Genomic DNA, 144,179 nt, shown 5'->3' on the forward strand with positions numbered 1-144,179 from the left:
CACTCTGAACCGACGACATATGGTGGAACGTGACACGCCTGAAGTCCTGCGTTCACTTCTATCGAACGAAGCAGTCTAGTTTAAGCTCACCTGTTTTTTTTTTGTCGTTCTCTTCGTTCTATCTCTCTCTTTTCATTCCTCAAACCCCTTCTCCTGGTGTACGATAGCAAATGAAATGCTCGCCTGGTAGACCTTCCTGCCTTACTTTCCTCTACCTCGATCTCCTCCTTTCTTAACTTTTTTATATATCACTCTATGCACCTACTACGTCACGCGAGCTTCCGGTAAAATCCACCAATTTCGGCGGAGCAATTATTCTTACTCCACGAAGAAATCTGTAATCTGCAGTTGCTCTCAATCTCCAACCGGAACTCACAATTCATGCTCTCAATCTGCCATTGGAATATTATTCGTTTTTTGGAGTTTTTTTGGAGTCTTCGGCGTCATCTATGTGCCATAATTTTGAGGACCTCAAAGGACCAGGAACTAAGAAACATGATTTTGAAGCTCCCAAATAAATATTTCCCATTTTAATGAAATCTACTGTCAAATCTCTCCACCCTCAGGAGCTCAATAACGCATGTAAAATATTCTAAATTGATTTTGAAGATTTTGTTATCGAGCATATGCAAGACAATTCCAAGCTATGAACATTATGATAGCGAGTTAACAGAGCTCGCAATGTTGGCAAACTCTGGATCTTGTACTCCACCGTGTCCCCAGTAATTGTTGTGGGAGCCCTTGAGTAATGTTTTTCTCACCATGGTTGTCGTTCACCGTATGAGATTAACATCAAAGGAAGGGCACACTGTAGTACGTCGCGTCTTTACGTCTCCTCGAGACGTCAGATGTGGTGTACACAGCCCTGCGAAGCGCGCCCTTAATATTGAAAGAGAAGCAACTTTTTTTAGGTACTAATGTTAAAAATATACTCGATGCATTAACAGACACCACGATTCAATTAAAGGTGTTCAACACTGGTGTTTATACCCACGACAACACTCCTAAAATACTTGAGGTACTCCTTTTGTTCATTCAAACTGAATTAAAATAGAAACTTCTAAATATGGTTCCTGTATTCATAAAGCTAGACGATTTTGTAATTATAATAGCTATAAAATGCAACGCATGGAAAGCTTTTTAACAACAAATTTTAATATGTATGTCTTACTCATTGCATTTAGTGAAACACCGGGTGTTTTGCTAAGAAATAACTTTTGTTCTTTTGTTTCCTTTCTTTACAGGTATGTACCAGTCCACCTAGAAACCTCTCGTCAAAAAGCACTTGAATCATGCTGGTCTCTCGTATTCTGCTCAGAAGTTAACGGTGAGTTAGCGATTGACAGATCACTGTCACAGTGTGATGGACGGAAAGGTCTTGAACTACATGCACATCGTCCTTAGTAATAACATAAGAGTGCGTTAGTTTGGCGTTTTTACATTACGCTCAGCAGCTAAGCGGAGGCGGAACATGTGTGCGCATGCGTCCTGCGCTACGGCCATAAGCGGGTTAGCAAAGCGAGGCCGACGTTCCGCTTACGGGTTGGCTAAGCGGAGTGTCCCTGCCGTTTTCGTAAACGGAAAGGAGACGCAGAGTGTGTCCTCTCTCGTGCGCGCAGTGACATGGCTCCACATTTAGATGGCTGTCTTTATTGAATTGAATTGAATTGACTTAATTTCTTCTGTTTATAACAGAAAGAGAGCAGAAGCTAAAGGCCGCGTGGCCTGACAAAGGCATTCTGCTCTTACGACAGTTCGGCACGCGGGCCATACACAGCGCAAGTCAATACAAAGTATACTGTACAGACAAATTGCTCAACGAGCTTTCCACCTCCATGGTGGCTTCAAGTTAGTCAACGCAGCGCAAGCCGTGAAAACGTTGTCACATAAATAGACATTTGTGCTTACATGAAAACGCTCGAATGAAAAAAATTGACACGAAGTAAAGAACACAGCACAGCTGAAGGAAACATAGCTAATACGTTGGCGTCCAAACAGATAAAAGTAGCCCTGAATGCAACCTTACTGACAATCGCGTGGCTATCACCAAGCCGACACTTTATTTTCCTTTCCTTATATGAAATGGACTGGTAACACATTGTAAGACGAAGTATGGATACTTTGTGAGCGATTGGGTTATGTATACTTGTTTTACTTTGTAAAACTTGTCTGTATTTTATTTAGTGAGACTGAAATTGGTCAGAGGGCACTGAAGCTGGGAAAGTTGCGCTCCGAAACGTAAAATGCATAACTTAATGTCAAAATCACCCGCTGCTCCCCCGTGGATTAGCGGGCCAACTCGGAGTGGAGCGGCCCGCAGAAGCGTCTTACTTAGTCTCTATTATCAGCACATTCGAGTACCAGCTATTTTTACGTTTGTTTTGTTCACAACAAAATATATACACATGTACGACAATATTCAATATCTGGTAGGAAATATTATGGTATGTGTAGTTAAAAGGATGTTTGAGGTCACAGAAGAAGTATACAAATTCTGAGACAATCCAGCGTGCAGTGATACCTTACGGAGTGAAAAACACGACAGTATATATCGACAGACCGTGTATAACACTACAGAAGCAACTGTAAAATAGAGTGTAAGCAGACTAAATACCACAGATATGACAAAGAGATAATGAGTTTGGTGCGTACATGTAGGGGCCGCAACAATAAATAAGATGGAACTAAGGAAACATACCTTCAACGTGAAAATACTTTTTCAATTCTATAATACTGAGAACTAAGAGACAATAACGCCGTAAAAGTATAGTAGATGTTATTAGTAGTGTAAGTAATGTAAATATTGTTGCGAATGTATTTACTACTTTAGAGTAGAAAAGTACTCCAGCAGTCAAGATGGCAGCCGTTGTGTATTTTCGAACAGCCCACCAACGTCGTCGTCTTCTTCTTCGCACCGCCCGCATAGCTGCATAGCCGCGAACCCGCAACATCGACCTCCGGCGGCGAAAAGCGCCGACCCGGCGCTTGTTAGCAGGTGTTGGACGAGATGTACGGCTTGAGGCGAGCGACGTGGACGATGTCGGAAGATGTGGAAGGTATCGAAGGGTTTAGAGGTGCTATTTCATAGGTAACATCAGTTACCTGCCGTAGCACACGATAAGGTCCGGAATACTTGGATAGAAGCTTTTCAGCCAGACCAACATGCCGCGACGGAGTCCACAGAAGAACGAGGTCACCTGGACTAAAGTGGACGTCCCGATGGTGGCTGTCATAGCTACGTTTCTGACGGAGCTGCGAGTCCGAAAGGCGCTGATGGGCAATCTGACGGGCTTTCTCTGCGGTGCTAATAGCGCGGCGAGCATATGCTGTGGACAGGTTGGCAGGGTTGGGTACAAGCGTGTCGAACGGCAATGTCGGGTCTCTTCCATACAAAAGGTAAAAGGGAGAATATCCAGCAGTGTCGTGGCGTGAGCTATTGTAAGCGAAAGTGACAAAGGGTAGCGCAATGTCCCAGTCACGATGATCCGTCGACACGTACATGGCGAGCATGTCAGTGAGCGTGCGATTCAGACGTTCTGTGAGGCCGTTCGTTTGAGGATGGTAGGCCGTCGTAAGCTTGTGCTTGGTTGCACAAGAACGAAGTAGATCGTCGATTACCTTAGATAAAAAGTAGCGACCGCGATCGGTGACCAGTTGACGAGGAGCGCCATGATGTAAGATGACGTCTTGAATCAAAAAGTCGGCGACATCTGTAGCGCAGCTGCTTGGAAGAGGTCTCGTAATTGCGAAACGGGTCGAGTAATCTATGGCGACGGCGACCCACCTGTTACCGTCGGTAGAAAGAGGGAAAGGGCCCAGCAGGTCGAGGCCGACACGATAGAAAGGCTCGGCAGGTACGTCGATCGGTTGAAGGAGCCCGGCGGGGTGTACCGCTGGCCTTTTGCGGCGTTGGCACGACTCACAAGACCTAACATAACGTTGTACAGAACGGTAGAGGCCGGGCCAGAAAAAGCGTCGGCGGACACGGTCGTACGTTCTGGCAACACCAAGGTGGCCAGCCGTTGGTACATCATGTAGTTGCTGAAGTACGGTCGAGTGCAAATGAGTGGGTATTACGAGTAGTAGTTCGTTTCCCACATGGTGCATGTTGCGGCGGTATAAAATGCCGTCTATGACAACGAACATGCGAAGCGAACTGTCTGTACAGCCTGTGTTCAGGCGGTCGATTAGCTCTCGTAGGGACGCGTCACGCCGTTGCTCACATCCCATGTTGCCGAAAGCAGAGAGCGAGGAAATACAGATGGACGCGTCGTCGGTTACTAGATCTGGAGCGTCAACGGGGTACCGAGAGAGGCAGTCGGCGTCTTGGTGTAAACGGCCAGACTTGTAAACCACTGTGTATGTGAATTCCTGGAGGCGCAGAGCCCAACGAGCAAGGCGCCCCGTTGGGTCTTTGAGGGCTGAAAGCCAGCATAGAGCGTGATGGTCAGTGGTAACTGTGAAAGGCCGGCCATATAAATAGGGGCGGAATTTACCAACTGCCCATACAAGGGCCAGGCACTCGCGTTCCGTAATAGAGTAATTGCGTTCGGCAGGAGAAAGGAGCCGGCTGGCATACGCAAGAACTCGATCGTGACCGGATTGACGCTGGGCTAAAACCGCGCCAATACCGTAGCCACTAGCATCAGTGCGGACCTCGGTTGGAGCAGACGGGTCGAAGTGGGCGAGAATCGGTGGCGTGGTCAGAAGTGTTATGAGCTGGGAAAAGGCCGTGCCTTGATCAGGACCCCACTCAAATGGTACATCTTTCTTCAAAAGATCAGTGAGGGGGCGTGCGACCTCTGCGAAGTTTCTGACAAATCGTCGGAAATATGAGCATAGGCCCACAAAACTTCGAACGTCCTTGACACAAGTCGGTACAGGAAAATCCAGGACAGCTCGGACTTTGTCGGGATCGGGGCGGATGCCGGAGGAGTCAACGAGATGCCCTAGAATAGTAACTTGGCGATGCCCAAAATGGCATTTCGAAGAATTAAGTTGGAGCCCAGCCTCTCGAAATACTGAAAGAATTGAGGAAAGGCGCTCGAGGTGAGACTTAAAGGTTGGGGCAAAGACAATCACGTCGTCCAGATAACACAGGCAGATAGACCATTTAAAGCTGCGCAAAAGCGTGTCCATCATCCGCTCGAACGTCGCCGGCGCATTGCACAAGCCAAACGGCATTACCTTGAATTGGTAGAGACCGTCAGGCGTTACAAAGGCGGTCTTCTCCCGGTCGAGGTCGTCCACGGCGATCTGCCAGTAACCGGAGCGTAAGTCTATCGAAGAAAAATAGGTTGCGCCATGAAGGCAGTCCAGGGCATCATCAATACGAGGAAGCGGGTAGACATCCCTTTTGGTGACCTTGTTTAAATGCCGATAGTCCACGCAGAAACGCCAGGTATTGTCCTTCTTTTTAACTAAGACTACAGGGGACGCCCACGGACTCGATGAGGGCTCTATGATGCCTTTTGTGAGCATCTTATTCACCTCCTGTTGGATAACTTGGCGCTCTGATGGTGACACTCGATAGGGACGCCTGTGAATTGGAGCTGCATCACCGGTATCAATGCGATGTTTGACTTGCGATGTTTGACCTATGGGCCTACCGTCAAAGTCAAATATGTCCGAATAGCTCGTGAGAAGATCAGTGAGGTCTTTGACCTGAGACGGCAACAGGTCTGAGGCAATCATCTTAGTTACATTGTTGAGCCGTGTAGATTTGGCTGCATCGGTGCTATGCGGGTTCGGGGAGGCGACTGTGGCCAGTTCACGTGACACTGATGAGATCTGGCACTCGTGTGACGGCGAAAGAGTGGCGAGAACAATGCCTTGTGGTAGGATTTGAGGGCTGAGTCCGAAGTTCAGAAGAGGAAGGCACGTCTTGTTCGCTGTGACAGTTAATATGGTGTACGGGGAGGAAACGTTGCGGGCCAGTAAAACACCGGGAGAGGGAAAGACCACGTAATCCCCATCCGGAACACTGGGATATGGTTCAACTGTGACACAAGTTAGGGCTTGGGGTGGGAGGCGAACAAACTCAGCGCACGAAAGCTTGTTCTGTACCATCTTCGACTCTTCGGTGGCCGCAGGCAAGTCAAGTTGCACGACGCCGGCTGAGCAGTCAATTACAGCGGAGTGGTCGGACAAAAAATCGAGTCCAAGGATGACGTCATGTGGACAGTGAGCGAGAACATGGAATAGAACGGACGTCTGGCGGTCGGCGAATCTCACACGCGCGGTGCACATTCCGAGCACAGCCGGGGTCGCTCCACTAGCGACACGTACAAATAGGGACTCTGGCGGCGTAAGGACCTTGTTTAATCGTGCACGGAGGTCAGAGCTCAGAATTGAAATATGTGCGCCGGTGTCAATAAGGGCAGTAACAGGAAGGCCATCCACTTCTACATCAAGCAGGTTCTTGTCCGTAGTCAAGGTCAGCAGAGGGTTTTCAGGTCGGGAGTCCAATGCAGCGTCACCTCCGGGAGCTGCATTGCTCAGTTTTCCGAAGAAGGGCGTCCACTAGGGTGGGGCGACGAATAGCGGCGGTGCTGAGGTGACCTGGAGCGACGGTCATGCGGGGACGGCGAACGGCTGGACCGGCGGACTGGTGTCGCAGGAGTGCCATTGTACGGTCCATCGTCACGAGCGCCATACTGCAGGGGCCGGTGGTTGTCGTCACGTCGATAGCCAGGAAACGACCGAGGTGGATACGTGCGGAAACGACAGTAGCGGGAGATGTGTCCTACACCATGACAATGAAAACATATAGGCTTGTCGTCCTGTGTCCTCCACTGAGCAGGATCACGATAGCGGCGGAATCTTTCTGGTGCAGGAGAAGGCGCTATGGTACTGACCCGAGGTTCCGTCAACGAACATACAGGCTGCAGCCCAACGTTTGCCAGCTCCTCTCTCACGACCTGTTGGATCAACGAGATCGTTGGTCGATCATCAGATGGGCGGGTCAGAAAAGACGGAGACGCGGCCTCGATTTCTCCACGAACGATGCGAACTACACTCTCGTTGTTATGTGGTTGACTGCATGGCGGCTGAAGGTCCTCGCAAGATGACGTAGCGGCCGTGTTCGGAAGTCGCAAGAAATTCTTGGCGACCCGGCGACTCTTCAGCTCTTCGAATCGGCGGCACTCTTTGATGATGTCATCAATGGTGGAACAGTCTTTGGAAACCAGTATGTTGAAAGCATCATCTGCAATGCCTTTAAGTAAATGGCTTACTTTGTCTTCCTCGGACATGTTGGGGTCGGCACGATGGCAAAGGGCGAGAACGTCAAGGATGTAGGTGACATATGATTCGGTCGTAGTTTGTGCCCGACCAGAGAGTTCTTTAGAAGCGGCCCGCTGGCGTCCGACGGCCTTACCAAACAGGTCACGAAGCTTCTGTTTGCAAGTATCCCAGCTGGTTATGTCCGCTTCATGAGCCTCGAACCACGCGCCAGCTGTTCCGCAGAGATAGAAGCCAACGTTGGCGAGCATCATCGTAGGGTCCCACCGGTACACTGCTGCAAACCGCTCGAACTTCGGAATCCAGTCGTCCACGTCAACATGGTCGGTGCCGCAGAAGTTGCCAGGGTCGCGCGGTTGCGTCAATACGACCGGCTGTACAGGCTGCGCCGGAGTCGCGGCTGAAACAGGAGCGGCAGAATTGGTTTCTGTTGCCATGGTCGGGCAGTCGAGAACACGTCCGCTTCGAAGTTCCGTCTTGCGTCGTACCCAGCACCACCACCAAAAATGTTGCGAATGTATTTACTACTTTAGAGTAGAAAAGTACTCCAGCAGTCAAGATGGCAGCCGTTGTGTATTTTCGAACAGCCCACCAACGTCGTCGTCTTCTTCTTCGCACCGCCCGCATAGCTGCATAGCCGCGAACCCGCAACAATATAAAAAAGAAACAGTGGTCTAAAAAATAAATTGCTGTGGGCAAACACCGAACCTGCTACATTCGAATAACGCTTCCGATGCTTTACCAACTGAGCTACCACGGCGTTCATCTCACCGCCTACTCTACGAGGAATGTTTGTGCATTTAAACATGGGAGTGTCGGTCAACGCTGCCAGTAGCTATTGCAGCAAGTATAGTAGCACATCAACTATCGAAAACTCAGGGTATCTTTTTTTGCATGTAACTTTTTCATTGCTTGTTTAAGACCGATCCGCCAAGATTACCTCACTAAGCCCGATATTCTGCTCACTGATCGAGCAGTTGGAGCATTGGAAGCAACAAATGAATATGAAAGAGACGGGCGGAAAAGGAAGGGAAAGTGAAAACGCCAAAGAAAAAAATATCGGGGGCAAGAAGGCATATCATCGTACCATGTGCACTAACGCCTACATATAGGCACGACTCCATCGCTTTCTCGATGTCCCCGAGATCCGGATGGAAATTCGCAGCAGAGGGCACATTGAAGGTGACACTGCGTCGTTGAAGCGTGGCACACGAGCAGAATTTCTACGTGCGCAACGCATAGCACTCGTATATCTAGACGGGTTGGCTGAAAGCATTTTTGGTTGCTTTTCATCTTTTGTTTTTACTTATTTCTTTTCTCACTCATTTTATTTATGGTTTCCTGTGCTGTAGGAAAGACTTGTAGGTGATGCCATGGCTATATAGGAAATACGGAAAAAATGATAGAAACACAGAGATGTGTGAACTTTACATTTCACGGAGAGTTGCTGTTTCATTTTGCAGGTCTTTTGTTTTTTTCAAGAGTGAAGCACTTTTCAAGCCTGGGTCAAGATATGTTGTCCTCGCATGCTGTACAAGCTAGGTGCAACGAAAGCAAAATAACGAAGAGTGTAGCCATCTCTAGCATGTTGACTGTGCGCTCCCGCCAAGATGGATTCTTGTTCCCCTTGTTCTTAAAGCGCCCTCATAATTATATTAAGTTCGCAACACACCAGGGGCATACGCTCTCGTACGCTGTCGTACGTGGTAGTCATCTGGTGTAACGCAGACAGAACCACGAAATAAATTAGAAGAAAAGATGCAAACGTCAGACTGAAAGAAAATATAGAGAAGAAATAGAAAAGAAAGAGCGAGAAACAACAGGAATGAATCAAAGAAGGAAAAACGATCAATAGAAATAAATACAAAAAATGGGCAGAAAGGCAGAAAAACATACAAATAAAAAGCGAGGAAAGAAAGAGAAAACCGAAGAGGAACAACGTAAGCTGTTCTGCTCTCCGCTTCCTTGAGGCTTGGCACTCCTAGTGCAAAGTGCTTAAAATTTATATCAGCGTTGATAGCGGTTACTTTTATATCGGAGTTACCAAGGGTACTAAAATATCAATCCTGCCATTCATTTCTTTCTGGAAGACCGTTCATATTGTTACGGAGAAGAAGAGAAGGGAAGAGAATATTTCTACATGCAAGATGCATGTAGCAATATTCTAGCGCACGTTTCAAGAGTAAAGGTATGTTTAGACAGCGCTCGTAACGGGCGCAGGGCGCGCAGCTGTCGTAATGCCCGTAGGGCGCGTTGCGAGTGTTACGATCATAAACCGAACTAATAGTTCAAACCACCCATTGAGCACGTTGCACTTGTCGACAGAAGTCAACCAAAACGCGCCTTCATACGAGTGCTGTCGCAGCTCGAACACAGCGTGGACACACCACTTCTGAGTGCAGTCTGCCAAACGAAAATGAACGCACAATAACGCCGTCGCACAAGTAATTTAGTGTAGCCGCACTTTCTACACAACCAAACACCACCATGCATGGAGTCCACTGCGGCAGGCATTGCTTCTCTCCGGGGAGGTTCGAGCTTGCATCACCGGAAAGGCTAACCGAAAGCATGCCACTGATTGTCCTCGTCGTAACTAACTTAACCATACAAGACGCAAAAGTAGCGGGCCTTCCAACAAATACGCTCCCGTACGTGAGGACTCTTGCACTCCCAAAGGAGCCCTGAAACACTTTTTGAAGTAACAATGAAACGAATTCACTGAAAGAGCTAATTGCCTCACTAATTCAACGCCGCAAAAATTTTAGGAATCCGTCCAGTGTGAACGGAGTTACAAAGGTTTGTCGCATGTTGCAATTGCGTTCTCTCTTCTCTCGTCCCGATGAAAGCGCTGGCAGCTAAACACGGAGGGATGGCAGGGCGACAGAGAAACGTCACGCACACTTCGTGACCTTGAGCACTCTTTTCATTTTATTTTCTTGGAATGCGTGGGTTTTTCAGTGTGATCGCACGCGCACACGAGGACAAGTAGCGGCCTCCCACGGGGATCTATGTAACGAGAGAGCGCGCCATGTTCAAATCAGCCAATGGCTGATAGATGGGTAATTGACGTGTGGTTTTTGGGGCGTATAACTTGATTTGATGGGAGAAGAGAAAGCAATTTTTAGCTGACTTTGATCATTTATTGTGAATTTCAGGCAGTGTGCTACGCTATAATATTTCGATCGCGCGTTGACGGCAGCTTCTACTACCAATCGGCAGCGTTTTATGACCATGCTGAAAACGTGTAGCAGGTCCCCTTTGACGACTGGTACGACTTCAGTCTGAACGTTGTTGTGGACTTTCTTGCGCCTACGCTTGCGCTTCTTGCGGAGGATCAGCACGTTATGCGCGTAGCCTGAACATGCCTTAGGATGACAGCACTTCTATTGAATGTAAGCAGTGACGACGAAGCTTCACTTCGTTTCTTCAGTGGAACGAGAAACCAAACGTGAGCACCGCAATATAAATAATGCTGTCGCTTCTGAGATTCAGATGTGGCAGTTCCGTTAGTATCCCAGAAATTGAAAAGCCTTGAAAAGCATGCGGCACAATAATCTTCAACAAAAGAATGCCTCTAAATCTTTTGGCGATCACTGGTGGAAAATAATGTCACTTTCCGGTGACACTTCACTTTAAAGCCTTATTTCACTGCATTAACAATGTCGGCGAATTGGTTTTTAAGAACCTTAAAGGTTTCATACTCGGATAGAAGTTTTTTTTGTGGCTTCCGAGCTTAATTTTTCACGCACGGCCAGTTTGCTGCCACCGCCAAAAGCGCTTCCTTCATATAAATACATTCTGAACAAATGCTCTTTGGCTGCGATTTAAACATTTTTGCGTTGTTTTCTGAGCGGAATTCGAAAACAACGCTGCGCTTATGCGGAGCTTATTTGGCGTTATTCGTTTGAATAGAGATGAAACGCTCTCTCTTCAAACAAAAAAACAATAAGCAACCTTTAAAGAAAAATAATTGTGACTAATTATCCTCTCCATCATCCACCGCCATCTGAAGGCGAGAAGCCGCCATAAGCTAAAACATGCCTGTCGGTATTCACAAATATCAGGATTCGATGAAGATTAATGGAGATGTAAAAATGCGCGTACCCTTCATTTCTATTTTTTTACAGTATAATAAGGTATATTTGTGTAGAGTAGGAAAAAGGGAACCGGAAAATAGCAACAAATTTTTGACAACTTAAGTTAAAGCACCTTTTTCCATTAAATTCATCGTTTAACTCTTCATATTCACCTAGTGTGCGGTAAGGCTGTACCACCTATAGGCTGATGTATGTATTGAGGCCGTTTGATAATCTTGCTGAATAACCTCTCCGGAGTTTCAATGTTGTATTTTATTGTCGTCAATATTCGAACATCAAAGAAAACATTTGTTAGCTATAATTGTTTATCCCCTTCTGTTTTGTTTTTTTGTTCAAGATGACCATGTAGAATGTGCAGGTTGTGCTTATGCAGTATTTCTAACGACGAGGCTGAGCTAGCTCCTCTCGTTTCAACTGTTACCTTGGTCTGGGTGCCAAGATTTATTATGCACAGGGAAACCACAGCTAAAGGATTTTCTTGCGCTTTAGTTATTTTTCAACTAAACTTACTCAGACTTTTCTAGTCGCCCTTTTATTTATGTACAGATAGAATTATTTTACATGTAGTTGGTTGCAGAACAGTCTGAGCAAAACCAGCTCGTGGTCTAACTGCGCGTCTCTTTTCACTCTCATGATTGGAGTGCATCATTAGGACTAAAGTGATTTACTATGCCTTGAACATGTGGCTCTTCTATCTTCAAATGAAGTTACTCTATTTTGCGCAGTTTGGGTTGAACGCACTTCTGTGTTAGACGCAAGTAATAATTAAAAAGGAATAGGATAATTGCGTTCTGCTTTCATGAAAAAAATTTGATGCCGTATCAAATATCTCACGCTGAGACAAGTACCCTTCCGGTGTTTATTTATATTTGCCTATGAAAATAATGGTTGCTAGAGGCGATGTCATTCAGCCATTTCCAGGTTTTATGATAAGTATACTTAAAGCAAGGCTTCTTTGTTTCCTTGTGACGTTTAACGTCCCAAGGAAAATAAAGTCACTGTATACTGAAGAACCCTGTGTAGCTTCCAACGTGACAGATTGTTTAGCGTCCAGTAACATCACATTACACGTGGGTCTCTAACATTTCGCCTATGTTTAAATGCGAATACCATGGCTTGATTCGATCCTGCGCGTTTAGGGTCAGCACCTTGGCATTGGAACTATTGAGCTACCAGAGCGTTTCATTTTGTGAGGAGTTTTCTCACCTTTCTTGGCTCACAGATGCTGGATGTTCCTGTTGTGTTCCTAACTTGTCTATCGGCATATACCACAAGGAAGCTGGAAAAAATACTACAACATAAGAAAGCATTACACTACATGCATCTTTAGTAGAGAAACTGTGACTGTGAGGGCATGACGATAATAACACGACGAAGTCACTAGTGTGTTGTGTGACGTAGGTCATTTACGACTATACAGAAGCGAGGAACAAGATGCAATCACAAAGATGAATAAATCCTAACAATTACCCGTGATACGCAATGACAAACAAGACAAAGGAGCATGGTGAGAATAATAATATGACAATAGCATATACTAATTACGATAATAAACGAGCCTTCTTGTCGTCACTAGTCTTCAAGTGGCGATGATTGATTCTCGGGTTTCACAAAACAAAACCACGATATGATTACGAGACGCACCTTGTTAAAATTGGTCTGGCTTAATTGAGACTATACTGTATTCCTTAACGTGCCAGAAAGTGATCTCATGCCCCAAAGAAGAAACGACGCTCGCAAATCAAGTGCTAGGCCTTATTAGGGCACTCATATAGACATTGCGGTTTCTCCTTTCTCCTTTTCACGGACAACTGTGCAATAAGGGACAAAAAACTAGAAAGAAGCAAAGACGAGCACTGAACATTCACGAAATAAATTTAAGAGACTCGTGATGGTTAAAGTTGTCTTTCTCTTTGTATTTTCTCGATCAATTCTTTCTCTCTTCTCTCACGACATTTCCGTGCTAGCTTTTGAGCTGCTGAACTTAGGCGCTCCAACACGTATGTCATTAGAAGCAGTTCCGACTTTTTTGTAAAGCGTGCTTTGCCGCTGTAAGGTCTTTATTGTGGCAAAGCGCACTTGTCACAAACGTTTTGCGGAAGAGACATTATTGTGTCGACTACCTTGATCTTATTAATGATGTCCTACGAGCTCGAACTCAGTCTTGACAGTGTGTCAGCCACATATGCTTGATTGATGGACACTTTGCAGTTGCACACTTCTGTTTGCCACATTGCTCTTCTTCAGCCACATGTAATAAAAGTTCATTTTGCGATTCGATATTTCTGCTTTGTTCATTTATTATTACTTAATTATCCTCATCTTTGTTTTTTCAGTATGAGACAGGATCACAAAAATGACATCTCTGATTTTATAGAAAAACAGTTCTACAAAAATCAAACTTGCTTTAAATACAGCAGCACCACTCCCCGTCCACGAAACTGAGATGGCGTGGTTCCAACGTGGAGACATGCTAATGTTGCAACAATAACAGATATTTTATTTACAGGGTTCTGACCAGATGTATTCACGATGACTGCAATACTGTTGAGAATTTTTTACCCCTTTGTTGCACTGGTCTTCATAAAACCATCAGAGTGAATTACTCTGCATCTTGACAACACTTTCGCCAAGGTTAAGTGAACCGACATGGTCGTTTTCAAGAAAACAGCGGCAAAAGTCAGAGGCGCCTTCAATTTTATAATTTCCACAAAAATAAAACGTGTCCTATAAATTACGTACTGCCGAGGCTTTCGAATACAGCACATACACTACGATCATTTTCAAGAGGTAATCCCAGATATCATATTCAATTAAAAACAAACGCCAATCTAATGTGACAAATAAAAATTAGTCACTCCGCCGCGTTATCCGTTCGATGGCTATACTAGAGATAGGAAGGCTCTCAACAAAGCGAAAGGAAACAAAGCAACAAACCGCCTGTTGTGCTTTCTGTTATCACTCACGTAGTTCACCACCCCGGTGAAAGTACGGTCTGAAACAACACACACGCAGACACTACCGTAAATATAAACTTTAATAACAGACGCCTACGAGACGAAATAAACTAAGCACGTAGAAACGCTCAGCAGCAGACGAAACGCCGTCAGCTGTTTGTTCAGCTACCTGGGTGCGACTGTTGCCAGACTTGAAGGGGAGATATCGCTAACTCTACCGGCTCAAAGCTTACGGAAACCATGCTACCAATCTGGATGCATGTATTTTTCTGTTAGGTCGATTTATAAAAAAGAATCATACATTGTACAGAGACGAACATATCTTAACCACATTTACAAATACACTCGTTATCAGGCTCTTTTTTTAAGCCCACGCAGTCCATTCAAGTGAAGGGAGCATTTTCAAGGGCTCCCTTGTCAAACGAAGTGTGGAGGAGGGTACTTGCAAAGCAGTGGCTCCTTGAGTGGAGCAGCAAGCTCCGCCTTGACTTCATCAAGTCGATGGAAGCCCTTGAGTGAAGGAGCGTTTGTGAATACAGCGGTGAGACTGAAAAAAAAAAGCTGGGGCGTAGATTGACACTCGCTGATCGCTTCGCATAAATTTGAGTCTTACATTGCCTGGGATCTAGCGAAATTTTATTGCAGGAGTCATTTTGAAATACAGAGCTCTGATCACTAGTACCTAAGTAGCAGCGTTTCACCCTCCAATTAAAGATCCGAAGGCTTACCGTCTCTTCTTGAAACAACCCCGTGCCAGGGGATGGTCTTTATGCTCTCCCATTGTAGAGTACCTAGTGCTCTAAATCGTTACCCACTTTTTTAAGCATGAAGCCGAGCAGGGCGTAATTTTTGACGACGCGCTACCTTCAAGTGCAAGGCCCACGGGGCGGTTTTATGCTCTCCTATAGTATAGTACCTTATTCTCTAATTTGTTAACCACTTTTTCAAAGCACGTGTGTGCTGAAAACACTATATATTTTCCAAAATTTTGCCATTATCTCTGGTGCAAGGTTAAAATTTACTAACAGCCACTATTTTTTTTGCTGGCAACCCCAATGGTTGTATCAGAATCCCGTCGCCCTTACAGTGGTCTCCTAACTTTACAATACTGGGCGTCACTTTCACTGCAGTTGATGTACATGACAGCATCTGATCATCCGTGGTACATACTGTTCAAAGGTGATGTATAAGCTGCCCGACACGTGCACTTCCCCCTCTTGGAGCGCCGATACTTACCGCAATTAGTTCACCTCAGAAAACTTTGGCACATATCTAAGTGGGTGAAACGCAATCTTTACTCGGCCAAGAACGCTGCTTCTACAAAGTCAGCAGGGTAACGTACATGAACACGTCTGTTGCCCGGGCAAAGTGCAAGGAACGACCCACTCTGTAGATGTCGACAGCAGTGGTGTTACGGTACGTGATCTTCAGCGTTATCGTGTAAACAATATTAGGCAGCACAAATACCGAGCAGGTGTGCAACCCAATTTAGGAAAAGGGTCGTTGGTTTTACGTACAGTTTCCAATCACACTTTTTCTTCCGAACTGCTGGTGTAGCTAAAGAGTGGCAAGTTGCCGGTGTCACTTTCGATGCAGTTATATCGGTTAGAGTCCCACTTTCGCTGATTATATGACTGGCACAAAAGTTGTCAGTGATTGCATGTGTGGGAAACAAAATATTTCACGAAGCACCGTGGTCTGCATTTCTCTCTGCTCGATAAATAGAGATCACCCTAATGAACTCACAATCTTCGATGTGAACTTGCTACAACCGAGTGACGCCATCATTATTTACAGGGGCAGGGAAAAGGTAAAATGGGCAAGAAAACCAGAAAGCTAGAAACAGCAAAAAAAATTCATACACTGGTTCTGATTCCTAGTAAGAATTCGTACAATCTTGAACATAATATATACATCTTTTCTTTTTATATTTCTTATAGTAGTTCATGAGTAGTGCTTCGCATTTAAAATGATGAATAGTGGCTATTTCTTGGGTGCTGATGATGTGTATGTTTCGCAGAACTGTCTTTGCCGTTTTGCTATTGTCCGTATGATTTTTCATGAGCGTAGGTAGAGCTAAGGCAATTTCTTTTGCACTATTCATCTTTCCAGAATAAGCATCTATTTTTTGGTGGTCGTTCAATACGACAGCTCTATTTTCCTAAGTTAAAATCATCTTCTGCGTGACTTTTCTTTTCCATAAAAAAGTACGAGAAAAGAACGCCCGCTTAGAGCATTAGTCGTTTGCTACTGCTGTAAAAACTGCATTATGGGTATGCACTATGGATATTTCTTTAGTTCTATACGAGTTCTATACGAGTTCTATACAAGAGTGATACAATGGTTACAATGCAGCGAATCTAAAAACAAAACCATTAATTTAGACCGGCAGCAAACTCCTTCAGGATCCCGTCTGGCATTATATAATCGTACAAAGAGGAGGCGCCACGCAATGCCGCGGCCGCTCCAGCAACCGAAGTGACTTTTATAGTGGCTGTAACTTCAACGCTCAGCACGTCCAATGTGAAGAGCTGTCTGCTGATGTGTGTCTAGACAGCGCCTCTACCACGCTCACTTGATCAAACTTCGCGATATCTGCTCGAGCCCCGCCATGAAACCAGCACCTCCTTGATGAATGCGTCATAGCATTTCACTTTAAGGGTCATATAAATTTAAATAAACAGGCAGGGTGTACAATGCTCAATAAAACAAACAAATAGAAGCGTAATAATAATATCTGAGGTTTTATATCCGAAAGTGCCGATATTATTACGAGGAAAGCCGTTATGGAGGAGTCGGGAAACTTACGCCAATCGGTGTGTTTAGCATGCACTGTTATCGCATAATGCACAGGAGCTTGTAGCACTTTTACCTCCGTTGAAATCCAACAGCCATGGCTGGAATCTAACCACCGACCATTGCTCATCAGCTGAGTGCCGTAACCGCTACACCACCACGGCGGAAAGACTAGCGTTGTGAAGTGGAAAAATCCTGAAGCAAAGGTAGGGATTGCACTAGATGGTACGCTCCTTGTTCCGAGCACGTGCTTGTTTTCCTATTCGTCTGTTGTTCGCACTACGCTGTTTCTTGAAGAGGGATTACCAACTAGCCGAAACACAAATCTTGGTTGATACAGACCCGACCAACCCCTTGAGCTTTGATCTCCCAAAACGTATTTGTTAGTTCTGGTTGTCTTGACAGTAAGAGTAATAAACTGGTAAATGGGTGTTTGCGTATTTAAAAAGAAAGGAAGTATGGGAATAAAGAGCCTTCTTCTCCAGGGGCCATGCTTGGTTCAAAAGGCTACTAAAACACGAGCAAGGCTGGACCTCACTTACGACTAGGCCTTCTTCGGTCGCCGCCACTGTGTTCGCGCTGCCTCTTCCAAGCCAAGAATTTCCGATAACGATCGGCTTCCATTCTGATGGGGACCCTTTCTTTGTTCAACGGCCTTCTAGTGGACAACCCTGCATTGATCGGAGGAACAAGATTTCTCTTTTTTTTGTGTCTTCCCTCTTTTCGCAATAAGAATAGACGAGCTTGTAGTGACCATGGCTGATAACCAAAAAAAAGTATACGAGCATTGCCCATTATGTTTCGTGGAGTATCGGGAAATCTTTCAGTTGTCGTGAAAGACATGGAAGCTTTTCCCTAGACTGGGATGCATTGCTTGTTTTTCTTGCCGTTTCCGGCACTAGCGAAGGACAAAGCTGAATGCTGCTGACAGCTCTAGCGTAGAGTGGGTGAGCATTGATTTTAAAATAGTGTCGTCAAAAGATGACGAGTAGAGCCGCTTTTAACCAATAGGAAATAAATATTCAGGTGCGCAAACACCGGGAGACTGTCTTGGTTTTCACCCTACCACTTTCAGTTCCACACTTCCGCTTTTTCTAATGCTCAGACAGTGAGTTTTCAAGACCAAAACTGGTGCAAAAAAACGATTTCATTTCAAATATAAGAGCGCGTCCCATCGCAATGAACACACATCGAATCACTTCATAAGTGTACACAGGATAACGGCCAATGATTGATTGATATGTGAGTTTTAATGCCCGAAATCCACCATGTGGTTATGAGAGAGGCCATTGTGGAGGGCTCCAGAAATATTGACCACCTTGGGTTTTTTAACGTCCAGAATAACGGCAAAGAACCATTTGGGTAATAAGTGAAATTTAATACATTGGAAGCACAGATGCTTAACTTGTGAGCTGCCGCGATAGTTTTGACACCTGGCGGAGAACATCTAATTCATGCCCTTTTTTTCTACGAGGTCTATAAGATACACTTCGGCAGCGTTAAACGCCCAGTTAAACCTACGAATAAAGCAGAACACAAACGCCAGCGGGCAAGTACCACTGCCGGACATCTGAGTCAATTACTAACGTCGTTTTCATATTTATTTACAGAAGCCGATACCTACACTGAAGAGCTGTGACCGTTTTGAACTTCCCGCAACTTTGAGGAGACGATAGTTATAGCGCGAGAACAAAATGACGACACAGAGGAGACGCTTCGAAAGGCGCAAAAAATCTTGAAGGATAGCCGTTGCTTCTGAGTTGAGTTGAGTTGAACAAACTTTATTTGCCCAACGGTTGTTGCTATGCCCGGGGCTAAGCTGCCAGGGACACATCATTCGAGAAATATTTTTTGAGGTCGTTGGCGGCGGCTCTGGCCCGCTGGACGGCCCAAACCTGGTCTTCGAGGGCTTCGCTGAGAAGGGCGGCTTGCCATCGCTCAGCAAGGCGCCCCATTTCAAAATTTAGAAAAAGGTCTACTGGCAGAAGGCATATCGCAGTGCATGCGCCTGCGTATTCTTAGTGCCTGCGTCCGCGTTCTTGCTCTGGTGTCAATTATACACCCAACAAATTGGTGTGTTATAAAGACCTGAAAATCACCCCGCCGCCGTGGTCTAATGGCTAAGGTACTTGGCTGCTAACCCACAAGTCGTGGAACCGAATCCCGGCTGCGGCGGCCGCATTTTTGATGGAGGTGAGAATGCTGACGGCCCATGTCCTCAAATTTAGGTACATGGGTAAAGAACCTCAGGTGGTCGAAATTTCCGGAGTCTTTCATTACGGCATCTCATATTCATATGGGTCGTTACACCTCACATACCAAGACCTGAAAATCTTCATGCTTCATGCTGATAATGCTGGCGTCGGAGTCGGCATCGGTATCGATGTCATGCACTGTATATGTATACCTATCTATATATATGAAATCGCAAGAAACACAAAATTCCCAAACAAGGCACCAGTGCATGCAATCGATCGTGGGACCTCACGTCGTGAATGCGAGGTGATAACAACTGAGCCATCGAGGGGTACTATCTTCAACGTTCAAACGGCAAGCTATTTATGTCTACTACTCACCACTGTTGGTGGGCATCTCGGGGAAGAACTATTGTGTTTTCAGCATTTTCATCAAGATGACGCAATGAGCGCGCGGTGGCTCTCATCTTTCACGCGTAATTTTGGCCCGCTGAGAGGAGGGGAGTGAACAATCTCTCGCACGCCCTTATTTCCCGGTTGGGAGGATCATACGTCTTTGCTGGCATGAGGCTGGCACGGGGCGCGCAAAGGTCACTGCAATTGTTGCACAGCCTCCGTTTGCGAAAAGAGCGTGCTTTTCAGACACAACGAAATAACAACTGAGACGCTTATTCGCGTTAATCTGTACCTGGGAGTACGTTTCGTGCCTCATTTGTGCGTGAGAAATGCGGGGCACATTTTGATCTGCATGCCATTCTGGGAGTAACCTTCCAACTTGTCGCTATCGCGTTCATTGCTTCGTCTTTGCGGCAAAGCTGTGACTTTTATTTAGGGGAGAAGCTCCTTAAAGCGGCCCCTGTTAGTCCCTCGTCGTAGTGCGTAACCAGTCTTACGTTTTCACCTGCAACGTGGTGCCGGTGGGAGATTTCTCCTGTGCGTTGTTGAACAATAAAAATTTGCAGCGTGCGCGTTAACTAAAAACCGAATTCTCCTGTCTCTTATTCCAAGTTATCAGCCATTGGCATGTACAATGAGCACTATCTGACAAGAAAGGGTTGCTAGGTTATACTCCCTGGGCGTAACCTCCTTGGTTTTAGAAAGGTTTAGCGAGCGTTGGGCCGCAGTGCTATCAATACAGTGATTTAGTATATACCATGAACTCGAGGTGGTTAAAGGTGGGAAGTACACAAGAAGCGCAAGCCTTAAGAAACTGTGCGTCCACCACCTCTCGTTCGGTTCTCGTGATGTCCGCTGGATCGCGGTGCTTCTATATGCGGAATATATGACGAAAAGATGCGAGATGGTGGTACTTGGAGTAATGAATAGATGGACGAACGGACACACAGACGGACACACTGCGTCCGTTCATGCGGCATGGATGGCCGCATGAACGGACGCAGGGGCGGATGCATGGACGGACGCAGGTGCCGTTGCGTGGATGAACGCAGGGACGGACGCACGGATGGTCATGCAGACGCACGAACAGACGCACGCACGGACGGGAGGATGAACGCGTGGACGGTCACACAGACGGACGCATGGACGGACGGAAGCAAGAACGAATGGACCGACGCATGCTTCGCACCACTCTCCATGATTCACCCCGCGGATATGCTGCAATTTTTTTTTGTAGAACTAGCCAAAAGACCAGTTTAAATCACAGTACTTCTGAACTAAGTAGTCGACTCACTACGGGGTCATATGCCGGTTAGCCCCAACTCACTGTGACAATTCCTAATGGGCCTGTTCTAATACTGGTATAATGGCATTTCACAGAAGTCGAAACTTGTTTCAAGAGAAGCCCCGTCGAGAAGTGGCCGACAGCGTAATCTTTCTTAGACCTTTGCTGATCTGTTAAAAGTTTCTTTTCTGTTATGAATAACTGCACTGTTTGGGCTAATGCAGAAGTCATGCAACTTTAGAACAGCAGAGCACACCTATACTGTTGTGTGTGTTTTTCATTTTTTTATGTCCTTCGTACTTACTGCCACAAGCATATCGTTACACTTTGAAAATATTTTTCTGTAGCATGCATTTGACTAATGCATGACTTTAAATAGCAATGCTTCAAGCATAGCGTTTTACAAGGGATTCACAATAACATCATGATCACAGTTACTTTCGATTGAAAAAAAAAAAGCTCCTTTCTTTTCTTTTGTCAACCTCGTAAATAATTCTTCCACACATAAGCGTAGGAGTGCCTTTGGCCGCTATTCATAGGGGGCGTGTTGCAGGCTTCTTTTTGCCGAGCTGTGATGGATCAGGCGCGCAAGTTTACAAAATAGTCATCAGGAAAACACTTCCTCTTCTCGCACCGTCATCATCTCGTTGTTCTGCATGCAATAATTTCGATGCAACACACAAAACGTATTCGAAAGGAAACAAAGACCAAAACAGCAAATCAAAAGAGTGCGCAGTTCGCTTTCCCCAAACCACGAAACAGGCATCAATCAGTGTGAACCCTAAACAGAAGAAAGGTTTTTATGAAAAAAAGGCGATGACAGCCTTTTCACCAGACAGTCTCAGAAACAAGACAAAGAAAACACAAAATTTGGTGCTGTCTCCTGACACTCCAACAATGGGGACACAATACACCGCGGCCTTTCAAGAGTGCTTTCTTTATGTTGTTTGCTGTCGTCAACGTATATAGCTAGTCTGTCATGGTGCGTCTCCTCCTGGATGTCGTGCTCAACCACGACCTATGTTTGAAGATAATGAGGCTGTGTGCGAGATGTTAGTTGAAAGATATAAGCGTGCATGGAGCTGATGGTTACTGTGGCGCATGATTCAGTCAATGTTCACGCCTTCCTTCTTGACTTACGCAGTGGCAAAAGGTGACGTCACATGGCGAAGCAGGGTATGAGTCACCAAAGAGCTTCTGTGACTTAGTCCATATCCATGTCGTTCCTAATATTCAAGAAGGCAGCGATTCAAATTCGTGGTGGACATATGCCAACAGTTGGTGACTTTAAAGAGGCCACGGCATAGAGGAAAACAATATATCTAAAAGAACCTGAGATTTCAGACAAGGTGAAAACAAGTAGAAAGTAAATGTACCCGATTGGAAATAGAATGTTTGCCATTGGGCGTTTCGGAAGCCGCTAAAAGAACCGAATTAAACTTAGAAGGAACGTATACACTTGAAAACCAGACAACATGGGCAGGACATAGAAAAATGATCACTCTAAAAGGCTGCAATCGTGATTATCGTCTAGCCACTAGTGTTTAGTAACCCGTCAACGGTGTTTGATCTTCTCGATTTTCATAAAGTTACCACCTCCATTTAAATATAGACAAAAAGTAATAGCCTAAAAAAGACTTCTCAATTTAAATTCGCCGGTAGCTTAGTAAGTTTATTCTCAGTTTTAAGGCTCGTGAAAGAAATCTCCGGATATTTCGAACATCTTCGGGAGCTGCAGAATTATGCAAAAGACCAAAAAGTAAGTGAGCACAGAAAAACAATGTTCTTCGAAATTAGCAAATAGGAAACTTGACAAGCTAAAGAGGAAACGATCACCCAATAGAACTAGAGGGGATAGAAAAAAAACAACGTACACGTCTGTGGCGTGCCGAACCAACAAGAACAAAAAAAAATCTCATCGTTGGGATCAAGTGTCACCATCGGTTGATCCGGCGGGAATCTGTCACTTCTCCAAGTGAAAGCCACTTTCCCATGGCTATACTTTTATTGGTTGTTCACCAATGCCACCGGTGAAGCCAGTTGCTCTGATTGCAGAAACACTATGGTAGACGGGCGACGGCAACAGCCGTTTCATCTGGAAGAGCTTGAGAGTGGTGGCTCCGTTTCCCGCTCAATGATCAGAGTGCGGCACTTCCCCTCCCCTTTCTAACTGTGTTGCCTAGCCACAACGTTGAACAATCCACCAGTTGGACAAATGGTCATGGAAGTAGCAGCTATCATCAGGGCTTTCCTAATCGAAACACTTGGTCCCTCCGTTCCTCTTGACACATGATTGCAATAAATTCCATCGCACGCCATTTACCGCTTTGCCCCCGTCTCAGCACTCTTCCTACGTTTCTTCGCGACTCTCACACAACTTCGATATATCTGCCACCTTTTTATTGTGGAGGTAGCAAATACAGAGCGAAGGCGTTGCTTTTATCACCCACGTTATTTATACTCTGCCTTATTACGCGCCTTACGGTCGAGCCATGTGCGCTATCGTCAGGCCATGACGCTGACGCAAATGACGATGACGACGATGAAGAACAAGCGCGTTCCAGACTACACATTCTCTTTCTGCCATCACTGCATAGCACATGCAAGGCAACCATTATACGCCTTGGCGATGACGATGATGCTGATGACCATCAAGAACAAGTGCCTTCCTGACCACACTTTTCTTTCTGCCATGGAGAAAAACAATCGTGAAAGCACTCAGACCTGCGAAAGGCCCTCACTGATTTGACTCTTATGACGACCAAAACATTGTATATACGACCAATGATATTATATATACCCATTGGCATTCTCAAGTAGGTAAAATACGAGAGATTCGCGGTTACCCGAATTATGCCCCGGAGCTTCACCCATTCATCATCATTCCGTTCGTGTATATGCTGGGATATTTTTTTCTATAGTTTCACCTTCTTCTTGGTGACTTATTTTTTCAAGGTGTAGTCATTTCCACACCATGCCTTGTTCTTCTTGGTGACTTATTCTTTCAAGGTGTAGTCATTTCCACGCCATGCCTTGTTCTTTGCCCACTTCTCTCAGGATGTTGATTGTTGTATTAGGAAGCGCTATGGACATCATCAGGGCAACGTGCCTTGAGACATTGCATTCTCAAACTGCAAGCTACAACCGTTGCATCAAGAGCAATTAACGGTACAGTTTACGGACTTCAAGGCTGCTATACTTAAGGGCAAACGTTATCCAGAACTTAAAGTTATATTTAAGACTGAACGGTCCGTTCATGATTATGAAATGAAAGTACAGGAATTACAAATCTTTGAAATCGGCTCGTTGCCACTTCGCACACTGCTCAGAGTTCTTTTTGGGGAAATGTGTTTCATTTTTGTTCTTTCCTTTTTTCGTTCTAACATTTACTGTTTCCCCTTTCCCGAATATGCAGGCATGCGTTGTACCTCTTTAGGTTGCAGTTATCAGTGTGCTGCCTATGTGTGTTTTTATTGTTTGTTCAAACCAAATAGTAACAGCAAACCACGTCCAGCACAACTCTACAACACAATGGCAACCCGGTAACTCAAACCTCACTGTAAGGTCTAGATATCTACCTTGGAGGCGGTTCATACAATCTTTTAGTAACATCAAATACATAACATCAAAAAAGGTCCACTTATCAGGATTTGCAGCAAGAGCTGTTATCAGATTACAACAAGGGTCACGTGCGCTATAGTTGTCCACTGCCACGGCCAGCTCCCGTAATGACTATCGCGCAAAATGAGAAAAAGTTGAGTACATATGAAACACCAAGGACACAATGGGATTCGAACGTGAGTGTCCTTCATAACAACCAAGTATTCCACCACAGAGGTGCGCTGGTGCTTGAAACTCTGTAACAAACTGACCATAGGCAGGCTTCATGTCGGGAAAGGAATCGCGTTATAGTGTGTACTAAAGCGATTCAAATCAGGTAAGGAACAGCCAGCGAAATGCGTAACGACTGGGTCATCAAATGGTACGAGCCTTTACAATAGTGCTAGGCATAGTTCCCTATCGTCATCTCCCACAGCATCAAAATGCTACACAAAAGTCCTTTGTGTGTAGCCTGTACCAAACTTCTCCGAAAGAGTGATGAAGGATGGCATAGTGCAATACTCCACAGTGGGTATGAGCCACAAGAAAATGTGAATAAGAACGCCTCCCTATTATATATAAATGATAATGGTTAATGACATAGGTGGTACCCGACAAGTTTAGTGTGCAGAAGTTACCCAAAGGTGTTTAAAAATGCTCTAGCAGGCCACTTTTCCAACTTTCGCTGGGACTGTGCTGCGCGTTCCACGTAGGTATGATTGTTCTTTTTCTTTGTTTTTTTTATTTGCAGATCTGAATTCCTTCAGTTTAAACCATTTCATAGCGTACAAACTTAATACATAATACTGCCATGCATCAAGACTTTACACATTCTGGCAGCCACTGTTGTGCACTGTCTCACGTCGCTGTTGAGCGAGAATGCAAACTATTGCGCTGTCTGCATGCTCCCCGTAGATGTTGCGCGTCGACTTCAGTGATACATAAGAAGCCGGTTAATAACCGCCGACCCACAAGCATCTAGCCTTCAGAAAGTGGAACACGTGTTATTATTCAGCTGTCTTGCTTTTGCGGTCTTCCTATAGAAACAAAGGAAAAAACCGATATGTTGTGGAGCGATCCAGATTGTGCTTTGTTTGCTAAACCAAGTCGGAAAAGGTAAAAGGTAGTAACAAATAATATGAAACATACCACAGTTCAAAGTTCTCTACGGTGTACCCTATGGGCACATTAAAGCCCACAAAGGGTCCACAGAGAGCGAAACCCAATGCTAAAAGCCACTGTACATTCTTATAATGCCTCGCGGATATGTCATTCTTCACTTGACTTTTCCCGTGTTTCTTGCTACTACTGAGTAGCCTCGGTGGATTAAATGCAGCGTTAGCTCTGCCAGGCACAAGGGGATTGGCCTTAATTGTGCACGTTGTTTCCAAGACGCCTTGACGGTGCCGGCCAGCCACTTATTTTCGCAAGATGTTCAGATTTCGCAGCGATAAAGCTCATAACGCCTGTTACCTTAGGGCAACCCAAAATGGTTCAATATAAGCGAAAGTTTTATTTTTTTGCCTTGTTTTTTATTTTTGGTGGAAAAGACATATCCTTTAGTTAGGCGATGCTTGTTCCCATGTAGACACCACTTGCTTTTGCGACTTGGTCTGACCACTGTCTGAGGAAGGCATTCATACAATCAAGATATTTAATTTTTATAAAATGAACGGAACTTGACTAACCGATATATCAATATGCATTTAATTACACGCTAATTATGATTAATGACCTGCCGCGGTGGTCTACTGGCTAAGGTACTCGGCTGCTGACCAGCAGGTTGTGGGATCGAATCACGGCTGCGGCGGCTGCATTTCCGATGGAGGCGGAAATGTTGTAGGCCCGTGTGCTCAGATCTGGGTGCACGTTAAAGAACCCCAGGCGGTTGAAATTTGCGGATCCCTTCACTACGGCGTCTCTCATATTCATATGGTGGTTTTGGGATGTTAAACCCCATATATCAATAATTATGAATAATTTACTGGAGTTCACGAAAAGACGTATCACCGCTCTAGTTTTCTTGAAATACGATACTGAGTGCATTGTAATGATGTGTAAATGTGACATTTATAGATAATTCGTCATAACGAGCACCTGAAGGAGAAACCTTTTTTGCAATTTTCAAGAAAAAAGCCTTAGATGCCTAAAGCGAAAACTGAGTGTCCAGCTCGAAATCAATGCCTGTGATGGCAACCATCATCGCAACAGTGTAACATCACCGAATAATGTCATGAATAAGCCACGCATCAACCAAAGTGGTGGCGTCATCATGACATGACGATAATTATAGCGCGAGAACAGAATGACGACACAGACAAAAAGGACACGAAGGACACGTTATACCAACTAGCCCAAGCTGCCACACTACTAAGTTATCATGACATCACATGCCATTGCGTCGTATCATGACGTCATCAGATTGACATTGTTGCTTCATCAGAAGTGTGCCAATCACGAAGGCAATGTAAAAGCAGGTGAGGTTAAGAAAGCCTTCGGAAGACGGGAGGTCGCTAGAGAATAGTTTCATCGATTGAAAAGAGAAAATGATAAGTGGGCAAAGCTCTTGGGGTACATCGGTAAATCGTGAATCCCACTCGCAGCCGTTCCGCAGTTTCGAGAAGCCTGTCCTAGTGTACTTCCGTGCTAGAAAGCGTGAGGAACGCATGAGGTTTGTCCAGCTGGCGAAACATGGCATATAGTTCCTGGCAGCGTTCTCGCCAGCATTGCACCAGGTTGGGTAGGCACCGCATAAAAGGTGGGTCTCGGTTGAGCCCTTCGTCCATTAAGTCACACCCGCCGCTCTTGAGAGAAGTGAAATGCGCTTTATTCGGTCCTGGAGAACTGGTCGCTGCCGCGTGAACGAGCTGGTCATGAGAGGAAGTGCCACAGCGCCATCTAGTGAGCACTCCGAGTACTAGGCTTGGCTACGGCGGATACCACAACGGTGGACAAGCCTACGTCTTAAGAAGCTTCGCCCGCAAACGAATATGGCTTTTTGCATTTGAATCAACAGCTGTGAATGCACAGGGAATTCTGAGAATATAAGTTACGATAAGAGCTGTCATCTCTGAGAGTCTTCTTCAGAAACCCTAGATACTCTCGAGGAGCCTCGTTTGTCTTTTATCTCCTCGAAACAGTTAAGCTTCGTCATTTTTCAACGTTTCTTGAGCCTTTCCGTGGCTGTGCATAAAGATACCTATATAATACCTCTGGAAACTTTAAAACATGCCCTGTGCAAAGCGCTCCTGTTTGGCATCTTTTCGCAAAGCAGCCTTGATGAATGAAACAAGAAATTTTAGAACGATTTCACCAGGTAAAAAATAGTAAGAAGTTGGCGTCAGCGTTGGGTAGAGGGATCGTTTTTCTTCGGTTTCACCAGAGTCCTTCAAACCACGAGTTTGATAGCGTCTTCCTTCGCGCCGTAAATCATTCGCCAAACAGTACTCTCTTTCGAACGCAGGAACCTAATGTTACTTTGGTCGCGTGCCTGGGTGCGTGGGCATGATCAGATGAAAGGAAGACAGAGTCAAAGGAAAAGGAGAAAGAACTGGCAGATAAAAGGTAAACACAAACATATAGACTGGAGAAAAGAAAATGGGCAACTAAAAATGACAATACAGACGTAAGCACAATCACACCGTCACACCTGAAAGATGTTTATAAATGCGAGAATGGGCTTGCTGGCCACCAAGCGTTTCTCGTACGGCAATCATATTTTTTTCGAAGTCACTCGTCATTTTGCATTGACACATTTCATTGTTTCATTGCATTGTTTCACGCATTACCGTCTTTGTTCTCTGCAGCAACACGAGTGTTGTGCTGTTATGAACGTGGCTGAAGGGCCGATGCCCAGCGAGGATGACGATAAAAGTGAAAATAGAAGAAAAATATTGCGCTTTTCGATAGAAAAAAAATGGTAGCTTAGGCACGTACAATGTATTTGCTCCTGTCCTCTTTCTCCCAGAAAAGAACAGCCTCCTCATTCTTTTTTCAGAACGGGAAAAATTAAGAAAAAACCCACGTATACGTACTGTCTTTGGACCCTCATTCTACATATTAGAGAGTTATTTACGTGCGAGAAAAGCTGCATCACTGGCAAGACAATCCAGTAGAAATAACTGTCGCAGACATAAATGTACGCCATTAAAAATTTACAGAGCCAATTTTTATATGAGGTCGTGACAGGTATGTGCAATACGAGAGCCTACTGTCGAGAGTAAAATTTATACTTGTGACTCATTGAACTGGCATATACATTTAGAACCACTTTTCTTATGTTTCACTATGCCCATATCATTATAAGGTTTTTCAAAGGCACAATCAGCAAATCTAACATCTGCCCCTGGGAAAGGTATGCGATTTTCCGCACCTACGCTCATTTTGTTCTATACACAGTTTACTATATTTCATAACATTAACTGCTGCAAGTGTTACGGTTGTTTTTATTGTGATCATATTCGTTCCTGCTGAGTGTGTTGCTCCCAGACCCTTCGAGCTGTTTTCGACAGTTTTTTGCCGGGTGGAACGCCCAACGTTCTGCGTTTTACGTTCAATTAGTAAAATTCAAGTTCACTTTTCATTTTTCCAATTTACTCAATCGCATACTGCTCTCATTTATTTTTATAATTATATTATGTTATTATTATGTTTATAATAGGTCACCTTGGAAATAATGTCGTTCTTAATTTAAATATAAAGGCTTATGCAAAAACCAGACTTCAATCTCAGCAGCCCAGCTAAGTTTTTTAGAAAGCACAGCGAAACTTAAAATTGGCGAACCTGCTTTCGAAGCTCACAATATACTCGAATTTCATAAAGCATTCTCTCATTTGCTTTTTAATATTACGCCTTGTATTCCGGGCTTTCAAAAAGCTCGGCATTCCCGTTCTTGTGAAAAAAATCAACTGCATTTCTGCGCATACTCTAACGACTTTTTCATTTATTTACGTTGTTTTGTGGCTCAAGTTCAGGATCTATTTCACAACGTCGGCTTGGACTTTAAAAGGCTGAAACAACAAAATAAGCCTATTGCAACGAAGTAGCTCATTAGTTTTCCGTATATAGCTTTTCAATCTTTAGGGACGAAGCTTCTAAAGGCGTGGGTCTGTCCACCCCTTTTATGTATGTAGTAGTAGGTACCCACCGGTAGCACATATCCGCTCTAGAGCGGGTATGTGCCAGAGGAGATGTGAGATGGGAGATCGCGGCACTTGGAGTGTTCACTAGATAGACGCACGGACTGACGGACAAACAAACTAGCAGACGCATGGACGGATGGATAGAAGTCAGGATGTACAGACGGATGAACACACGAACAGACAGACGGAAATACAGACAGACAGACAGACAGACAGACAGACAGACAGACAGACAGACAGACAGACAGACAGACAGACAGACAGACAGGCAGACGGACGGACGGACGGACGGACGGACGGACAGGCAGACAGACAGACAGACAGACAGACAGACAGACAGACAGACAGACAGACGGACGGACGAACAGACGGACGAACAGACGGACGAACAGGCGAATGGACGGAGAGACAGACAGACAGACAGACAGACAGACAGACAGACAGACAGACAGACAGACAGACAGACAGACAGACAGATTGACACACGCCCAGAAAGATGGACGCATGGAGGGGCGCACGGATGGTCACACGGACGGACGGAAGCAAGAACGGACGGGCTGACGGATGCTTCGCCCCACTCATCATCATTCACTCCATGGATATGGTGTGATTTTTTTATGTTGCAGCGTTTAGGATAAGATGCCAACATCGATTACGTAGGCTTGCCCAACAAACGACGTTATCTAGAAAATCACGCAGCTGGCTGGAATAAAGGTTCTTTTTGCGTTGCTGCCACTGAAACGTCTGTCAGCTGCTCAGAAAAAAAAACAGTGTATAATGCATAAAACAAAAACATGGCCAAAAAAATAAAAATTCTTGTGCTTCAATTGTGTACTCTGCCATTTTGGCACAGTCACATATTCACCACGCAGCACTATTTAAGGATCATGCCTTTACAAACAGCTCACACCTCATTTTTTTTTTAATATGAGCCGCCGCAACATGTAAAGAAAATATGAGCTGATAGCGGCAAATAAGCGCTCTCCACTTTTGACTGACATGCAAATTGCGTCCTGATGCGCCACTCCGAGAAGGGGATTATGGTAATCAGTTGCTTTATTATAATAATTAAAGTTTCAAATTCTCACTTTGTTCGCGTGTTTCTTTCGCACTTGTGAAAAGCAATATATTGCAATAGGTGTGGGTGCAAGGAAAAAATGAAATTGATCAAAAGACGCAAATCCAGAAGTGCGAAGGTGCCGGCTGTCAGCGCGTTTGCGTGCGAAATTTATTTTATTCTCTATGGCTAACAAAATCAAAACTGTCTCATCCGGTAAACAGCGCCTGTTACCTCAATTTGAATACCGCTCTTCAAATGTTTATAAATAGCCCCCCTCAACGTGCATAAGCCTACCTCCCAACTTCCCCACAAAAGTTCTTGACTGAAGATTGCATTCCAGTTCCAAGCTCCGCTTCCATGCATTAGCGATGTCAGCAACTCCGTTCTCGATAAGCACGACTATATGAATACCAGCCATTGGTTCTTATTTATCTACAGGCATCCCTCTCCGATCTTCGCACATGAAGTCAACTTCATGCATCAGGTAAATCGCAGCCTCAATAAATTTTTGCACTTATTTTAAGTTGAGTTCCAGCACGCTTCGCATTCAATTACACAATATTTTTATTCAATCCCGTTGCGCACTCAGTCAAGTCTTTTTCTGCCTCTAGAGTTAATGGAGATGAACCACGTTTTTACCGAATAAAGCGTTACATGAAGAAAAAGTTCTGATGGATTGCCTCCTCCATATACTACGACTGTAATATTTGAACGCAGCCTTTATGAAGGTGAGAAACATTGCCTTTTTATTCTTGAATATCGAATATTAATGAAGATGAATGGACACTGAAAATAGTGTAAACAGCTCGTAGGACAAAAACGTGCCAGAAATTGATTAAAATTATAACATTTATTAAAGCTTTGGATCAATATAGAGAACTAACAAAAAATTACGCACACAGAGAGTTTTTTTCGGCCTACAAAGTGGATTCCTTTATTGATTGGATCCTTTATCTTATCATATTACCTTAGCACACGGTAATGCTGCAGTGGAAGAGCACTGAAATATTTCCGGCACTTCATATTCACGCTGAAAAATCTCTACAGAGGTTTGGTATTACTTTGTGGAGCCTTCATAAATCACGTGTCACAGGGCACAAATATGAGTGGGAATTTGTTACCTGTTTCTCTTTTTTGCGGGGAGAGAAAGAAACAAAATAACGCCGGAAGTACTGCTGACGCGTATACATCTTTTTGAGAAAAGCGCAACTCACGTTCTGAATCTGAACCACTCTGTCTGGCTTAGCTTTCAAGACATACGCGAAAGCGAAATTGAAGACGAAGCTAAATTTTGACAACATTTGTCTAATATGCAGCTGAAATCCGTTTCCTTAACTTTTGTACTTACCTGAAACTTCCGCCTAATAAAGGCGTGTTAAAAAAAACAAGAAGGAAATACAAAAAATGAGTGCAGTTTTTTTTTTCGCTGGTCTGTTGTAAGTATTCCTTCCGGATATTCGTGTTTTTTGTGCACCGGGTTCTCATCAAGAATATATTGCACCAGCCGGCTCACACTTAGCTCCTCCTGTTTAAACTTATGCTTTTTTGTTCTGCCAAAAAACGTTTTAGTTGTTGCCAGACCTCTATGAAGAGAAAACAGTTGTCAAGAGACCACTGACAAAGTTTTTTTAAGGTATCAGTTCATTTTAATGAATACCTATTAGGGTACCTCATTTTTTCTTATTTCCAAGCAGTTCAACCAATTTTTTCCAGTTTTTCACTGCTACTATAGAACAGTAATATTTTGAGCACTCATTGGCTTTCGAAAAAAGAGAGATGATAAGCAAAAAAGCTCATCAGTGACATGATGTTCACTTGCACTCAAAAAATAATATTATCTATGCTACAAAGCATGCTGACGACGCAATCGGTGAAAAGAGGAGTACACAGGACGATTATAATTGACATAATGAAGGCGCGTAAAGGGAACCGTACATCATTATCTCATAACAACAACAACAACAATAATAATAATAATAATAATAATAATAATAATAATAGTTAAGGTTTAACATCCCTAAACCACCATATCATTACGAGATACCTCGTAGGGGAGGGCTCCGGAAATTGCAACCACCTGGGTTTCTCTAACGTACACCTAAACCAAATAAGCAGACGCGCCTCAAGCATTTTCGCCTTTATCGAAAATGCGACCCCCATGGCCAAAATTCAATCGCATTCCCTGCGGGTCAACATCCGAGTGCTTTAGCCACTAGACCACCATGGCGGGTATACATCAACAGCTGTGCGGCAAGTTACATCTGCTGTTTCCTTGTCTGCGATAGTTGCGATCGTTCAAGCAATTCATGCCAACACTTAATTCAGCCCATACGCAGCCTTTCACGTGAAGCGCGTTACACCGCAGAGAAAGAGACAGAGTGAAGAAAGCAAGAAAAGGCCGGGAGGGCATGGACTCACCCCCGGTTTCCTACCCTTCACTGAGGAAAGGCATAAAGGGGCGAGAACAGGCAGAGCGACAAGAGAGTGATGCCGAGAAGGGCAGTCATCTATTGGGAAGCACATCAAGGCTACAGGTGGTCACTAAAATTTTCCCTAATACTTGTATCTCTGCCCCAAAGTTTATGCGCAGTCATGGGTGCCTTCAAAAAGAGAGATGGAATGCGGGATAAGAAAAGGGAGGGCAACTAGACTGTGCTGACTTTGATATCCTACAGAGGAAGGTGAATCAAGGATGAAAAAAAAAAACCCTGAGAGAAATGTATACTCTCTGACGCCTTCGGATCATAGGTGCGGAAGTTCAAGTTCAACCTTGTGATATTTTTAAGCGAATAATTTTTTCTTCCATATCGTTTGCCTCAGTTTGCCCTCTCGTATTACTAACCAAAAGTTCAAAAATAAAATTTCACCAAAGATTTCTCGGTTTCATTTTCTTCTTACCCTGATTTCCAAAAAAATATTTCGCTCTCTGTGTACTCATCAGTAATTTTGCCAGAAATGTTCTCATTTTTTTTCTATATATCTCCCTTGCTCTTCGTTCTCTTGCCAAACAGCTTACTGTGTGCCACACTGAACGAATCCGAGTACGTGATCTGGGAGCAAACGAGAAGATACGGACGACAAAACTTGCTTGTTCATGATAATTATAGCTATTGAAGTGGAATGGAATAGCAAAAATTTTCAAAGCTCCGCTCAAAACGTTTTTAGTCAAGAACACTTCGAATCAGGCACAAAACGCGACAACGTCACAGGCCTCAGAGGGAGTCTTTAGGAACCTTATTTTAGGTTTCAAGCTTGCAACGACGTAAAATTACGCCATCGAAAGTATACTTACGCATAAAAAAAAAGTGGTACGAGAGGCTTGTGGCTCCCGCTATGTTATTAGTCTTCATAGCGCCACAAAGTGGAAGCCGTATTTTTCGGCACACTATTAAGTAAAGTGAGAAAGGAAACAAAAGCCCCCAAAAGAACTTCTAATTCAATTTTTTTACTGAGCCAATTTTCATTTTATAATTTTTAGCATGTTGTTTATGATCTCTAGGTAAGGAACGAGCTAATTCAGTGGCACGCCAATGAAAACTTCAATGAACTCAGTCCATTAAATCTGTAAATAGAGATAGCAACATCTAACGGCAGAAAGAAATAATGAAAGAAAGGTTGACGTGCCCTCAGAGCAATGGACTTCTTTAGAGGCGGTGCTTTTAATTAGCCATAACACAGCCGATAACGCACTTCTTCGAAGCCAATCTTTTCCGTTCAGCCCCTAGTTGACGCTTTTCCTCGGCAGAAAAAAATGGCAGCATATCCACGGAGTGAATAATGAAGAGTGGAGCGAATCATCCGCCCATCCATTCGTTCTTGCTTTTATCCATCCATGCGTGCGTCTGTGTGGCCACCCGTGCGTCCATCCGAGCGTTCGTGCGTGTGTCTGTTCATGCGTCCGCACGTCCATCTGTGCGTCCGTCCCTGCGTTCGTCCATGCATCCGCTCCTGCGTCCATCCATGCATCCATCCGTCCATACAGCCATCCGCGCGTTCGTCCATGCATTTGTCAGTGTGTCCGTTCGTCCACCTATTCAACACTCCAAGTACTACCATCTCACATCTTTTCATCATATATTCCTCATATAGAAGCCCCGCCATCCAGCGGACATTCCAAGGACTGAACGAGAAGAGGCACACGCACACTTTCTTACGGCTTGCGCTTCGTGTCTACTTCCCACCTTTAACCACCTCGAGTTCATGGTATATACTAGTTCATTGTATTCATGGCAGTGCGACCCGACGCTCGGTAAACCTTTCTAAAACCATTGAGGTCACACCCAGCGACTATAACGTAGCAACCCTTTCTTGTCAGATAGTGCTCAATGTACATGCCAAGGGCTGCTAAGGGGTAATGAGAGACAGGAGATTTCGGCTTTTAGTGAACGCGCGCGCTGCGATTTTTTTTTATTGTTCAACAACGCACAGAAGAAATCTCCCACCGGCACCACCTTTGAGGTCAAAATCTAAGACTGGTTACACACTACGACTACTACTACTACTACGAGGGACGAACGGGTGCCGCTTTAAGGAGCTTCGCCCCTAAAATCATGGCGACTTTGTAATTGCTTTTCCCCAAATCGCTCCGGAGACTGTCTTTTAAATGCAGAGCATTTAGTTGCACGATGTCGCGCTTCGCCATCGGTGGTGCCATCCACAACCCTATTGCGCATCATCGCGTCTCGTGCCGGCCCAGGAAGACACACGCAAAACTGTCGCTCCAGGAGCCAATAAAAGATAAGGCACCACTGGGCGTTAAGCAAGCCCAGCGTGCGCACTGGGGGTGTGAAGCTCTTCCCGTCCCGTTCTCCTCTTCCTCGAACACGGCGCGCGTTCGAAATTATGTCAAGTCGGCTTTACTTGGCTTTCGCTTGACTTGACGCTTTGCTTGATTCGAGTAGATGCGATGGAAACAAGAGTACGCTCCACCAGTAGTGGGGCAAAACCCAACATTAGCGTCCCACCACTCGTTGAAGCAACGCTTCTCCTTCACTTATTAAGAATAATAAAGACGAAATAAAAATGAGGCATAACAAAACTATACCCAATTATGCAAAATTCTCGCGATACACCCCCCCTGCCGCACTCTTCAACGCATTTACTCGAGTTCTCCCTGTGTGATGATGATAATGATGATGATGATCCTTGATACTCTGGCGCAGACCCACAAAGGGGGATCGGCCAAGAACCGGGCGGCCTGTGGGAAGATGCGGGTGGCATTTTTCTTCATTCTCCTTTAAAGTCTTCCTCGCTTACACTTTTAGGTTTCATTCCTTCTTCAATTCACCTGCGACAATGCCTTAGTTTTTCTTTTTTCAATTCGTTCTGTTTTTTTCTACATGTCTGGCTCTGAAGTAGCACATCCCAAAAAACTCATTTACCTAATCGCCGTTTCACTGGTATTTGCTTTCTAGGTACCGGGCTGTTGTTGCAACGATAATGTGTCGTAGAATTTTGTGACACCTCTTTCCTTGTTGCTTTGTATTGTAATGCTGTTACTTACCACGCTGTATTTAGTGCCTGACTTTGTCGTGTTTCTTTTTTTTGGCTATTAAGCCAGGCATTGCAAGTGAAGGAGGACACAAATGTTTTTCCTTTCTGTTCATTTTGTCGTGTCTCGTTGTTTTAAATTTTTATTTCTAGCCTTCTTCTCCCGAGAATACTAGTCAATTATCCTGACTCCTTCTTCGCAATAGTCTGCACGATATGAAAAAAATCATAATTACATAACAATAATATTGCTAAACTACAGGAAGTGATCTTTCTTGCGGCTCTATCATCGTACTTGTCTTTGCACAGTCAAAGGGAGAAATAAATTTGTGGTAGTCGGTAGTAATACTTCATAGTTAACTAAAAACTAGACCTTTGTTCAGTTTCTACTTCTGAATGGCCTCCCACAGATGACCGTCATACATAATACATTTAAGACACGACCTTTCGAGAGCATGTGAGCTCTCTTCTAGAACTCTTTAATTTGGAATGTTTTATTCCTGGCAAGCTGGACTGAAAGAAACAACTCCGGGAAGGTAATATAGAAAAAAAAAGAAAAAAGGCATATCAAAATACGAAGTATAGAAGGGTAAGAAATATACATATTGATGAAAAGTTACAAGATATATAAATTAAAAACAAAATATCAACAAACGCGGAAACGAAACAAACATCGCTGTGACGTTTACTTTCATACCTAGAAAGCAAATGAGGCAGCCACCCCACCGCCTTCATCCCCTCCCCCCCTTTTTTTTGCTCTTCTTGATAGAATTCCCGGACAGGGTCGCTGGAATAGTTTACAAGGGTGTTTGCGTCCTACGAAGAAGGATATTACAGGAGGATTCTTTTCTTGCTAGACATTTGTCGAATAGCCGGAAGTTCACAAAGAAGCGGTCAAATAGACTCGCTCCAACAGCCTCAACAACGATATCTTCCCTCGCTTGTATCACAAAAAAATTGAAAAGAATCGCACGAAGAACAAATCAAACAATAACACAGCGCGCTTTCATCGCATCACGAAGGAGGCATCGATGAGCGTGGAGTCAAAGCAGACGAAATGTTCCTAGGTCAGCAGACAATGGGAAGCTTCCAGCCGACGACGCGAGAAAATGCAGAGAAAAATATCGATGGCACTTGCTGGGCTTCCGGCAAGCGTCAGTCGAGGCTGGGATGCTTTCACTATTGTATTCGCAACCGTCAACGTACGCTGCGTGTTTCCGTTCACGTCTTCTCTGAGAAATGACGCGCCTAACCATAACCTACATTTGACGAGAACAATACGAAGCGAGAGATATTGGTTGTGCAAGCATGAGCATGTATTGGGACGGCTGGTACTGCAACAAGACAGGCAGTCATCGCTCACGTCTGGCTTGACTTACTCAATCGCACGTCTGACATCCTCGTGGAGCTGCAGTGTTTGGGTTACAGAGCTGTCCCGGCCATGTGCGCACCAGAGCATTCACGGTTGATCTCCACTGCAATATTTCACCTGCATGATTGATAGATTGCAATATGCAGCATATATTGAAGACATGCTAAACAGACGACAAGAAATGATATCGTTTCCTAGAAAATTTACTAAAAAAAAGGAGGAACACAGATGAAAGTTACACAGACAGCAGTAGCTTTTATGGGACTCTCTAACAAAGAAGAGGGGAATATCGAGAATAACATTGGATAAAACATGATTGGATATGAAGTGCAGTATGTAAAAAGCACAACATAAGCATTAATTTCACAAGTGCTAGGAGTTTGCATCGCCGTATAGGACTGTTTGTTAAAACGCACAAGAAAGTGAATGCGACGCCGACAATTTAGACGACTGTCTGGCCGTTCTTGACTCATGGTTTCCAGATTTGGAAGCGTTCCGTACAGACCAACATCAAGACCGTAGTCTGGCTCTTTTTTTTCTCATCTGCCGTCGATGAGCCGCATCATATCCCATTCGTCATGCAGGATGACAGTCTCTACAATCGAAATTTCTCTGCAAAGGGGGCCCGCCTACTTTTGATTGTCCCGAAATCTTTACGACCCGACGTGCTGCAACCTATGCACGACGATCCAACATGTGGGCATATGGGGTTTGGCAAGACCTATCACCGCACACTGAAACGTTTCTGCTGGCCTCGCATGCGTCAGGCTACAGCTAAATACGTGACCAGCTGTGAGCATTGTCAGCGGTACAAGAGTCCAACAAGTGCGCCGCCGGAATTTCTCCATCCCGTACCGCCTCCATGTTTTCCCTTTGAGGTCATCGGCATTGACTTCATGGGCCCTTTTACACGATCTGTCACTGGTAACCACTGGATTATAGTCTGTGTACACCAACTCTCCCGGTACGCTGAAACCACGGCGATCTCTGCCGCAAAAGCCAATCACGTTTGTGACTTCCTGCAGCGCTACATCATCCTCCGGCATGGGCCCTTTCGTGCCATCATTAGCGACCGCGGCCGGCAGTTTGTAGCCGACGTCGTGGAGTTGATTCGCCGGTCTGCTTCACAGTTTTGTCAAGGCACTTCATATCATCCACAGATCAACGGTTTGGCTGAGCGTGTCAACAGGACGCTCAATAACATGCTCGCTATGTACGTTGATTCCAAGCATAAAAAACTGGGACGAAGTTTTACCGTTTGTGAAATACGCATACAACACTGCTCTACAAGAGACCACCAGCTTTAGCCCGTTTTGCCTACTCTGCATCCGTGAGCAACGCTGTACCCTCGACACAATTCCCCCTTTTTCAGAGCAAGAAGACCCATCTCTTGCAGAGGCACTATATCGTGCACAGGAGGCACGGCGCATCGCGCGTCTCCAGACTTTCAGAGCCCAAGACCGCTCAAAGGTTCGCTACGATAAGCGACATCGACATGTTGTCGTACAGCGAAGGTGATATGATGTGGCTGTGGACTCCATACCCTAAGAGTGGCTTGTATCAAAAGGTTCTGGCGCACTATACAGGTCGCTTCGTCGTTTTTTCGTGCCTTAGCGATGTTACGTACGTGATATCACGCTTCAGATCTTCTGGCAATCGCTCCAGCAAAACTGACGTCGTACATGTCGCCCGGTTTGAGCCATATCACGCGCGACACTAACTCGCCTAGTGGGCATCGTCTTCAACGGGGGAAATGATAAGGAACTTTCGTTGAAGAGGGGTGTATACAGGCTCTCAATTTGTTAATCTCTCGTAGGTGAGCTTCCGGTCAAAGTATGCACTACAATTCGCGTACGTTTGGCAGTTGGTGGCCAAAACAGTGCACCTCTTCCACCAGTTTGATTAAAACAACAAGAGGTGGTACACAGACATTTTTAAGCTCACGTGCCCAAACTTTCACGAAAAGACAAATCACTTCTCCAAAGCTCTAAATGAAATTACATGTTTACACGAAAATTTCCCTCGTTGAACCTAGTGTGAAATCAGCTGAAACAACTGATTTGCGGCTTTTATTGTAATTCGCCTTGTGATTTTCTGTAATTGCCTTGCGGTAACCACTGGGTTCGCAGCCAAAGCAGTTATGCTATCTGTGCGTGCATCTGAAAATCGATTTTGGTGGGACACCTTCCTCGTTTCGTTGCGTGGTTACCGCTTAGTTCGTCACGAAGTTTGACATGCCGACACTTATTTGTCGTCACGCCCAACACAACGAAAGCTACACTGTTAACATGGTCAAAACCTCTTATTTGCTATGCCTACCTTTCTATGTATCTTTCCATGTTCTACTCCTTAAAACTCAGTTCTACTTTACAAACTATTCAACAAAACGTCACGGTCTATCCATGAGGGGAATGATGATGTGTGGGCGAAGCAGTGTGATCCTTCCCTGTTGCTGCAAATCACCCGTGACATTGACGACTCACGCATGTAAATGAGTGTAAAGCGGTTTACAGTTATATACAATGTTCGTTGGTCATAACTTGCACGTCGTGTTGAGTCGTGACTTTCGTTTTGCCTTCATTGTTGCTACTTTGTGGTGCCGTATTTAGCCTTTAGTTGGCAAAAACAAGGTCTGGGACGTTCTCCTGGCGGTTTTTGGTAGTTTCCACTCATACGAAATGCATCTTAGAGTATATTTAGAGGCCATCTACTGCAAAAACCAGCCGTTTTCCGTAAAAATCATGCTCTTCTTCAGCATCATCAGCGTCATCGTCATGAAGTATAGTGGGTACCTTGCATGTGCTCTGTTGTCATGACAGAAAGAAAATCTGTGGTATAGAACGCACTTGTTCTTCATCGTCAGCAACATCACCATCATCGTCAGCTGTGGCTACGGCGCACAATGCCAATGCTAAAGGACAAGCCTCGTTCCTGATTAAGAAGCTTGACAACTTAAAGAACAACGTTATCGGCACTTTTTTTGTACTTGAAGGTGACTTAACTTACTGTGGGAGATCTCGTGACAAATGCACTTTCGGTGTCGCCATTATATCAAGGCCTATTCGTGGCCCCAGGAAATCGCGGTTTCTCCCTCAGCTATTCGATCCAAACGACGCGCACACTTGGGCGTGGCACACCGGATACGCTGTCTTACAGATTGGTGCATGGCCACTGACTTGGTGTGGCCGCACTGTCCTCTTCGCTTCATGAATAATGTGAACCTGTCGACATTGCCGTCGGGGCTTTTCTCACATACACCCAACTCTTCGATAGTACCTTAATTTTCTTTGTTATCTATATTCGTGGCATACATTTGTATACCTCTGGGGCCAGCTTGGCCCTAATAAATTAGCGTCTAGGTGCCTCAGAAACCACGGCGTCGTGCAATCAACGAGCGTCGAAAGCTCTCTACGGATGTCGCTGCATAATATATGCGAAAAAAAAGTCACTGATTAATCCTCTAAATTGGGATATTTGTTTTTGAAGGACGCCCAACTCCGTATTTGTGAACAGCTGTAAGGAAATTTGGTCTTTAATTCACAACGCGTTTTCGCTAGTAAGTCAACTGTGGTTTGGCTCGTTTACCGAACAAAACCGACGTTCAAAATTAGCAATCAATTATGCTATTGATTGATTGATTTATGGGGTTTAACGTCCCAAAACCACCATTTGATTATGAGAGACGCCGTAGTGGAGGGCTCCGGAAATTTTGACCACCTGGGGTTCTTTAACGTGCACCCAAATCTGAGTACACGGGCCTACAACATTTCCGCCTCCATCAGAAATGCAGCCGCCGCAGCCGGGAATCGAACCCGCGACCTGCGGGTCAGCAGCCGAGTACCTTAGCCACTACACCACCGCGGCGGGGCATCAATTATGCTAGCCGAGCTACTAGATTATCCATAAAAAGCTTGGGCTACTGGGTGAATCGATAATTCATATTGAGCGAAGTGCGCTAAAATTTTGAAGCAACAAGAAAAGATGGGGGGGGGGGGGCAGAGGGCAAGACACCTACACACAGTGCACTGTGTCTAGGTGTCTTTTTTTCATTAAATATTTTCGTGGACCTTATTTGAGGAAGATTATCCCGAATTTTATGATCAACAACGATTGTACCATACGGGGTCTTTTTGGAAGAGACACCGGCGTATTATTTTATCTACGCCTTGTTTCGATATCCTCTCAAGCTTGAGAGGGAAGCATTGCACGCTCTTAAAGCTAGAGTGTTCGCGTCAGTTTTTTTATGCACGCACATTTCAAGAACTATATTGGTTTTCAGATCGTCCAGAAGTTCCGACGGTGGGGGTGGCACAAAATTATGGGCGTTTTCACAGGAGTAAGTCAACAGGATATGAAAAAAAAAACTCACAAAGGGCTAGTCAATTTGACATGATAAACGTTCTTTGCACAAAATTTACCAAAAAAGAAGTGAGGACAGCGGCAGAAGACGTACAAAACACACTTGGCGCTGAAATTTTTTCTGCATCCTGCATCACAGACTACAGTTTTCTCTTTCTTTTTTTTTCGTTTCCGCAAGAAACGTTGATGAAGATTAGATGGCAGGAGTCCACTAACAGCAAGAGCAGTACTCAAGTGCAAACACAAAGCTTACTTTCAGAACACCTGCTCGGCATTTATACAGTACCTGCTCTCTGAATTTTCAGCCAGTGAGGTTTCTGCAGAGAAAGAGTGACAAGTACAAATGCAAGCGTTAGGCGGTCATCACCTCCTACTCCCTTCACCCTGTGCAGGGTAGCACGCCGGTTATGCCAAACCGGCTAACATCCCTGCCTTTCCTCTCTTTCGTTTTTCTTTGCTTTGACACAATTTTGTTTCCAAAAAAAAAAAAACTTCGTAACAGCCATCAGGGAAGGCGCATTTTGTTCGCACTGACGATACGGTTGGTCAATTGCGAATTCTGTCCTATCATCGCCATGTAATAGATGCGGGTCTACAATATAAACAAGAACGGTGGTGTATGCAATGGGCATGAATAGCACCGTGGGAATGCTGGTGGGTATCGGCTGAAAGGCACGTCGGGTGCAGCGGAGAAACGAAGGCACACAAGAGCCTAGATTTCATGAGTTCATTGAATTTGGCGCTTTTTTGGGTTCCACTAAGCCCAGCATTCCTCAGACTAGGCCTCTTCGCTTTTGCCAGTGCTCAAGTGCGTACACTGGGCGCACGTAATGATCAGTGTAAAATTTGGAAGGAGCTGTTTCTACAGGTGAAATGCCCGTACAAAACAGCAATAACATGTGTGGGGTGTAATGTTCGAAAACTACTATATGATAATGAGTGAAGCCACTGTATATAACTCTGGAACTTTCGATTCTCTGGTGATCTTTAACGAGCGCCCTAATCCCCATGCACAGGCCTCAAGCACTTTGGCTTCTATTTAAAATGTAGCCGGCGTGGCCAGCATTCAATGCCGCTATCACCGTAATTCGGTGCTCGGATGTTGCATGTCCCTACACCACCGCGGTTTGTCAGTGGCGTAACCCAAAATTCATAAAATAATAGCGTACAGACATAAAAAAATAAAATGAGAAAAAAGCCCCAATTCAAACGCGAATAAAACCTGCACCTTCTGCGTGGTAGTCGACTATTCTACGACACAGGCCTCGCTGCTGGAAACTCCTTTCCAAGACTGCTCCATACAGACGTCATGTCGGTGAAGGAATAGCATTAACTAAAGCATGACGGAAGAGTAGCATAACAGCCATTCATCAAAAAATGACAAATGCTCAACGAAGGTGTAGATTAGTGCTTACCATTCGCTGCAAAATACTGAGCCTAATTCGTTGTCAGCCACATGCAGCAACAACATGGGGCACGTAATAACTTACAGTCTTGTACAAGAAAGGATACTCCACTTATCCGCACAGAAACGCAGAATACTGCTTTCAGTGTAAAGTACGATGTGTGATGAGCGGTGGTCTTAATCGCAATAAAGAATGTTAGAGAAGCTATCACATTTAAGGAAGTGTGAAGATTACATGAGTCCGTGGCATTTGATGTCACTAAAAACGCTTCGCACAAGCTCAGGGTTGTATAGGATAGGAAAACTAAATACGCTTCTCAAGTCCAAAGTGCGCGAACTAAATTCTAGCCGCTGAATCGTTACGCTCCATGCGCTCCCATTGAAGCCAAAAACTCGTAGCGTCCGAAGCACTGCTTGGCTAATCCTCAAAAGGCCCCAAGGCTAGAACGCATTTAGCGGGGCGTGATGGTGCTATTGCGTCACGAAAATCTAGTGCACAAAAAATAGAGCAAACTGTCGTGCCACTTGGTTTTATTGTAAGGCGCGTTCGTGGCCTGGTTTTTGTAATGGTGTGTTCTTGCATCCTTCGTTAGCCGTGGTGAAACAAAAGTGACGACATCCCGAACAAAATTTAACTTGAAGTAAAATGTAAAACAGTCGACCATCGACTGTTCTTTCCTCTTTTTCACTGTGTAGCATATTTCCTTTACGCCCAAAGTGAGCTGCGCTGACGCAATATCAATTTATCTTGCACCGACTCGTCCCGTCTGCAGCACTTGGTTAACTTGATGCAAAGCGGGATTCTGTCTGAGTCTGTTGCCGTTGACACATGTCACTTAGTCAAAGTTTGGAAAGGACTTTGTGGACAATCTGTTACATTTCCATCTTTTTCCGGAGTTGAACAAACATGGAGGTTGTCTAGACTCGATGAATAAATGTTGCCTGCTTCTAGGCGGGCTGAGTGTAGATCTCACGACCAAGTGAATTCCCCTGATGCCACATAGCAAGAAGACTTCCTCTCACAACCAGTAACCTTTTGTGTGTGTGTGTGTGGGGGGGGGTGGATGTGTGGGTGGGTGCGTGGTGTGTAGGTGTGTTCAAAAAGTATTCAAGGCGTATACATATCTGAAGTGAATATGTAGTTGTTATCTTTCAATTATCTAAGTAAGCCACTCTATAATGAAGTATTGGTAAAGTAAATTCAACTGACGTCACACCATAAGAAGACTACTTAAAAGGATGTTCCCATTGAAAAACTTAATGTTTCACTCTGATTCGTAATGACTACGGCTTCGCGTATGAGGCAGTGATTGCAGTATCAAAAGAAAGCTGTGCATCGTATTACGTTATGCTGCATCTTATTTTTTCGGTGCCGAAACTGAAACTGTTTTCAACATGGGAGTGTGACAGCAAGCTCTACATTCTGTACTTTTTTTTAACAGAATTATGAAGAATGCTGTGACACGTAGTCTGCCGCTTCATAAAAATCATTTGAAACATTTTTTATTATATGCTTCACGACATATCACGGCAAAACACATCAATAGTTCAGCAATTTTTCAGCGAATTCTTAAAAACATGTTTGTATAGAGGGAACTGAAAGGTTCATATACTTAAAAAATCATTTTGCAGGATTAATAGGGAGACGGGGTCTATATTTAAACATTATATCAAGTCAGTATACCAAGTTAACTTACTCGTTTGCGTTTTTAAGTGTATACTATATTTAACAATTAAAAGCATGAGTTTTAAGATCTTCGTAACTAGTAATTTACTCATTCTTGTGCAAATTCTAAACTGACGTGTGCCTTATCGAACAAACTGATATAGTCTGTACATTTTGTTTGTGTTTTACGCGTTGTACCTAAAACTTCTGTCAGAATTTTAAAAAATCACCAGTGTGAAAGGTGGTCATTCCTTCTAGTATTTTGAACGGTAAAGTGTCTTTTGGAGCGTTCGTAAAGATTAAAAAAAAAACATATCATATATGCATTGTAAGTACTCCGTTACACCGAAGTTACAGCTATTGGTTTGCATGTCGTTGCGTTCTCTCCGACGTTTGATGCCTCTACCTTACTCCCCTCCAGTGACGATATCGAACTAGAGCGATTTGTCAACGCGCTGTTCGGGCTCTGATTTAATTTCAGAGTGCTTGCGTAGGGCCGCGCAACATAAGCTCAACGTGATTTCGGGCGAGGCGTCACTCGTAATACACCCCGGGCGCTTCAAGCCACCATATGCTCTATTACGCGCCTTGAGGCTACGCTACCGTATAAAACTTACAAAGGAAGGAAGTGATTGCAAGCAGATGCAGGTGGGTGTAGCTTCACTAAAAATGCACTACGATAGCAAGCGAGACGTAAAACCCAGTACAGCAAATTCAACACCAGATTTTCAGTCGAAACTTGATTTACTACTTTCCTAGCTTCGGGTTTCGGGAATCTTGCGGAGGGGCGTCATTAAAGATGAACGTTCGGATGAAAATAACAAGAAAAAGTGACAGTTGAGTCACGGAAGAAAAACAGAATTCTACACAAAGTTGTTTGCCCCACGGCTAGAAATAGCGACAAAACCATGATGGATGTGGAATCTCCACGAAAAGGCCCACACTCTGGCTGATGGTTGCAAGCTGCGTGGTTGATTTTTTGCGACGCAGAACAAATTATATATATATATAGGTAAACGGAACCTTGTTGTATGTATTGCGCTCTGCGTGCTTGCAGAGTCATCATACTTCCATAACTTGTCGATAAAGTGTGCCCACATTGATAAACAAAATTATTTCTATATGAAAAAGAGAAACTCTGGGGACATGCCGACTAGTGTGAGGCTGACGAGAACTGCTGTACTTTAGAAATGCATGCCGCGTGTTATCGTGCTGGTGAAACCACGCAGCAAGAAAAAAAACTAAATGTACAAAAACCGCTATGCCAGGAGGCCTTCGCGTGTGTGCTGTGAAAACGATCTTTATACACTGAAAGAAATCTGAGCCATGATGGTGCATCGCAAGCGAAATTATGCGTGGGTAACTCACCGCCAAATGACAAACCCCAAAGTAAGTAAGCTTCATATTTCTTTGTAACCCTCGGGAAGCGGTGGACATGGATATCGAAAGAAAGTTCATAGAAAAGATGACTAAATAAAAGAATTGACAAATTGTAGGTCCGAGCCTAACTTAGTGCACGAAAAAAGGAACCGACATCGTGAAAAAGTAGCAGGAATAAACGTTTATTGTTGGAAACGGTAGGACGGCGCGAGTTCCACTTCTACCCTAGGTGTGAGGATTAATCATTCTAGGAACTCTCTGGCCTTCGCTGCCTCCTTAGCGCTTGCGACGAGACGTCATATTGTTGGTCCAGGTCTTTCTAGGTGAGCTTGGCCTCCCACGTTTCGAGAAGGAGTTCAATTTGCTGACGAGCGTCAAAGGTATTCGATGGCGGCGATAGGTCTGTATGCATACCGCATGGACACTCGATGGTCATGTGGGCCAACGTGTCAGAAACGCAGCAAAATGGGCAAAGATACTCGTGTTGTATTGGATGCAGCTTGCGCATTATTATAACGTGCGTGTAAGTGTCGCTTCTAAGTCTTCTCAATATGATAATGTACTCTTTGTTGATCTCCGTGTGTAGTGGTGGATACTCTCTACGTGCTCGCCTACGATGTTGAAGTATTGCAGAGTAAGTAATAGGTATAGACTCAGCCACATCGTGAAGAGAAGAAAAATTTGGCATCAACAATTGTGAAAGCACCAGGCCACTACATAACTCATCATGAACATCTCTAGCAAATTTTTTCTTTTATTTGTTATTGCAAACTTTGCTTCAGGTTGAGTGTTTCTCCAGGGTTGATCGCTTTGTCTAAAAGTCAGTATCCGTTCGAATGAATGCGAGAAAGGAGCATGGAGTTATACATGCATACTCACTGGTATGGCGTCAGGAACTTTGTTTTAACTTACACATAAAAACAGGTGCACACAAAGACTAATGCAAAAAAAAAACATCGCTTTTGGGTTGTCTAAATAGCACAGCTTTTTACCACAGTAGCGTGAAAGAGCATATTTTGCAGAAATTTCGGTGTTCGCGTTGTAATCATTGGTTGAAAGCAAAAAAAAAATTCTTGAGTAATGTAAAACCCAAAACAGATGGAAGAAAAACTGAACAAAGAACTTCTGAGCGGCAATCAGGTGTTCCACCAATGAGCCATGCCCATACTTGGAAACGCTTCAGGGAAAAAAAACATATATAAATGTTACTAAGAGCGAGGAGCGTCCACCGAAAACCACCGAAATGGAACCACTGTGGCCGGCATTGAACTCACAACCTTCGTGTCAGCAGCTTAGCACCGTAACCTATATATAGTACACCATGGGGGACAAGAGAACAGATTGAAGAAGAAACAAGACACAGCACTGCGTCTCGCCTCTTCCTCAGTCTGTTTCCATCTGTGTTGGCTGTAACCTTCCTAAGATGCAATAACAACTAGCCCTCCACGCTATTCCCGGAAATCGATTTAGGCGTTCAGTTGTATTGTTAAAGGGAATAGACAGGCCTAGCTCAGGTGACGAAAACAAGTTACCATGCTGACTATTTTAACACAGTTTTTCCACTATGACTTCCGAAATGTATATGCCTAATGCGAAGGAAACCTGAACCGGGGTCGGCAAAAAACTATTGTAGAAAGTGACGGTGAGAGCTCTGAAAAGTCGGTGTTTTTTTTTTTTGTCATACGCTGTAAGGTGTAGCATCTGAATATGTTTGAATATATAAATTCCGAAAAAATGCATCTGTATTGTTAGAGCTGAGCATTTCAATATTTCTTCTCGTGGTAGAGGACACTCTGTAACAGTGATCTGTTAGTCCTGCATGCATTGCGTGTCACGTTTCAAAGAACATTACAGTTTCCTTTGTGTTTTACGTGTGTTCATTCATTTCTCTTTTTCTTCGCAGGTAGGTGACAAGCCGTTTCATTGCCCGTCATCTCAAAGGGCGTCGATAATGCTGACATCCTGCATGTCACGAAAACATCAATGGTGAGTTAAAAAGAGTCGAGTGATTCAAAATAAACCTATCCAACTGCTTCTGCGATGGACATCCCATCATGATCCGAGACTTAGAGGTTATGCTGACTGATTGCACGACGACTTCACTACTGATAGAAATCGGCGAGTACGATCGAGATCGATGCTGAAAATGACCCCCAAGGAATCATCTGCCAGTGTTCACGCGTTTCGTGGACAATATCGAAACAGTGTCGACCAGAAATACAAATATTGCTCAACAAAACTATACTACAAACAAACTAGAAAATGCTAAAAACTTTCATTTCTGTTCTCGTACGTACATTGTGGTTCCATATCGGCATGGAGTTTCATAAATATACACAACAAGGAACTCTGGTGCTAGTGTCTATAAGAGCTGCAACGCATGGCGCTTCCGTGAGCATGGGAATGATGGGTAGTACATGGATTTGTCTAATCTTCGTACTTCTGGCTCCGCGTGTGTTCCATGTGGCTTTGGGCGGTTTTCTCACGACACGAAAATCAACAAATAATCGGCGGTTGCCTTTCACCACCATATTTTTTTATGCTTATCATTTCAAGTCGGGTCAATAAGTACAAAAGGGTTCGTCCTTTCCTTTGAAACAAAACCGGAACACAACCACAAACAAAGCCAGAAGTGTGATTCGCCACCCGCATGTACGAAGACTAGGCAAATCCATGTACTACACATCATTCTCAGGGTGGCTGAACGATCACAGCGCCTAGTCCCCTCTAGTTTATTTTAGAAAACTTTATGTATATTGGTACCAGTCGAGGTGAAGACTAATGTTATTAGTGACAGCAAGTAATGATATTTAAACACTTGCCATATCACAACTGCGATGCCAGCCAGACTCGAGAATAATCTACTGTCTGACTTCTAATGAAAAGAGCTGACTAAAAATAACACACACCCATATATAGTTCTCGCCGCAAAAGACGGCCACATGGGCCGTTTCGGTCAAAACTTGTCCGTGCTAATGTTCTCCCGCTGTGACTGTAGTTTAGCACGAACAGGAATTTCCAGAGGCTCACAGAAAAGTTTATCTCCCTATGGGCACGTACCTAGAGGGGAGGCAGTGGGGTGGCCTCCCCCGAATTATCTAAAAGGGCAGGGGGGGGGGCGCAAATGCAACCATAAGGATGGGTGGATGAAAGAACTTTTTTTAATGTCCAATAGGCCGCGCTATTGTCCTAGCCCGAAGCGCTTCGCTCCTACGTTGGGGCCGAAAGACTTTTCCTTTCAGCCACTTCGCGAGCCCATTGGACTGCCCATAATTGTAACTCTAAAGTAGAATTGCTTAGAACTACGTCCCACCGTTCTTCAGCATTTTCCTTATTCCTGCGTAACGCGGAGCTACGCCAGAGCATATGAACGAGACAGATGATGACATCGAAATTATGGCACGTTACAAGAACAAATTACTCCGAATAAATCTTGATAATTAACAGCGGCTTAGGGGAAGTTCACGTTTGCAGTAGCCTTAGCGTATTGATCTGAGTTCTGTTTAGATTATGGTGTGGAAGGGAGGGGGGGGGGTGTCCCTATGTCCTAGGTAGAAATGTTTGGTTAGATCGTTGTACAAGAGGAGCTGGTCTCTGCACACTCATACTTCACTACCTTCTAGCCCCATACGTTGACATATTAGGGAAGAAGAGCTTGCGATGACCTTTCGCACCCCCTCCCGAAAGGGAATATCTGCACACACCTATGCCTTCCCCTCTTTCAATCTCCCCTCCCCTCATTTTGTTTCCACGCGTAAGGTACCCAACCGGTTATCCAGGACTGGTTATCAGATCTACCTTTTCTTCTCATTTCTTCTCTCTTCTCTGCCACATGCGCGTCGTTATGAGTGAATAGAATAAAAAGGAACGATCCAGTTTAAGATCGTCCTACTAGACAGAACGGAGTTCTATTGAAATAAGCGAAAACGTAACAAAAAAAATCCGGAGTGCTTCTACTAGAAACAAATGTGAACGGAATGGTGGCGCTACCTAGTGTGCGCAGGAAAAAGCTCCCGAACTTCATTTCGTCGTTCAGACGTGGGAAGGCGCGGATCCTCCATTCGAGACTTCTCCTCTTTTGTTCCTTTCGCTTGGCTTTCCAGAGTTCTAGCTGCTGTAATAGCGTAAACTGGATGCGCACCATGTAACTTCTCATTCTCGAGAGTGTAAATACATGCGAGTATTCAATAATTGCGCAGTTTTTAACCGGTTCAGGAATTATTAAATGCGTGTTATAGTCGAGACCTGACATATCGATTGTAGTGGTAGCCTACGCCTGTACCAACCGTTGAAGCAACATATTCAACAAATAAACTGCCTGAACAGCAATCACATGCAAACTGCCATTTTTTTTTCAAGACCTCGTCCTACATTTATTTCGGGGTTTTCTTTGCAGTTCCGCAAAATTGAAATATTTCATAAAAGTAAAAATATTTATCATATACTCCAATTGAATAAGATTTTTTATCCATCCGTTCAATGGACACCTTCCGAGTAACGCAGCGTGTCCAACTCATTGCTACAAATGTGGCCCATGCACTTAGCAAACTAACTACGAAACTGTTTTCATGTAGCCAAGTCTGTGCGTGTGAATGAATCTTTGTGGGGCTTCTGCGAACATTGAAAGAGGCCGCAAGGATATCTAGGCACAACCAACTAAAGCGGATACAAAATTGGGCCAACGAAACCAGAAAGGAGATTATTTGTGAATTTTTGTTGCTTTAGTGTAGTAAATTTATTATGAATGCGAAGAAATTAAAGCGGAAGAAAAGACAACTCGTGGTGAAAGTGATCGAACTTTTCACCAGTGGATAACTCATCCGATGCTCCACAAATTGAACTACGGCGGCTGAAGCACCCCCGAACACTTTTCAAACTACTAAAATTCATTTCGTGAACCAAATGCCGTTGGAGCGTTTCCTTCTATCTATCTATCTATCTATCTATCTATCTATCTATCTATCTATCTATCTATCTATCTATCTGTCTATCCGTCTATCCGTCTATCCGTCTATCCGTCCGTCTGTCTGTCTGTCTGTCTGTCTGTCTGTCTGTCTGTCTGTCTGTCTGTCTGTCTGTCTGTCTGTCTGTCTGTCTGTCTGTCTGTCTGTCTGTCTGTCTGTCTGTCTGTCTGTCTGTCTGTCTGTCTGTCTGTCTGTCTGTCTGTCTGTCTGTCTGTCTGTCTGTCTGTCTGTCTGTCTGTCTGTCTGTCTGTCTGTCTGTCTGTCTGTCTGTCTGTCTGTCTATCGAGTCATCCACGTCTGGGTGCAGTCATGATCACCTCAAGTTGGCCCAGACGAAAGTTTGTATGGGAGGCAAAGAGGGTTAGACAAATGTGGCTGTCCGATCATAAGATAACGACGAAAATGGATATTTTTTTATTCATAAGCAAGAGCGTTAACAAAAATTGGCATCGGCGGAGGGGACCTTAGGAATGCAAAGAATAACAATGAAGATCAGAGTTTGGAATTTATCTCTGGGTCAGTCAGGTATTCTACCTGAGAGGCACTTCGGCTCTTGAAATTGCTTTTGGAGAGGACTCTATGCAGGCGTAATGTCGATGAAATGCCAATTGTATTTATAGAAAAAAAAACGGTTAACAATTTAGAGTACTTGGTATTCTACTCTGGGAGAGCATAAAGCCATCCCTGTGTAATGCTCTTCACGCATTAGAGAGTTGTTGCACTGCTGGTAATTGTGTGTTTAGAAACAGTGTTTAACGATTTAGAGTACATAGAACACTACTATTGGAGAGAATATAACCATCCCAGAAGAGTTTTTACCACCACCTGCTCCGAAAGGACATATGGACATTGTGTTTAGAAAAAGTGTTTAACAATTCAGAGTACTTGGTACTCTACTGAGGGAGAGCATAGAGCCGTCCCAGGACAAGTCTTATCTGCAGCTGCTACGAAAAGGCATGTTGACATAGTTTTAAACAAAGGGCTTAACAATATAGAGTACTTGATACCCCACTATGGAAAAGCATAGAGCCGTCCCAGGTCAGTACTTCCCGGCAGCTGCTGCGAAAAGACATGTGGACATTGCGTTTAGAAAACGTGTTTAACGATTTAGAGTCTACGCCAACGTAGACTCTGAATTGTTGGCGTAGAGTTAGACTACGCCAACAAAATTTTAACTTAATATTTACATCATGACGCCGTAAAGTTCTCTTCATTTTGATAATACTGATGCAATTTCGCTAACGGCAGCGCTGACATTAGGTCAGACCAAATTTTACTCTTTAAAGGCCAGTGTAGTCAAGGTTCGTGGTAAGGCCACGATGTGCACACAGCTATACACAAAAAAACACACACAATAATCCAACACGTAACTCTTGGCTAAAAAAAAGAAGAATGCAGCATAGAAAATTACTTGCCTACTCCTTCGCAAGAAACTGACTCCCGCAACGTGCGGGATCTGCCGATTCATTTTTTTAACCGTTCGAACACTGAAGCATCGCCGTCTTGGGCAAATCTGTACTCAACCATGCCTTATGGACAATGGGTTACTATAAAAGAGGAGGCAAAAGGGTGGCAGGCTACGAATAAACGAGCACAGATGCACAGGTACAGAATTTCACTCACGCGCAACAGCACAAACTCTCGGTTACCTTACAACACCGATGCCATTAAATATTCACACCTCGTGCAGCCAGCCTAGACACACAAAAAGCGAAGTTTTTGAACGTGAGAGAAAAGCCACACGTGATCCCGCCGTTATGGTAGTACAGCCACTCTAGGGACTGCGGGAAACATATGTTCCGCTTAGCCCGGCACAAACCCTCTATCCCTATCTCCCACTTTTCATCCCTCTTATGAAGCCGGGGTCGGGTAGGTGCAAGGGAGTAAGGCGTATCCGAGGGGAAAAGAAGGTGGGAAGTAAAAAGATAATAGTGCGGCGAAGGCTTTTGTCTCGACCCCGTGACAAGAGAGCACCGCGAGACTGCCAAGCACGCCCTGGCGCTGAACGCGAGCGTGCGTGGCGGTGCATTAGCGCGTCTACCTAACGAGGGTGCTATTTTGCTTAGGACCCTTTTCCCCTCCCGTCTCCCTTGAAAAGCTCCCTATGCGTTTGTTCCTTGTTTCTTTCGCCGGTTACCTATACACACTTCCTTCTTACTAATTCCGTGCAAGTTATGTTTCACGGCAGCCAATTTTGGACCGAGGGTCCCGAAAGTAGTTGATGAGTGAGTTAGTGATTGAGTGAGTGTACAAATAACCTCAACGTTAGACGTGCCTAATCAGCGACCAGGAAGGTCGCTGCGAAAGGACGTCTTCTGCCCGCCTTGTGTTAGTTCCTTTGTAATTCATACCCCTGTACAGTGACATTGGTACCACGTTTTGACGATAGCCGCAAAACATGGTGTCTCTGTCGCAGTACCAGCCATCTAGAAGCACCCTGGAATAACATGCAGTTATATTTACCTTCCTTAAAAAGCTGACATGTCGACGATTCACTCGTAGGCTTAACACGCAATATTTCTCTCAAGTCTGAGGATAATAGAGCTACATTTCGAATTTTATTGGTAGTAAGGCTCAAAGCAGGACCATGTGCTAAGCATGCTTCGTTGCTTGTACGTGAAATTCGTACGAAGTAACTGGAGAGGGCGAATACCAACAAAAAAACATAAGAAACCAGAAGAGGCAATAACCGCCAACAAACGTCTTTGAATATGGCTGTTTTTTTTAAGGAGAAGATGTAACCATTCGCATTGTCTTTTTTCGTTTTGCGTCTGTGTTGCCTCTCCGCGCTACTAAGTATTAATGAAGGGACCAGTAGGAGTCAACGGGTGAACCGACCACTTCACTTCTTGGGGCTCGGCGCCTGTTCTGATTACTCACCGGTTTTTGCTTGACCCTTGCATAGCATTTCTTTCGCTGCACGAAACTGAGAAGAAATCACCCTACGAGCCTATCCTCACCTTTCTCTGCCCCTTCCTTTCTTCGGATCGCTACAGCACAAAGAGCCATACTAATATATGCAAATGGAGCCCGAGTGATTAAATATCTCCCTCGACCGCCTCTGTTCCTCCCCCTTTTTTACCTTCCTTCTCACGCCAAACCGACGAGCTTAGCACGGGAGGACAAAAGAGTGGCTTCGAGAAGTTAGGCCGACCAGTTGGCTTGATAATAGCTCTCCGTCGACCCCTTTTCGAAGTTTGCAATATGTTTCTTTCCTTGCGTCGACGACACTGTACGGTATTCCTCTTTTCTTTTTTTTTCCAGTTTACCGATTTTCCGGCCCTTTTGTTTTCACGCCTAGAGGAATCTAACGCCTCGAGCTGAGGATAAATGTTCGCGTAACAAACGCGGCCAGCCGCTTTCTGAGCAGCGGGGTTCCCCGCGGGGCCGTGTTATCATTAGGAGAGGACACGGCCTCCATTGTTCCCGGAGCTTCAACCGAGGCACATAATGTTCTCTAATAATAATGATTACACTGTCTCTTGCGGCACTGCGTCGAGAGGAAAGTAAAATAGGTTTTGCATTAGCGTGCAGACTTAAGAGACCCGCGCCTTTTCCAGGGTGTTGAATAGAGCTGGGACGACCATCTTGGCAGGATAACGTCGAGAGGCTCCATTCCCTAGCAATTCCGGCATCGACGTCGGTGTCGGTGTCATTGGTTGTTAGGGAAGAATCGGTGCTGTTCGTGTACAAATAATCGCGAAAAATGCTAATCAACACGCATCTTTGGGTATCACATGGGTATCGTAGGGGTTTCATATGGGTATTGTATGGGTAACGTATTGGTATCGTATGGGTATCGTATGGCTGAAACTCTGGGTATCGTATAAGTGAGTAACCGTACGTTACCCAAGCATTTCCCCGGATAATGTACACTGAGAGACAAAGTCATATGAAGTGACATACAGAGTCAATGCCAAAGCTAAGCGCAAAGGTCCATATTCTCTATGTGGAAGTCGCAGGCTAGCAGAGAGGGTTCGGCCTTGGAGGTGTTTGATATTGTGCCTTCGCATGTATGATCAATATTAGTATATTGTAAAACCTTTTTCTTTATGTGTCTCATATAGGCTTCGACTGTACCAGGCGTTACCTGAACGTTGTCTCATATAATGCAAATTTGTAGACATAAAGTGAAAAAAACTGATAAAGTGACATACAGAGGCTACGACAAAGTTATAGGTCGCAAGGTCCGTAATGCCTATGAAAAAGTAGCTGATAGTATGATTGAGTTCTTGCTTGTAGGTGCATGTTTTATAAGTTCCGTTACAATTACAATTAGTCTATTGTGAAACCTTTCATTCTGCCCCAAATATGGTTAATCGATACTTTAGGTTACCCAAGCGTTGCACCCAAAAATGTAGCCATTATAACTAAAACTGTGGATGGAGAAGCTTCGCCCTTTCGGTGATTCTCGCCAAAATATGCAGCTTCGTGCAGGTCTTCTGCGTGGCAAGTGTACTACCACAGACCGGCGCCAGTGCCCGAAAGTGCTTTGAATTTTAAAGAAAAAAGAAGTGGTCAGCCTAAAGGCAAGCTCATTACAATGTGCAGATGTAGAATTATACACAGCAAAAAATATCGACAAAATTTGGAAGAGGGGAATAATACATGCCTAAAACACCACAAGAGTAATGAATAAGCACAAGAAAAGAGCGCTATCGTTCTGTCCTTCTTCATTCTTCACGTGGTGTTTTGGAAGTCTTGCATTTTTCCTTATAACGATGTACCAACTAGCCCAGCAACGAGTACTTCTCAGTATTGATAAAGCATGCAAATGACAAAGTCCCCGTAACACCTTGCTGACCCTTAGCTAGTACTTGGCTGATTCGCACAACTGTGAACTATGACATAGTCAGCACTACGCAGCTGTACTCACTGTAGGCAGTCTGTGATAGTCTAAGATGGTCAACAATTCATTTACCCATTGATGTCCAGTGTTACCATGGAGCAACAAGCCCTGAAGTAGTTGTTTTCCGCTAACAAAACCTACTACATGATAGTGATGGTGCTTTCAGGGGAGAGAGACAAAGACTTTCGAGCGTTTTGGTCTTTAAAAAATTATGTAGAGCTGGCAGCAAGCCGTTTCTTTATTATTTTGTTCGAGCGTCTGAATTGCTGTTAAGAAAGTTCCGCGCCAGTGAGTAATTTTATTTTATGACGGAGAATGGGACGCTTCTGCGAAGCCTGTTATACTTGAAACGGTTCAAAAGGGGCTGCAGAACATTTTCGAGCACGATAAGTGACGTGGTGGCGGAGCTAAAATCAGTTAGAGAAAGATATGCCTCTAGTAATTTTCTGCTGAGCAGTATGAAAAACCATGATTGATATGTGACGTTTAACGTTCCTAAACCACCATTTGAATATGAGAGATGCCGTAGTGTAGGGCTCCGGAAATTTCGATCACATCGGCTTCTTTAACGTGCACCCAAATCTGAGCACACGGGCCTACAGCATTTCAGCCTCCATCGGAAATGCAGCCGCTGCCGCCGGAATTCAATCCCGCAACCTGCGGGTCAGCAGCCGAGTACCTTAGCCACTAGACCACCACAGCGGGGCCAGTATGGAAAACCAAAGTAGTACATAAATTTCATTCTACGGGATACGATGTTAGTCATAAAGCCATATTTTCGGTCATTCAAAGATGGCAAAGTCAAAAGAGAAAAAACAAGCACTAGGCCTGAGTGAAACACGAAGCACAGCTGCAGCGACAGCCTGAAAAAAATGCCGTCCTAGATCGCGTTGCAAACTCTCTTCGGGCGACTACTATAAGTAGAGTTTCAAGACCCATCACAAGCCATATACCGTAGTTTTTGCAGTGTAGGGAGTCACCCACTACGCCATTATTTGCCATTTGGCGGAGAAGTGTGGTACCCGCTACACATCTGTAGGCGTTAAGTTTGTTGATGGTGTGCCTCGGGACGATGAAGAGTTGTAGCTGAAACTTTTCTAATGAATTGGAAGTTCTAAACCACCTACTCATTACGTAATAAGCACGATGGGGAACCTTGTTATTTTACTTTTCCACAACACGTTGTTCGTATTTGATAAAATGAATATTGGCCCAGTACAGCGCAATGAAGAAGCGTGCACGTTCTGCAAGTTCAGGTAGATATTTCTGTACTGGGTCAAATTAAACATTTATATACGCATTATTCTTAGCCGAAACTGTTTCAATAGAATCCATGTGAAGTAGTACCACATGTTCCCAAAGTTGCTCAGTAGTAACAACTCATTACTCACTTACAAATGAACATAAGTCTTTCTGACATTGTATACATTTGGCAGGTTTTGACCTTTCTTCATACATGCCAAAGTTTCCTTCATGCTTTGCATTGGAACGAACTTTCGGGCATCAAAGGCTTCAATCGCGACATGATTGATGTACCCACGCTAAAGTGAGCTCTGGCCCGTGAATGAAAAACATTGTAATGGGAGCCCGGTTACGCTATCGACTTCCCTGAAGCTAAAGCATCACCCAAGTATTCGTGGTGGTTTTGTTAGCCTAACGCAGCTAACTCCAGACATGCCACTGAACTCCGTAACGGAAAACTTGTCACTTAACACCATGCGACTTAGCTACGAGGTTCCAAAGATATATATATTCAAGTTCCATGTGAAACAAAAGTTTCAGCGTCCGCTATCGCATACTAGGATGACTGCACGCCCAATGCCATTTCATCTGTGAAAGTGAAAAGCCTACGGAAGTTCTGTAAAGATAATTTTATCCAAACCCAATTTAGGAAGTATAAGCTTTTTTTTACCCAATAGATTGCTTTACGAGCCATATAGTTTTGAGTGTTCTGAAAAGCTCAACACAGCTTTTGCGGTACTGCAGACTGATCGTTTTTCACACAACAAAAAAGTATTTTAGAGGAAGACTTACTGTTTGAGAGAGATAGCAAATTTTTAACCAAATCTAAGATGCCTGAGCACCATGTTTTAGAATACAAGCGCGGAATAACACATACGCAAGTGAGCGCTGGTCTCTCCTATCACCTCTTCGTTTGTGCCCTGCAAGTCAGTCAGATTACCTGTAATATCACCATGCCCCTCGTTTTTTCGATGATGGCGTACATAGTTCATCATGAGAAAATCTGTGCTGTAAGTGCAGTCTACGTCACTTAATGTCTAGGCTCGCTTCAATCTGTTTTCGCCCGCTCACCCAAACCCTCACACATCCGTACCCTGGAAGCGTTATGTGGAGTTACTCTAACCTGAGTTCCCCTGCAATAATTCATACGTTACTCTGCCGCCACTTTGACACCCCAAACGTGACGCCCATATCCAAGTACCACCGAACATCATAATCCTTGCGCAACCCAAGCAACATCACTCCAGCTTTTAGTGGTGTGCGTGATGCCCAAAAGGCAAATCGATAAAAAAGAACACTTATTGATCAACGAAAACAAGCAGGCAACTCGGACGTCTGAGTGAAGTATTCACACACATTTCGGGAATAAACATTCTCAGTACGCGCAATATAAAAAAATACATCTTGATGACTACATGACCTGGAATAGTTTTATTTTGTTTACTTTTTGCCGTGATGCCAGAGCAAATCCTGATTTGTGCCTCTCTAAGCTGCTTACGACTGGCGTGCCTCATGTAGAAGTTTTCCACTCAAATGGCACCGGCGCACTTTTGCGTCCATCTCCCAGCACGCACAGCGTTTCGAGCTGTGGCCAGCTGTCTCCATTACGTACCGCTGGGATGCTCAAATCTCAGTCACGCTTCGAGAGAACATCGGTCTTTTATTTTGTGCGTTTGTTTCCTGTGCGCGTTGCAAGAAAGCTTGGAAAAATAACGGTGCCTAAACTCTGGCAGCAGAACCAATAGCATTCAGCCCACTCGTTGTTTCATATCATAGAGTACGGTATCTCGTTTGCTTCCATCATGTGCAGTCCGGCCCCGCTAATGCAAACTTTAGCCCCCCCCCCCCCCGCCTACCCCACGTAGAGCTTAATGGCCAAAACAAACAAACAAAAAGCAAAGGTGAAGAGCGAGGGCACTCGAGTCAGCCGAATGGGCCACTGCCACGCAGAAAGTAAACTAGGGACTCAAGAGAGTTCCGGTGAGACGATAGTTCTGGTCGGAATTTTAAACCAGTTTAAACAAGCGTTCTCTTTTTTTCTCCGCTTCTCCGCTCTTATTCTATCTTTCTTTACCCGGCACCCTCACTGAGATGTAGCGTAGCAAACTAAGTTTACCGATTCTTGTTTACATTACGCCTTTTCCTCTATTTTATGTCTCTCTCTCTCTCTCTCTCTCTTAGCGGCTACAACATTACACTGTCAAGTATTGAGTTGGTCAAATTAATGGTGGAGTTCAATCGTCTTGGGAAACCACATACTTTGTAGTGCGATACCTGTAGTGCGATTTTACTGAAATGCGCCAGTCTGTCTCTGCTACATATAACCTAGGGTAGTTTTTTGCAACTACCTTTTTTTAAGAGGTATCATTTTTCTTGCCAATATCCCCGCTAGTTATGGCAGGCTGCCGTTCTTGCCTCCGAGAGATGGCGTGACGTCCAGATGTCCCAAATTACTGGGAACGAGTGTGCTCCTTTCCTTGCGCTAAAAACGAGAACTTTTCAATGCGCTAAATAGAGTGGATAATCACTTTTTATTAGAACAAATGTTTCTGGGACACTAGACGAGTCCATTCTCCCGGCGTAAAACTTTAGAAGGTTTCATACCCTTCTTGCACAGAAATGGCCTTGGAGAGAGACCTAAAACAGTGTCCTATTTCCTTTTCCTTTCTTTTTCTGTCCCCTGCTGCGCTTTCATTCTTGTGGTACCTCTTTCCCATCATCTTTCACTTTCCTTACCCCGCTTCCTGCGCACGGCATCCAGCTGCTGTAACAACTGGCTACCCTCGCTATCCTTCTACTTGTTCCTTCCTTCTCCGTCCTGTTTCTTCCTTCCACATACATACATACATACATACATGCATACTTACATACATACATACATACATACATACATACATACATACATACATACATACATACATACATACATACATACATGCACACATACATACATACATACATACATACATACATACATACATACATACATACATACATACATACATACATACATACATACATACATGTTATGATTAGGCTTTAGCGCCTGGTTCTTTTACATGAACCTAAACTTACGTATGCGTCCAAATAATCAAAATGATATTGCCACAGCTAGCAATCTAACCCGCATCCTCTAGTTTCGTAGCCGTACACGTTACCAGTTGGGCTACCATGGTGGGTAAGCTTTCATTGCCCAAAAACAAAGCGGCACAATTGTCGCAGCTTAATCCCACCAAGAAAACGATTCTTCGCAAAAACTCTGCGACAGCTTGATTGGCGCACTGCATCGTGGTAGAAGCATCAAACGCAAGCTGTATTCTTGAGCAAAGAAGACAAGAGGAAAACGGGAGGGCGGAGTTTCTGTCGCTGTCACCAACATCAAGACACACCATATGGTGTGCTTCTGGCAGACGGGCCCACCTTGCGTGCGTCGCCTGAGGTTTGCACAGGGCCTCTTTTGAGCACACACCTCCGGGGTGTAGGGAACATTTTCTGGCGGCATTTTTTTTCCTCCGCCTCCACCAAACACAAACACTGGGTTTCTTGGTGCTCTGTGGATAAAAGTACGTGAGCAGCCTAGAACCGGGGGCGTCTTCAGACATTTCCCAATATTGTCTTTTATTATGCCTTCTCTTTATTTTTGTATGTGTTCGCGCTGTTTTCATTCCCTGGTGTAGATTTAACTGGTCTAGGCTTTTATGCTTCTTGTTCGCCTGGTTGGCGTTGAAGAGGTTCGTTGACACGATGTCTGTATGAAGTGCATGCTTTTATTCGATGCGCCACTGCTTTATAGGCGCAAGTCTTTGCTCTCCTTTTCTTAGTTTCGTTCATGTTCCGTTTTAGAAACAACAGCTGCGGTCCATTGAGAACCGTAAGAATGAGGAGGAAGATGACGCTGCCAGCATATTTACTCAGGCTGCAGGAAAGTTCAAGAAGACAGCGAAATATTTCAGGAATACCAATGTTGACGCACTAATGGAATCATCGAAAATTTAATTTACTGCTTGTTTTACTAACACGTGCACGCACATTTCATTATCAAAAATGGGAATGCTAATTGATACTGTCGCCCGTAGGGATGTTAGTTTAAATAAAGGAGTATTCGTAAAAGCCAGAGCTGGAGATCACGTTTCACAGCTGCTGCGACTGCTTCGTGAGTGCCATAAACCAAAAGCTTCTGTGTTCAGAAGCTTTTGTAGATGCCGTTATTTTATGCTGCTTTGTTTAAACTAGTTCAAAAGCTATTTCAAAAGCTTTTGAATTAGCTTTCTGAGTTGCATATTTCAAAATCTGCGCAGTTTCTGTGCTCTGAACTGAAAAATTACTACAGAAAAACGAGAAAGTTGGAAGCAACAACGTCCAATTTTTCAGAGGTCATTTCTTCACACCGGATTGATAAAGTGACAGATTTTCATCAGTCCATTTATTACGACTCAGTCTAGACATTCCCTAAAAGCATGTGGAGTCACCAAAATGTCGAAATTATGCAGAGAGTAACTCCAAAAAGCATAAGTGTTGAAAAAATTTCTGTAGGATTTCTCGAAAATTTTTTGTAATGGCGTCTTCCTATTTTCTACTAAGAGTCCCAAATTTCTTTGTTTTCATATTGTTCGAAAATTGTGGGTACAGGCTGTAGTGGACGTCTTTTCACGTCAAGTAGACTAAATGGGCCTGGGTAGGCCATGTGGTGCGTGGTACTGATAACACGGTAGTAAGAGCAAAAAAAATATTATCATGGGCAGGTAATGCAGTCGAAGAAGGCAGACTGTCAGGTGTAAGGAGAAATCAAGGAATACGTGGAGAGGTGAGGGTATCAGCTGGCATACAATAGGGTAAACTGAAGATCATTAGGAAAGGCGGCCTTGCATCAGTAAACAAAAACGACTGATAATGATGATGATCCCTACATAGATACACCGTGTACGCTGTATATCTTTACGTTCACAAATTGTATAGCCCAACGCTGTACGCAAACCAATTGTAATAGAATGGCAGGCTTAGTCAAGCTCCCTGGAGCCCTATTCTCACTCCTATTGGTCCTTGAAGTTACAATCCCATAAGTTTATTGATCGAAAAAATAAGTGTATTTATCGATTGAACTTATTAAATGAGTAATTGAACAAATTTATTGAAAAGGCTTTGCCTAATGGTCTGACCCGCAGTCCAACACTCATAAATTACTGATACAGGTTTTCTATATATGTATACAATTTTAACCAAGGCTCTCGTAATTGTCAAGAAACTAGGCATGTTCGTCTACATCTTACTTAATTTGGTATGAGATGAATATTCATGAGAGAAACCCAATAAACTAATGCTGATTGAGAGAAATACTGATGATATGACACTGGGTATTCGACAGTAAAAGTTTAACTGAACACCTACCATGATTTAGCCACCACAAGCAATATCTGTTAATGTTAAGCGAAGATTAGGCAACATAGGGACCCAATAAACACATCTGATTAAAGTTAGCAAGCCGTATCGCACAGTACTAGTCATTTAGATTATATTATTCAGTCGTTTAGTCCTTATTAAAATGCATATAGCCTACCGTTAGACAACAATAGTCATGCAACAATGGCCACTGCTGGTTATGTGCGAGCGAATACGGTGTACCATGCAGATCACAGTACGTGAATCGAGGGGAGATGTGCCAAGATATGCGCTCGCATAACCAGAAAGACCCACACGATATTATGTGAAGTTGAGAATTCTTCAAACACTGCAGCAGGCGAGGCCATTTCACGCGAAATGTGGCGCTTATTCGAGCTAAACGACAAAAAAAAGCAGACAAGAAAGTGTGCTTAGTTTATGCTTCTTAGCCTCAAATACACATACGGCCTTACTTTTTCGGCCTCTTTTTTAACCTAGACTCAACAATTTCTGATTTCTCCAATTATGTTGTGCCAGAAGGTGCACGATGTAATGACGGGGCAACAAAGAATGCAGCATATTTTTCTGCCGTAAGTAAAGTGTTCCTTTACCGGATGTATACTACCCCAAGTGCCCTTGAACTAACACATTGCGCTTTTTTATTGTGCACGCTACCTTAGGCGCGTGGTTTCCACCCAACTAATACCCTTTGAAATGTTGTATAGAGACGTGGTCCTCTTTTCGCGAGCGCGTTCATCTCGAAGGGGCGCGTAGTCTCAAAACCTCTTATTCGTAAATGCGGTCGTCCACTAGCTGGCTATCTTCCCCAAATTAAATACTGATTTAGTTGAAAATCTAGTGCAGCTCTGTGGTCGAGTATGTCATTCGTTGTAGCCGGCAGTGCTGTCTGCGGAGCAGCTGCGGTAATCCTAATAAAACTGTATTATCTTCAGCGTTACGACAGTATGACACAGCACTCATGGAGTAAACAGCGAAAATGTTGCGCTATAGGGCTTATTATCATAAATTAAACTGAAACATGTACATTATAGTCAGTGTTATACTTAGAGGCCAGATATGCTGCTTCGTGATTATACTTTAAAAAAACGATGTTGAATATAATCCTCGAATACTTTATGATTCTTATTGTTAGGGTTTGACGTCCCAAAACCACCATGTTATAGTGAGAGACGCCGCAGTGGAGGGCTTCGAAAATTTTAAACAATTAAAGTTATATAACGTGCATCTAAATCTATGCACATGAGCCTCAAGCTTTCTCGCCTCCATCAAAAAAGCTACTGCCACGGTCCAAATTCGGTCCCGCGACTTGCGGGTCAGCAGCAAAGTGCCTCAGCTACTAGTGCTCCAACACGGGTGAGTACTCTACTTGTAATATTATCACTATAGTGACAGCCCACTAACGCTTTTCGAAAAAGAAGCCGAAAGCAAAACAGTGCTTCTTCTACACATATCACCCACTGCAGTGTGATACTGCAAAAAAAAGTGTAACCTATACTCACGTTGACGCAATCATTCATTCATTCATTTGTGGGGCTTAACGTCCCAAAACCACCATTTGATTATGAGAGACGCCGTAGTGGAGGGCTCCGGAAATTTTGACCACCTGGGGTTCTTTAACGTGCACCCAAATCTGAGTACACGGGCCTACAACATTTCCGCCTCCATCGGAAATGCAGCAGCCGCAGCCGGGAATCGAACCTGAAACCTGCGGGTCAGCAGCCGAGTACCTTAGCCACTAGACCACCGCGGCGGGGCACGTTGACGCAATCGAAAAGCCAGGTAACATTTCAGCAAATCACAGCTACATAATGCGCAGACCCACACCGACCTTTTGATCTTTAAACCTAAGTTTCGAGTCATAATCCTCTTTAAGCTTCTAAGGCATCGAAGTACCACTGTGAAAAAAGAAATGAGTAAAAAGAGATCAGTGATAAAAGGTTTATCTAGTCTTCAATGATCAAAAAGAATAAATCAAACTTAATGTTGTAGGCCTCAAAACAAGTAGAATGTGATATGCTTTGGACTAATAGGAACAGAGAGTAGCACTTCACTTTGCAAACACACCTTACCAAATCCTGGTATCTAAGGTATGGGGTCCATTCTGCTCAATGTCCGTGTGTAACAGACTATCTATCTATCTATCTATCTATCTATCTATCTATCTATCTATCTATCTATCTATCTATCTATCTATCTATCTATCTATCTATCTATCTATCTATCTATCTATCTATCTATCTATCTGTCTATCTATCTATCTATCTATCTATCTATCTATCTATCTATCTATCTATCTCTCTATCTATCTATCTATCTATCTATCTATCTATCTATCTATCTATCTAATCTTGCCGTCAAACAATTTTTTTCCCACATCTGCCGCCATAGCAGCGAACGGCACTATCCACGTGCTTGGACTAGTTGGCAATTGATTGACACTTCTTAACGCAAACTTGAAGCATAAGGGACGGTAAATTTATTTATCTTCGTTTAGTTTGCAATTGATGGGTGCTTCTTAAACGCATGAAGGTAAACATTCGACTAAAGTCTGTCTGGTTGGGTGTGAAACTGGAAGATGATTTAAACTCCAACCAAAAGTTTTGAAGAAACCCAACGTTGGAAACCGACTTGGTTCCTTCCTCAGGGGTGACTGCGGAGACTACGTAGCCGCGGCGTCTTCAAAGCACTCAGGGGCCGGATAATGACCCCGCAGACTTGAAAGATAAGGGACGGTAAATTTATTTAGCCCTGAGAATAATAACTTTCCGATGAAATGACACTAGGTGAAATAATGCCTCGGTTTACATTGATAAACTAAACTGTGAGAACTCTAATGTCACAAGTTTAACTATGATAAATTCAATATTAGAGGAGAAAATTGAGGTTTGTGATTCACTTATAAATTTCACGCCCAGACCTCCGTGCGTGATGTCACTGAATTCATAATATATTTTCGCAACATTCATTCGCTGAATTTTTTTCGAAACTTGGTATGCTAGGTGTAACGCTGCCTCTGATGACAACGTACTTCATTTTTACCGATTAGAATCTAAGTATAGGGCCTAGTAGACGCATCCACATCTGTGAAATCACAATTTTCTGTGCGAGAACCTGAAAGTGGCATCTGCCCTCAAATTTTCATTTCGCGAGTTTTCTACTTTTACAAACGTGGTCTCGAGGTATGAAGTAAGAGAATTGTGAAACTGTACTTTCGAAAAATCGTTTTTCTCCTTAATGTCTCAATTCAATTTTGTAGAGCCTGCTTACTTGCATCGTGACTCTTCTTGAGGCAAAGCCAACCTCTCAATAAGCACCAAAAGCTACACATCACAACAGCCATACAGCAAAGCCCGACGAGATAGATAGATAGATAGATAGATAGATAGATAGATAGATAGATAGATAGATAGATAGATAGATAGATAGATAGATAGATAGATAGATAGATAGATAGATAGATAGATAGATAGATAGATAGATAGATAGATAGATAGATAGATAGATAGATAGATAGATAGATAGATAGATAGATAGATAGATAGATAGATAGATAGATAGATAGATAGATAGATAGATAGATAGATAGATAGATAGATAGATAGATAGATAGATAGATAGATAGATAGATAGATAGCAGGAAAACACCAGCAGAATAAAATTTCTCCAACGAAAACCACGGACACGACTCTGTTTACGTAATGGCACTTACATTTGCGCAAAACGGCAGAGTTGTTCTTTGGCTCCCGAAAAGGAAGAGAAAAAACAAAGCAATCATAAAAAAGAAAGACTAAAAGGGTCTGCTTTGAAATCCGTTATTAAACCTCCCGTCAGTGGTGGGCCAGCCCCGCACCCAAAATTTAACTCTCAGCCCGCTAATCAAATACGTCCAAGCTGAAAGCAAGCCCCCTCTGCTTCGAATATGCATTCGCTAGTGACCTTTTCTACTGAAGTTTTGTGCTTTTAATTGGGCAGTTTTTTTTTTGCTTGCCCTTTTCTGGACCCCCACAGTAATTCCTCTTGGTCCGTTTCGTTCTATCTCTCTTTCAAATCTTCTTTTCTCTCTTTCTTCAAAACACTCTCCCCTTTCGCTGGATAACAAACGAGCGCAATTATTCAGAGGCTTTCTTAAAAATTTAGGAACGCGTAATGCGGAGTACTTTTTTTACCTTTTGTTTGGTCCTGTACACTTTACAAAGTAGGGCGATTGGAAATTATCACATTTCCTTTTTTTTGCGCCTAATGTTCAATAATTTGATATTCACGCTTCTTGCAGTTGTTCTAACGCGCAGAGTTTGCTTTAAAAACTTTTCATGCCTTACCTCCATTTTGACTAATGCAGACTTGAAGACACTTTCCTAAGGGACTTTGTTTTACAGTAAAAGCTGTTATGAGATCAAAACACTGGGTCACGCGCGCTGCCATAGTTCTCCGCCACCTCCGCCGCCGCCACCGCTAGTGTCCGTAACCACTATCACGGAATAAAAAAAAAACCTTGTACCAAGGACACAGCGGGGCTTGAGTACGGGTCTGCTGCGTGCCCGCCAAGTGTTCTATCACCGAGTCATGCTGGTGCTTGGGACTTGTTCACAACTTGTCTCAAGCAGGCTTGATGTCGGAAAATAAATCGCATCAATATCACGTGATGGGACAGGGGCTAGGCACCCCTGTTCCATCACGGGATTGTTGAGACAGTGTGAGGGGACAGGCCACAGCTGGTACCGTTCCAGGTCAGCGACGGACGGACGACCGTTAGTATAAGACATTCAAAGTTCTCACCGTAATAACCAAAGGTAACTGTATATATAGAAAATCAGAGATAGGCAGCACTAGACTGACCAGTCATGGCTCTACCTTTGACGAAGAACTGATCAGAAAGCAATTGCTAGATGTCTGTTGATCGCTATTGATGAAACATTTGAGGCTACCTTAACACTTGACTGATATGTTCAGTAGTGTTACTCGTACGTCGGAACGGCGGCATTCATGTTCTTTGGTGTATTTTTTGGGTTAACTTTCTACATTGCCATTAATCATCCTTACATTTTTTCAGCCTGTTTTTTTTTGTAAAGTTACGTTTTGATATTTTATGTGTAGGTAGAAATTTTCATATAAGTGAAAACAACAATTTTTTCTGCGGGATATATTAAGAAGGCTAGTTTTAGGCATTCAAAAGATGGTTGAAGTTTCTCGATCAGAAGTGCTTGCAAGAGAAGCAAGAGTTTTATTCGATGCTGTAAAAGAGCACCTACTATTAAAACATTTGTTGCGAGAAGCCAAGTGTGAGTCAATTATACTTCTTCAAGATTTTAATATAAAGTCCTGCCTTTTTCGGCCCCTGCCTTCCATGAACACTATTATATGTACTGATCACAGAAAAGAGAGCCACTCTGGCGAAAAATTGTGAGTGATTTGCCGTCAATAACAAGGTCTTTCGTTGCTGTGCCCGTAATGTCATGGTTCTCAGCCTTACGTATGTGGCGCCACCGGAAACAGCCGCGGTTCCCGATCAATGCAGCGTCCTCATGTTTATATGCCATCCTTATTCAGTGACCTCATTATCAGCATAAGTGGGAACATTATCAATCATTTTCAGGCTCATACACACGCTCTGTTACGCGCTTGTAGATCGGCGCTTTCCGGGACGTCACAGTTGATAAGTGGGGTTGTTATTCTTTTATAAGGGGTCTTGGATGCAGCAACATGAATGATTGCTGTTCTAGTGAGGAACTTTTTAGAGCTAAAGCTCTTATGAGAACGCAAGGATCGCGTGCGCCATGGTTGTCCATCACTGCAGCTGAGTTCCTAAACAACAGGAAAAAAAACTAAAAAAAAGAACACCAAGAACATGGTGGGATTTGAACCCAGGCCCCTTGCGTGCCAGCCCTATCTTCTATAACAGAGCAACCGCGGTGCTAGAAGCTCTGGAACAAACTAATTTTAAGCAGGCTTAATGTCGGGAAGATAATCACAATAATATGAGTAATAAAACGTTTTAAAGCAGCAAAGGCAACAACCAGGCGTCACACAATGCGAAGTGCGTAGCGAGTGGGGGTCGTCGAATGCTCCAACACTATTAGAAAAGTTTCAGGCATAATTATCGATCGTCGTTAGCCACCGAATAAAAAATTGCACAAAATTCTCAGCAATTGTGTAGCAGGCACCACATCTCTCCAAAACTTACGAAGGATAGCGTAGGGAATGCCACTTTATTGCACAAATATTATGATGATTAATGGCGTAGTGGGCACCCTGCAAGTGTGCTAGTAGCAGTCACCCAAAGAGAGTTCCAAAAAGGCTGAAAAAGGCTGCTTTTCCAGTTTTCGTGTGACTGTGCTGCGCGTTCCGCGCAAGGCCTGGTACCTTTTTCTTAACGTGTATAAAGTTCTCTGCCTAAATGTACCTTCTTTAAACAATTAGTTACTGATAATTTGCAGCTATTTCGACGTGGTGGTGTCACGGTTACGTTGCTCAGCTGTTGACCAAAAGGCTGTGGGTTTAATCTCGGCATCTGGGGACGTATTCCGACGGAGTCGGAACGCGAGAACCCCGTGTACTCTCCGACTTCCGCGCACGTTCAAAATAACACCAGATGGCTGAAACTTGCGGCCCTTCACGACGGTGTTCCGTGTAATCAGGTCTTGGTTCTCGGAGATAGTACCCCACATTATTACTATCATCATCATCATACTGTCATATTATTATTATTATTATTATTATTATTATTATTATTATTATTATTATTATTATTATTATTATTATTATTATTATTATTATTATTATTATTATTATTATTATTATTATTATTATTATTATTATTATTATTATTATTATAGGGTCTCAGCAATGCAATTTTAAAATCCTTTATTATACACACGAATTGTAGTCTTTTACGATATCTTTGCCTGATCCACCTATTTCTTGGCTGATTGTTTGAGTTATGTATGGTCCCCTCATTTCGAGAGGAACAGGAAGAGTCGTGGGAAACCCTTTCAGACGCCAACTATGAAGAGCTAATTGTAAATGTGTCGAACGACTACAATGTTACTTCAATGCACTCAATGTTCTATTGCTCAAGAATGTGATAATTGTTGCATTTATGGTTGTTATAGTAACTCGTGATAATTAGGTTGTAATTAAATATGTTTTTGCTCTCAAACATCAGGAACCAGCTACAAGTGATCAGACAAGCCGAAGATGCCGCTAGGGCAAAAGGTCTCCTAGCTGCCATCTAGGAGCGAGGATGTAATTCTTCTGAAGATTGCCATTTCGAATAAAGTTATTTCTCCCTCTCTCTCTTTACTCTGAAGTTATTGATACTTACTTTGGGGCATAAACAGAACAAAGTCTCAGGCTAGGAATACAGTAAAAATTCAATTTTGAGTATGTCCATTATGAGCAGAGAAATATTCTGCTTTTCACATTGCTTGCGGCAGGTGCTATATCGCAACACTCGTTGAACGCGGTAGTGCCTTCAGAAAAAGAGATCATATGTATCAGTACAATGCGAAATGAAGTTGAATGAAGACAAATTTATTATTGCGATAGCAAATATAAGGACACTCTGGGCAAGATCTCGCTGCCGGCGTTGGCGTCGACGTGGGCGTCAGCGTCGACGTCATGCACCGTGTATGTATATGGTGCATTAATATCAAAATGAAAGCTGCATTAAACTTTACTCATGGAGAATCTTCGAATGTTGTCATGGCGACTCCTCAATGCCCTTTCTCTGTGCTCAGCTGGTTTATTAGGTTTAATGGTCACCTAATAATGAACAATTTAGTAGTTACCGACTTTAGTATTTACCATCAAATGCTACACTGCATAATATTTGGAGTTCTATACCTATCTCAAGACAGTTTAGTTTATTTGAAGTGCTTCTTTGACAGATTTTGGTCTCACCATCCCACCTGCACAAATATATTCCACAGTCATTGGTTTCGTTGACAAATAATACCGGTGTTAACGATGTAACACTGTTGACCTTCTTGCTTGGCATGCGCAGGCGTACATGCAGTTATGCTTAAATTCGATGATTCCCTAAGTTTTAAGACTATAAACTAAGGTCTGCGGGCTACATACCGGTGACCAAGCCGTGCCTGCCATGTCTGTAATCACCTTCACATAAATACGAATACGCCGACTTCGAACTATATCGTTAATTACACTCTAGATCATATTCCGTTATTTCTACAGAACCGAATCGAAGAATTGAAACGTGCAGCTTGAATTTCCACAACCTGATAACTATTGTCTGTCTTACTTTTCATTTTATAATTTCTTTTTTTACTGTGTTTGTTAAATAACGGAATGAAGTTTTTTTTTTCTTTCCGTCTCCGTGCTTTAATAAATTTAAAGTACACAGCATAAAAAATAAAATGTATTAACCGATTGAAATAAATTCTTAGAGTATGCACCCATGTTAATAACGACGGACATTCATCAAAAATGCATATTTTCCTTCCACCTGCTTTACACTTTTTTTTCAAAATCGAAGCAAGGTCAATAAGACTAAGAAAACAAGTACCCTTGTCACTCAGCGCTCGTCTACGATTACGAAACCACGGTTCACCGTTAAACTCACTGAACTCGCTATCGAGCTCCCCACCCCAGGTCACGTCAAAAGTACGTAACCAGACCACAAAAACAAAGAATAATAAAAATAACCAGGTTAAAACCAACCAACCATCCTCTGTGGGCCTTGTTTAAAGCTAATGCGTGACAGGAAAAAAGGAGTAGCTGTCAAAGCTATGCGCAATTTTGATTGATCGCCACCTCACTCCGAGGGCTGTGGCTTTTCTCACTGTCTTTCTGTCGTGGCTTGACAGCCGTTCCCTCTCGGGGCCGGGAAGAGAGGAGGGGGCGTGGTCTGCTCGGCGACGTGTAACCACATTAATTCTGTCAGCACAGACGACGGCAAAGGTTCTGCTGCGCTCAGACGTACTCTTTTTGCTCAAATTGAAGCAAAACCTAGAAAAGACATCAATGACTGTCGGAGCCTATACGCCTTCCTCCCCACCCCCGCTGTGGGTTTGCGGTGAGGAGAGCACACACACACACACACACACACATAATTATATATATATATATATATATATATATATATAAAGAGAGAGAGAGAGAGAGACAACAAGAAAGTTCAGGGGAGACAAATTTGTGTCAGGTGAACGCTGCAGATGTAGAAACACAAAAATTTGCCCGAAAGGTGACAAGGTCATTTTGTATAGCGTACAACGAACGGAGGAAAGCAAGGAAGGTGTAAAAGAAAACTTCAGGAAAGCCTATGCGGAGGAAGAAAAAAAGAAATAAAATCACGTTTTCCCGGGGAGACCTCGAACCGCGGGGGGTGGGAACGTGACAGGGTAGGAAAAAATATGCCGAGGTAAAAAGGCCGTAAGAAATAAACGCGACGTAATACACAGCTTCTACTACAAGGGGGAGGTTGCCGAACTAAAGCTAATCAGACGAAAAAAAAATTGTGAGAAGTAAAGAGAGGATGACTGAAGAAAGAAGCACAAGCCATAGGCAACCATGGGAGGGAAAGAGGGAGCGTGATAGGGAACTGGGAACCTTTTTTCCCATTAGCTGACGCAGGGAGCAAAAATAAATAAAGGCAAGGAGATGCTGTTTTGATGTGCTTTACCCAGTCGTGGTGGTGGAGCATCAGACGTACTGCTCTGGCAGGAATAATTTTTTGTTCGCTTGAGTGTCGGTTTGTTTGTTTCCTAAAAAGCGGGCGGATTGCTTAGCATTCGGTGACGGCGCTTCGAACTTTCAGCTCACGTCTCATTCCCAGTGCTGTTTTAATTTAACCCTTTTACCTTATACTTTTGTACAACCCTGTGGTACCTACGCTGCATGACTTTTTTTTTCGTAAAGGTTTTCTTTGTTACCTTCTTATTAGGTTTCCCTATAGCCACGATGCAACATCAGCAGCCCTCTTCTTCTTTGTTTCTTTTGTCGCCGAGCAATCGTTCGGCCTTTCCGGCTACGCGCTTTGCTTCTCATACAGACCTTTATTTTCTTTATCGCCTTCACCATGGCTTACTAACTTCGCACCATATGTCCGGCGCGAACCCACTAGTTTCCATTCTTGATTTATTGCCTGTTGTCTCTGGCAGATATCGTCTGCTACGGAGAGGCGATGCGCGTAGCAGACAAAAGAGAGAAACGGAAGAAATAAAAGGTAATCCCCATCCCGTACGTCCCCCCCCCCTCCCTTCTTCACACGAGTTTATCCACTACGAAGGTGAGGTAAAATCAAGAGAGGCTAGAGGCAATCCCCGCATTGGGCACGGAAGCGTTTAATTGCGTTGCTTCATGTCAGGAGGCACGAAAGACAGAAAAAAAAGCATTTAGTGTTCTCGAGCCTGCGTTTCCTGTCTGTGTACGTGCCAATTTTGTTCGCCTTGGGAGCCGTGAACCCTCTGTGATTCAATTTTTTCTAGCGTATGCCGTTTGCACGGCTGTGTTTGTTTTCTTTTTATACGTCAAGACACGCTGTTTCGCTTTCCCCTTTCCAATCTCAGGCCACTCTCCCCTACAGCATTAGCACGCACATTCAATGACATATGACTGGTAGCACTATCAAAGAGTACTAAATGGTATTTCTTACAAAACACATCAAAAGTGTGTCGCATCAATGTTTTTATATTGCATGAATGTACGTTAAATTCAACTTTAGCATTGCATCAGGGCATGTTGCATCGAGGTAAATTCCATCAATGCGCGTCTATGAAGCTGTGAAATTACATCAAGATATTAGGATGTTTTATATAAAGATATTGCGAAGGGTAATCATTCTTAAGAGCTTTTTCCAATTAATTCCACGCCCTTAAGATTGGTTCACTCATTGGTTAAATCGATCAATTGATTTATTCAAATGTCACATCGAAAATGGGGGGATACTTAAGCTTTGTTTTTAAGAATTGAACGCGATAGTGAGGTCCTGTCCCTGGCGTGTACTTTAAACGCTTAGTGCATGAAATCTTTTCAAATTAGCTACACACTCACTACACCCCGTCGTGGCGCTCTAGTGGCTAAGGTACTAGGCTGCTGACCCGTAGGCAGCGGGATCCAATCCCGGCTGCGGCAGCTGCATTTCAGATGGAGGCGGAAATGTTGTAGGGCCGTGTGCTCAGATTTGGGTACACGTTAAAGAACCATAGGTGGTCGAAATTTCCGGAGCCCTCCACTACAGCGTCTCTCATTATCGTATGCTGGTTTTGGGACGTTAAACGCCACATATCAAATACACACCCACTACGTGGACTTAAGGGAACACTGCACTAACGTGTGTGCCTACTGCAATGTGTGACCAGCTTTAAACCATGAAGTCAATAAGATAATCACAATTGTGACACCCAACGGTGATGGACGCTTCTACCAAGCATTATTATTGCATTATTTCATGCTGTAGTGCGAAGCATTAGCACAGGACGCGTGTGTTCGTAAAGCATGAAGGTTACTTTCACTGCATCTCGAAGCAGAAGAAGCGACTTTCACTGTATTCTCAAGTATAGACGCGTGTCTCTGTGGTAGAAGACCCGCTTGTCACGCTGAGGACTTGGGTTCAATCCCCACTCGCACCCAAATTTTTCGATTTATTTTGTTTGCATTTTTCTTCTATTTTTCAGTCAAGCACAAGATGAAAATTATTTGCTCACAATCAATGACGCCGACGCCGGAATTCTGGTGAAAAAAGCTCTACAACGCTGTCACGTTAAAATTGAACATGACATCCCAGTTCGTTCGTACGAAAGCTTGAACTTGCTGCAGACTTCGCCGGAGACTCGAAAACAACGCGCACCTTTCTCGACCTAAATCTTTTTCTTCTAGTTGATAACTGGCTCGTTTGCACAATATCACTACCGCCCCCCCAAAAAGCCACCAAATTAGCGGCTGATTAGTCTTTACTCGTATTCCCGGCATTGACAAGAACAATGCTGCAGGCATGAACTGTGGCCTTGAATTTCAATGTTATTGTGCTGTCAGTGACAGCGTTTAGCTCTAGGAGTCTCTTGTCAAATGATGAATCGGGCTCGAGCAGTTATCAACTTAGCAGGCGGCAGTGAATGCAGCGGCTGCTAAGCTGAACGTCAGAACTCTACCGTATAGACGTGAATTGTGGAATGACGGTGTTTATTCATTATCAAAATCTCATCACACGTGCGTGACAGTGCTCGCCTTTGCAGCTTGCGTCATGGTGTGATCCCTAAGTTTGGCACTCAAGTAGGCCATTCCAATGCACCGAGGTCAGTTTAATGAGCTCTTTACACGCTGCTTCTTGCTTCTTATCGAGTTACAATTTCTGGCTAGAGGCAGCTGCAGAGGTGATGACTGCTGGCGGACAGCACCAAAACCGAGACAATCTCAGACTATGGAACATTCATGCGTGTATTGTTTGTGCGAATCGCTGTTGGGCCACTTGGAAGAAAATAATGTGTTCGGAAGAGGTATAATAAAAGACTAACTAGAATACTAGTAAAAAAGGTCTAAAAATAAAAAGGCACTAAGAATCTCGTGCCAACATGCGGCATCATGTTACGTCACAAAGATATGTTCATTTCCTATGGTGATCTGGCACTAAGCTGACATGTTGTTTTAGGGGCGAAGCTGCTTATGGCGTTGCTTGTGCGTCCCCCGTTATCATTTTGCCTAACCACCGGTGGCATATACCCGAGAAAGCGGGTATGTGCCACAGGGAATAGACGAGTATGTGCCACAGGGGAAGGAAATAGACGATCGCGCGACTACGATCACGATGAAAAGATGAGAAATGGCGGTACTTGGAGTGTTCACCAGATGGACGGACGGATGGACGCACGGATGGACAGATAGACAAGCAGATGTACTGACGTGCGGACGGACGAACACACAGCCGGAAGCACGGATGGACGGATGGATGCACAGACGGACGGATGGACGCACGCGCGAACGAATAAAAGAACGAACGGACGGATGGAAGCATGGACCGACTGATGGACGCTTCGCCCCACGCATGATCATTCACTCCGTGGATATGCTGTGATTTTTTTTCATAAATACAGGTGCCTTGTGGTTATCGCTCGCGTTTATGGATGAGTGCCTCGTGTTTAAGCCTACCCACTAGAATTCAGTTTTCACATTCAGGAAATTAATCTTATTTTAACGATACATATATACATTTTTTGTTATTTGGGTTTATGGGTAAAATGAGGAACCAGAGCAAAACCAAATCATGCGAGAACATGTTATAACGTCCTACCAGACAAGGCTTCGTTATGAATTATATGGTAGGCACTAGCGATGAATATGACAAACAGCTCTAGACGTGGCCTGGCTAAACCAGGCACCACTTTAGTAACCCAGATTTTTTGTTTGATAAATAGACTGATTTCGCACAATAATATGACCCTTAAATTGGTACTTTCCTGCAGCGCTCATACACTGCTATAGCTTGCTATTTCTAAATTTTTTATCAACTTGCTACCATCTACCACTCTGATTAGCTAATTTTATTATTTTATCAAGATTCGTATTTTTTGGAATATATTTAGCGCAAACTTTTCTATTTACGAAACGTTCAGCTGACCCATAGTCGAGAGCTCTAGCAGCGTTTTCCGCGGTTATATCTTCTCTTCCCGCGCAGCCCTGACTCGCGCTGTGTTTCCTTAATTACATTCAAGTAGAGCGCCCGGCCCTTGCAACACAACTCCTTCGGCCTCTTCAATCCAGCTTCGAGTTGGTTCATTTCGCGAACACGTGTACGCTTCAAGCTGTCATGCCGTGAATTACGCGCACGCATTACGTTAAAGTTGGAAAAACTCTCGTCGCACTGCGTGGCCTGGCTTGGATCGCTCGCTCTAACGCGAAGCGAAATCATTCATTGCGCGGCTGGTCCGCTTAGCGCATTAATCACCGATGGTAGTCACGCCCGCCTGTTCCTGCAGCAACGACGACCTAGTCAGAGATCTTGTTAGAAAAATTGAGAATTATGCTAAACTTTACCCGCGAAAAACTACTTTTATCTTTTCCACTGTTCTGGTCATCCGCTCTGCCGATTACGCGTTCTTCATCAAATTTCCGAGAATATTTCCTATTCTACCCCATTGTAAATGAGGAACAGTGCCGAGCTGTCAAATAAAAAAGCACATAAAAACGCATCTTTCAATTCGTTTCCGCGAAGGAAGCAGAGTAAACAGGAGCATTTAGTGGGGTTGTGGGGGGGGGGGGTGGAAGAAAGAGGCAGAGGGCATCAGCAGATACACACGCTGCGCCATTACTCGCGGTGAAAAATGAAACCGAGCTCTTTCATGCGGCACGTGACGGATTTAATTTTCCTTTCCGTATTAAGCGAACGTAGCACATAAATGAAAAAAGAGTTCTCTCCAGCAAAACTTGGCTGAAGCTGTTATCTCGAAATTACGCGGTATGCACTGGGGTTCTGCGTTTAAAAAGTGTGCGTTGGGGAGCTTAGCGAAAAGAATTTGTCTAACTTTTTTTTTCTTCACCGTTTGCCCGAGGGGTCTCCTGTTTGCAGTCGTTTTGCGTCGAAAATATTCGCGCAAACCTTGCACTATTTTGTGCTCGTTGCCTGCTGCAAATATAGACGCGGCAGTACAGTTGATGATTATTGAATACTAATCCGAAATTCTTTTGCGACTACAAACCACCAGCATCTTTGGAGACAGTGTGTGCGGTATACCAGTTTCATTTTTAGTGCTCTGCGTAGCCTTCGCACACAGCAAGCTGTTGGCATACGAGGTTGGCTGCACATTGTGTGAAATATGGCGCACCATTCCTTAGTTCTTGGTAAACGTGTGTATGACTTCTTGTTTCCCATTGAGTGTAGAGTACCTTTCCTACCTCTATTTCTATCCTCTTTCCGACCCTTTTCCCCACCCCCGTACAGGGTAGCAAACCAGTTCATCTAGGTTAACCTCCCTGTCTCTTCCTTTTATTTATTTATCTCTCTCTCGTACACGTAAGCCTCACAATTGAAACTAACACCTCCAAGTTTGTTTAGAGACAGCGTATAGATCTAGCGAAAAAATTATGTCGGTCAAGATAAGCTCAAGTGATCAAATGAGAAATTGAGATCAAATGTATGCTTGGTAAACTATATTCCTCTTTGAATGTGCACGCACGCACGCACGCACGCATGCATGCATGCATGCACGCACGCACGCACGCACACACACACACACACACACAGAGGGAGAGAGAGAGGGAGAGAGAGGGAGAGACAGATATCGTCGTAACGTCGTACGCACAGGCTGCCAACTGCCAGCGGTGATACCAGAGTCCACCTGTCTGGCGCACTGCACTCTTTCAGTCAGTGCTCGCCAAAGGTCCACGCACGCATACACGGAGGCTATATAACGCCAAGCGTATCTATCACGGCTGCAGGAGCAACACACAAAAAAGCATCATCATCGGTGTCATTAATTAAGTACGCTCGAGAAAGCAACAACTGCCAACTTCACCCGCGCGCGCTCATCTGATGAGACTGCGCGATACAGACGACGGCATATCACTCATGCTGTCTACTGCGTCGGCCGCCATTAGCACTTTTCTAGAGAGGCGTAACGTCAAGCAGTTTTTTTTTTCGCAGCTCTCATGCAGCGAAGCAGATGGCATTAGCGCGGTAGCTCAGAATTCGCGTTGTTCTGGGGCTGGTCAGGAGCAGTGCTAAAGCTGTTGTACCCAACAATATTCTGCCAGGAACCTGTGAGAGCGGAGTCAAGAGACATTAGCGACAGCGCTGCCTGCGAGTGTGGCTGATGACAGGGAACTACGTATATTTTGTAGAGCTCCACGAGATATGTGTCACCGCACTATTACGTTGGGTGCATCCTTAAAAGGTAAAAAAAACATGGCAATCTCTCCACGCTTGCCTGGTAGCTAATGTACAGTCGTTGGGGTTTTCATTTCTATAACCACCGCACTTTCACAAGAGACAGAGAACTACGAATAGGCAAGAAAAAAATGTCAATTAGACGCACGTCTTATTTGTTATCCTGCACAAAAAGAATAGCAGTTGGAGATATCAATTAGAGGAAAGAACACACAGAACACCGCTTCATCCAACAGCCCCTTGTGATATCATGGTTAATCACAGTGGCTTGTCTACAGATGCCGGCGTCAAGTTTTAGCAAGCAAAAACAGTTGACTGCTGCAATTCATCCTTGATGAAGCTGTCATGGAATAAAGGCCAGCCCCCAGTCTCCTTTCAAACCATGACATCATCGCAGTTATACTTGCTCTCTTCGCAAGGCTGTAAGAGCTTCATTTCGAATTCAGGTTCAACACACTAGTGTATCGCGAGAAAAACGCATTAAAAGAGTTTCCGAAATAGGTTCCAAATGTCCACTCTCAGTTTATAGATGTACATACGGTTGCTTCTCTAAATTAGTCCGAGAGAGGTTCGTGGGGAACAAAGTTGGGGCGCATTTAGGGAAGAATGGCTGCGCTCAACACCGGTCATTACCGCTGCACGCATTCTTTTGCGTCGGCGACGAACTGCATTGCAACGTCGCGCTAGCTTCTACCGCAAATCGCTGATAGCCACGCACGTTTCTCTACCATGCATCATCCGAATGATCGTAGTATTTGTATGGGTTGGTGCAAAGCCACCCATCCATCAGTGCTCTCCGTTTTTTACAGCAGCCGGCACGTCAGCACAAGCGTGCATGTAAAGACGGCTTGACAGTTATTTAGCGACTTAGTGTGTGACGTGAATCGGCTCCTGTGTCCTTGCAATTTCGGTGGTCTGCTCACGTGAGCATGAACAGGAACAGTAGGGAAAGGAAAGGCAAGAATTTTAACCAGTCTAGAGTGACTGGTATGCTACCCTACAAGTAATAATAATATTGTGCTGGGTTTATCTTACCAAAACTATGTTAGGATCATGAGAGACGCCGCAGTGGAAGGCTCCGAAAATTCTGACCAACTGGTGTTTTTGAACGTGCACTGACGTGGCACAGTACTTGGGCCTCTACTACTGCGGCTCCATTGAGATGTGACCACCGCGGTCAGGTTCTTAGGTGTAGCACCTGAGCACCATAACCAGTGTCCCACCAAGGCGGTGCAGCTGACCTTAAAGTTCCTGGAGCGAATCTACTGCCGTGACGGTCGGATTTCAGAGGAGGCTAAAACGCCCGTTCACTTTGAATTAGGCAAACGCTTAACAACCTGAAGGGGTCAAAGTTTGCAGAGCCCTTCAATATACGGCTTCCCTCATACTTATATGGTCATTGTGGTTCTGGGACGTAAATTACACACATTTATTATATTCATCATCATCATCATCATCACCAGCCTGACTATGTCCACTCCAGGATAAAGGCTCCTCCCATGTTCCGCCAGTCAACTCGGTCCTGTGCTTGCTGCTGCCATTTTATACCCACAAACTTGATAATCTCATCTGCCCATCCAATGTTCTGTCTCCCCCTATCCCGCTTGCCTTCTCTGGAAATCCACTTAGTTACCCTTATTAACCAGCGGTTATCCTCTCTACGTGCTATATTCCCAGCCCAAGTCCATTATGTTAACAGACATTTTACCAATACACAAGCGGAAAACGAGAAACAGGTTAACGCATCACGCGCACATGACGTCTAAAGTGTAAAAAAGCGTGCCTACTTGTCGTACGTGAATTGTGGCCAATAAATACTCGACAGCGTTTTGATCATGAACTTGTCACTTTCATATAGTGGCCTAAAAAAACATGAAGGAACATATTTTGATGTATTCAAACGTGCTCAGAGTTAGATACACTCAAACGTCCATCTTAACCTGGGTACTCACGAGCTAAGTATTTCACGTCCACGAAAAACCTACGGGAGCAGCCGGGACTAAATCCAACACATTGGAGTAACCAGGTAAACGTAATCAACCCGCCAGCACGGCTGCTAGTATACAAGCATGAATAGTCACTCAAGCATTACTGACCTGCGTATCTGTAAATATTAATATATCCGTAGGTACTATTCTATACACCAAGAAAAATGCACAACCACATACATCTATTGGGCATAAGGGCAACCTGAAACACTTTTTGGGCACGGTCAAAAAACACCGACGATTGGTAGTCGAGGCTCTCGAGAACTCGCGAGCCAAGCAATATACCGCACTGCGCTATATAAGCCAAGTTTTAAAAATTCCCAACTTGAGCTAAAAATTTATCTTCTCTTAACAAATGACGCCACAAGCTCAAAAATCACTTTTAACGGTCAGTGTACAAGCCTGGCTGTAAGCCCAACTGGCTGATTTTAGCATTGCGCACTCGGTCGTCACAGGGGCCGCCATGGTAGGCTGCGAATTATCCATGCGTGTACCCACAATTTCGCTGCGTATTCGGAGATATCAATAAAGGAGAATTCTGTTCAATGACGCGAAGCATGGGTGATGAATTTTTTCCCGTGCCATCCTTTCCTGCTTAGCTTTCAGCGCTTTCGTTGATTGATTGATTGATTGATTGATTGATTGATTGATTGATTGATTGATTGATTGATTGATTGATTGATTGATTGATTGATTGATTGATATGTGGGGTTCAACATCCCAAAACAACCATATGATTATGAGAGACGCCGTAGTAGAGGGCTCAGGAAGTTTCGACCACATGGGGTTCCTTAACGTGCGCCCTAATCTGAGCACACGAACCTACATCATTTCCACCTCCATCCGAAATGCAGCCGCCGCAGCCAGGATTTGATCCCGCGACCTGCGGGTCGGCAGCCTTAGCCACTAGACCACCGCGGAGGGGCGGCGCTTTCGTTGGCACGAGAGAAGAGCGAATGCAATTGCGTGGTGAGAAAATTTTTTGTAACTCTGCTCGTACTGCGCTGATTAGAAATATTTTTCGGCGCTGAACTCGTGAGGCAATAAGCGCTTTAAGTGACATAATTCCATGGTTACGTGAAAAAGTGCTGCAGGAGCCCTTGAAGCAGAATTAACAAACATGACAACAGGCAGCTGATGTCACTGGACCAGATAAGTCATCACCATCGTCATCATTTATTGAACCCTTAAAGGTCCCTTGCAGATTATTACATAAGGGGGAGGCAAAAACACAATTCAACAGATGCATGATTGTCAATGGTTGAAAGCATAATAATCGAAAGTGAACTACATGATCAAAAACAATGTCAACAGAAGGAAATATATATATATATATATATATATATATATATATATATATATATATATATATATATATATATATATATATATATACGTGGAAGAAAACGGCAACAGTTGTAAATTAACTAACGTATCAAGTGATTTGTGATTAGCTGTTTAAATTTTAAGGGGTTTTGTTCGTGCACTATGGATTCAGGCAGGTTATTCCAGTCTTCATTGGCAGTAGGTAAATATGATTTATTGAAAGTGTTAGTTGAACCATGTAAGCGCTGTAAACATAGGGACGCGATGAACGGGCGGGAGGTAGAAGAACGGTATTGCGTCATATGGGAGCAGCCACAATAAGGGGAGCCTTCCTCTAGCCTTTAGTCTTTTCAGAGCGTTCTGCACCAGAAGGACTTCACTAGGAGGAGCTCAGGAAGAATAAAAATGATACTTTGGCCCCCTTTCCTTCTTCCCCTCCCAACGTAAAAAAGCGGGCAGCGTCCTGAAAGATTACTGTTCTCAAAAGACCAGGCCGGGCCCTTCGCAGCGTGCAACGAAACAGCCACGAGCTACTGTGACACAAGAACGTTGCGCAACTCATAAGAATTGCGACGTACGTTTTCAGCACATACGACTACGATTTCGACAATTGCCCAGCTCGGGTCGAAAGAGTCCGTCGCTCATGCTGAATGCGTCGAACTATTTAAGTTCGCACGGCCGCATCTCTGCTTCGACATTGCGCTAGACTTTCGCGTCGGATGCGCGGTCACCGATAGCTTCGAGTATCGGAATGCAGGCTCACGAAGGTCTGCATCGCACACCGCATGCGCCCAACTGTTCAATGCGCTTGGTTGCACGCCGTTTAGCACTGGGGCTCCGAGACGCCCAAACACGCTCTCGCATCGAAGCTTTTACGCGTCGCAAGACAAGAAGCGTGGCGATAGCTCAAGCATCGTTAGTACGGGCCCTGGCCGTCACAACACTCGTCTCCCACCGTTTGCGTGGCTCTGTCGGTTGCATCACGATGCACGGATGCGTAAATGTCCGCCATAGAGAAAGAGAGGTCGGGGCAATGTGTACCGACGTGCCAGGGTTTTCGTTTTTCCGGCCTCCAGGAGGACAAATCGCCTTCGCCGACCCCATTTCTCCGCTTTCCTTAGCGCTTTCTTTTCATTTTCTTTTCGCAATTCTCCAACGCCGGTGATACACGCACGACCGGTAACAAACGGTGTACGCACCCAGCCAGACATAAAAATGACGCCCCGTCCAAAGCCGAAACCGGAACGGAATACAGAAGCAAGCCGAGGCCTTTAGCTTACGCGTAGAATTCAATTTTTTTTTCGCGTTTGTGTGCTTGCTCTTTCAGCATTTTTTTTTTTCTTCCGTACATCCACCAAATCCACCTATTCTTCGGACGTCGCACCTTGAAACGTACTTTTTCGTGTTCATTCTCCTGGCTGTTGCGAGTGCGTCTATTTCGCTAGAATCCCAGACTCAGAAACCCACGCTATCGAAACTACCATGAAACGATGCAAAAAAGAAAAAAAAAAGAGTGAAACTTCAAGCCCGAAACCACCGCATGAGGCTGGAAAGAAACGAACTGAGCATCCTGCTCTGAAGCTGTCTCAACAAGCTCCTTGTTATATACAGAAACAAGCTTGATTTTTTTTTTGTTGCTGCTGTTTTTGTTGTTGTTGTTGTTGTTTATATGTCTGTTGTGTGTGGTGTAGTTGAAACACGAAAAAAAAATCAATAGGCAGAGCGTACAGAGGTTGGTTTCCCGGCATGGTTTCTCGAACGCGCGTTTTCACCAAGCCGTCTGTCCCACGCCGTTGAGTCATCTGTTACTTTTTGTTGTTGCTGACAGAACACGTCAAAATGAAGAAGAAATGCAAAACGATAGGCCGAAACAGCATTGCGAAAAAGTATGAAGCTGAGAGAGTCAAAGCCGCGCAGAGGCAGCTTTAAAAAGGAAGCGATGGTTTCACTTCACACATCGTCTTTCATCGGTGGACTTACTCGGACTTGACTGCCTGACTGTCTTGGCCATCTTGGCGGTCTGTTGCTGTCGTCCATCGTTTATATAGACTTTTTTCTTCCCTCTCATCTCGTTCTTTTTCGGATTTTGCTTTGTGCGAGCATTCACCTCGTTATTTTACGCAGCCGACACATATCGTGCTTTTTGACTTTGCCTAGATTTTGCTATGTGAGCCCAGATATAGGTATGCTTTTCAGATCTGCTAGCACATTTTTTTTTCTGTATGTTCCTTATCATACAAACCCACCGTGGCATTTCGTAAAAACCAACATGAAGAGACTGCAGGTATGTAGGCTAGCCGGATTTCACGTCACCGTGAGCTGATAAAGAGTGAAGACAACGTACTCAGACAATTAATGAAAATGCTGGAAAGTGTTCGGAGTAGCTGTCAGGAAAGTAAAAAAGAACAGATAATTTGCACGGTACTCGCAATTCAAAAACCAAGATGTCCTATGCCCACGCAAAGCAGTGATGCAAATCGGTGTGTAATACAAACGCCGAAAATTTTTACCACCGACGTCAGGCCCCGACAAATAGAAATCATATGCGTGAATAAAAATTAAGAAAAAAATCTCGTTATTGCCAGAAAGCATCGTCGAGGCTTAACACAACTCAGGGAGCAAAATATGACCTGTTCGTTTCAGAAATATTTCTGTACGCAAAGCCACTTCGAATTCTTTTTGGAGATGTCTTTCGAAATGCGTGACCTCGGAATAATGATTGAAACTAATTTTGGTGCATTCACTCAGAAAGTGAGTTCCGAAATTTTGTGTGATGTCCGTTCACCACGGCACCTCCACAGTTATCATCATCATCAGCACAAGCAGCCTAGCTTACGCGTAAACAGAACCCATGCTGGTACCAGCAGTGAGCACGTTTCTGTGTACGTTGTCAGCCGACGTTATATATTAAGTGTGCGTAGTTTCATGTCCCGCATCGAATGCTAGCACAAGGACAATTCCTGGCGTTTCTTTTTTATGTGCTGCTGCGATGAAAAGTGATCTATTCACTTTTGAGATAACTAACTTTTCTTGGCTTCTACTATATACTACAAAACTGTGCTACCAGAAAGAAGCATTCCTCATGTACATAATTTACGTTCCTCTGCTATCCAGGAGAAGTGGCAATGGACATCGCTGGTACGCTGCCCTCACATATTACAAGGCCTATGCCTGGCTGACATTGCTTCACAAGAACTCGAGGTGGCTCTTTTGTTAAAGAATACTTATCTCACTATAATTTAATTACGCTGCCATCCACTGCAGCGTTTTTTATATTAACTGACTCGCACGTCTAATGAACCATGATCTATCTATTTACTTCATAACTATGAGAATGGCTACCAAAAAAGCGAAAATCCTGTTTTCTTGTTCGGGCTAGAACAAAGATCTATCTATCTATCTATCTATCTATCTATCTATCTATCTATCTATCTATCTATCTATCTATCTATCTATCTATCTATCTATCTATCTATCTATCTATCTATCTATCTATCTATCTATCTATCTACTCCAGCCCATCTCGCGTAGAGAGTGTCATGAAGCAGCAGCCATGAGTAACCAATTTCCATCGCTTCGTCATTTCGGGTTGTCCACCGTGCACGTATAGGCTGCCCTCACAATACACTCATTTGCCCGAAAAAAGAACAGAAAGTGTTATTAATATAAATACGTGAATATATAAATGATTGCGAAGCTTCTCATACTTTTTTGCCACCACTTAAGGCCTAGTAGACTTACCCAACGTGCGCAACGTTGGTCCGCGTCCCGAGATTTATGGGTTTCGCTTATGGTCCGTCGTGCCGGACGCCGAAAACAAGCGCGCTGTAGCACTTTCGGAGCGCACTGCCAAACTAAACACACGCACACGCGCGCACTTACAAGAGCCCACACGTGCGCTATGGACAAGCGCTGTTTGTTTACTGGCCTTGTCAGCATCGCTACACGGCACGCCATTTATCCAGCTCCCCGAGATTAAAGAACAAACACGGCCCTTCCTTGTCTATGACGACGTATGGTAGCTACAACGTGCGGTGTAGAGGCTCGATGCGAGCGCCATCTGCTCGGGTGGACCGTAAACTAATTCGTTTCTATCAGAGAAAGAAGAGAGATACCAGGCCAGCGAAGCGTGCCTCTGGACCTGCATGCCTTGGTTTCAGCACACACGCCTACGTACAGTCGTGTGGTTATGACGTCTGAAAGGCGAGATAGCAACGTCGTTACACGTCAGGTGTCATAAAAATAGCGCCGTCTGGAACTGCCTATTATGGCAGCCTTAGCCGATGTCTTGCTAAGGTGATCAGACTGGATGCCCGAATCGAAGCCTCCTACGCGGAGTCGGGTCGTTTGTGGGCAGCCGGCAGCTGGTGCACGTGAGGTGACCTTTGCGCGATGATACAGAATCTTTACTTCACGGTATCCGTTAAATACCATCAGAGGCTGTCGTCATTAACGCTCTCATACCAATTACTCGTAATTCGTCTTCATAGCTCAGGCGACTGAACTCCTTGTGAGATACTAGCAGCGTACGTACAATTCTATCCTGCGTCACTTAAATAGTGGTATGGTGCTTTGTTTCTTGGATACCGCTTGAGGTGAGCTGCATTTCGATTGACACGAAATACTAAAGACCTGTGTGCTTATATGTATTCAGATTCATTTTAAAGATCCGCAGGTGGTCGAAATTTTCGGAGCCCTCCACTATGGCCTCTCTCATAACCATGTTGTCTTTTGGGGGGGGGGAGAGGGCGGAGAAAGGAGACATAATTTCAATCATTCATCAGCTTCACCATGATTATTATTATCAGTCGTCATAAGCAATAGCAGCAGCACCATTATGTCCACTGCAGGGCAAAGGCCGCGGACATGTGTCGCCAATGAATTCACGCTGTGTTTGCTGCGGCCAGGTTATCAACGCAAACATGGTATACTCATTTGACTACCTAACCTAGCAAAGGACTTTCCTTGATCACGATGAAGAAAATTGATTTGTGTCGGTCCTAATCGCAAGCCAAAGTTACTGTGCCACGCAGATATGAACTCACGCAACCTGCCTATGGGAGCCGATCACTTTAGAGAAATTTGAACCCGATCTGGAATAGATGCGATCGCCAGTGTACCCTGTCAAACTCATATTGTGCTATTTTCTTACTCGGGATGCTATGCCCATCCTCTTACTTAGCTGTATACTGCAAGTGCAGCTTCGATCTGCAACTGCACTCCGTGCTAATTGTGGGTTCACAGGGCACGCAACTCAGGTAGTGCCACATATGTCATCAAACCACTCACGCCATGTGTAGGAGAGAAAAAAAATGGCAGCATATCCACGGAGTGAATGATGGAGAGTGGGGCGAAGCATTCGTCCGTCCATGCGTTAGTCTGTGTGACCGTCCATGCGTCTGTTTGTGCGCCCGTGCCTGCGTTTTGTGCATCCGCCCCTGCGTCCGTTCATGCGTCCATCCATGCATCTGTTTGTGTGTCCGTTCGTTCATCTATTCAACACTCCAAGTCCCACCATCTCGCATCTTTTTCTCATATATTCCCCATATAGAAGCACCGCCATCCAGCGGACATTCCAAGGACTAAACGAGAGGTGGCACACGCACACTTTCTTACGGCCTGCGCTTTGGGTCCACTTCCCACCTTTAACCACCTCGAGTTCATGGTATATTCTAGTTCACTGTATTCATGGCACTGCGACCAAACGCTCGCTAAACCTTTCGAAAACCAAGGAGGTTACGCCCAGCGAGTATAACGTAGCAACCTTTCCCTGTCAGATAGGGCTCAATTTACATGCCAATGGCTGCTAATGAGAAATGAGAGACAGGAGAATTCGGCTTTTACTTTCTTACGGCTTGCGCTTCGTATCTACTTCTCATTTTTAACCACCTTGAGTTCATTCATGGTATATACAAGTTCATTGTATTCATGGCACTGCAGCTCAACGCTCGCTAAACCTTTCTAAAGCTAAGGAGGTTACACCCAGCGAGTATAATGTAGCATCCCTTTCTTGTCCGATAGTGCTCAATGTACATGCCAATGGCTACTAATGGGGATCGCAGCGTGCGCGTTGACTAAAGGCCGAATGCTCCTGTCTCTCATTCCCCATTAGCAGCCATTGGCATGTACATTGAGCACTATTTTTTATTGTTAAACAACGCACAGAGAAAATCTCTCACTGGCACCACCTTGGAGGTCAAGTGTTATACTTATTTCGGGTATGTGCCACTGGTGGTTACATACGAGGGACGCCCAAGCCACACCATAAGGAGCTTCGCTCCTAAAACTGCGATCAGTGAGCATAACTATTCGAGCTATGCTTCTTTCCACATACCGGTTGGTATTATAAGCGTGTAACAGTGTAGCAGAAAGTACTTTTTTTGTCGCTGCTCCAATTTCAGTTTTTGGATGATGAGGGACGTGGACAGATAAACCCCCTTTGGTGGTCTAGTGGTTGCGGTGTGCAAACACTGACCTTAACATCATGAGAGTGAATCCCGGTTAGAGTTGTCATACCTTTGATGAGGCAAAATGTGAGCAGCAAATGTGCCTTGATTTAGGTGCACGTAACAAAGGCGTAGGTGGTGAAAATATTTGGCGTTTTTCATTCTGGCATCCACTGTAATTGTAACGTGGTTTCTAGATGTGAAACAACCCAAAATTAATATTTTAATTCTATTTTGAAAGCACAGTGGCCAGGAGTAATTACTCTTATACACAACTGAACAGCGGAGTGCAATTCAACGCACAAGAGCCGAAAAAACGAAGTGGGACAAATGTTTCACCTCTCCTTCCAGTGCCATCATCCAGTTACCTGTAGCACTCTCGTGATATATATGAGATAAAAATTGTTTTATTTGCTAAGCGCTTTTATATTAGTTGTCGACTTCGAAGACGTCTGTGGCGTGCTACGATAAGCATCGGTACCACTTGTGATATTTTGTACTACGCCTTTCTTGCGAAAACATCCACTCAATTTCTATCACCGAACCATTCAGTATTGCTGATATTCTTGTCTTAGAGAGGTTAGTTGATTCAGCGTAACTCAAGGCAGAGTAACAAGAATTGCGAAATGGACAAGGATATAACAGAAACATCTTCAAGAAGAGAAGATAATGTGAGTGAATATTAAAGGTGATACAGGCAGCGCTGCAAAGTTCAAAGAGACCACAGATGGCAACACCTATGAGATACATTATGTTCCAGCTAGCCCCTACACAAGCTCTTAAGAAAAAGTTAGCTTCTAATTGCTACAGAAAAGCCTACCTTAAAAGCACAACAGAGCACGATCCGTCAAGTTAGAGAGGTTGAGCGACCCCAATCCAGCGGTAGCCTTATAGGCGGACCAGCCTGGAGATGAGAATTACTTGGGCATGAATATTGCTCAGTTAGCACACCACAGCGAATGCGGGCCCACTACCCTAAATTTTTTTATCATTAATGCCATAGTGGGCATCAAGCAAGCGTGCTTGCAGCGCTCACCCAATGAGTGTTTAGAAAGGGCTCTAAAAGGCTGCTCTTCTATAGCTCTCGCTGTGCTGTGCTGCGCCTTCCGCGCAGGCCTGGGTTTTTTTTTTATTCTTGTACTGTGGAATATGGATTAGCCAATCGGATGTCTTTCTGGTTAACCTCCGTGCCTTCTCCCTTTTATTGCTTCCTTCCTCCTTCATTTTTTTTATAAATAGCATGCCTTTTTATGGACTCTATAACCCCCTTACCTTATCTAAATTCCTCATCATCAGCGATTTTGGAGTAACATTAGGAAAAGAAAACCACAAAAATTCCCCTGAAACATGAAAACTATGTAATTCTGTGAAGCGCAGGTCTCATGTGGTCAAGGTGTGCTCTTGTTTAGTTTGTTGGCGGAAGAAAGAAAACAGGAGGAAAAGAACTGCAGGTAGATTAACCAGCCTATTGGTAGCCGCTTTGCTACCCTGCGCATGGGAGGGGGATGAGGGAGATGAAAGATAGAGAGGAGAGAGGGAAGAGTGATAAACACAGCAAATTCGGCAGCACACGCGCGCACACTCAGTCATTGTCCAGTCTTGTCTTTCGCGGTGTGTGACATTGCTGTTACAGCCACTTATTCAAGTCCGTGTCGCGTAGGAATTCCGAAAGAGTTTTTGCCGGGAGCCTAATAACGTCAATAAGGTTACAAGCCCACAAAAATAAGTACGGAGCTAATGGCTGACTGATAATGCATTCTTGCTACAGCTGATTGCAGGTCATGCATATTTATTGCTTAGTCGTCGAGGTTCGAGCAGTGTTTGTTAATTTTTTACCTATAATAACAGACAAAAAATAAAGAGAATGGTAAATAGAGACAGCGAGTTACAACATAAAATACGCCAGTTTCGCTGATATATGTTAACTTATAGTACAATGACTTTCAAAAACACTTTTGTAAAGTATAAAGTACTAAGTAAGCAGTAAAATATAAAAGACTCGATCACGTCGAAACATTCAAGTCTACTCGCAGTGTACGCTTACAGTTAAAATCAGCGAGGGCCTAATATGTTTCAAGCAAGCCTGCTTTTCTAGGCATTCATAAGAATGAGTTCAGTCCCCCCCTCCCCCCCCCCCTTTTTTTTGTAACGAATCTTGTGGTCAACGTGTAACTATGGCCTCGTTATCTCTTTCGTGTGTTTCGAAACCAACTTGAAAAAAAAAAGTTATATGGGCGCTTCTTAATGCTGAGCAGAAAAAAACAAAAATTTCTTTCGCATGCCCCGCGAACACTAAACGATGAAAATGAATTTTAAAGGATAAAGTGTGGGGCGAATGTATCCACCAACTTTAAAGATTTAAAGAAATTTCGGAAGAGGAAGTTAACGATAAGCATAAGCGAAGCACTCTAAACTTTCAATTTGCGAAATTGTTACGAGCTCATCTGAGAACATCTTCAAGAATACTCTTAACAAAGGCAATTTGCGTTCTGAGCATCGCCATCGGAACGCTCAAGAATGAAAAGAAATTGTACACAGAACATTACGTAGAATTTCCGTATATAAGTATTTTTTCAAGCTAAACTACAACGCTTTAGACCCTCTTTCGCAGCAGTGTGAGCCGTCGTCCAAACAGATCTCGTTCTCCAAAGCGCTTCTTAGCCGAAAAGAAGAGCAGGGTTACGAAAGAAAGTGGAAATATTAAAGGAATTACGAGAAGAAAGAAAAATAAAACGAGGACGCGAACAAGGAGGGATCAATGGCCAACAAAAGATACTAAACGTAAATGCGAGGTTCTCGAAGAAGAGGAGCTTCCATTTGAAATGGGGAGCACCGCTCTCCTTTAAAGCAAAGCTTCCGCTTGTGCCGCGCTCGGAGCGTTACTCATCGACCACTTACTTCGATTCTCCGGCGAGCCCGCCAGATCTCGCCGGCGATTCCGAAGCGCCAACTGCAACGAGCACGGCGTTTTTACGTCGGGCCACTTTGACGCACCTGTTCTTCCACCCGTTCGATCTCTGCAGCACCTCCAGTTTAATATTTCCATCATGGATTTCTATTCATTGTTACGATATTGCGCCTCCCCCAGACGACAAATACTGAACCACACGAACACAAGCGCCGTTACATAAGCGAACTTGCATGGGTCTGTTGGTATCTACTCATTCTTACATTACTGTGCACCGTTTAGAAGACGAATGCTGAAACATATTGCAAAGTAATTGGGCTTGTGCTCGTGTGGTAGGTCTTCATAGTATAAGCGGTGCGCAATAATCAGAACAAATGAACTACAACTGACCCAAGCAAGTACCCTTATGAGTTGATTTCTACCTGTATTGAGCTGAGATTTCTCGTTTTTACGTCGCATCACCTGAAATCTTCCTACTTTCAGTTTCAGTGTCTACCTGAATGCTTTCAAGCTAAGCTTGCTGCAACTTGCGTGCTTCCGAAATTCAGTTGCGTCGCAACAAATTCGCCAGGACTATGTGGAACACGCAGCACAGTCAAAGCGAAAGCTGGAAGAGTGGCCTTTCAGAGCCCTTTCTAAGAACTATTTGAGAAAATGCTTTAAGCCCACTTACTGGGTAACCACTACGCTATAAATAATCATAATTTATGTGTAATGGACCGGCATTCACTGTGCTATCCTTCGTCATTCTTCGGAGAGGCGTGGTACCCGCTAAACACTGACAACAAATGTTGTGCGCCTTTTGTGTTTTATGCAGTGGCTGATGGCGATGAAGAATTACGCCTGAAATGGTTATGTGCCACAGTTACTAGGTGATGAAGAACCAGGTATTGCAAGGGGTTCGTGCATTGGGCAAGCCACTCGACATTGTGTGCCGCCTGGTTGCTTCTTTGCTGTTCTAAAACGCTTTATTACTCATACCAACACGATTATTTCCCAACATAAAGCCTCCCTAAGGCAAGTTTGCAAACAAGTCCCAAGCACCGGCGTGGCTCAGCGGTAGAATGCTAGGCTGGCACGCCGTGAACTCGTGTTAGAATGCCACTATGTCTGTAGTGTTTTAGAGGCGAAGCTTCTCAAGCTGTGGGTCGTGCGTCCCCGATGTATGTAGTAGCAGTAATAGTAGTAGTAGTAGTAGTAGTAGTAGTAGTAGTAGTAGATAGCCACCTCTTATTTGGTCCTTGGAATGTCCGCAAGATGGCGGTACTAGTATATTATCAATATATGGTGAAAATGTGCGAGGAGGCGGTACTTAGAGCGTTCACCAGATTGACGGACGGGCAAATGGACGGATGCATGTACAAGCCGACGAACCAACGCAGGGACGGGCGCACGGAAAGACAGGAGCAAGAACGAACGGACGGAAGCACGGATGGACTGATGGACGCTTCACCCCACTCATCATCATTCACTCCGTGGATATGCTGGGATTTTTATTATTTGACTTTTTATTGTTTAGTGCGATAGTGGTTAAGGACACCGGCGGTGGTGGCGTTGTGTGGTGTGTGCCATCTCGTTTAGAAAAAGTGGTTAACAATTTTGATTACTTGGTACTGTATTATGGGAGAGCATAGAGCCGTCCTGTAGGCCTCACACTTGACGAAGCCCTTGTCTGTCTGTTTCGAAGACGTGGTTAACGATTTACAGTACTTGGTACTGTACTGTGGGAGAGCTGAAGGCCGTCCGTTGAACCAATTTTTGTCTGTTTGTTTGCTTAGAAAAAAAATGTTTAACGATTTCGAAAACTTGGTACTCAACTATGACAAAGCAATAAGCCGTCCCTAAAAACTTCACCAGTGAAGGCCGTTTAGAAAAAAAATGTTTAACAATTTCGACTCCTTCCTACTCAACTATGAGAGAGCAATGAGCCGTCCCGCTAAAAGCCTAAACCCTACTTACGAGTTCAGCCTCGGATAATGATCAAGAGGCAATTTTACAAGAAGAAAAATATCATTGAAAAAAGGCCAGGCCTTCACTTTGATCTTACAACCGATAAAAAATGCTGTGAAAGAACCAGATTGTGGCGAGGCTGAAGAAATGCGTCCGTCGTAGTTGCACCGGTCACGTTCGTATTCATACGGACTGTTTTCCAATGAGTGGAGCTCTCTCGATAGTGGGCTTGTGGGGGATTAGCCGCTTCTAGTATGGCGGTTTGATATTTTATGAAGATCACTGGCCGCTCCATGTTGCTACATCTCGTTGTTAGATGAAGATGAACGCGTGATTGTCCTTGTTGCCTGTGCAAACAGAAGTATTGATCTGCTGAGCACCTATAAAGTGAATGCCTCAAGGAGAAAGGAAAACGTTGTAAGAGAGTATAGCTACCTAAAATAAATAAATAAATAAATAAAAGCTGTGCATCAGGCGCGACAAAACCAAGCATCGCTTGCCCCCTTTTCCCGACAGAGAAAGGCTCCTAATTCTAATTTTTTTCTCTTGATGAGCTTTACGCAGTGATAACCTTCTCCACGCAAACATATTGTCGGTCCGTGCTCTGTGCCCACTTTGCTACAACCTACCCTGTTTTTCTTAACCTCCCTTGGAGTACCCGAACACTTTTCGGGCCTTTTCGGGACAAGTACCCTGCGCTCATCGCGCTGCCTTGATGGCCACGTGCACGGCTTGTTGGGCTAGTTGTTATGGCGTTATGAAAACGTTACAGAGCACACAGAGATCGGTAGCAAAGGTAGGAAACAAAAAGCACAGCGCTGAACTCGTCGGTCCCTTTTTACCGAGCACTCGCTACTCCGCTCATCCGTCCCGCGTTCGTGCGAGGTCGATTTGCGCATGCGCTCTCGGGAAGCCGGCACGCTGCTGTTTCTCTGTCGCTCCCCTTCTCCCTATACCCGCGCGTTCGCACTATCCCTACATCCCTTCTTCGTGACGCCGACTCCCTCACACGTTCGGCCATCAACGTCGGAAGAGCCTCGTCGGCGCTGGCTTCGCAACGCAGGCCTCGGAGAGGGCATTCGGCTCTCGACCGGTGCAGTCGGGTTCGCTGGCTCGCGCTCTTCCGCTCTTTGGCTACATCGAAAACACCTCGCAGCCCGCGTTTTCGCATCCTGTTGATCGTGTTCGCGCTCCCGGAGCCGTAAAAGACGCCGCGCACGCGAGAACCTGCAGGCTTTTGCCGACGTGGGAAGCTATGGTAGTTATACAACACACCTGACAGCATTATCGTTGCAGTTTCTATAACAGCAGTGGAGTCGTGTGCTTTATTATTCAGACGGCATAACGTTGTCTGCTTGTTGGCCATCTTATTCGTGCAACGTCGCATCCTGCCATCTTTGGTACTGTCCGAAGGAGCAATATCACCTTGCGTTGTCACGAAGTGTCACTTAATTCGTCGACAATATACTTCCAGCGTCAAGGTATGAGTGGGTAGTTCTACGTCAAAGATGAACATTGTATTTAACATTTCCAAACCTAACTTCTCTGATTACTCTTTGGAGGGCTGGTTACGTTTCACTACTGACAAATCGTGCATCTTCAATTATGTTTGAGTTCTGAACAACTGAACACCAGAAAGAGACATTTCGATCCATTTAGGATTCCAATTCTGTGACGACGCTGGAATAAGCGCGAAGTAGAGTGGGAAAGCGTTCTGGAATCGAACTCAATTTTCTTCAGCGCTATCAGACTTTGCAATGGAGAGTCGGCGCCATGTCTGAAGCAGGGACATGAAAGACGTATTACTAAAAGGCTCCTCTGCACCGAAGCATCTCTGACTTGTGTGACCGCTTCTGACGTCATCTGAAACGTGCGAGCCATGGTCAACTCACCGGCATGGAAGACACCTTTCGGATTTACCCTCCGGATTGTGTGGATACTTCTATTGTGCCGAAATACCCTAGCAAGACGCGGTAAGTGGTACAGCTTTGAAAGCTAAGGTGCTGCTAAACTATCTTAATATATATTTTGTTTAAAAGTAGTCTAGTACGTCTATATCTCAAGTTCATTACTGAAGGTAGTGGAATCACAAGAAAACGTTCTTCAATGATTTTCTTGATATATGTTAGAGAAAGGCTGTAGATAAGCGTCTATAGATAATTACTTGAAGAGTGCATGATACAACGCTTTGGTTCACTACGGTGAGCTTTTTGGTGCCTGGGTTCTAACGATGGGTACAGTTGTGAAATGAAGAGTTCCTGCAATGTAACACAAGATACCCTCAACAACCATGAATGTCGAAAACCTATTTGATTATTACCGTTAAGCGTGGGACTGGAAAAACATATAGAGGAAACTGAGCACCGCATTTGATGAATTATACACCCCCCCCCCCCCCAATCCCACTGCAACTCGCCTTTGGTCACAGCACGCTGTACTAATATCAGAAAACCAAAGTGGCTTGAGCCGCAGTAACAGCTCCATGAATACAAATCGCACAGAGAATGTCTGCTGTGACAAGCGTGTCTTTGCTAAAAGATATCACTCTGTGTGGGGGGGGCAAGATCGCACTATCATGAACTGGAACGCATCACCCAAGACGCACTTGCAGAACCTTCTACAATGAACTCATCAGTCAAGACGCATATTAGACCTATGTGGCAGCGATGGCGTACCAGATTCGTGGTTGCGGCACTGGTCATTGGTGCTCTACATTGCCCTCCCCCCTTCCTGCCCAAACATTTGTTCGTCAGTACTAGGCCTAATGTTTCTTTCCCCGGACAATGCTCTGTTTACAATAGTTGTGCAAACGATAGGCAGTTTAAGTAATGCTATTCTGACTCCCACAAAATGTGCAGGACTCAGAAGCAGGTGACAAGAGTGAAGCAATTCTTAATGTGGACACTCAAAATTTTACCAGGGCAAGGTGCGTCGCTCTGTATCGAACTTGCTTGCTATGTATTCAGGACAACTGCAAGGGAGTAGATAAAACCATAGAAGCCGGGAGATAATAGGACTAAGATTGATTCTTTTGTCTTACTACCTGAATAAAGAAAACGAGTCATTTAACCAAGGGGAAGACGAAATGGTCGGGATGAAGAGAGTCTATCTCTCCTGCTAGTCGTTACCACGGTAAGGAGCAAACGAAGAGAAGGATATAGAGGGAGTTGAGATAATAGGTGACTGTGGTAAGCGCAAATGCGTAGGACGCGCAAGTCTTCATAGCACAGCTCTTGTGCTACAGAATGAATCTAATCCTGTGTACCTACTTAACTTCAATGTAACCCTAAAATTCATTACGCATACTCTACTCGTTGCACGCAGTAATTGCTACTCCGATAAGGACTAGAGCAATGTTAGCAAGCTTAAAAAGCAGCTGGCTAACTCTTGTCACGATCATATAGCACCTTGGAGGTGGAGAAGTAGCAGAGGTGCCGCCTCTAATGCAGCAGGCACGGGGTTCGGTTCCCAAGGTCACTGTGCACCCGCTGGATATCGTCACGTGGTCGTGATGGGGGCAAAGAAGCAGTCGCCGTCTTCAAAGTGAAAGTATTTATTTGCCCAAACGTGTGACCGTTCAACGGATAGTCAGATTACAGAAACACACGGCGCGCCGTCTTTTCAAGCCTTGAACGTTTCACCCTTATCACTAGTACTCGCGCCATAATCATGAGCGTTCGCGTCATGTGCACAATCTCAACAAAATGATCCACTACAAAAGTGAATGTTCTCGAACACTGAGGCGTGATCAATACCTAGCATTGCTCACAGCCTTTGTGGGTGAAGCCGAGTGCATCAAAACAACAGTCGTACTCGCTTGACCCTACGCTAAGTCTTCATGTCCCGTCGAGGCTTCGCCGAGCAGACCAGACCCTGTTATGTAGGCTGTGGTTGGGCGTTGCATTTACCAACGCCTACGCTTTCCGCATTGGGATGGCCGACACCGCAGCCTGTGGCCACTGTGGCAAGGAGGAAACCATTCTACATGTTCTTTGTGAGTGCCTAGCGTATAGTAGGTGGCGACTATGCCTTCGCAGGGAACTCAACAAATTAGGTGATCAGCCTCTGTCGGAGCAGGAAATTCTGCAGTATCGTCAGGATGCGACTTCACAGAAGAGGGCCCTGAAAGCGCTGCTGAACTTTTTGCGATTGACCGGCCTTGCTGAACGGTTGTAGCTGGGACGCCCTTCCAGTGTGTGTTTTCGTTTTTTATGAGTGCGCGTGCGTTTTTTTTTCCCTCTCTCTAACCCCTCTTTCTTGCCCCTACTTCCCCACCCCCAGCGCTGGGTAGCAAACCAGATGCCAATATCTGGTTAACCTCCCGGCCTTTCCTTTTCTCACTTACTCACTCACTCACTATATCACCGTCTTGTATGATATGTGAAAAACAAAAAGTATATCGAGCGAAACAGGCCCCAAGTTTTCTGGCTATATCCATCATCTTACCAACGACTCGGGCAGTGGGAAAATGGCTAGAACATTAACGTGTAAAGAGAGATTGCTGTATTGAATGACGTTAGAAAAGAGTCCAATTTATAAAATTCCCTAGAAACCACAGCGCAGATACTGGATGAGGAAGAGCCTGAAATGTGAGGAGAAGTCTATTCTTGAGTGGACCTCCTGGCGTCTTATTTTTCTCGTAGAATTGTGCCGGAAATCGCGATGATTGTTTCATTTGTATTATGTTGCCTCTTTTCAATGCTGTGTCTACCGTATTGCACTCAGTTCATATTTTTATTTCTGTGTGTTAGCTTATAAATATTTTTATTTCGTGCGTTTCCTTAAACATTTTCTTTGTAATAATGTACTCGTGGCGCTGCAACTACTTATTTAAATAAAAAATAAAGTAGAACATGGCAATGGTATCTACAAACAAGGCAAGCGTTTTGAACAAAACTCGTCTTTTCGAGATCTAGCGTGTTCAAAGAGTATAGTAATGCCGACCGCCAGTGCAAGAACAAAAAGAGAACGAGCTGTGTCGGCTCCCTCGCATTCACCTATTTTTGTTTACTGCAACATTATTCACAAAAACAAATGTTTCCTCAAACTTCCCTTCACTAGCTGCACACTGTAGGCACCCGTACACACGCCAACTTGTCCGAATTTCCTGTCTGAAACACTGTAATGCGCAGCGTGATACAACAGGAAAGCGATTGTTTGCAACGTCCAAAGTTCAGCGCTGGTATGCACGCGTGGTTCTCAGAAACAGTCACAAGTGAGTCAGGCAGAGCTGCACGTCACGTCAGAAGGACGTCCAAGGAGTGAGTAAGCCGGTAGCGGGCGAACTAGACTGCTCATGAACGTGGACACGACGCGATGGTGAAGTCATGCATATCAGGAAGCTCTAAATGTAAAAGGCCGGAAGAACAGTCGATAAGGGCAGAATGCGTGCTCAGGGTAATGACCGAAGAAGAGGTCATGGGGTGTTCGTCCAGAACAGACAGAACTGAGAACTTACACGGAAGCTTACACGCGCAGTACAATACGTTTACTTATGGGGAGGAGGGGGGTAATAATATAAGTATCTAGAACTCGAACAATATTCCTTCGAACAGTGTTCGTCGTCAATATTCAAACTTCTCAGTGTTATCAAGCAAGAGACATAGTAGACATAGTAGACCCTTGGACATAGTAGCACCTTTTCATGCGCATGACCTCCTCAATTGCTAGCCTGGCTTCGGTTCTCGGTGGATGCGTCAAGCACGCTGAAACAAAGCGAATGTTTGTGCTTGCCACATTGGCCATTTCAAAGTATCCTAAAATGTCTACACTGCAAGTCTAGTTGGAAAGCGCCCATTCACTACGCAACAATTATTCATTTCGCGATTAATCGAAAAATGCACTATGCGGCTTGGCTGGCAACACGCGAACATACACAGCAGCTGCTTACCTTCCTCGTGTGTTCGCTAACGATTACCACTAAATATGGCCGAGCGTTTCGTAATAGGTAGGCTATAATAAATCATCCACCTCACACGTTTCACACATTGCGCAATTCGAACGTTCCCACGCCTGTCTCGAATGAATGCTTCTGTCAGGCAACATTAAATGCATCAAGGAACACTGCCACTAAAGACAACCACAGTGTTTTTTTTTTCTTTTTCGAAGCACTTTAAAGCAATGTCATGGTTGTGTATTAGTACACACATTCTTGCCACACAAAAGACCTGCGTTCAATTACCATTCGAACTGAAGGGTTTTTTTACTCAAAAAATACAAAACATCTTCGGTTCGAATGAGGAATGACTTTGATGTTTTTTTTATTATTACTCAACCCTCCGCGGTGGTGCAGTGGCCAAGGAAGTTGGCCGCTAACCCTCAGGTCCCGGAATCAAACTCCGGCCGCGGCAGTGGCATTTTTGTTGGAGGTAAAAGTGAGTGAGGTCCGTGTGCCTAAATTTATGTACATGTTGAGGAACCCCAGATCGTCGAAATTTCTGGGAGCCCTCCACAACAGCGTCTCTCATAAGAATGTGGCAGTTTTGGGACGTTAAACTTGAACACTTATTATTTTGTTTGCACCTTTTTTTTCTATTTTGCATTGACGAGTGTAGCAAGAAAGGGGAGACGTGAGACGACGTCGCACAGGCAGCCCCAATCTCGGCCCTTTTATTTCACAGGGTGGAAGCAAAGCGGCGGAGGCAACCAGCGTCCGACACACCAGGCGCGTGAAGGCGTTCAGTTGCTCGCACAGCTCGAGCTATAGGCACGAGCTGTGCGAGAGTCGCGGCATGGTGGGTATAAATGATGACGATAATGAATGGCAATGATGATAATGATGATGATAATAATGATAATGATAATAATAATGATGATGATGATGATGATGATGATGATGATGATGATGATGATGATGATACAACAAGCAACGTTGATTTTTCGCTCACAACCTGCGACGCCGCCATCAAAGTCAGGATCTGCGAAGCAATCTTTAACGCTATCGCGTTAATAGTCGCAGACCGCCAAGATTGGCTGCATGATGCGCAAGCGCTAAAAAACACACTCGCGTGCGACCGTAGTCTGGTACAATATTTGCTTAGAGATACGTACACACTATCCACTTTATCGACGCATTGACGTGTTCAGAAATGCGGTGCGACGCTGATCGCCTATATTAGAAAATATCATATCCTGGTGCACCTACAGCTGTACAAGTTATCGAAGATAAGAAACCGATTCCGACCACTTTCTTCAAAAGGAAATCGACTATAGTGGTCACTCGCAGCCCCCCAAAAAGTAACTGAGCAATTACAAAAAGGAGACCAATTGCGTTGCTTTACTTGAAAATACTATTGCCGTAACACCACACACGTTTGCCCAAACACAACACTGCGGCTTACATGGTAGAGAGCAGGATACAGGCTAGCGCGAAGGCTGGGAGGCTTAATGTGACCTCCGTGATGCAGTGTTACACGTCGTTAGTTTTCAACAGGAGCTGTTTTTCAATGTAATCATCGGTGTTACATGCTTCCTCGTTAATAGGGGAGCTGCTACACCGAACACTCTATCAATTCATGTGCTGAGAGAAAGAGCGGTTTTACAGCGCAGAAGCACCTTCCTTACCAGCGTGTAGTTGCGCAGTGCCATGATGCTAGTGTTTATGACGTTTCTGAAACGCCGCTCTTAGCAGTCGCTGGCGCACGGGTAAGGGACACCTGATAATTCCCAGAAAAAGTGTGAAAAATAGAAAGGCACTCGACGTGCCTTTCTATAGAGTAGTCACAGAATTTTTGGGGTGAGAACAATCTTTAAAAAACTTTTACAACCTTATCTGATTACAAAAATTATAGATTACTGGTAATAATTTACAACATTTCGTGATTAAATTACTCACAATATCACATTTTCGAAAAAGTAATAAATTATGTGGCGAAATTGCAATAATTTGTAATTATTACAAGTATTTTATTACTTGTAACACGTTACGTACAACTGATTCTCAGGTAAACATTTGAGCGACATTCAAAATGCAAGAGTTTATTTCTACAGGAGCATCAATGCAGCAATATCGATCATATGTAGTTGTATTGTAGCACGAGACCAAAGTTTGGCCTAAGAGTACCATGACTGATGATGTCGTTTCATGTGTAACCAATGATTTACAATGGCAATATGTTATATGAATCTAACGTGGCCTCAAAATACGAGCTCGATTAAAACGTAGCAGTGCATAGAAGCAGCATCAAGGTTGAAAACGTCCTCTAATACGTATTATTTAGAAGCTATTACGCCTGAAAAGTACAGCGTGATCATGAATGACACTCTAGTAGAGGGCTCCAAAAATTTGAACCTCCTGCATTTCTTTGACGCGCACCTAAATCCATGTACACGAGACTCCAGCATGTCACCGAATTCGAAATGTGACCACCTCACCCTTAATTCCATATTTTGGTCAGCATTCAAGCATTACAGCAACTAAACCACCATGACGGGGGCACGTGCGATATTTAAAAAAGAAATACTGCAGGGGTGTTTGTCTATAGAAGCATCAGTACCTAAAATGACTGCAAATGCACATTTCTAGATTTCATAGGTAACCGCAGCCCTCTACACATATACCGCTTCATTCACATTCGCGAAGCTTTAAGAGGGCCTCGCGAAGTGTCTTCCTCTCCTTTTCTCTTCTTTCTTTTTTAAGGCTCAGAATCGAAAAAAAAAACGAACACCATGGTGAAATCTAGAAGGCCCACAGAATCCCAGATATACGCAAATAGAAAGCAAGGAGAAACAGAAAAAAACGAAAAAAGATAGTATAGGCCAGATTTAACTGGGTGCGCAGCCGCTGCCGCCACCGTCTGATTTTGAATGCCTGCTTCCCCGATTGCGCGAATTCAGAGAAGCTCCGCCATCCAACGGCCCGGCGCTACTACCGGAAGCCATATTATTATAGACCTCACATCACGCCAGGACGACGACGTCGAAACGAGCCGTAGAAGTTCGCACAAAGACTGCGTGAGGACTAAAAGTAAGAAAGGCACTCGCCAATGAATGCGGGCCCTAAAAAAAGTTCTCTCCCGGCACTTCTTTTGAATAGGTCTATACAGTTCTGTATAGGAAAAGGAAAAAGAAATGCCGGTTGAGGAGGAGGTGGGCTTTGATGAAAGCACTTTGCATTAAGGAACAAAAGAGTCTCTACTTGAAATGCAATACGGAAACGCGTTAAGGTGAATGACGACGCAGGCGGCCATAAAAATAGCGAGTACAACAAAGCATATTCACTGTTAGGAGTTTAAAGCGGAGGTTCTTCTAACCAATGTTCTTTGTTAGGTACAATCTTCAATGAGCGCGACTATCCAGCACAGCGCCAAAGCACTGCGCAATATCAACTGCCTTTCTTTGAGGAAGCACTTCAATGTAAAGTTTCTCTTTCAAATAGGAGCCCGCTCAGATGAACGCGACCACATTGTCAGTTTAACAACGAGTTCGCGTATGCTTCGTGAGTTTCTTGGGACGGAAAATCATAGCTACGTGAAGGACGTTCCTTTCTAACGCGAACCACCATTCGCCAAAAGGGCCGCGTAAAATATTCAGATCCTTTCACGTGTCGTCTTTTCGTGTCAAGTAAACTGCAAGCCACTTACAGCAACGAAAGTTCGTAATCTAGAGAGTTGTCCCCGGCCTAGTTAGGAAAACGATCAATGACGAGATTAATTTTATCCTGAAGCGTTACTTTACAATTTCCTTGATTTAAGAAGCGGTTATCTCTTCCGTACAGCTGGACGAATTGGTGTCGCTGGCTTTGCACTGAATGGCACGTGTACCCCTCCCTCTGTCTCTGTCTCTCTCATAACCGCGTGTGGCGTCTTATGATTTAAGCCTTGTTGGTTTAGATTTCGTCAATGACACAGCGATTGTGTGGCACCCACATAATGGCGACCAAATGATCAAATAACTATATTTAAGCAGTGATACTGTACATGCCTAAGTTCTGACGGATGGCTTACGGATGGACTACGCCTGAGAACATCTATGCTAACCTCGACCATGCCATGTGCAGGCGCGCACGCATCGCAACGCGTGGGGTGGTGCGGGGCTTCGACCTTTAGAGCACGCGTACCCAACCCGCGACCCTCGCGCCATCTCACTCTTGATGACGAAAACACGTTGAAGTCGCTCAGCTCCGAGTATTGCCAATCGCACACGGTGTACACAAATGGCTTGCAACTAACGAGCTACGCAACGTGCGCGTTGTGGTCTAGTGGTTTGCTTCACACTCAGAAGAGCGAGATGTCGCTAGCTCGGCGCCCCACTAAGAAACTTTATCTTCTTGTTTTTTTTTCTTTGCACTTTGTTCGCATACATTTTGCAACGTCACATCTCTGAAAGAAATACGTCAGCACAGCCGTGGTGAACCTTGGCATAAAACACATTCCTGTGAAAATGATACTTATAAAGTTGGTCCACCAAGGCTGCACGTCAAGTTACCGCTCAAACATCGCAGTGCCTTCATCTAAATGATGAGGTGCAGTTATATGCAGCACATCGGGGTTAAATAAAATACTCGCTGCCTATGCATAAGGTTCAATTGGTAGTATGCGCAACGTTTCTTGTTTTCCTTCTCACACAAGTCCAGGAAAATGGCGAAAAGAGGTAGCGTCCACTTATGTGGACGCTGCGCCTCAAGGGGGATCGAGTAGAGAACCGGACGCCCGTGTGACTGGGCTCGCCATCCATTACATTTTGTCTTCCCAGACTGCGCCCCGCCGCGGTGGTCTAGTGGCTAAGGTACTAGGCTGCTGACCCGCAGGGCGCGGGTTCAAATCCCGGCTGCGGCGGCTGCATTTCCGATGGAGGCGGAAATGTTGTAGGCCCGTGTGCTCAGATTTGGGTGCACGTTAAAGAACCCCAGGTGGTCTAAATTTCCGGAGTCCTCCACTACGGCGTCTCTCATAATCATATATTGGTTTTTGGGACGTTAAACCCCACATATCAATCAATCTTTCCAGACTGCACGTACACTGCTAACCTGGACATATTTATTTATTTCATTTGCCTACATGGATACACTAGGGCACAGAAGAAAAAGAGGGAGAGCAAGTTGGCAACAACCACCTGGAGGGACCTGCTCACTCTTTCGGGAAGAGGGAAAAACAGAGGAGAGAAAGATAAAGGGGATAGAAAGAGAAAAAAAAGGGAGGGTAGTGAAGAAAAAGTGACTAAGACTTAGACCTGGACTTATCATTGAAATCAACTACGTGTATATTTCTCATGTTTTATCCTAGCATGTAGTAGTAAATAAAAAAAACAAAAATCAGTCACAACTTTGCCGCAAAGGCGAAGCAATGAACGCGATAGCCATAAATTGGAAGGTCACGCGCAGAAGGGCAAGCAGATAGAAACGTGTCTCGCATTTCTCATTTACATATAACGCACAAAACGTACTCACTTGGTACAGATGAACGCGAATAAGCCTCTATATTCTTACTTTGCTGGGTCTGAAAAGCGCACTTGTTTCGCAAATGGAGGCTGTGCAACGATTTCAGTGGCCTTTGTGCGCCCGGTAACTACAGCAGAATCGTTCCGACTAACCCCAAGGGCCAGCCAAGACGCACGATCCTCCTTACCGCAAGATAAGGGCGCGTGATCAAGCGTCCGCCGCCTCTTCTCCGCGGGGCAAAGTACGCGTGTAGGTGAGAGTGGGCGCCACCGAGTCATGACGATGTGGCGAAGCGCGTTCACCTTGCCAACTTGCTGGTAATGCTGAAAACACGATAGCTTCCCCCGAGATTCCCGTCATCAGCAGTAAGATGTAGATATAAATAGCTTGCCGTTTGAGTGTTGAGGGACGTGCTCTTCCATAGTTCAGTGGTTAATGCCTCATACTGACGTCTGAGAGGCCTCGAATTCGATTCTGCGCGCCAGAATCTTTTCTTCATTTTTTTTATTTCTTGCGTTTTCATATATAGAGATTCATAGACATATACGGTGAGTGACGGCGACGTTGACGCCGATACCGGTGGCAAAATTCAGCCGAGAGTGTCTGTATAATTTATATCACAATAAAAATGGCAGCATATCCACGGGGTGATTGATGGAGAGTGGGGCGAAGCATCCGTCCGTCCATTCGTTCTTGCATCCGTCCGTCCATGCGTCCGTCTGTGTGACCGTTCATGCGTCCATCCGCCCGGCCGTGCGTGCGTCTGTTCGTGCGTGCGCACGTCCATCAGTGCGTCCGTCGCGGCATTCGTCCATGATTCACCCCTGCGTCCGTCCATGCGTCTATCCGTCCGCGCAGCTATCCGTGCGTCCGTCCATGCATCTGTCTGCGTGTCCGTTCGTCCATCTAGTCAACACTCCAAGTACCGCCATCTCGCATCTTTTCATCATATATTCCGCATATAGAAGCGCCGCCTTCCAGCGGACATTCCAAGGACTAAACGAGAGGTGGCACATGCACACTTTCTTACGGCTTGCGCTTCGTGGCTACTTACCACCTTTAACCACCTCGAGTTCATGGTATATACTAGTTCACTGTATTCATGGCACTGTGGCCCAACGTTCGCTGAAGCTTTCTAAAACCAAGGAGGTTACGCCGAGCGAGTATAACGGAGCAATCTTTCCTTGGCAAATAGTGTTCAATGTACATCCCAGTGGCTGCTAATGGGAAATGTGAGACAGGAGAATTCGGCTTTTGCTTCGTGTTCACTTCCCACCTTTAACGTACATAGTAGTTCACTGTATTCATGGCACTGCGGCCCAACGCTCGCTAAACCTTTCTGAAACCAAGGAGGTTACGCCCAGGGAGTATAACCTAGCAACCCTTTCTTGTCAGATAGTGCTCAATGTACATGCAAATGACTGCTGATAGGGAATGAGAGACAGGAAAATTTGGCTTTTAGTTTACCCGCACGCTGCGAATTTCTTATTGTTCTACAACGCACAGGAGAAATCTTCTACCGGCACCACACTGAAGGTCAAAACGTAAGACTGGTTACGCACTACGACGAGGGACGAACAGGTGCCGCTTTAAGGAGCTTCGGTCCTAAAAAGACTCGCTTACTGCCCGAAAGAACCCTGATGGGATGCGAAGCAGCAGTGGCACGCACGGCATTGACCCGGTTGAAGCGGTAGTCGACGCGGTGCTAGAAGAACTCTCTTCTCTATTATACAGTCCTGCTACAGTAAGTATTGCCACGAACAAAAATACAGACCCACGCACAAGCTATCTGTAATGGTCATGACGGATATCTGCTGTGCAAGTATGGACGCACGCGTGTAGGTCGTTTACTGCATAGCCGATACCTATATCCAGTAATAATATTTGCGAATTCCTCCGAGGGGTCAAGCCTGGATATTAGGTAGTTTTTTCTGAATCATAAGTCGCCGCGCAAGCATACAAAAAAGAAATAAATCATTTGCTCAGTTATAATGTTAGAATAATACTCTTGGTCTACACTCAAAATGAGGCCAACCACGAAAGCGGGTCATTCGTTCAGGTTTCATGGCTCTAACTAGCAGTTCAGGCTGAATCAGGTTAGGACTGTGTAGATGTTCAATCTGCAGTGTGCACTGAACAGTGCTGGACACTGGGACCAGGAGGGCAGCCGGAAATGTTTTCCTTAGGAGGGGGGGGGGGGGCAGATGGAAGACGGGAAGATATGAAACTGGGGTTCCTGGACTAGGCAACCCTCCCACCTCAGGGTGGGAAGTTTATTTCTATAGATGTTTATTTCTCTCTCTCTCTGGGGGTGTCAGAATTACGTTGCTTCTGTGTATGTTCGTGCAGAGACAAGTCACAGAAATGTCGATGGAGAGGTAGAGGGGGCTTACAGCATTTTATGCTACTCCTAGTTTTTTAGGAGCTTCCTCGGCTAGCTGCTCCTGCTCACGCCTTGTCTGGCGGCCACTGGTGGGTAGAGCAGTGTGTACAGTGTGCACTTCTCCGGTCGCCGCTCAAGGTCACCGCTCCGGTTGCCTCTCTGGCAATTCCAACAATGCTAATTACATGACACGACGCCAACCAAGGCATTAGTTGTCGAAGGCCTGCGCACTCTCCTTCTCGCGACTGCGTTCACTTTGTTCTCGTCGCTTCGTAGGCATGGCAGCACGGGACAAGTCTCTACTATGAGTACTACGCACGGGTACCGATATTCTTCCAAGCTCCTAAGCTGCCTGCTGCTCTGAACCACGTGGAAGAATGCCTGATAGCTTCACGTCGGCATTTTATTAGAGTGAGGCATTTGACTCATGGCAGTGACTAGTACGACATGAAGGGACATGGTGGTTAACATGCCGATCTACGTGGCCAACTGTGCAGTGGCGGCCGCGGAACGTGCCCGACAACGATGCCTTTGACGTGCACATCATGCGCCTGCTCGTTAACGTCTTCCTACAGAAATGGCCCCACCAAAAAACGCCCCATGCACCTTTGAGCAAACTCCTTTAATATCATTCACACTTTGGATATGGTGGTGATTTTTTCTCGCTTCTGACGTTTTTAGTTGTTTTTTATTCTTCGAATATAGACATGTATCAACATTCTTCAATGCATTCAAATGAGGTTTATTCAAAATCACTGCCCCGTAATGCTTTCGGCACCTCCTCGAGCATTTTATCCTGTAGCTTGGTTATCCGCCCACTTTAGATCAAACGGCAATCTCATAAGCTCACATCACCACGCAATGATGACGTTTTGCGTCACTCATGCTGACGCCGACACCGTTGGCGATCGATTTTCTCGTCTCATGAGGCATCGGCATTTGTAAAGAAACCAAGACCTACACACATTATTAACGAAACTCGAAACAAAAGCCGTCACAGAGAAACATCGACAATGATTGGACGCTGTAACCACGGCCTCAAGGGCGCAGCGCTGACGTACGAGAATCTGTAGTAGCCCCATTCTCGTTCTTTCTTTTTCTCGGCACACCTACTTCTCTACTCCTTTTTTATCGTTTATTCCCTTTTTAACGAAGGATTTTCGACTGCATAGCATGCTCGTCAGGCAATATACGAGGAGCTTTTTTTTTCTAATCAACAGACAGCGGCGGCACGAGTTTCCTAGCGCGGTGGCGCAAGCGAAGCGCCACTAACGCGCAAGCGTGTTACTACCTGTCTCCGGGAGTCATTCGGGCCCCGCTAACAGCCCCGTGTCCGAGCGAACCGGGAACACGGGCAGTTTGGCGGCGAAAGAAACTCCGCCACCGTTGAATCATTAAAGAGCGCAACACAGCTTGCTCGTGGAACACAGCGGACAGGAAAGAAAGGGGTTGGACTGCAGTCACTCGGAACGTGACCACGTGGTGGTTGGTGACGAGCGAAGCAGCACGGTAGCGCGTGCGACCGAGATTCCAGTTTGATGGCGGAACACGACAGGGTGGCGGGCCACGATGGAAACAAAAATTGTCATGGTTTCGCGTAGTGAAACTAGTTTTCCCGAGTGATACCTCGGTCAAGTTGGTATGGATTCATCTTTATTTTTGTAGCACGCCGAGGGACTTTTTTTCTAGCCCTGGTCTCTCAGTTCGCAGCTAAAATCGTGATGATACCTCGCTGTTGCTTGCTTTCAGAAAGGCCGAGGCTTTTGGCTCGCACAGATTTACATTAAAAATCACACGAAAGTCTTGCATGCCAAGTGGTTATAACGGAAGAACTCCAGAGAAAATTGCCGATCCGTAACTGTTTCCTTCTTACAAGGAGACCTCTACGTATTGGCATGGCAAAGACTCTTCGAACGCAAAATGTGCCCCTCCGCTGCATCGGAGTCAAGTGACCTTAACCTTCAGTATCATCCCAATGGCACAGACTGTTGAAATTTGTCATCTTGACGTCAGATGATGATGTCATTACATGACGCCTTCGTTTGGCCGAAGGTTTGATTGATTGATATGTGGGGTTTGACGTCCCAAAACCACTTCATGATTATGAGAGACGCCGTAGTGGAGGGCTCCGGAAATTTCGACCACCTGGGGTTCTTTAACGTGGGCCGAAGGTTGGGTAATGCCGAAAGTATTGCGAAATCATGGTTACTACAGGGAGAATCACATGTTTCCGGTCACGAAGGCCACGCAGAATCACTTTGGGTGCTTGAAAGAAGTTCCCATAAATGACAGTTGGCCTGGGTTGGTTGGTCGACGTGCTGAGGGCGCTGAAGTTTGAGTGTGGCTTCAAACACTAGGAACGTCGAGGCGACAAACATTTTTGGATAAAAAGAAGAGAGATTGATTGACATGTGGGGGTTAACGTTCTAAAGCCATCAAATGAATATGAGAGACGCCGTAGTGAGGGCTCCGGATATTTCGACCACCTGGGGTTCTTTAACGTGCGCCCATATCTGAGCACACGGGCAAAAAAAGAAGGAAGTGGTGGCTTTCGCATTCGGTTCGTGCTAGGCAATTGCAGCGCGAGCTTTGTGATTTCGGGGTGTCTTGGTTTGCGAAATAAAGGTTCAAAAAATTTCACCGCGCGTCGACTACACGGCGAGCCGATGTGTGGTACTACAAGGCACAGACGCCGCTCAGCGTCTTCGGCGTTCTCGGCGTGAACGCACAGTGAATCGATGTATGGGTGGTTGCTATCAGTGTGCCAATTTTAGCGGTGTATTGACACGTGTATCCCCAGGCTCAACAAAAAAAATTTTTAAGATTAAAAATAAAAAGCGGGGAAAGGGCCCAGTTCTCTGCCCATTTGCGGCATAATGTCCTTAGTTGTCCCGTTATTTATTTTCTTCTTTCTACTCTTTTGTCGCCAATACTCTAACCATCTAGTACTTATTTCTATCGAACACAAGTTTAGCTTTTTAATGCTCTCCCATCAAACCAAAGGCTTGTAACTAAACATACACCAGGATGAATAATTGAACATTTATTCAGAATATGCTCGAATAAGCAAATTATGATAATAATTGTGTAAACGTTTTTTATACACTGAAGTAGAAATGTTGAAAATAGCAATATAGTTTTATGCACCATAAAGTTTCTTTCTTGTTTGTTTTTGTATGTTTGTTTTCGAATATAACTGCGTTCCAGGACAGTCGTATTCTTTTCCTTAGACACAAGGGGACGCAACTGACATTGCGCCTGAAGATGCATAAGTTACCTGAGCTACTTAGCTTACTGGCGGGTTAAGCATGGGTGCTTAGTCCTGTAAGATCTCTAAAGACGGCATAGTTAAGAGATAATAAAAGAAATATCCACGAATTAAAAAAGAAAAAAATACAGCTGACAAATAAGCAATAAATGGAATATAAACAGCAAGACACTGAAAGAGGTGTGATGGATACGGGAAACACGTACGGAAGCGAGAAAAAGAAAGCGGAAGTGAGACCTACTAAACAAATCGACACTGAAGAACGAAAGTAAGCAACGAACACAGCCACACGCACGCAAAAACAGACCCAGTTGGGGTGAAAAGCGGCAGAAATGAAACGACACGCTACGAGTGACTCGCTAACGGCAGTCGTGATGCTTCCGACACTATGGTCGAGCAATTTGAGCTGCCCCGTGAGCCACCGCTGTCGGGTGTACGCTGCATTACGAGAACGGTGTGGGGGGGTGTCGGGTACATGGGCACGCACTGTTGCTGGCCGCTTCGTCCCGTCGTGATTTTTCGCGCGCTGCCGACGGCCCAAGGACGGCCCAATGCGCGGTAACGACACATTGGACTCCCGGTTCCCCTTTTCCCCTTTTTTACCCCTTCCGCGTTGTTCCTACATCACATTTTTTTTAGTTTCTGTTTTCATGGTGCGCTCTATCTTTGCCTTCTGTGTCATTTAGGTGGCCACGAGGAATGGGACGCAATGGACGGCCGGTTCCTCTCTCCCTTTACTGCTATGCGTGTTGTCTGTATATCAGTTTTCTAGCCTCTACTCTGGGGGCACAATTCTTTTCGTTATACTTTAGTTGAAGCGGGGAAGGTGGGAGAGACGCGTGGACAGTTGTTGCCTTCATTCCCTTTTTCACCTTCTTCCTTTCTCCCTATGCCACTTTTCCAGCCTTTGTTTCGATGGTGTAGGCCATCTTTTGTGCTTTAGTTAGGCCGAGCATGAGGGAAAGGGTAGGAAAGACAAATTGAACGGCGATACTCTTTCCCTTTTTCTCTACGTCCGCCTTTTAGCTTTCGTTCTGTCCCGTGTACACTGCCTTTGCGTTCTCGTTTAGACCGGTCGGTATAGGGCGGGGAGTTTGGTGGAGGGGGGGGGGGGGTCTGTTTTTCGTTTGGCTCGCGCCCGGAACATCGATCATGCGTAGCATTTTTCATTAGGGGCCACCGATTGCGTGGGACTCCACCTCTCGTCGTGGCCGCCAAAGTTTACGGCCTTCCCTCCCTCTCTTTTTTTCTCGAGCGTGCATCCGTGCATTAGTTCCTGCTTTCCTGTTTGCGCGATGGCTCGATTCTGACGAACGAGGGAAGCCCAAGAAAAATAAAAGGAGTCGTACCGCTCGTTTTCAGCGGTGGTGTTTTGGAGTTTACGCCAAACGCGTTTGCGTTTGCAGGGCGAACTTACGGAAAGTGGCAGTTCGACGTGCGCGTCGCATTTTCTAATTGACGTTGGGGCACGTCTCGCAGACGGAAAATTTATTGTAAAACTAGTGAGTTTATAGGGTTGTGGCTTTCGGGATTGGTAGTATGCTGACAGTTTGGTGTGTAATTAGGGATAAAAGAAGGAAATGCAGGGTGACAGGTAAGAGAGAAACACACCAACACACACGAATGCCTGCATGAACACCACTGACAAGTTGTAAACGGTGCTGTACATTAGGGTAAGCGAGGTTAGTTATGTCTTTTTTATTGGGAAACGTCCCACTACGCTAATAAATGATGGAAGCAAGGTGAAATCAAGAGGGAACTAAAGGTGCCTTTTGACCAAAGTTTACAAGTTGTAATGACACGTGCGCATGTTCTTTGCATTGTGACCTTGCGTCACTTGGTAAAGTCTTACCATGTCTCTCGCTAGCCGCAGGCTACGCCAGAATGAGCGATAACCTTCACGAGAGCTTTTAAATGCTCCGCTAAGATCACATGGGACGCGTGTGGCTCAGTTTATCACAGAGATCATGCGATAGAAAGAAGGAGTAAGGTTATGGTAGGGATGTTAATTAGACTATGTTCAGTTCGCTATCCTGAAAATTAAAAGGAGATTAAAAATATTCAAAAAAGAAAAAAATTCAGACACATTTCACAACAACGACACAGTGCATCGTATCACAGGCAGTAACTTAATACTGTGGCTTTCAAGCACGGCTCGAGGACTCGTGTGGCGTTCTGGGCTGATGAGCTGTGAAGCCACACTTCCAACAGCTTTCCATCAGTAAAAAGGTAGTAGTCGAATCTACTCGAGGCAATCTGGAGATTCCCACGATGTTTTTCGAATTGAGGACAGCGGCAAAAGCGACAACAAGCAGTCTCTTCACAGTTGCGAGAAATTAGTGTTAGTAATACCAAGATATCCAAAATGGCAGACAGGATTGCTAGTAGGAATTGTAAGAAATACGTATACACTACCGTAGTTCTATTCCACATGAAGCACGCAGAGCGTCTTTGTGAAGAGGAGTTTCAAGCACCAGCAAGGTGCTTTGATAAAGTACGGGGCTGCCACGGTGAAGGTCCAAGTTCGAACACTGCCTCATAGTCACTATCGTTTCTTTTTGCATATTGAAGGGGCTATGGACACTCGATTGAGTACGCCCTCCCCGCAATCGGTTAGTTACGAACGAGAACCTTCCCAATCGATGTAACAATGCAAATTAAGCGTTGACGTGCCTCCGCTATCTTCTCAACAACGTGTTTTTTGTACCTGGCATTTTTTAGGGTAAAGGCGGTAAGTTGGCAGTTCATGAAACGCAACATGAGTGGTCTTCAGGTGGTCAACTTTGTGAAATTTTTTTTGTCACCATAACTCACATTGATCAACACAAGCAGAGGGTCCTACTGAGAAATGGTCCTTCTGTCCTCCCTTGCCCTCCTTCTTTTTTCCGAGTGATGGCATATAGCTGAAGCACGCCACTTGCATAATTTTCGATGTTCTTTAACCACTGATGAAATCATCAATGACCGATGGCCGTGCTCACTATTGTAACGTCACTGCGAGTGTTACCTGCTTGTACTGTGAATGAAAGTTGAGAATTTCGATAGCTTCATCATGATGGTTTGTGGGTTTTAAGTTTTAGTAGCGCAAGGGCAGCGCTTAGCCAATGAGTGCCATGACAATGAGCATAGAATAACAATGGTGCGTGATTTACGATGTTATGCGCAGAATGGGAACAACGATAATTAACTCATAACAACGAAATAAATCCATGGGGTTTAACGTCCGAAAACCACAATATGAATGTGAAATACGCCGTATTGGAGGGCTACGAAAATTTCGACCACCCGAGGTTTCTTCACGCGCATCTAAATTTAAGTACACAGGCCTTAAGTGATCTCGTTTCCATCAAAACTACGGCCGCCGAGGGCGCAATTTAGTGCCGCTATGTGCGCGTCAGCAGTGAAGCAACATAACTACTTTTACGTGTATATGACAATGTTAACCTAGTTGCTTTGGCGAGTTGGTTCGACATGAATAACATATGTGATTTAGGACAATGTTAGTTGGCTATATATGGGCCGCAAATTCTGCGTACCAAGGCAGGTGAAACAAAAAAGTATCAAAATCTCGAGAGTGACGTGGAATGTATGTAGCGCAAATGAATTGCAGTGCTCATGGTAATAAAACTGTACGATGAAAATATGTGGTAATAACACAAATGCCTCGTCAACGGCCTTGAGTCCAAGAAGTGCTTTCCTTAAGTACCGAAACATCAACGAAAACCAACAACAAATGAGGCCAAGGATATATTCACAAAACTGTGGTGCTGTAGTGCACTGCATCAATTTTAATGTAGATGTCAATGAAGTAATGTGCATGGAAGGACAGTATGCCGCCGGCCGAGGTCAAATCTGCAACCTTCAGATCCTAAGGCTGCAGATTGAACCATGACACCTACGTAACAATATTGACTTTACAGGAAAAAAATAAAAAAAATTGTCTAACCGCAGATCTAAGCCGAACCCACAACATCCGCGCCACACGTTGCGATGAACTACAAGGCCAACCACGAGGACGACTGTGCAATTGGCAATCATTTTATGCGTGCTTGTGTGCGTGTGTGGGGGTATTTGGGAAGCCCAAGCATAAAGCCAGCACCCCGTAACAGGCCGTTTGTCGGATTTACGTTAATCAATTCCCTCCCTGAGAGACAAAAAAAAAAGAGAAAAAAGGAAAGGAAAGGCCGGGAGGTTAGCTACCCTATGCTTGGAGTGGGGTAAAAGTGGAATAATAGAAAGGTAAGAGGCTGACAATCTTCACGACGAGAGCTGTTATGAGATCCCAACAACAGCCGACCTGGACGCCATAGTTGTCCGTTGCTGCCACTGGTGTCCGTAGCCGCTCTAGCGGGAAAGACGAAAACAATGAGATAAAAAAAAGCTTTTGTATGATCCCGTATAGGAATCGGACCCGCGCTCTCTGCGTGGCAGGGATGTACGCTACCACAGAGTTATGTCAAGACCTGAAACTGTCAATGTCTGAAACTGCGAAAGGATTGGGTCGTTGAATGGTTCCAATCCCTTAAAATTGCTCAGTCATAATTCTTCATCATCATTAGTCTCAGGACAAAGTGTAGGCAAGTCCCTACTGATGCTGGCCGGTGACCACAGTCATCCGCAAAATAACAGAAAATTTTATAGTTTGTGCTTCCCTACTCGATTAAAATTAGGATAATTTATAGCGTGAAGCATACCTTGCATGTGCACTTGTAATGATTGCACCAAGAAGGCTCTGACCAGGCCCTGCCAATCTTCTATCTTTCAGTGTGAATTTAGCGCGTATTTATTGCGCAAGCCTGGTGTGTTTTTGTGTGGGGCTTTTTTGTGCATATACCGACGCACAAATATATACACCCTCCAAAAAATGTTTCTAGTTACGGCCCTGGATCACAGTATACCGTACAATAAAAGCAGGCTTTCACAAAAAAACACAGTAAGAACCTATACCCGTAAATCAACATTTTCCATGACAGAATGAATAAAAGCCTCAAGTAGAAATATTAGTAAAGCTTTGTTCTGACGGAAGCAGTAATAATCTTTACATGAAAATAAATAAGAATTTACCGCACTAAAATCGTTCGTAATGTTCATTATTAAACGCGGTGAAAGTATTCTACATAAAAAAAGAGAGTATATGCGGCCTTACCATAGTAAGGCCTAAGGAAATATTCTACGGTAAAAGCCATGCGTATCGTATTCCGTGAAGGTGGTAAATTTCTCTTCGCAGTAAAAGCAACGCATGCACAACGTCATTTGATACGCCAATAAATAACATTAAAGGATGAAGCAAATAATGAGAATTTCGTGAGGGGCTCGTTTTTTGCCCACAAATAAATGAATCAAACGAACAGTTAGGCCTAGAGAAGCACAGACGACATCACTTGTTGTCTTACAGTAGAGTGGTAATTGTACTGCCCAACAAAATAAACTAAACTGGCCATCATATTACCCCTTTTATTAGTGATATTCGAACGCATAACCTTCAAGTTACGCGTTCAATCCTCTGCATATGGAGCTACGACGGAAGGCGCTTCTCTGTGCAAGCTTTTGAATAACAATGAGGCGTATTATTGGTCAGGAGTAATGGCGTACTGAAGTAATGACGTCAGAATTACGTAAATACGTTTTCTTTGAATGATGACTCCGAACACCTGAAATCATTGTTTCGGGCGTGTATGAAGGGAGATATGTCAAATCGTCAATGCGTAATAGGACGGTCTGTAAACAGAGCCGATGGCGCGCACCTTGTGTCTATACACTTCGAAGTGGGCAGTGACAAACGGCGCAGTGTAGCATTAATCGCGCAGTACTTGTGCATAATCAATTCAACCTGTCAAAGTGACTGAGGATGCTCGACAGGTTGAGTACCATGTCTCTACTGCGGATTTCAAGCATGGACACCTGCCTGAATGTGCACTGCCCATGTATCATTACTTATGTATTATTACTCATCTAAATTACTCAAAGTTCTTCGAAGATGTTGTTATCTGTCGATCGTCATTCCCGCTTTTAATGGGTTCCAGTATGACATTATCCCCCGTAGCTGGTCAGCGCCTAAGTCGATGCGGAGTTGAGAACAAGCCAAAGGTTTCGATTCGTGCCATGGCAGCTGCTCTTTATTTAGGTTTAATGCAAAGGGTTGATTGATTGATTTGTGGGGTTTAACGTCCCAAAACCACCATATGATTATGAGAGACGCCGTAGTGGAGGGCTCCGGAAATTTTGACCACCTGGGGTTCTTTAACGTGCACCCTAATCTGAGCACACGGGCCTCGACATTTACGCCTCCATCGGAAATGCAGCCGCCGCAGCCGGGATTCGAACCCGCGACCTGCGGGTCAGCAGCCGAGTACCTTAGCCACTAGACCACCGCGGCGGGGCTTTAATGCAAAGGGTATCCATGCACTTAGATACAGGTGAATGTGAAAAAAAGTGTCCCCACCTCCCCGAAAGAATCGTGAGGAAATGGATAATGCATTGCGTAGGGTCCATAGCGGCGTTTCGCACGTGTGAACCCAGCGTTAGAAGAATAATGTTTTCTTTTTTTTTCTTATACCCTGCAGCAAATAGCGTCGTTCACAGCACGTGGCGCTTTTCTGTGGCGAAAAACGCGGTATGCGTTTCCAGCTCTAGTAGCTAGCGTGCACGCTCAAAATGAGCGCACGCACGTGCAGCTATTGCTGACAGCTGCCGACGCCGAAGCGCGACTATATAGGTAGTGCTCCGGTTGCTAGGGACGCGCACGCCAGCAGCTGTTGCTATGGGAAAGGGCGGTGGATGGATCCCAACGGACGCCTGACATACCCCAACAAAGAAGTGCATTCACATTAAAAAATGCCATGCTGTCACAATACATTTAGTGTTGCGAGCTGCGACATGCCTCCTACTCTTATCTATACTGCCCACGTACCAAGTATGTGTACGGGTAATAGACAGATTGAGAATTGGGGACCCAAGACAGTGGGTCTTTAAGCCGCGTTGGGTATGCTGCTATTGCATTGGAGGAGCAGCATAGTTTGAAGACTTGGTCAAACACCAGTGGCATCGCATCAATCGCATGGAGCGCCGCAGGTAGTGAAATTCAAAATACGCGACGCGTGAGTCATACCGCGTCGCGTGGACAACGCTGCGTCTGCATCGTGCTGCCGGCAAATCAAGAGGATTCGGGGTCCCACGCTAGTCTTATATTTTCGGGCCTTGAGTCAAGACGAATTCAATACCCCGACAGTGCCTTGGGTTCTGTGCATGCGCCCCGGCAGGTCCCAAACTTCTGAAGTCCCCAAGCTCCTTGCACTCCAATTCTAAAAGTCTCTAATATGCCGAGCTACCGCCCACCCCTCCCTTTTACGGGACTTCAGATATAAGCACCAATAGCCGAGCAAACGTTCCCGTCTCTATTGAGTTCCTGGAACTTAACTAAAGGGTACTCTAGTGCTCAGATCGTTCAACAACCATGAGAATGATGCGTACTATTACAAGTATTCGCCCAGTGTTCGTACTTGCGGGCCTAAAATCGCACTTCTGGCTTCCTTTATTGCTGCGCTTCGGTTTTGTTTCGAAGGAAAGAACAAACCGTTTTGAACTTCGGGACCCGATTTGAAATGGTAAGCCTAAAAGATTAAGGTGGTAAAGCGCAACTGCTGAAGATTTGCTGACTTTTGTTTCATGCCAAAACAGCTTCAAACCACGCGAACCAATACAGAGCCGGAAGTAGGAAGATTACACAAATCCGTTTGCTACCCATCATTCCAATGCTCGCTGAAGTGCCGTGCGTTGCAGCTTCCATGCACACTAGGACCTGAGTTCCCTCTCGTTTATTTTTAGGAAACTTCATGCCAATCTCCTCAAAAAGCCCTGAAAAAATGTTCATGTCAGATGTCTTCTGCATCGTGGTATAGGCTTGAGCAGCCGTTTTAGTAGAGACGGCAACTAGGTCACTCACCGTGTGTGGTGTATATAATGAGCTAGATGGTTTGTGTGCTGCACGCCAGGGTTTCTGGTGTCGGCTATGGTAATTCTTCGCACACTGATCATACTCATAAGCCGAAATGGCTCTTCGCAAAAGCACGGTTTAAAATTAGAACACTGTAATTGCTTAGTTGAAACATTTTATGAAAATACACAGCTGTTCTAGCATTTGCAATTCTTTTGATATAGTTTGTTTAAGTCACTACTGCAGAATTTTTCATCAATTCAAGTGTCCATATTCACCTGGACTTGTCTTATATTTGTGCAAAACTGTAATGCAACTGTAAAAAAAGAGTGAATGAAAAAATAACTTGCTGCTGGCGGGTACCAAACCTGCGACCTTCAATACTCATAGGTTCGATGAATACAACCAAAAATCAAATCGGACCCTGTTTTAGAACCTACAAAGCAATTTTTATCTAAAATTTAACAAGACTGATTTCCGAAAAAATTCACCGCCTAATTACAAGCTAAATAGAATGAATTACGGAAATTCGCAGAAGACAACGGTATTTATTTTTTTTCCTGTAATGTACTTCAGAATACCCAGAATTTTATTGTGTAAAATTGACATCTCTGCAGACAGTCAGTTATAATTAGCGTCTAAAGAAGTAAATTAAACAGAAGCTTGAGTTTTCATATACGTATAGAGTAGGGCAGCCGTCGGTGGCCACTTTGCACCTCCACCCGCAATCAGCAGGCTGGCGTGCATCGAGGCATTCTGAAGCAACGCGTGGCGGATATAGAGTGACGAAGTTGCGTGCATGCTGGTAAACACGTGGCTATCACGCTGCTAAGGATGCTGTGCTTTTGTGCTGATGCTACGTGCAAGTTTGTAAATCAGATATTGTGCCGCACGCGTTCTCGTGTAAGAGCTGAAGAGATATCGTAAAAATTGGCTGGTATAATGTGATTGAGTTTTTGTCTTGGATGTTCCAAAACTATATCTCACAAGAACGTCATATATTCTACACAAGTTATGTGTCAGTGTACGGAGTATAGAATAATTTGTTCACATATTTCTTCATATATGTGCCTTAAAGAACAAGGAAGGGGAAAGGGGTTATGTTCCCATTTCTTTTGGCTTCCTTATTGAAATCAATATGATTTTGTTTCTGAAAAAGAATTGGCGATCTTCTCATTGTTGGAATTGGTAGACCCTTTAAGTATCATGTGTCTTCACGGAAGTAAAGTTTAATGCTTATTGCGCAATGATACAAAATATTTTGAGCAATGTATACTTGTGTTTGAGAGCTATAGCCCTGGTTAAGATAGATGAATACACGTTGGCGCTTAGTCATACGTCTCCCTCCCGACGACTAACGTCCATCAGTAATGAATAAACAAACACTTGCGGTCATGGATGCATGCGGCAGATCAATAGTTAACGCTGAGAGTGGGCCCGGCGTAAGCGATCTGACAAGAAGAAGAGCATGACTTACTGGACTCAGACCTTGGGCTAAGGTAACCTACTCGCGGTATGTTGATCTAACACCACTGCCCGAACAGAAAGGAACACAACGCGCGTCTTGCCTCGCATTGGTCAGCCGCGATTATTCGCGACACGAGCGTATGCGGGGAGCGCGGACTTAAAAGCCAGGTGAGGCTAAGGAGGTTTAAAACCTGCTTAGGCGAAATTGGCGGGCGTAGCACAACATTTTCTGGTATGGATAAATTATATCACGAATGCCGACGTTTGGGGTGCGGTCGCCACCTGGGGGTGTGTTAAGGCGTTGACGAAATTGCACGTCTTTTATTGGAAACCCGCAGCGTGGGACAAACACTTAGAAACGACGTGTTCAAGGAGCTAATAGAGGATGTCATTGTAATGATGCATTACTGCACTTTCTTAAGAACATTGTGAAAGGATGGTGTCCATTTAAAGCATACAAAGTATGCGGTCGTGGCGGACTTAATGGCGTGCCCGGCATCTGTTCTCGCGCACCCAAAGGTCATGCGTTCAACTCCTGTTGACGGAACATTTTTTTTCTTTGTATTATGATCGCGCGTAATTTTTCGGCGTCACTTTCGTGACGGAAATACGCCGCTGAAAACTTGGTGGACCCCGGCATAAAACACACTTGGGTTGAACAATCTTGTCATAATGGCGCTTCCGTAGTACGTGGCTACAAAATTGGCTATAAAATAAATTGGTTGCACATTTTGGATGGTTTTACCCTAAACTTTGGCTCATTTTGAAATACGCCCAACGGAAATCCTGGCGTAAGTTGTCCTGAATTAGCCCACTATGAGTAAGGTAAAAGCCGAACTCATAGCGCTACACGCAGGTGAAGAAGGAGGACACCGGGGCAATTGATGCCCTGTGACATCACCTCCAGGCGCCTTGAAAATCTAGCCACACTCTGTGCCTTCCCGAGCGGCAAAGCAGTCGCATTCGCTAGTGCGCACTCGAGGAGGCCAGCCGGTGCCTGAATCTTCATCGGCTCGACGAATCAGAACGCGAGGATAATCGCGCCGGGCGCTCTCCTTCCCGAGACACGAAGGAGGCGCAACAGTTCGATCGGAAAGTTTTTCCCCCAACGCGCCACTTCCTCCTAAAAGAGCCTTCGCCTTCCCCCTTCTTTCCTCACAGACAGTATGTTCAGTCCTTCCTAACAGACGTCTTACTTCCCAATATCTTCCCCATCTTCCCCCACTTCACTAAACCCTGAATGCACAACGCGTACTTTCGAAGCTTCTGCTTTTTTTTGTCTCTCGTAACAGCCTCCCCATTTCCCTATCCAGTAGTTTAACATGTCCTCCTCAGAAGACAGCTTACCGCCGACTTTCTTCCCGAATTCGGTACCTAAAACAGAGCCTGCCTTTTCTGAACTTTTCTTTTCCTCTCAGTTTGTCATTTGTCCTCTTTAACCAAACCTTTACCAACAACTGTCTCTTTCCTCTCCTAGCATTCAAACTCCAGAAGGTCACTCACTTTCCCCTTTATTCTCTTCCCCGAACTCCCGTTTGGCGTCGTCGCGCTCCCTCACTGCCAGACTGCCCCCATTAACCGCGGCTTCACGACGTCACGAGACGTTTTCGATTCTTGACAAAAACAGCTCGCGTTTATACCGACTTCCCATCTTCCCTTCGATGCCAATTTCTTTCCCGACGCTGACGCTCGCTTGCTTTTCCTCTCAGTTCACGAGCCAGTCGCCAGAGCCTTGCGATCGATTCATAAACGCGCCGCAGAGTGTGGCCAACAGCGACGGAAGTGACGTGCTTCTTCGGCGCAACTCGCTGCTCCTGTTCCCGCGATCACTTTGAGTTTAAGCTTCGTCTTTGTTGTTGTTGTCGCTCATCGCACAAACATCAGATCCGACAAGCACGGGCAACGTAACTTTTCGTGACCTAAATAGCTTTTTGCCTGTCCCTTTCAAATAAAGGTAACTGGAGGTGTGTGACACGGTAGCGAGAGTTCGCGTGTGCGGACCTTTGCACATACACCTGGCTATGCGCGCTTAAGCCTTCATTTTTTGTTGCCATCAGCTTTCACATAAGTAAAATTTTACCTGCGCTTGTATTAAGCCGTGCCGCATTTGTTTAGAAACATCACGATTGCATTAAACTGTTCTCTATAGTATAGAAACAGGACACAAGTAACAAACTTTATTTTACATCTAACACGTCAACCAGGGATGGCGCTGGAAGGTTCAGCAAGGCTTGTCTAAATCTGATACATATGACAGATAGGCTGACTTTTTTTAACACGGACCACTTTGCGCCGGCGTCGTAGCACTTAATGGCATGATTTGGCCGCAAAAGAGACACACACAAGAAAAGGAACACTCAAACGACAAGCACAGGCGGCACTTCCAACTAAAGCAGACTGGGTGCAGACCCAGACTTAAGTACGAAAATATAGACATGCGCAGTCTTCATACAGCCTTACGCTATCCAACAATCAAACAATCTTGTCTCCGAAGCATACAACGTCACCGACGGTTCACTGATACACCTTTCACCTTTCTTTTTAATGTAATAGGCTTCCATCATCTCACGCGCATCATCTCACGCGCGATGGCTTGGCGCATTTGCCTATGCACTGTAAAGCCTGTGGGTGTGTACCACGTTTTAATGAGTTTAAGATTCTGGGTAGAAGCAGGTACAAAACTGCGCGTGAGATGATGGAAGCCTATTACATTAAAAAGAAAGGTGAAAGGTGTATCAGTGAACCGTCGGTGACGTTGTATGCTTCGGAGACAAGATTGTTTGATTGTTGGATAGCGTAAGGCTGTATGAAGACTGCGCATGTCTATATTTTCGTACTTAAGTCTGGGTCTGCACCCAGTCTGCTTTAGTTGGAAGTGCCGCCTGTGCTTGTCGTTTGAGTGTTCCTTTTCTTGTGTGTGTCTCTTTTGCGGCCAAATCATGCCATTAAGTAAATACCAACTAGGCCAACAATCAGTATTATTACAATATATGTCGTAGCACTTGGAGGGTAATACTTTTTCTGGGCTTAAGTTCACCATGTAAAGGGTTTGATGCTTGCCGGCTGCAATTACTTTATTCCTCATCATAACCACGTTACACTATGAGAGGCCTGCCCCTGTCATGCAAAGCCGCATGTGTAAGTGAGATTATAAGTCACAGAGCGATAATGGGCAGGAAGGCTCTTTTATTGGTCTCAATGTTATTCCTTCCGACAAAGGATTGAATTGCAGCGCCTTCTCTTGTCAGAGCCATTTTATCGGTGGACTGTGTATAAGTATTATGGAGACCTAAAGAACGGTAATTTCATAAAAACACAGGTGGATAAATTTCTATTCCATTTACAGCTTTAGTGCTAACGAATCCCTATGCCAGTTCTTTTTGCATGTAAGTTCATCGATGCACCTCAAGACAGATTTTTTTTCTGATCGAAAAATGTCCATAATGTTATTCAGGCTTTGATTTTAGGACAATAATTGGGAACATGCAAGTAATGCTGTGACACCTTAACGTCAAGCAAAGTTATTTATGCACCAAAATGAAAGAAATGTTCGGAATGCAGAACGTTAATTTTTTGGGGAAAAGAGTTGATATTTATGAAAGCTAATACTACGCAATGTTAGTATTATTCGAGGACACATTCCAATATCTGTTAGCCAGGACTGTTGGCGACTGCACACCATAGGTCGGCAAGCTCACTTACAAGTCAATTTACTATAATAGATTTCTTCCAGTGCAGACTGACACACTGGCAAAGAGAGAGAACTACACCAAGTAGTTATCAACTGAAGGCTTTATACAGCCAAAGAAAACATTATACCTACGTTCTCACAAGCTTCTCATGCATACCGTAGTAGGTAATGTTCAGAGCGATCACGTCACTCGCCAGTAATTATTTTTGAAAAAAGAAGTGTCGCGTCTAAAAAAGCCGCTGCATTGGCACAAAACCAAAGCATTGAATGCGATAGCAACGAATTGGAACGTCACGCGCAGAATACCAGCAGATTGAAACGTGACCCGTGTTTGTCACGCACAAATGACGCACGAAACGTACTCTCAGCTACAGGTAAACGCGAATGAGCGTCTCAGTTGTTACTTCAATGTGTCTGAAAAGTGCGCTCTTTTCCCAAACGTAGAGTGTGGTACGATTGCAGTGACCTTTGTGCGCCCGGTAACTAAAACAGAATCGTTATGGTAAAAACATAGCGCTAGCCAAGACGTACGATCCTCCCTACCGCGAGATAAGGGCGTGCGAGGAGCGTCCACCCCCTTCTCTTCGCGGGGAAACGTGCACGTGGGAGATGCGAGCGCGGCCGCCACGTCGTGATGATGTTGCTACGCGTGCTCAATGCGCCACTTTGCTGGTGACGCTGAAAACACGGTAGTCCCTTCTCTCCCCCACCCCCCGAGATGTCCGTCAGCAGCAGAAACTGGTAGATATAGCTTGCCGTTTGAACGTTGAAGGACGAGCTCCTCGGTGGCTCCGTGGTTACGCCTGGCACTCAGTGGTTATGCCTGGCACTCACGATTCAGAGGACCAGAGTTCCATTTCAAATGCCGGAGTCTTTCCCTAGATTTTCTTTTTTTTCTTGCATTTTCATATATATAGAGATAGATATACAAATATGGTGAGTGACGGCGACGCCGACGCCAGCGGCAATATCCAGCCAGAAATGTTCATGTAATTGCTATCGCAATAAAAGGATAGCAGCAGATATGGCGCGATAGCTCTGGACACCGTAACTAGGATGGTGTGGCGCATGGGCAGCGGGTGACAGCGTCGCTACATTGTTTTTTTTTTCTTTGCTGAATAAAGCCTTCAGTTCGTAGTAGCGCTGGTGTCGTTCTCTCTATGTCCGTGTGCTAGTCTGCGCTATGGGAGAAAGTTCATACTATATATATATATATGTATATATATATATATATATATATATATATATATATATATATATATATATATATATATATATAGCAACTAGCTCGTCTTGAAGTATTACTCCAGTCAGCTCAGCAGGACTTCTTTTGACTCGGATAACGCTGCAGGTCTGAGGAGTACGACTGAGTCAAATTAGGACAAGCTTTGATGAGACAAAGAACAAGGTATATTTCTTTATGAGTCTGAGTAAGCTAGACTTTTTCTTCTAACCTATGACGGACATTCTTCTGTAAATATAGCAGAAATGGGACACACTCACGGGCGCACTCGCTCGCTGGATTCCGTCAGTGTGTCAGTGTGGCGCTAGGGGACATTGCATCTGTATCGTCGTCTTTTTACCTCACGCGCACTTCTGCGTCTCTCAGAACTCCTGGTGGGTGCATAGAAATGCGGACGAACCTACACGTATACATTACACCCTACACTGAGGATACAACAATCAACGTTTAGCTGCGATTCACGTGCTGCAAAGTTAAATTATGGTTCATAGCATGCTGACAAAACGGTCAAAACTTTTTTTTTCAATAAACCATACCTCTTACTTATCTCTCTGCATGGTGTTGTACAGAACGTTGGTCAATAACCAGCACTTTAATTATCTCTCTGGTGTAGTCCACAAAATCGGTCAGTAACCAGCACTTATGTCAAGGCAACTTGATAATGTCTGCAAGGTGTTTCAGCACGCGAACAAAGGAAAAAAAGGACAGGGTAGACAGAAACAGCGCTCTTTCTGTCTACCCTGTCCTTTTTTTCCTTTGTTCGCGCGCTGAAACACCTTGCAAATATGACTACGCAACAACTAGCCTAAGCTTCCACTCTTGATAATGTCGCGTGGCTGTGACGGCAAAAAGGGCTAGAAAAAGACACGGAATTGCGGAACCTTTTACTGGGCGTGCATGTGCACGCAACATAAGCGCCAAAGTACACGGAATTCCCAATGCATCAGCGGATGTACAGTCATCAGCCATCGAGAATTGTGACCAGCGTTAAGACGCATTTGCATTTACACGTCTGGCATCGAAAATTCTTACTTTATCGTCGGTGGCCACGTTACTTCCTGCATAAACTATACTGTTCGCGCTGCACGCTCAATTTTAGCCCAACTATTGAAACAGTCGTGAGTGGAGTCCATAAGACAGGGGTTAATCTCTAGCGAGCTTTTTAAAACTGTTTTAAATGTTTGAGTCCCATATAATCGAAAAATCTCCAAATATCGAAAGTTGGGACCCCTCGCGGCGAATTCGTGCCACAGTTGTTCCCGGGCATCGTCGGCATCAATGTCAGCAGCGTGGCCCACCGGCAAGACTTTTTTCATCTTTCAACCGGCCGAACAAAGAGAAGATACGGCTTTCTACAACCCTGATTCGAATCGCCGAGACGTACAGAGAGAAAGAGCGAACAGAAAGGAATGGCGCTTTCTATTTATCCCGGTTGAGCGGATCAGTCTGAGCTGATCAATCTCCCCAACTCCCTACTTAGTTCTTCGCCGAGCAGCTCCCCATCGGCGAGATGTTTCCTGCGCTACCATTTCACCGCGGCACTCCTCCGAATGCATCTCCCTACCTTTTGCTTACTTCTTCTTGGCTCCCTCCAAGCGCGTGCCCCTGCTCCCATTATGCCGTATCGCGACCAAATTTTGAGAAGCTGGGCACAAAGCTGCTTGGGGAAAAACTACTACCAGTGAAGAAGCGTAAGACCTTTTTAAATAAACAAAAACGCAAAGCCGAAATCCAACCAAAAGCTACAACGAGCTGAAGTACATGCGTAAAAAAACGTAGATACTTAACGAATACAGGGAATCGGGAGCTGGAAGATATGCAGATTTGAAAAAGGGCAGCAATTGAGAACCGCAGGCTGCCGCCGTGCTTAACGAGTGGATGCGACGAAACGAAGCGGCGAAAGAGAGCCCTTTTGTGGGGGGAAAGGTGACACACACATTCGCTGCATGATTGAGTCCGCGTCGCTTGTCACCGAGAGGCCCGCCCGCGGTATTCAGAGCTATGCGTGCGTGAGAATGACGGCGTTCTTTCTTGCTAGTTTTCCTATCCCGGGGGAATCGAGAAATGAGCTGATGAGATGGGAGCACGACGGTGGTCGGAAAGCTGCCGGAATTCGGCTAAGAAGAAATGGACAAACGCGAGAGGACAGAGAGGGGGTGAACGTGCTCCCCCCAAATATTACCATAAACTGGCGACGAGAAGCGATGAGCCATTTATCGTGAAGGAATTAGGGATATGATCCGAGTTAGATGAGGGGGTGAGACCAGAGGGGAAAAGTTTTCGAGGGAAAACACTGACCTGAAAAAGGGGAGATGACGCTCCTTCTATAGATGGCACCGCGTATTCGTAATGCGGAATGCGCGACTTCCCGTATGAAGGAGTACGCGTTGGTGTGTAGAGAAGCTGAGTTCGTAGGGATAAAATAAATGACTGCGGCTTCAGGGAAATTTAAAATGAAGCGGGTTTGGAGCATGGGTTCGCCTCCCACGGCGAATAAAGCAAAAAAAAACACGGTGCACGCGACAGTTCTCGATAATTTAGACCCATGCGTTGCTCGCATGGCTCCAAAGTAGGGTTATTATGGGCTCTTTTTCTTTTTTTAGGTAGTTTGGAGAACTTATTTGCATACTCTATTATTCCCTGCCTATACGCCTTTTCTGATACACATGTGTGTATCAATGTGTGTTTCACATGTTTGATACTGTACCTGTATCTGTCGCGTTGTCGAATTGTCAGAGGCTGCAATACTCTATTCAAACTGCAGTCTTCCACCGACTTGTATCCGTAATGACCAAGCACCTCCTCTAAATTCCTCCCCTTCCCCCTTTCACGTCTTATAGCTGACTTAGGAAAACGGGGAATAATTTCAGGAATATATCTTCACATACATAGTTGAAACAAGCAGCTCCATCGCTTGAATCCATAACGTGAGCTTCGTGGTCGGAAGGGTTTCGTCTTGCTTTCATGTCTGGCATACATGTATTTGTATATATTGTGCTCACGTTCTGCTCCAAAATGACCAGAAAAATGATGAAAATTCTACGCTTCATATAAACCAAGGCTCAGCAATTAGTACTTCCGGACATTAATTTGTACGTCATAACTTACGTTAATATGGTGCCTTGCCGTTTGATTCATGTGCGCGCAGAACGAAATAGCTAAAGAGCAAACCTTCACCGTTTTGGGTCACCCCGTTTTGTCAGTTCTCAGTTGAAGTTCGGCATTTATTCTCGTTCATCTGTACGAGGGAGTACGTTTCGTGCGTCATTTGTGCACGAGAAACGCGGGGCACGTTTCGATCTGCTTGCTATATTCTTCATACTGACCTTCCAGTTTGTTGCTACCACGTTCATTTCTTCGCCTTTGCTGCACAGCTGTGACTTTTTTGTATCAACTAGGAGGAAAGATAGAGCGTGACATACCGAACTTAGAATGATTTGAACCTGCTGCGCAATAAACTGTTCGTAATGTATCTTCAGTTTGAATTGTGCTCTCGCATATGATCACTTTGGTGAAAGCCCTTGTTCGACAAATCATTCGACGTGCTCTTTTTCTGCGAGTCATGTGAAAAGTACAATTTTTCTTTGCTCGACAGACACATGGCCAAAAATGAATTGTCTCTGTATATCTAGCCTGATAATTTATTCAAGTTACGCCAGAAAAGAGAAATGACATCAGAATAAGTAGATGTTCAATTACAACCTATAACATTAGTTAATATACCACACATGCATTAACCTTGTTAGAAACTTTTTTGCAATATACTTATGAGTGTCTCGAAAAAATTGGATAATGTGACAAATTTACACACTGTTCTTCACAGCTGGCGTCTGAAAGGGATAGTTTTTTATTGAAACACTTTATGTTTAGTTTCAAATCTGCCACTCGCAATTAGTTATATTTGCTGCGCAACACTTTGTAGCGGTATCGTATACGCAGCTGCATCCCAGTGTACCAGATTAATTTTCAGATCAATTCATGCGAGGCTTGCATCTCTACCCATCCCGAACGCCTATAAGCCTTGTCAACCCGAGCCTAGCCACCTTTATTTTTTCGCGCCACACTTCCAGCTGATGGATTGAACGAAGTCTTCTACAAGACACTGCTCTTCTACCTTCATAGCAGCGGAACAGGCGCGATGGCGTTGCACTTGAATGCAAATGTGCGCCCGTTTCTCAATGATAGCGAGCATTGAAGACAGGGCAGAAGTGGGCACGGAGCCCATCCAGCGTAATCGATCGGTGAGACACCTATAATGCGCCACACGCACGCTCCTATACGCGCCTTGCTTCTATTGGCTACACCACATTTATGCACGGAATTGAGGTAAATGGAGAAGAAAAAAAAATCTACCCCTTTTTCCCCCGCTCACAAACGTGCGAGTGCAAGTCTCTTGAACAGTCCCGTGCTTCTATAAGCTCCTTCGAAAGTTATTCGTCACGTTTTGCGTCGGTCGGGTCGCGGCGAAGTTTCTCCGAATAATTTTCCTCGGGAGCATTTGCATATTACGGGGCCTCGTCTCTGCGCGCTGTCGCACGACTGCGACGGGAAATTCAAGTCGCATAGGTGCGTCTGTAAGGGGCTCTTTCGAGGCGACGTGTGAGAACCATACAGACGCGCGTGTGAAGTGGCGTGCATAATTGGTATAACAAGACGCCACGATGCGTGCTACTATAGACTCGGCCGTTATGATTTGGTCGACGGCGTGTGCAATGCGCGCTTCGTTTCGTGAACTCGGCTGGGTCGATTTTTGTTGGTGAAAAAAGAAGCTCGCTGGAGGGGTGATGTTTAAGAAAATAAAAAGAAAAGAAGAGGGGGAAGGGGGGGGGAGGCAGACCCTCTGCGTCCCGAAAGTGAATACGTCGTTGACAGGATTCGGGACACGCCAGTTTGTGATTCCGAGGAAAAGTTGCGTGACGTGTCCTAGCAGCGCGACGTTCGATGGGGATAAGCATAGTAAATGTTATTATTCTTCTCCGCTCTCTAGCGGTTTACATTTACACTAAATCGCACATAATGTCGCCTACTAGCGGACCTAATTTGCCTTCGCAGTCCCGCTTCTATTATGCACATTGTCTGTATTACTCTTAATCAGATCTCGATGGATACAGCCAGGAAAGCAGATATTTTTTTGTCAGGTTCCTGAATACAGACTGGCTTTAACCCGGACCTGATTAGGAATAGATACGTTTTATTCGTGAGTTATTGCAATCTGTGACGGTAGACAACTAGTAAATCTGTGTAAGGCACGCCACTGAAGTGACACACAGTTTTGATGAAAGTTACAAAAATGGACATGGTTGTTAAATTCAACCTATTCTTCTTGAAAGTACTTGCACTTCCGTTTGCGTCAGCTTGAACTGTGGCGCACAAGCTAGCTATTTATTTATGGAGGCCATCTAAAATCATTGTCGTCATCATCACCGTCAGCCTGACGGCGCCCCCTGCAGGACAAAGGCCCCTCCCATGTTACACCATTCAACTCGGACTTGTGCTTACCGCTGCCCCTTTATTCGCGCAAACTTCGCAATCTCATCTGCCCACCTAAATTTCTGCCTCTCCCTCACCCACTTGCCTTCTTTCGGAATCCACTTTGTTCTCCCAATAACCAGCGGCTATCGTGCCTACGGTCTATGTGCCCGGCTCATGTCAATTTCCCCTTCTTGGTTTCAACTATGATATCTTCAATCCCAATTTCTTCCCTCACCCACTCTGCTCTCTTCTCGTCTCTTGAGGTATACCCCTATCATTTTTCTTTCCATCGCTTGCTGCGTCGTCCTCAGTTTAAGCTGAACCCTCTTTGTAAGCCTCCAGGTTTCTGCTCCGTAGGTAAGTACCCTAAAGATACAGCTATTATATTGCTTCCACTTCAGGAATAGTGACAATCTACCAGTCATGATTTCAGAATGCTTGCTTAATGTGCTCCATACCATTCTCATTATTCTATTTACTTTAATCTCGTGGTTCAGCTCCATGGTTACTACTTGTCCTAAGTATACGTACTCAAATACAACTTCAAGTGCAAAAAATATTTAGGTTATTTCCATCATTCATAGCGAGGGTCTCGTTCTGGCAGAATGGGTGCCTTCAGGTAGTATGCGAGTGATTATCGATCAGCTACCAGCTCGTAATTACATCAAGTGTTACATGACGCCGACAGCCAAACAGACTGTTCTACACTCGCCGTAATGGCAACAGGCGACGCTGACTGCATGGTGGTCCCACGCTTAAATGCACATATATATCGTTTAAAATGAACGGAGCGATGACCACCACCGTAGCTCAGTGGTAGAGCATCGAACGCGTTATTCGAAGTTCTCAGATTCGGTACCGGTCAGTAGAAAGCTGCCTTTTCGTCCAAGGCACCTCGCTCACCGGCTTTTCGTCCAAGGCACCGTAGCTCAGTGGTAGAGCATCGAACGCGTTATTCGAAGTTCTCAGATTCGGTACCGGTCAGTAGAAAGCTGCCTTTTCGTCCAAGGCACCTCGAGGTGTCCTGCGGAAAATGTGCAGTGGTAGCGTTCACGCGGAAACCAATGTCTGCTTACAGTATATCGATTAATGAAGGATACATATCGTTCAGCAGAAGCCACAGGTTCTTGGGAGTCATAATAGACAGAAACCTGTCGTGGACTCCACACGTGAACTATTTGAAGAAGCGGCTCATCGCAACATGCCACATGCTCAAATTCCTTGCAGGAAAAAATTGGGGAGTGCCCATATCATCCATGCTACAACTGTACAGAGTGCTGTTTATCGGATTCTTACGGTAAAGCTTACCTGCAATGTCTAACACCGGCAAGACCAACCTGCGCGCAATTCAGAGCATTCAGGCCCAAGCACTTAAGATATGCCTTGGAATACCCCGCAGTGCTTCAACGGCTGAAACCATCGCCATCGCTCAAGATCACTCGATAAATACGCATATTATTACCGAGACAATGCGCATGCACCTCAGGCATTATGCCAGGACCCCTTCTCACCACCTGGCGAGCCTAGCTGCTGAAAGGCCCCGCACGACATACGGCACTATTGTCTCCAAGCATCGTTCATCGTTTGCTGAGACATACGCACCTGCATCAAAGCCACTGCTTCCTCCTTGGAGCTTGAGCCGGCCGCGAGTTCACTTAATGATTCCAGGAATGAGGAGAAAATCGGACTTACCGACACATGCCCTGAAACAACTGAGTCTATCCCTACTGGAAGAAAACTACAGTAACCACGTGCACATTTACACGGATGGCTCTACTACGCCGTCTAGTTCAGGTGGAGCAGTGGTTATACCATCACAAGGGATAACTCGGTGTTTTAAGACTTCACATGTGACAAGTTCGACGACGGCAGAACTCGAGGCTCTGCGCAATGCACTGGAACACATCAATTCGGAAGAAAGACCAGGTAAATGGGCTGTGTTTTCTGACTCAAAACCAGCGTTACAGTGCCTGATATCAGTTCTCCGACGCGGATGCCACGACCAGTTGACCTACCAAACCGTGAAACTTCACCACCTGTTAATACAAAAAGGCCATGACATCGTCTTTCAGTGGTTACCTGGGCATAGTGGTATAGGCGGCAATGATTCTGCAGATCATGCTGCTCGCACGTCACATAAAGAAGCGAACAGCGTTCCAATACCACTTTCAAGAGCGGATGCGGCGAGGCAGATTCGTCAACTGGCCCGCAGTCTCACACTGACTGAGTGGAACAGACCAAGCATACGACGTACACGACTGCACGAGCTCGACCCTTCACTACAACTCCAGCCTCAACCCGGCCTACATCGACGTGAAGCTTCGCTTCTCTATCGCCTTTGGCTAGGAGTTGCTTTCACGAAAGCTTATACCACGTTAATCAGAATTAGTGACAGTGCGGCGTGCGATGTTTGCGGCACCGACGAAAATATCGAACACCTGCTGTGTCATTGTCCTCGATTTGCCTCAGAGAGACAAGTACTTGCCAACGCAATGCGGTGACTGGATGATCGGCCTCTTTCTGTGCAGGTGCTATTACAGCAACGTACACATGCCTCGACAGCCCACAAGGCAGTGAAAGCCTTGCTGCGTTTCCTGAGAAAGACAGGCTTGTGTGAACGCCTCTGACATGCGGTAGAGTTCTACACGCTGCAGTGAAACTGTCAGTCTCTCCCCCACCCCCTTTTTTCCCTCTCTTCCCTCTTTCTCGTCTTTCTTGTCCCCTTCCTTTATCCCCCAGTGTAGGGTAGCCAACCGGATGTCTTTCTGGTTAACCTCCCTGCCTTCTCCCTTTTTGTTGCTTCCTTCCTTTTGTATAACATTCCCTAAGCTTTTTTCGGCATTACTCTCTATTAGTTCTCAATAATATTGTGCTTAGGTAAAAAAAGCATTCTAAAAGGTGCCCGCGCAGCTTCACCACAGCTACTCAACACACACACACACACACAAACACACACACACACACACACACACACACACACACACACACACACATATATATATATATATATATATATATATATATATATATATATATCGTTGGTATCGGCCCAAAAGGACGATACCATCTTGATCAAATGGTAGATGAGGAGGTGGCAGCGGATGGAGAAGACCTGGTGGAGGAGTTGAAGATGGCTGTCACCGTTGTTTGACATCGCGAATTCCGGTAATGTTGGAGAGCTTCGAACGCGTTATTCTAAGGTCGTAGGTTCGATTCCTCCTCACGCTGGGTATTTTTTCATCCACGTTTCTTTCTTATTTACATTTCATTGGTTATAATAACTTCCCCTGTACATTCCTTGGCATTACTGTCAGTTATATCTCTTTAATATTGTGTCAAAAACACGGAAAAACGAGCCCTTTGGAATACACTTCATGTCCGTATATATATATATATATATATATATATATATATATATATATATATATATATATATATATATATATATATATATATATATATATATATATCAAACTAGAGGTGTTGTACGTCGAGAAAGGTTCAGACGCAGCTTGGCAAAATGTGCTTTATCAGGCAGGTCTGGCTAATGGCGAGCGGCGTGCGCGAGCTACTACTACAGCCACCCATCATCCTCGTCTTCTTCATTATCAGCAGAGCGTCCGTTATTCAGATTCATTACAATATATATATATATATATATATATATATATATATATATATATATTGTTACGGTCAAAGTCGAAGGGTGTTTATTAGCAGGGCGAAGTTGATGGTTTCGTAGTAATGGCGTCACAATCTGCACCAGTTCACGTCTTCTTCCTCTTCTCCTCTCTCGGCTCATACCCGTTGCAATATATATATATATATATATATATATATATATATATATATATATATATATATATATATATATATATATAAACTCTACTCTTGAAGGTAAAGCTGATATGTTCTCCAAGTTTTTTTGCAAGGGGGTGCTTTGGGAAAACCTCGGGTACTTACACTGCTCACCTGTGTTTTTCTTCCCCCCATATATCCTAGGGTATAGACATATTGTAATAAAGCTCCATGTGAGCCGCCATAATACCCTCTGACATTTTGCGAATAAGCTGACCCCCCTCCCCCCAAAAAATGCACTACCGTGGCGTTGAAGTCCGCGTCAATCAGCTTTTGTGCTGCTGTGCCAGCCCAGGAAGGATTGATTAGATAAAACGTTGACTCCAAAAGCGGGGAGCTAAGAACGTACCAGACATCTATGCTTGTTGTCGAAATTTGGGGGGGGGGGCTTAACAGGGACCATAGGGAGGACCCTGTTAGTTACTCAATGGAGCGAAAAATCCTTTTAAGTAGGAGCAACCGAAAAACAGGAAATCACCCCAAAAATGCTGTTAAACGTGTCCATAAGAACGGAAGTCCGCAAGCAAGACCACATGAACTGGCCGCTTTTTCTTTCTCGCACCGTTTTTTTATTTTTTTATGCAGTCCCACCGAAAACCACGCGATCCGACGAGCTTGCAATAAAAACGAAGTATGTCAATCAAATGAACAAACATATATAGAATGCCGCATAGAGGAGTGCTCTACTAGAAGACGTGAAGAGTATACGCAGCCCATCGCAAAACCCCACCCGCACAAATGGCCCCGAGACAGCGACGAAGCGACCAGATGTGACGCCACCCGCTGCTGCCAAGACCCTCCCCTACACTGCCCAAATCTTCCCACAGCATCTTTCCTAACCCTCCTCGACAGTTCTCTCCAGGAGCAGCTCAACACACGCTTCAGGCTGCTTCCCTCTTTTCCCCCTATTGCCATTTATTTCACCCAACAACCCTCCCCCCTTCCTTCTTGCCGTTGCTCGAGACACACCAGTGTCCCTCCCTCTTTACTCCTTTCTTCCCTGCTATGCAAGTACTTTCTTTTCCCACATAAGACGTTCTCCCAAGCCATTGCCGCCCCTCTCCATCTTCGGCTCTATCCATGTCTGCATCCCTTTTCTCTCGCATACCGATTTCTTTCCTTTTTATGCCTATTCCTTCCCTTTTTTTTACGTTAGAAGTTCGCCCTCGAGCTGCCGCTTGCAAGCAAGGCTCGTTGCGCCCGCTCTCTTCCACGCAAATGCAGTCCCAGGGGCCCGACCGCCTTTATCGTCACGCCCCGAAGACTCAACCTCGAACCCAAACCCCTCCTTACGCCGGCCTGGGTCGAACTCGGGGGGTCTCCACTTCCGTATGCGTGATATGACTTCCTCCTCTTTCTCTGCTTCATATGTTTGCCCCCTAACGTGTTCACTTTTGTATCACGCTGTTTTGGTTGATCAAAAAAAAAATGGCTCGTAGCTTTCTTGCTTTCTTTCTTAGCTTGAAGTTCTTATCCGATTTTTCGCTGGTGTCTGGGATGATGGTTTTCGCATACGTACTATCACGCGCAATAAATGCGCGGGTGCTTTATTTTCAAGCGCCCGTTATGGCGAGCTTCTTGCTCGGAGCCAAAGCTAAGCGAAAGAGATCTGATCCGTCGATTTTTTTTACAACAGCTCTATGTATTTTTCTTTTCCACAGCTTTTCAAAAAAAAAACTCCGAGTTATACTAGAGAGGTCATCTCGGAATCTTAAGCCCCTCCTCGCCACGGGTTTCGTTTTTTTATGCCATTTACTCTCACCTAATGGCGAAAGTTCAGCCTCTAGCCTTGGGCGTTTTACAGCAGGCAGCTTCGATTGAACATGTTTCACATTTCTACGCTTATTGCTCCTAGGAGTATGCGCGATATAGTGGTTCGAATATTTCCGCATGCATTAGATTTCGCTGCATGGTCAGTGCGTGAACAATGGGTCGTTATAGAGAGCAAAGTTTATAATCGGCATCAGTTTCGTGCGTCTCCCAAGATAGCTTTTGAATTTGTCTTTTTTGTAACTTACAGATGAAAATTATCTAGCGAGGCTGTATATGGCTCAGTGAATCTAAAGATCGACTGTTTGATGTATGCAGAAAATCCTAACACTTATGTGCCAAAAGATCTGGCAAACTTTAACGGGCAAAACTGAAAAAAATGAAAAGCACACGGCCCACGAAAACCAGGTAATATTTCTGAGCACCCGTAAGCGAGATTTGAGCACACGTAAGCGACATTTGAAGAAGACCAATGAACCATTGGATTTTGCGCAGGGATAGACACCGCGGCTGCACGTGTTAGCTCTTCTGATCGACCTTCTGTGCAGACAGCTTAAGTGGCGAAATTTGTGGGCGTTCAGCGCAGATGTAACTGGAATATGGTCCCCATACGGCTAATATAATTACTGTTTGGGCTTTACGTCCCAGGGCCACCAACCTATTATGACGAAAACTTTGGTAGGAGTTGCCGAAAATTTCGACCATCAGGGGTTCTTTAACATGGGCTTGATTTGGCTACTATAGAATATAAATGATGATATGTGGGGTTCAACGTCTCAAAACCATCATATGATTATGAGAGATGTCTTAGTGCAGGGCTCCGAAAATTTTCATCACCTGGGATTTTTTTTAACGTGCACCCAAATTTGAGAACATTGGCCTACAGCAATTTCACCTCCATCGAAAATGCAGCCGCCGCAGCTGAATTCGCCCGCCACCTGCAGGTCAGCAGCCGAGTACGTTAGCTCCTAGGCCACCGCGGTGAGGCTGGCTATTATAGCAATAGCCTACTATGGCTGTGGTGGATGGCTGCTATGGCATTTCACTACAGCCGCCCTATAGTTTGTTGCCAAAATCCAAGCACTAGGGATGCATGACTGCAACTTTTTGAGTCGATTCAGTGATTAGATTTTCTGTTCCAAGTTTCACAGAGGTGGTGCATTTAAAAGTAAAGCTATATATGACCTGGATCCGGTGGATTAGATCTACGTACAGGGATACGAGTATAACAACAGTTTTCCACATCGCAGTGTCTCGGTCTCTAAATGTTATAGCTATTCAAGCTTGATTGCTTGTTGCGCCTTTTTTTTAAATTCTCAATGTTCTCCTGCAAATGAAGCTTAATCAGGCCCAGTGCACAGTTTTTTTTTCATCCATGATATCTCTAAGAGGCAAATATTACGAGAACCGATAGCAACAGGAATTACATGCAAGCAAGGACCGAAGCTTCCAATGTATTCGGTTATGGTATCAGACAGGCTGATTGTAAATCTTGTCTATATGATACCAGAATATTTTAAGGAGAAAAAGCACGTTCAAACATTCATAAATGCTTCACTGGCGTCTTGATTGTGACTGTTTAGACACATTTAGACCCTGCGCTAACAACTAAATAATCATTCCTAAGAACCTCGAAAATCGGTGGGAGAGACAGAGAGAGGGAGAAAGAAAGATGTTTATCCATAGAAAGTTAGAGAGGTCAGCCTGTGCGATAGTGTGTTCTAGCCTGCAACTCTACGCTGGGGAGGGGAGTGGGTAAGTAAAAAAAAAGCAATGGATGACGAGGGGTGGTAAAGAGGTGAGTATGTACAGCCCCGTCAGGCTGGCGCATTGCTATAGACGTGTGAACTGCCCAGTAGCTTTTAGAAAAACTACGACCACAGTCGAAAAAACGAGACGAGACAAGCGTAGACCGCGTTCGATGTGAACAAAGAATGGGGAATCCACCCTAAAATTCCTCCCTCCCATTTTTTTCATAAATAAAGTGTTGCCTCATTATGCGAAAAAAAGCAAGAATCATTTTATTTTTTTATTCGCCTAAAACGCATGCGTGCTTCCAAGCGTGCTGCCTTCTTCGTCTTCTCCTTGTGTTCGGCGAGTTTCAATAGCTTCCGGCCCGAATGAAGTTTTCTTCTATTCATTGGAAACAACGTTCAAATTGGTAGATATGTTGCACAGCTCTCCGAATAAGATGAGTTGTACATTGGTTTTCAACAGGCAGGAGTATCTTCCCGTCGACTTCCGAATGGACTTTCATAATTTTACCCAGGTTTCAAGGTGATCTAGGAGTGTGTGAACCGAGCAATACGATGTCTCCTTGGTTAACTCTCATTTCTTGTTTACTTGCGTGAGCTTCCTTTCCTTAGTTCCTTCAGGTATTCTTTGTTCAAACATTACCACCAATCTTTCGTGACATTTTGTAACTTTGTCTAGATTTCTTCAATGTTCACTTTGTGTTGATCTTCATTGTTGCTTGAAGTGTTTAGAAAAAGTGGGGAACGATTATGGGTATTTGATATTCTACTATGGGAGAGCATAAAGCCGTTCCGTGGGCCTTATACTGAATGAGTGCCCTAAAGTCGCTTTAAAATATTGTCAACAATTTTGTGTTTTTGCTAGTGATAGAAGGATTCTTTTCAAGAGCAGAAGGTAAAACTGGAAAAGGCTGGGTACCCTACGTCGACTCGTCTGACTTAAAGCGAAATGTTATGGAAGAAAATGCAATCCGGGAAGAAAGGCGTGAGAAAGCAAACACACAAAGAGAATTTCGGCAATCCCCTTCGGGCGTGGTTTTTCGCATAAATGCAAGAAGGTGGCAGCTGAGTATGGTGTCAAAGTGGTATTTTCGGCAATGCACAAAGTATGGTGTGTGTGTGTCCGGCTCTAAATATTCTGTGCGAAGGAAGGACAGAGGATGTCGGTAGTAAATGTTCGAAACGTGCAGATCGTCAGGTGGTCGAGTGCAAAAGAAATGCAAGGTATAAGACTCCTTTCAGTTATTGGCTTTGTTATGCTGGTCAAACTGGCCGATGCTTGAATGTGAGATTGAAAGAGCACTCGAGTAATTTGAAGGGAAGGCCGGAAAGACATCTAGCATCAAGTTGTGCGCGTTGTACTTTTAGTTCATGTAAGCATTTGTTTAATCAAACTGAAGTTCAGTATGTTCGTCCTAATCAAACAAGAAAAATTGTAGAAACGTGACATATATCTAGACTTAGAGATGTGCGTTACTCATCCTTCACTATCGCTGAATGAAAAAAGAAATTGAATGGCTGAATAACATGTGATATTACACTGCATCTGTTAAAGGATTTATGAGTTGATTGGAAGGAATGTATGATGCCCGGTTTTCGCTTATGCGCAGTGATCATTACGTGCTGAAAAGAATAGACATTCTGTTTTTTATTGAATAAACAATAAAGTTAGTCTGCGCTGGTTCTTTTGTGCATTATGTCTGTGTCTTCGCGTGTGCGTGCTAAAGCTTAAGTAAGCCACAAAACCAACTATCCCGCCTTTCCGTCCGGCTGGAGGTGGCTTGTTCCCTCACTGGCTCGCGCTGTTGTGGTCGGCAAAGGTACGCATTGTTGTTATGAAGAACGCTAATCGTCTTCACCTCATATTCGGTTGCCCTCGCAAACTCGGACTCAGCTGTTTAAAACGTTATGAACTGTTCCATCTGTTCGTCAACGTTCTTTAACATCTCGGCAAGGCCTCTGAGCTGGTTGGCTAGCAGCGATATAGCAGCAGGGTCTTGATTCTCCTGAAGCTTGCTTTCTGCTCCGGTCACTATGTTGGTTATTCTCGTCCTCACCGTTTTTTTTCGTTTTTTCTTGGAACCATTTCCCTATTCATTTTAAATATTTGAGGAAGTGGCTGGTTACTCATAGATTTCAGCGACGAGTGCTCAGCCGTGGTTGTGTCGTCCTCCGTGTCTGTGCCGGTATTTCAGCTGGCGGTGTCCCATCTCGCTGCCGTCGATTCGCACTGGGGCCTTCTACTTGTCCATCTTCTATGGCCAGTCCTTCGAACTGTTATTTCGTGGCCAGTGGGAAAAGAAGCCGCGATCTTGGTCACGGCACCATGTCGCAGCAACGGGACGAGACAAGCGTAGACTGCGTTTGATGCGAACTTGTTTGTTCATTTGTTGCCTGTCAACACTGGCACATTGCAACTTTGAAGGCTGGGCCAAGAAAACTTGTAGTAGTCTATATGCATGCTAACTCTATACAATGATTGTCAAACTATTGCTAAATTGTACAAAACAAAAAGTGCAAAATGATCTTTTAGGAATAAATGAATTAGGTATAAAATCAACATGAATAAAAAAATGGCACGAAAAGGAAGAATCTTCTTTTCATTCGCTTATTAACGCGCGTGCTCTTCCGTGCCGGCTGTCGTCATCTTCTTGTGATCTGCGCGTTTCAGTAACCGCTCTTATGGCCACCGTTGCACTGTTGGCATCATGCCAAGGACTCAACGCAACCTCATCAGTTAGTGGCCTCTTATGCGATCCCTGAAATATGTGCTCAAGAGTTTCTGGCACTTCACATTGTTCACAAATAGGACTGATGTCACTACAGCCGATGACATGTGTATAACGTCTTGTGGAGGCCACACCAAGACGAATGCGGGGAATCAGGCTTGCGATGTGTCGTTTTGATTTATGAGGAATGCGGAATCTCATTAGCGAGTGCCATTTGTGTAATCGCCGGTGTCGTTGTTCCAGTTTAGGCATGGGCACAAGCGTTGAGTAGCGCATTATACTTCGAAGTAGGGCGTTTGTGTCTGGCCGTGAAAAGGAAATGCCCACTTCAGTGACACTGGTTGAGCCTCTGTAGGCTTCGGCGTGCATTTTGCAAAGAAGCCCGTAGCAGTGGATGTTTCTCACACTTTTTCCATTCTTGAAAACAAATTTACAGTAAACGTAACTCAATACGAAGGGAAAGTAAATAAACATCACTTGTATGGAGAATATAATCCTGACTATGAACGAGACTGCATATTTGCTTCTTACTATTTTCACCACGCTAGTCTTCCCTTTATTCAATGCACTCTTTGCTAGTGTATGAATAATACTGTGACTCATTGTAGCATTATGTTATAGAATGGTGACCTCCAATGTACGGGATCAAATCGCAGCTGCGTCAATCGCATTTCGACGAAAGCCAAATGCTAAAGGGTCTGAAGCCTCAACCCTCTGAGAGAAGGCTACGTTGTGGGGGCTTAATACCAAGTGTTCGGGTTCAACGCCTGAGAACCATTATAATAGTTTGATAGACGCTGTATGCAAGGCTACCGAAAATTCAAGCCGCCTGGGTTTCCTTACCGTGGGCTCATATCTCAGAACACGGGCCTACAGCATTTTCGTCTCCATCGAAAATGCTCCATTAGAAGCCGCTGCCGCCAAGTGGATTCGAACACGTGACCTACTGGTCAGCAGTCCAGCGCCATATACACTAGATCAGCGTGGTGAACATGAAGAGGTGGAATATTCCAGAGCTCTCCTGTGCAGTGTCTTTCATATTCCTACTGCAGTTTTAGGACATAAAAAGTCGACACTTATTACTTGATTGATTTGTGGGGTTTAACGTCCCAAAACCACCATTTGGTTATGAGAGACGCCGTAGTGGAAGGTCCCGGAAATTTTGACCACCTGGGGTTCTTTAACGTGCACCCAAATCTGAGTACACGGGCCTACAACATTTCCGCTTCCATCGGAAATGCAGCCGCCGCAACCGCGAATCGAACCGGCGACCTGCGGGTCAGCAGCCGAGTACCTTAGCCACTAGACCACCGCGGCGGGGCGACACTTATTACTTGACCGGCCAAATGAATGTTGGGTGTCAACGCAACTTCATAAAAAAAATCTGTGACAAACACACTAATAGTGGACGTTGCGAGCACTAAACCAACTACATTTCAGCCGGCAAATCGTGTATAATTCTAAAAATGCATAAAGCTTCGGGAAAATTCCACATGCGCTCAGTAAGAACACAAAAAAAGAGCCCCAATCCGCTTATCGCAAATTTTACTGGCTATTTTGCAGTGATTGCAGTCACTGCAGATCAGGCTGGTCGGAATAGCTATGATTAAATCAGCCTCTGCCGGCCGCTCCTTCTCTTTTCCTCCCTGGGCAAGTTCTTATTCCACGAATGCTTCATCTAAATCTCCCGGCTGACCTCTTTCGTCCAAATTTTTGGTTCGCTCGCCCTACGCGTCCTCATCAATAGTCACGGTGGTAAGCGCAATCGTCCAACGAAAAAAAGGAGCTTAACGCATAAAAGAAAAAAGTAAGCAGAGCTTAAAGACGTAGGTGAAAACGAAGCAAACGATAGACATAAAAAACGTCAAGTCGTTCCATAGCAAACGGAATACAAACTTGGTCGTTTTCCTCTCTATTTCTTCTCCCATTTCTTCCCTCTTTTCCTCCAGCAGCCGCCATCTTTATCTTTTTTTTTTACCCTCTCTATACGCTTTGGCAGGCAGCTAGGGTGCACGTTTTGCATAATTGCTTCCCATCCACGCAAGCACGACTCTGGGAGAGCGGGCCGACCGATCCCCGCAAGCGCTGCAAGCGGCGCGGTTATGTTTGCGGTCGCTCTAGGGAGCTGTTTTCCAAACGCAAGCAGCCTTGCGTTTACTTTTATTTTTTTTTATCGAAGACATAGCTTTTTGGCGAACATTTACACCGGAATGTCCTCATTTGCATTCGTTTATTCTCTCGTACATTTTTTTTTATTGCAGCCGCGTCTTTATAGGCCTATGTTTTATGATTTCCCGATTCTCCTTTGATCCCCATTATGCATGCCCCGCCGTCAGAAGATCAGCAAACAAGTTTATTGCCGGACTCGGGGGGAGGCGGAAGTGACGGGCTGCTTTTGCTTCACGGATTCAGGCTTCAGACTTTGCTTTGACAGTAATTTAATTGTGCTAAAATATATTTATTGCCTATTTTATTACAGCATGTGTTTGAAGCGATACAGATTTCTCTTTATAGTAGATGAAGAACTCCAGCCTTTTGAAATAGCACGCTAGAGCAAAGGTTCAACCCCCCTCTACTCCTAAAATGTCCGGCACATTTTGCAAGTGCTGCTTCGAACAAATTTTGTCTTCAGGCAATTTGGCCCAAAAGCTTTGCGGAACTTGATAAGGAAAAAAAACTTTTATTCGGCAGTTGAACATACACGTTTACTTCGGCGCTTAAGTTTTCCAAAAACCTAATCTCTATCTTATACGCCTTAACCGTTTCTGACGTTGGGTGCTTCGGCTAAAATTATTTTCGTCCGAGCCGGAACACTATCGCAGTGTCTCCGCAAGCTTGTTATGCAGTCTGACGCGTTTATCGCAAGAAGACGCTTTACCGGTCTATCTCAATCGTGTGCTCGCCTCAGCTCTTTGCACTAATTTTGGACTCTCAGTCTACATTCTAGTAGCTGACTATCTTAACTTGCATAAACTGCTTTCTCGAGTAGTGAGAAGATTGCGCGCCACTCGTTGCTGTCCCCTTGTAGCGTTAGTCATTCGCGTAATGAACTCAACGCAACTACATTGCAAGTAGAATGCCCTTGTAAGGAAGTGCCTCACATCAGAAGTGCCTCACATGGCGGCAGCAGCGCTTGAAAGGTCGCTCATTTTAGCAACGGTTCTTCAGGTAATGAGGCCGTTGGTAAATATACACAATAATTTTGCGCATATATGGTCGACGAAATCACAGTGTTATTTTCTTTCACTGGCTTCGCTGGCTTCGCGATTGGAGGAATTGGGAGCTTTGTGTACCCCGCTGTGATATTGCACGCAGTACCTCCCTGACCAGTCCATTTGTCAGCAAGCGAACCCGTCATGTGATGACGCCATCATATGACGTCATAAAGATTACACCATTTTTTTTCTTTCTTAGAAACTATCATGATGTCATTGCATTTTTATCACCATTCGTGTTGACGCCGCAGACGCCGGTAGGAACTTTTCTGCATTTGATGACGAACTTTTCGCCTTAAATTATGGTTCATTATAACCAGTGATAATAACCACGTGCACGCAAGGGTAAAAAAAACGCAGGACTAATTTTATGACGTAGTAAACAACATAAAAAAATTCGTCGAAGACGAGTTCATTGATGTGTTCCTCCGAACCACAGGTCGCGCGATGAAATTCTGACTGCGGCGGCTGCATTTTCGATGTAGGCGAAAATGAGGTAAGACCGTGTGCTCAGATTCGAATGCACGCTAAAGAACCCCAGGTGGTGGAAATTTGCGAAGCCCTCTTTTACGGCGTCTCTCATAATCATATGGTGGTTTTCGGACGTTAAACCCCACACATAAATCAATCAATCGATGTGTTCTATACGCGTTTTCACTAATCTAATATTAGA

The sequence above is a fragment of the Rhipicephalus microplus genome, chromosome 9, assembly GCF_043290135.1.
Source record: "Rhipicephalus microplus isolate Deutch F79 chromosome 9, USDA_Rmic, whole genome shotgun sequence".
Classification (NCBI taxonomy): Eukaryota; Metazoa; Arthropoda; class Arachnida; order Ixodida; family Ixodidae; genus Rhipicephalus; species Rhipicephalus microplus.